General features: G+C 37.9%; 16 protein-coding genes, 2 long non-coding RNA genes, 6 other non-coding genes and 4 pseudogenes across 44 annotated transcripts; 17 read left to right on the top strand and 11 right to left on the bottom strand.

Annotated features, from left to right (window-relative positions):
- Nucleotides 1-704: 704 nt before the first annotated feature.
- Nucleotides 705-3,140, top strand: LOC137731445 (uncharacterized). Its single transcript, XM_068470550.2, has 6 exons — nt 705-1,139; nt 1,228-1,334; nt 1,552-1,649; nt 2,028-2,239; nt 2,500-2,558; nt 2,763-3,140. Exons 1-6 carry the CDS (start codon nt 758-760, stop codon nt 2,793-2,795), a joined length of 891 nt encoding a protein of 296 aa, XP_068326651.1. The 5' UTR covers nt 705-757; the 3' UTR covers nt 2,796-3,140.
- A 270-nt stretch (nt 3,141-3,410) lies between these two features.
- LOC137731444 (transcription factor BIM2) lies at nt 3,411-6,750 on the bottom strand. 2 transcript variants are annotated; one of them, XM_068470548.2, is made up of 7 exons: nt 6,304-6,750; nt 5,947-6,031; nt 5,388-5,457; nt 5,197-5,292; nt 4,410-4,828; nt 4,013-4,142; nt 3,411-3,747 (listed from the first exon to the last, which is right to left on the bottom strand). In XM_068470548.2, the coding sequence occupies exons 1-7, from the start codon at nt 6,401-6,403 to the stop codon at nt 3,646-3,648; spliced, it is 1,002 nt and encodes a 333-aa protein (XP_068326649.1). In that variant the 5' UTR covers nt 6,404-6,750; the 3' UTR covers nt 3,411-3,645. The 2 variants fall into 2 exon arrangements, with proteins under 2 accessions (XP_068326649.1, XP_068326650.1); XM_068470549.2 differs by having other exon boundaries at nt 4,410-4,783.
- Nucleotides 6,751-7,560: 810 nt separating this feature from the next.
- On the top strand, nt 7,561-9,563 carry LOC148689837 (uncharacterized). The gene is made up of 2 exons (XM_088687406.1): nt 7,561-8,398; nt 9,387-9,563. The coding sequence occupies exons 1-2, from the start codon at nt 7,814-7,816 to the stop codon at nt 9,471-9,473; spliced, it is 672 nt and encodes a 223-aa protein (XP_088543532.1). The 5' UTR covers nt 7,561-7,813; the 3' UTR covers nt 9,474-9,563.
- Nucleotides 9,564-16,730: 7,167 nt separating this feature from the next.
- Nucleotides 16,731-20,094, top strand: LOC137731682 (phosphatidylinositol 4-kinase gamma 7-like). The gene is made up of 2 exons (XM_088687403.1): nt 16,731-17,143; nt 17,593-20,094. Exon 2 carries the CDS (start codon nt 17,864-17,866, stop codon nt 19,787-19,789), a length of 1,926 nt encoding a protein of 641 aa, XP_088543529.1. The 5' UTR covers nt 16,731-17,143; nt 17,593-17,863; the 3' UTR covers nt 19,790-20,094.
- Nucleotides 20,095-22,380: 2,286 nt separating this feature from the next.
- On the bottom strand, nt 22,381-24,716 carry LOC137731308 (uncharacterized). The gene is made up of 5 exons (XM_068470405.2): nt 24,273-24,716; nt 23,491-23,548; nt 23,318-23,401; nt 23,087-23,228; nt 22,381-22,999 (listed from the first exon to the last, which is right to left on the bottom strand). Exons 1-5 carry the CDS (start codon nt 24,655-24,657, stop codon nt 22,721-22,723), a joined length of 948 nt encoding a protein of 315 aa, XP_068326506.1. The 5' UTR covers nt 24,658-24,716; the 3' UTR covers nt 22,381-22,720.
- A 1,860-nt stretch (nt 24,717-26,576) lies between these two features.
- LOC137730863 (uncharacterized) lies at nt 26,577-32,173 on the top strand. The gene is made up of 4 exons (XM_068469854.2): nt 26,577-27,311; nt 27,530-29,703; nt 29,895-30,372; nt 30,458-32,173. Exons 1-2 carry the CDS (start codon nt 26,861-26,863, stop codon nt 29,581-29,583), a joined length of 2,505 nt encoding a protein of 834 aa, XP_068325955.1. The 5' UTR covers nt 26,577-26,860; the 3' UTR covers nt 29,584-29,703; nt 29,895-30,372; nt 30,458-32,173.
- On the bottom strand, nt 30,469-32,529 carry LOC137730864 (UDP-glycosyltransferase 89A2). The gene has a single exon (XM_068469855.2). It carries the CDS (start codon nt 32,139-32,141, stop codon nt 30,726-30,728), a length of 1,416 nt encoding a protein of 471 aa, XP_068325956.1. The 5' UTR covers nt 32,142-32,529; the 3' UTR covers nt 30,469-30,725.
- Nucleotides 32,530-33,312: 783 nt separating this feature from the next.
- Nucleotides 33,313-35,010, bottom strand: LOC137730865 (UDP-glycosyltransferase 89A2 pseudogene; annotated as a pseudogene). Its single transcript, XR_015957724.1, has one exon. The product of XR_015957724.1 is annotated as a UDP-glycosyltransferase 89A2 pseudogene (transcript).
- Nucleotides 35,011-35,770: 760 nt separating this feature from the next.
- LOC137732037 (UDP-glycosyltransferase 89A2 pseudogene) lies at nt 35,771-37,472 on the bottom strand (annotated as a pseudogene). The gene has a single exon (XR_015957407.1). The product of XR_015957407.1 is annotated as a UDP-glycosyltransferase 89A2 pseudogene (transcript).
- Nucleotides 37,473-40,302: 2,830 nt separating this feature from the next.
- On the bottom strand, nt 40,303-41,161 carry RGF3 (root meristem growth factor). The gene is made up of 3 exons (XM_088687409.1): nt 40,994-41,161; nt 40,816-40,856; nt 40,303-40,644 (listed from the first exon to the last, which is right to left on the bottom strand). The coding sequence occupies exons 1-3, from the start codon at nt 41,076-41,078 to the stop codon at nt 40,303-40,305; spliced, it is 468 nt and encodes a 155-aa protein (XP_088543535.1). The 5' UTR covers nt 41,079-41,161.
- A 4,040-nt stretch (nt 41,162-45,201) lies between these two features.
- Nucleotides 45,202-47,676, top strand: LOC137732551 (uncharacterized). The gene is made up of 6 exons (XM_068471870.2): nt 45,202-45,631; nt 45,839-45,875; nt 46,278-46,514; nt 46,615-46,662; nt 46,924-47,369; nt 47,453-47,676. The coding sequence occupies exons 1-6, from the start codon at nt 45,330-45,332 to the stop codon at nt 47,523-47,525; spliced, it is 1,143 nt and encodes a 380-aa protein (XP_068327971.1). The 5' UTR covers nt 45,202-45,329; the 3' UTR covers nt 47,526-47,676.
- Nucleotides 47,677-48,228: 552 nt separating this feature from the next.
- Nucleotides 48,229-53,833, top strand: CR88 (Chaperone protein htpG family protein). The gene is made up of 19 exons (XM_068469890.2): nt 48,229-48,733; nt 49,010-49,083; nt 49,319-49,444; nt 49,529-49,622; nt 49,776-49,859; nt 49,969-50,112; nt 50,329-50,445; nt 50,771-50,818; nt 50,904-50,978; nt 51,101-51,205; nt 51,324-51,464; nt 51,761-51,853; nt 51,989-52,066; nt 52,155-52,409; nt 52,493-52,595; nt 52,683-52,857; nt 52,939-53,044; nt 53,209-53,298; nt 53,388-53,833. The coding sequence occupies exons 1-19, from the start codon at nt 48,461-48,463 to the stop codon at nt 53,589-53,591; spliced, it is 2,385 nt and encodes a 794-aa protein (XP_068325991.1). The 5' UTR covers nt 48,229-48,460; the 3' UTR covers nt 53,592-53,833.
- A 1,133-nt stretch (nt 53,834-54,966) lies between these two features.
- Nucleotides 54,967-61,488, top strand: LOC137730889 (DNA-directed RNA polymerase 1, mitochondrial). 2 transcript variants are annotated; one of them, XR_011068228.2, is made up of 19 exons: nt 54,967-56,020; nt 56,481-56,738; nt 56,821-56,954; nt 57,041-57,107; nt 57,280-57,338; nt 57,445-57,562; nt 57,745-57,858; nt 58,016-58,147; nt 58,230-58,646; nt 58,758-58,808; nt 58,923-58,993; nt 59,173-59,257; nt 59,511-59,663; nt 59,751-59,825; nt 60,016-60,105; nt 60,236-60,398; nt 60,500-60,603; nt 60,737-60,916; nt 61,013-61,488. XR_011068228.2 is itself a non-coding variant. In XM_068469889.2 (18 exons), exons 1-18 carry the CDS (start codon nt 55,199-55,201, stop codon nt 60,845-60,847), a joined length of 3,024 nt encoding a protein of 1,007 aa, XP_068325990.1. In that variant the 5' UTR covers nt 54,967-55,198; the 3' UTR covers nt 60,848-61,488. The 2 variants fall into 2 exon arrangements, 1 of the variants encoding a protein (XP_068325990.1); XM_068469889.2 differs by having other exon boundaries at nt 60,737-61,488.
- Nucleotides 61,489-61,711: 223 nt separating this feature from the next.
- On the bottom strand, nt 61,712-64,686 carry LOC137730891 (amino acid transporter AVT6A). Its single transcript, XM_068469891.2, has 5 exons — nt 64,109-64,686; nt 63,063-63,215; nt 62,694-62,897; nt 62,142-62,607; nt 61,712-62,035 (listed from the first exon to the last, which is right to left on the bottom strand). Exons 1-5 carry the CDS (start codon nt 64,530-64,532, stop codon nt 61,909-61,911), a joined length of 1,374 nt encoding a protein of 457 aa, XP_068325992.1. The 5' UTR covers nt 64,533-64,686; the 3' UTR covers nt 61,712-61,908.
- A 7,818-nt stretch (nt 64,687-72,504) lies between these two features.
- LOC148689835 (uncharacterized) lies at nt 72,505-74,490 on the top strand. 2 transcript variants are annotated; one of them, XM_088687073.1, is made up of 5 exons: nt 72,505-72,657; nt 72,821-73,443; nt 73,855-73,963; nt 74,028-74,348; nt 74,437-74,490. In XM_088687073.1, the coding sequence occupies exons 1-5, from the start codon at nt 72,505-72,507 to the stop codon at nt 74,488-74,490; spliced, it is 1,260 nt and encodes a 419-aa protein (XP_088543199.1). The 2 variants fall into 2 exon arrangements, with proteins under 2 accessions (XP_088543199.1, XP_088543200.1); XM_088687074.1 differs by having other exon boundaries at nt 74,028-74,468.
- On the bottom strand, nt 72,897-74,792 carry LOC137730892 (uncharacterized). Its single transcript, XR_015957415.1, has 5 exons — nt 74,564-74,792; nt 74,277-74,462; nt 73,994-74,114; nt 73,128-73,458; nt 72,897-73,034 (listed from the first exon to the last, which is right to left on the bottom strand). It is a non-coding gene; the product is annotated as an uncharacterized LOC137730892 (long non-coding RNA).
- Nucleotides 74,793-74,960: 168 nt separating this feature from the next.
- LOC148689834 (putative pentatricopeptide repeat-containing protein At1g68930 pseudogene) lies at nt 74,961-76,941 on the bottom strand (annotated as a pseudogene).
- Nucleotides 76,942-77,557: 616 nt separating this feature from the next.
- Nucleotides 77,558-81,496, bottom strand: LOC137731075 (transcription factor bHLH49). Of its 10 annotated transcripts, none has more exons than XM_088687070.1 (10): nt 80,975-81,493; nt 80,829-80,885; nt 79,698-80,693; nt 79,398-79,622; nt 79,264-79,329; nt 79,091-79,159; nt 78,674-78,745; nt 78,378-78,578; nt 78,122-78,209; nt 77,558-78,034 (listed from the first exon to the last, which is right to left on the bottom strand). In XM_088687070.1, exons 3-10 carry the CDS (start codon nt 80,604-80,606, stop codon nt 77,997-77,999), a joined length of 1,668 nt encoding a protein of 555 aa, XP_088543196.1. In that variant the 5' UTR covers nt 80,607-80,693; nt 80,829-80,885; nt 80,975-81,493; the 3' UTR covers nt 77,558-77,996. The 10 variants fall into 10 exon arrangements, 8 of the variants coding, with proteins under 8 accessions (XP_088543196.1, XP_088543193.1, XP_088543195.1 ...); XM_088687067.1 differs by having other exon boundaries at nt 79,261-79,329; nt 80,975-81,087; XR_015957414.1 differs by having other exon boundaries at nt 78,122-78,273; nt 80,829-81,160.
- A 9,804-nt stretch (nt 81,497-91,300) lies between these two features.
- LOC137731941 (WPP domain-interacting tail-anchored protein 2) lies at nt 91,301-95,519 on the top strand. Of its 4 annotated transcripts, none has more exons than XM_068471208.2 (5): nt 91,301-91,946; nt 92,482-93,059; nt 93,163-94,298; nt 94,494-94,689; nt 95,024-95,519. In XM_068471208.2, exons 2-5 carry the CDS (start codon nt 92,525-92,527, stop codon nt 95,029-95,031), a joined length of 1,875 nt encoding a protein of 624 aa, XP_068327309.1. In that variant the 5' UTR covers nt 91,301-91,946; nt 92,482-92,524; the 3' UTR covers nt 95,032-95,519. The 4 variants fall into 4 exon arrangements, with proteins under 4 accessions (XP_068327309.1, XP_068327307.1, XP_068327308.1 ...); XM_068471206.2 differs by having other exon boundaries at nt 91,328-91,946; nt 94,494-94,685; XM_068471207.2 differs by having other exon boundaries at nt 91,453-91,946; nt 92,451-93,059; nt 94,494-94,685.
- A 1,390-nt stretch (nt 95,520-96,909) lies between these two features.
- On the top strand, nt 96,910-98,193 carry LOC148689833 (uncharacterized). Its single transcript, XR_015957553.1, has 2 exons — nt 96,910-97,009; nt 97,933-98,193. It is a non-coding gene; the product is annotated as an uncharacterized LOC148689833 (long non-coding RNA).
- LOC137733070 (small nucleolar RNA R160) lies at nt 97,283-97,365 on the top strand. The gene has a single exon (XR_011068388.1). It is a non-coding gene; the product is annotated as a small nucleolar RNA R160 (small nucleolar RNA).
- On the top strand, nt 97,464-97,545 carry LOC137733066 (small nucleolar RNA R160). Its single transcript, XR_011068384.1, has one exon. It is a non-coding gene; the product is annotated as a small nucleolar RNA R160 (small nucleolar RNA).
- A 7,196-nt stretch (nt 98,194-105,389) lies between the features above and the next one.
- On the top strand, nt 105,390-105,471 carry LOC137733069 (small nucleolar RNA R160). The gene has a single exon (XR_011068387.1). It is a non-coding gene; the product is annotated as a small nucleolar RNA R160 (small nucleolar RNA).
- Nucleotides 105,472-105,570: 99 nt separating this feature from the next.
- Nucleotides 105,571-105,652, top strand: LOC137733067 (small nucleolar RNA R160). The gene has a single exon (XR_011068385.1). It is a non-coding gene; the product is annotated as a small nucleolar RNA R160 (small nucleolar RNA).
- Nucleotides 105,653-110,726: 5,074 nt separating this feature from the next.
- On the top strand, nt 110,727-110,808 carry LOC137733068 (small nucleolar RNA R160). Its single transcript, XR_011068386.1, has one exon. It is a non-coding gene; the product is annotated as a small nucleolar RNA R160 (small nucleolar RNA).
- A 99-nt stretch (nt 110,809-110,907) lies between these two features.
- Nucleotides 110,908-110,989, top strand: LOC137733065 (small nucleolar RNA R160). The gene has a single exon (XR_011068383.1). It is a non-coding gene; the product is annotated as a small nucleolar RNA R160 (small nucleolar RNA).
- A 13,937-nt stretch (nt 110,990-124,926) lies between these two features.
- Nucleotides 124,927-134,837, bottom strand: PHYLLO (2-oxoglutarate decarboxylase/hydro-lyase/magnesium ion-binding protein). Of its 4 annotated transcripts, none has more exons than XM_068470538.2 (28): nt 134,561-134,837; nt 134,272-134,481; nt 133,989-134,191; nt 133,783-133,900; nt 133,576-133,692; nt 133,315-133,416; nt 133,163-133,222; nt 132,987-133,055; nt 132,664-132,768; nt 132,394-132,588; nt 132,210-132,308; nt 131,256-131,822; nt 130,839-131,063; nt 130,249-130,551; nt 130,087-130,154; nt 129,676-129,834; nt 129,119-129,244; nt 128,669-128,800; nt 128,460-128,577; nt 128,222-128,377; nt 127,880-128,122; nt 127,588-127,755; nt 127,208-127,351; nt 126,616-127,077; nt 126,216-126,515; nt 125,974-126,131; nt 125,774-125,881; nt 124,927-125,672 (listed from the first exon to the last, which is right to left on the bottom strand). In XM_068470538.2, exons 1-28 carry the CDS (start codon nt 134,708-134,710, stop codon nt 125,393-125,395), a joined length of 5,145 nt encoding a protein of 1,714 aa, XP_068326639.1. In that variant the 5' UTR covers nt 134,711-134,837; the 3' UTR covers nt 124,927-125,392. The 4 variants fall into 4 exon arrangements, with proteins under 4 accessions (XP_068326639.1, XP_088543966.1, XP_088543964.1 ...); XM_088687840.1 differs by having other exon boundaries at nt 133,147-133,222; nt 134,561-134,767; XM_088687838.1 differs by lacking the exon at nt 129,676-129,834.
- Nucleotides 134,838-134,927: 90 nt separating this feature from the next.
- LOC137731300 (fe(2+) transport protein 1-like) lies at nt 134,928-136,279 on the top strand (annotated as a pseudogene).
- Nucleotides 136,280-137,317: the final 1,038 nt, after the last annotated feature.

The following is a 137,317-nucleotide window of genomic DNA, read 5'->3' as shown; positions in this document are numbered from 1 at the left end:
ATGACTTACTTTGTCTCCAAAATCAATAAAAGGTCATGCAAGCATGACCTTAACTAGCTAACGGTCACTAACATCCACATCGGCCCAGCACCTCCAAACTCAATGCACAACCACCAACTCCATCCTGCAACTCAAGCCGCCAACATCGAAAAGAAGGTCATGCGTGTTGCTAAAATGGTAATTGTCATGATACGGCCACCACCATCTTCACCAACCACAAAGAAGTACTGGAAGCTGAATTAGTTGGTGAGTTTTGAATATAAAAATTGTGACAGGATTTTGATGGTCGTAAGTTGAGCTTGAAGGTTGCCGGGCTTCATAATCATATTACCCGATCTTCAATTTTATTTTCCTTTTTATTTGTGAATTTGTTTTTTTTTTTTTCATCTTCATGTCTTTTTTAAGGTGTTTTTATTATTATTTTAGTGTTCAAGTAAGCTAAAAAGTGGGATTCATTTGTTGAAAAATTAACTGGGCTGTCCTGATGTGATGTTTTAAATGGATTAGATTCTCATTTGAAATTTTTTAAAAAGTTAAAACTAATTTAGAACGACACTAAAAAGATTGAGGATTTTAGTTTATATGCTTAACCCTTAATTCAATTTAAGAATATTAAAAAGTTAAACGACAGGCGTTTAACGCGCGAGCGGCACCCTTGCAAGACAAACCACAAACAAAACGACGTCGTAATACTTCAGCATCTCTGACGATTGCCAAATCTTGAGTATCCAAACAGCAAACGAGGGATCAAACAACAATGGAAGACTTATGGAAGCGAGCGAAGACCTTCGCCGAAGAAGCGGCCAAGAAATCCCAAACCCTAACCACCTCCGCCAAGATCACCGACCTAGTTTCCGAAACCGCCAAGCGATCCCGTGAGTTCGCCGCCGAGGCGTCCAAGAAGGCCGACGAGATCAAGACGGCGGCGCTTAAGCAGGCCGATCAGATCAAGTCCCTCAATGTCTCCGAGATGATACCTCCCCAGCTCGCCTCGCTCTCGATCGTCAACTCCGCCTCCGCCTCGTCCGCCCCTGAGCCGCCGTCGCCGTTGGAGCTCAAGAAGTTTGGTGTCACCGACGATCTCAGAGATTTTGTCCAGGGACTCACTTCCGATACCTTCAAGCATTTTCCGGTCCAAGGTATTGGCCGATTTCAGTTCGTTTGTTTGCTGATTTCGGTTTAATTGCTTTGAATTGAGCAAATGTGCGTTGTTCTGAGTTGTTTCAGATGCGGCGGAGGAGGTCTCCGATGTGCCGACGACCGCATCGAATGTAAGGAAAGATCTGACGGAGTGGCAGGAGCGGCATGCAACTTTGGTGCTTACTACTGTCAAGGTCAGTTTTGTAATGTATTTTCTCTATCTGTTTCAATTCTGATACAGCGAAACACAAACATGGTGTTTTAAGTTCAATGCAATCCATCTGAGTTGTATTTCGAACTTTGATTCCCCAATTTATTAAACAATTTGATGACGAACTGTCTTAAAATTTGTATTGATATCGTTATGGACTTGTCGATATCTTCCTGCGAATACTGATTGCCTTCCTGCAGGAAATTTCAAGGCTGAGGTATGAGTTGTGTCCGCGAGTTATGAAAGAAAGAAGATTCTGGAAGATATATTTTACCCTTGTGAGCAGTCATGTGGCTCCGTGAGTAGAAATTCATTTTGGTTAAGCATTTCTCATACTGAGCAATAATATTATTTGAAAGTTTTTATGCAATGGTGTGTGTTTTTTCTCATCTAAGTGAGAAATAATGTTAAACATGAGACAATCAATCATCTTGTTTTAGTGTAAAACATCATCGTGCGTTGTGAACTTATGACTGTTGTTTCACGAAAAGTTTAAAGATGTTTATCAATGCTTAGAGAAAAGAGGAAGCACCAAAATTGATCTAGATACTTTTTATCGGGTGTACGGAGCTTAAAAATACTTTTTGTTAACGGGAAGGGCTCAGTGAATTTGGAAAATTATAGTCTCAGTTTGTAGCCTTTTCCCTTAGATGACTGACCATAAATTTCTGATCAGATATGAGAAGCAATACATGGAGGAATTGAAGGTCGAGGAAGCGGAGAAACTAAAAGATCATATTGTGAAGCCAACACCTCCTGTTGGAGGAACTGACAAAGCAGAAGGATCTGAAAAGAACACAAAGCCTTTAGTTTCGAAATCATCGTCAGCTGAACAGGACTTGGATAGTTTCCTTTTGGGTGATCTTGAAGACAGTGATGGGGGTCCGGGTATAGTTCCTTTACCTTTTCACTTGCAACCTGTGTATAATATTTTGTGCCATGCCCGTGTATGAGTTTTCCCATCATCTTTAAGTTACAGGATGCATATACCATTCAACTTATTGCTCTAAATTCACCCCATCTCAAGCTGTGTACTAGACCCTTCCACAGTTCCTTTGTAGTTACGTCGGAGACAATCTGCTCTTTTTCTAGGGTTTTCCTTCTTGTGCAATTTTCTCTTCAGTTTGTTGACAATTTTGTACTTTCAGATGATCGTGATGATGGTGATCGGAGCTTTGATGATGATTTTGACAAGATCGACAATTCGGTAAGTTTCATTTATCCCATGGTTCAACTATAGAACTTTTTTTCCGGGTGTGCATTTTCAATTCCATGTTTTATCTTACATTTATTTTGTCAGTGTTTACATAATCACCAAACCTCCAACTTAGTTTGACCCCAACGAGTTTGGAAAGTGCCATAAATAAAGTACCATGCGAGTGATTTATGCCATTTTAACGGAAACTTGCAGGATGTCGAAGATGAGAAGCACGAGAAGAAATGACAACTGCAACAGAATAAAATTGCTACCATGGATAATATGAAGGAGAAAGCAAAACTAGCATCTGTAAGACTGTAACAAATAGATCGAAGTAAACCCGTAGCGAAAGACATCAAGCTGTAGTTATTTCTTTATCTCACATTTTTTCATTTTTTAGTTGTAGAGTTGATTACTCTGTAAAACTTGGAAGTGGGACGCTATATGAAGTCATCCGTTTGTTATATTTGCCGTAGACAGTGACGGGTATTGGTACTCGTTTGCCTCCAAATGGGTCGACCCGGTTGCTTTGTTCTTGTACAGATGACCTGATTATTATGTTAAATAATAAATATGGTTCTTATTGTTTAATGTCTTTTAGTTCTGCTAATGGTACCACCGTCATCAATTGGTATCCCTCTTCACTGGTAAAAATATCTCAAGTTTGATTCACTCGGATGGAGAGTTCGATAACTGATCATTTCGGTATGACTCGACAAAGTCAGACACGGGTTCTCTTACTTTGTGGAAGGTGTCCGAACGAACGACATGGTCAAACACCCCTACCCAAGTTTTTCTCGACTTGGGTAGTGTGTATGGAATGTACCTTACGTTCCACTTCCCTAGCTAAATGTAAAATAATTTTTGTTTTGAGACACGGGCTAACAAGTTTATTACCACGAAATCGCACCTGAAGGGCTCCATTTGTTACACTCGAAACAATTGTTCTCAGCATGTGCTCAATGAAATATGTAAAGGGAAAAACCAAGGCACGGCATGTACACTAACCGGAAGATGGGCACTAAGACATCCCAAAGCAGAATACGGGAGTAAAAATATGGGTGAAATGGGAGAACAAGGAGATGTCACACTGGTTCTATGTCTTGAGGCGCTTATGGGCATGATCGGAGTCCTCTCCGCTGCCAGCATCCCTAAAATGCGCCATCGTCTGATTGCTTGAGTGGGGATTATCATTATCCTGGAAAGAAAAACAAATAGACTCATCTATCCTGTCTGTGAGAACGAGCGCTAAAACTTAGCAGTCCCATATAGCGTTTCTCTACAGGTTGAGAAATCCATAAGAATGGGTGGAAAGAACGAAGGAGTGTTGTAATTTGAAATATACAGACCCACATGCTTTTAGAAAGATGGTTAAACAAGAGAGTAGTGAGGGCAGTGGAAAGAAAAGCAAATGAATGGAACCACTTATACTATTCCTTGTTCATGAAATACCCAATATATACCTTTGAGGCAGGTGTTCCAGAGGACAGCCCTCGGTTTGCACGATTCCCAAGATCAATCTGCACTGAGATACTAGCCTGCGACAGATCAACACCTGCACTCTGTAGCGCTTGGCTCAGAGAGTTTAATAACCTGTTCATAATTTGGGCAGTTTGAACTTAGAACCAAAGAAACTGATCAAGAAAATGCATGCCGTACACTGCGTTACGATATAGTATACAAAACAATTAAGCAAATGTGACCAATAATAAAGGTCTGGAGTCGCAATAGTTAACTGACAGGATCGAAGCAAAACGTAGTATGGCAAATATTTACTGAAGTTAAATGAGACTCTTAGTATGTTTTATTTTTGATGTTTCTCAAAATGGTAGGTTCTATATATATAGTTTGAATACTCACCCTTGTGAGTATACGCTTGAGATGCTTATTGTTCCACCTTCAATTGTCAGCTCCTCCTGTTGGCTCAGCACATCGCTAGCGCTAGTGGTGGGGCACTGAGTTGATTGAGCATCAGAAATTTGTCCCTGGAGAGGATGGGCAAGCACACCATCACTTCTGACCGGGGGAGTCATTGGTAGAGGCATAGGCAGAGGAATCCCCTTGTTCACTATCTCAGGTTGCCGATCCACTATTTTGGAGGCAACATCCCTGCTAGGGTCAGATTCTACTGGATTCGGTGTGCTGTTTGGCAGCATGTTCGGATTGATAGAGATGTTATTGTCATCAAATTTTCCAGGAAATGGTGACACTGGTGCAGCGTCGCTCTTTATGGCCTGAGGATTTCCAACAAAACTCTGAACACGCCAGTGACTATTTCTCTGTTTCATGAAGGGGGTAAATGTTTGACAAGAAAGTAGGTGTCATATTCAGAAGCTATGGTCATTGTCTTTTATTCACCAGAAAACATAAATTTGAAGCGGTTTAGTATGATTCCACCTTAACAGCAATCGAGCCCATCCCATAATTACCCAATTAATCATATTTATATGCAAAGAGCCAATGACAACAACTTCAAAAAGGAAAAAGATTACCAAAACTGCTTAGCATGAGTTGGGGCACAACTTACTATACTCTTGAAAAAATTTGTAGAATACTTTATGCAGGAAGGCAAGCAGTCAGATGCTCCGAGGTATACTTGCATAAGCATTCAGGTGAATATATCAGTACACAAGATTCAGAAAATTACCCATGGCATTAATTTTGTCGGCTCAGGACTCCAACCCTGGTATGAACCCTCATATTTTTGTACTTTTTCCTGTAAGTACTGGACATACTCGATCACCTGCAAAAAGATGACCAATAACCAAGTAACCTTAAGGACAGTGTGCTTCTAAAATAAGTTTAACAACTTACGCAGTTTTCATACACAGAACGTACCTCTAGCAGGAATGATGCTGTATCTCTTTTCTGATCACTATGGGGTATTAGATCTCTCAATATCTGGAATCTGAAAGAAAAATTTAAGCTCCCTCAAACTCTATCAACAAGTAAATTGACAACTCACTTAACCAATTACACGTTTCTTGTTCAAGCAACATGTAATACCATGGATTACCAGTCGTAGAACCAGAACTTCAACATCTATGATGTAACCACCATCTGGACAACCAACAGTTCAAAGACATGGACGGATTCCACCTTAAATTAAAACCATACAAGCTTCACACTTTATCTACCCTTTAGAACTTGAACTAATCAAGCAATGAATTTGTTTTAACAGAAGAAATTACATTCGTAAGGTAACAAGTAAATGCTAAATTAGCATCGCATCATCAACTAATCAGCTAGTTAGCAGTAAGTGTCATCTGTACAAATATCCGAAGCACTGCCATTTACACCAGTAAATTGAATCGAATGACGGTTAAAGTGCAATACTCTACGAATACACTAACAGAAACATGAGAATTTGATGAAAAACAATTGCAACAAAGCATACCTCTCATTGATCTTGCTCCTCCTCCTCTGTTCCGTGACGGAATGTTTCGATCGTATAACACTAGCCTTATCATTGTTCTTGGCATCTAGTTTCCATATCGAAAATCCGAAATTGCCAATTAGAAAAAAGAAATGCATGCTCACCTCAATACACCCACAAAATCAACAGAAAAAAAAAAAAAAAAAAAAAAAAAAAAAAAGCTAAAAACATTAAAGGTGAAATATTTCGTACTCAAATTCCAATCAAACAAAGAAGATTACAGTTTCCAACGCAGTAAATCCTAAATATATAACGTTGGATCTACAAATTCGAGGAAACCATGATCGAAAACAAGGTGGGTAGAGATAAAAATGTCACCTTTGCTGTTGGAATTGGAAGAAGGGCCCTCTTTCCGGGAGCCAAACTCCTCGTCGTCGTACTCGTCCTCCTCCTGGTTGCCTTTCGCGGTGGTTCTCATCCTCCTCTATGTGAATTCCAATGGGTCTGGATTTAATTTCCAAGACTTTATGGACAAATCTGAAAAATACCCCGACAAGAAAATCTCAGATACGTTACACTCGACGGGGGAATTGGAGATTTGCGGTGTCTGATTGGAAAACTGAAGGCGGCGGAGAATTGGGTTGGGGTGTTTTTCCCGGCGGAGCACGGCAGCGGAACCTACGCGGTTTAGTTGAGGCAGCAACTGATGTTGGTTGTGCTCTCTCTCTCTCTGTCTCTCAGTGCCCTGTCACCACCGTGACTCCGTTTGCGCGAGAACTTGCTGGAGCAAACATTAGCATGTGGGTGACCTCACGTGCTTCCCGTGAGGTCACTCAATAGGCCTTGCTTTTTTACTTTTTTTTTTTTTTTTTTTTTCTTTTCTTTTCTTTTTCCTACTTGGCAAGCCATGAGGTTTGATGGATTGAACGGTCACGATGTAAAGGACGACCAAGCTTAGATGATCACAAGGGTTGATGGATTGAAGTTTCTCTCCCAAACTTCGCATGTGACAGATATGGTGTTTTGTTATTTTAGGAAAATACATGTTCATTAGGAAAAATAATTTCTTTAAATTTGTGATTATCTAACATTTCAATATGCGTATAAATTGCAACTTGAACAAAAGCTTCGGGATGACCACTTTCAATGTTTTAAATATCGACAAATAAACATATAATATTCTGTAAAATTTCTATTTTAAATTAATACATTTTTGAGTGAATTTCAATCATTTTCATCTAAAGCATCTGACATTGATATTAATACCCTATATATTCATTGGTATTTAACAAATTTGTATATTAATATTTTCATTTATGCCGATATTTTAAACACTGTCAACTTCTCTCTAATCAGCCCTTAATTCACTTACTAATGACATGATGGCCCTGCAGGCTAGGCCCGTACTCTCGTGCAGTTTTTATGGAGTTCGTGCAGATCCGTCATGCATGGATTGCCAATGATTACGAAGAATTGTAGGAAACGAAAGGACGTGCATGGTATGTGGCTACATACATGCACAATAACCCCATCCCCACGTACGTACGTGCTTTTGCATGATTTTTGCTAATTAATCTCCTGATGCTATTTATATTACCTCAATCACTCCGTAATGTTGTTACACATACAAGATGGAGCCTGCATTCGAGTGACAAGTCACACCTGGAGAGGCCAGTCCCCCATTCATCCCGCCACGTGGCAAGCATCAACCGGTGCTTGCCCCCCTCGCGAGCTAATTAAGTGTTAACTCTTAATTAACACCTTAATTAGCTTCGTAATGGAGGGATGAACAATTGAAAGCAATCAAACATATGATCTTCTGTTCTTCATTGTGTTAAACTGATTGGAAATTGTGAAACTTCAGAATCATATTAGTCATACAGATTCAATGCCTTGTGCGGTTTTTTCACAGAATAATCATTATTCGATTTCAGTTTTATTTTTTCAAGTGATAAAATTGTGGGCAAAGGCATGTCTCTGTGTAGGGCTCTCCTTCTTCCTCTTAATTTGCATCCCAATTTTAATCCTTCTGACTCTTCCATTTTCCATTTCTTTTTTATGGGCACTATTTTTCTGTAAGATTTTATGTTTCTTCGGTTTGTGCCCCGAATTTAGATTTCTAGAAATGAAGTTTTTGGTAAATTACTTGTCCTCTGCTGCGACAAAATTCACAGGAAGCAGCAAATCCAATCCCAACCATGATGATCATCATCATAATCACCATCATAAGATTATTAACGATAATAATGATGAGTTAATAGCCAAGACTCTTGAGGATAAGCAGGAGAGTGTTCAGTTGGATCCGTCGGAGCTTCCTTCTTTATATGAATCCGATTTCGATGTTGAAGATGATCATCATCAAGAGATCAAAGGCAAAGGGGTAAACGATGGTATGAGTCAAATTCGCACGCATAAGGAAGGCTCGTGGCAAATCCTCGTCTCAAAGCCTCGCAAAAGGAGAGAACCTCAATCGGTATGTTAACTTTAGTTTATTAACATTTGCCATTCATGAAATTTCACTTTGTTCTAATTTTTTTAAGGGTTTTTCCATGTCTTTGCTCTAAAATTTTTTAGGGTTTGTTTGTATGCTTTTGTGGTGCTTGCTTTGTCTTTTCGTGATCGTGATTTACTATTTGTATTGTTGTCGTGACCTTGCTGTGATGCCACCTTATTGTGTTATTGCCCTATTGTTGTTCTTATTTCTTGAAAATCTCTCCTACTTCTTCTTCAGAGGGAGAGTGGGAGTGAAGAAAAGAATGGCTTTTGTGAATTAGAAGTTGAGAATTTGGAGGAAAATTTGAAGTTTCGCGACAGCCACTCGAGGGCTTGGAGTGATGACCACTGGAATGGCAGTGGCCCAGAATCGCCAGATTTGAGTGAGGTTACATCGGATAAAGTTGGTGCCGATTGTGTGCATGGTTTTCATGAGTGTTGGAAGTTACTGGTTAAATTTACTAAATTTGAAATTTAGTTTTGGTTTCTCTTTGACAAACTCATGATTATCACCACAAGATTAAGTGGGAGTGTTGGGGAAAAGAGATTTTCAATATGCCGGGAACATGTAAACCAAGTATAATAATACAATTAATGGAAAACTTGATGAAAAATTTCAACTAATTGTAATATATGACACTTGGTATATCAAACTGTGTTTCCGATACACTGAAAAATTTCTCGTTGGAGAAGAGGAAATAAGAAATTAAGTCAATAATGATTTTGGAAGTTACGTCCTACGTTAGTCTTTGAAAGAAAATATATTTAAGTTACCTCGTCGACAAGATTTAGATTTGCTTGTTTAATTAGGGATTGGTTTTAATTTTGTATTTGAGTTAACCTTGTATCCTACTTTCTTGTAGAGAAGAATAAAATTGTGCGTGTGTGACATTGTATAAGTAAATTCTCAAATATTTAAGTAAACTTACCTTATAACAATTACATTTTTAAATCTTGTTTTGACACAGTTCTATGATGTGTTGTCGTTTTGGAAGAGCAAAGAGAAAGGAGATGCGGATTTAGAAGAAATTACGAATCCAAGATCCACTGTGTAAGATTGAATAAATGTTAGGGACTTGTCACCCTTTATTTTTGAAATTGTGCATGGCGCCCAGTAATGTTTAATGAATCTCCAACTTTAGTGATTGTTTTTCTTAATTAATCACACACTTTTTCCTAATCACCCTTTCCTGAATTCTTCTAATCAAAGCCAATATACCATTTGAAACATTATCTGCAGACAGGTGTGGTAAATTAAAATACCAATATTAGTTTGAATCATATTCACATTCAAAAGCAGCGTTTACACAAACTTTACAACTGAACCCTAATTATTCAGAAAATTAAAGAGCGAGGAACTCATCACTTGACTAGTCGAGCCTAACTTTGTGTGCTGAAGAGAAGTGCCTTGCGGCTACAACCATGGTTGCCTCTGGCCCTGCACTCTTTGCTACAGTTTTATCCTTCCTTACCCTTTCTCCTTCGCCCGCTGATGACGATACAAAGATGCAAGAAGACACCATCAAAACACGCAACATCGACGAGCTCCTGCTTGTCCTCGACTTTAACCATCTTACGATTGTTCTGTCAACGAAACTGAACCAGTATTCTTTTAACTAAAACAGTAGAACCAGATTAATGGCCAAATAACTTCTGTTTGTTTTTTTATTGTTGAGAGTCATAATAATCACCCGTGCCCTTTTTATAATCTGAGGTTGCTTGATGGTTGAGTTTTAATACGTATAACCTTGACTAAATATATTGGTTCCGAGTGAAAGTTCCAACCAATGATGGTAGATTAGATTGCGACGGGAGACCAAGTCTGGGAATACTTGTAAATCAATACCTTGGGAATTAAATGGGGTATTTTAAAGGATTTTAAAATATTTTAAAAGTGATAGATTTGATATGATTTAAGAGGATTAAAGACTCCTACAAAATTCATATGGATTTTTAAAGAATTTGAATGGATTGTGGTGGATTGTGGTGGAAGGATTTGAAATCCTAGGGGGTGAGGTTGGATTCTTTTTAGTATTGGTTATATATATTTTTGGCTCTCAAATCCCACAAAATTCACAACTTATTGAAATCCTCCAAAATCTTAATTTTTTGAATACGCTTAGATTTGGATGGATTTTAAAATCCTTTAAAATCTTTTAATTGACTACACCTAGATTTTAAAGGATTCTAAAATCCTTTAATTGACTACACCTAGATTTGAATGAATTCTAAAATCCTTTAAAATCTTTTAATTGACTACATTAAGATTTTAAAGTATTTTAAAATCCTCTTAAATCCAAGTTTGACTACACCTCCCTAAATCTGTTTAGCTAGCAGTAGCTGTCAAACATGTGTATGAATTTCTCAGAGGTTGTACAGGACTCAGAAGTCAACATAATTTTATAAACAAATGTAAAAACGTGTGACAAACTTACTCGTTTTCAGTCAATTTTGACATGATCAATTCTACTCCATATATATATATATATATTTTTTTTTTTTTTTTTTTTGAGCTGAAAAGATATATGAAGTTGTTTGGACCTAAATTTACGCTATCGGCCCATACAAGCAAGGCCGTTAGATGAGTAAAGTTCTAGACCGTTGGATGATAAAGTGGTTGAGATAATTTTCAATTATTATTAAGGAATAATATTGTGGTTTTAATCATAGTATTATCTCTTAATATATATTGGATTATCTAAGCCTAATATTGGCTATATCCAGCGGATCGTTTAAAGATAAATGATATCTAAAAGATAGGTTGTTGCTTACCTTGAGAAGTCTTTGACCTAGACTCTAGCTGATGAGTTTGAATTAAAATCAAATTCTACACAAGTGAAGCCGCACCACACATCTGCTTCTATAAATACAAGGCTGCGAACACCATAGAGAGGACCTCCAATTCAACACACAATTGCCCTGCGCAAAACCTCTCAAACACCTTGAGATTTTTCCCTTTCTTTTTTCGCCGACACATCTTCAGTTTGGATAAACAGCACTGTGAAGGCAACCGGCGAACATCTTCAGTTTGGATAAACAGCACTGTTGCCGTAGAATCAGCCGTTCCCGAAGCACCTTCAGTTTGGATAAACAGCACTGCATCGAGGCCGACTGGTTATCTATCCAAGTCTCGGTCGAGAAGGATTTTCAAATCCTTATTGGCAGATGTCATCTCATTAGCCTTTTCGGCAAAGTGAGGTGTTACCAGGTTACTACATTCGGCACCCAGAGAGCCGAATTTAATATTGAACTTCGTAGAACTAGCAGCCTTGTCTTCAGGCTCGAGAATCCAAAGGCCGAGATTTGTTCCTTCCTCGGCCGCAGTCGCAAGATAAAGAAGTCAGCAACGCGCTCAACGCAACATCAACAAATTTTACTCCTCGGCCTAGCTCGGCCGACGAGTTGGCACGCCCCGCATTCGACCGAAGGACGTAGTTAGCTTATTAGTTACTCGGCCTGCACGCATTCGGGCGTGCCAAAATGTTGACTCTAAAAATTACAAAACCTATGTGGCGCGCAGGCCGAGTAACTAATAAGCTAACTACGTCCTTCGGTCGAATGCGGGGCGTGCCAACTCGTCGGCCGAGCTAGGCCGAGGAGTAAAATTTGTTGATGTTGCGTTGAGCGCGTTGCTGACTTCTTTATCTTGCGACTGCGGCCGAGGAAGGAACAAATCTCGGCCTTTGGATTCTCGAGCCTGAAGACAAGGCTGCTAGTTCTACGAAGTTCAATATTAAATTCGGCTCTCTGGGTGCCGAATGTAGTAACCTGGTAACACCTCACTTTGCCGAAAAGGCTAATGAGATGACCTCTGCCAATAAGGATTTGAAAATCCTTCTCGACCGAGACTTGGATAGATAACCAGTCGGCCTCGATGCAGTGCTGTTTATCCAAACTGAAGGTGCTTCGGGAACGGCTGATTCTACGACAACAGTGCTGTTTATCCAAACTGAAGATGTTCGCCGGTTGCCTTCACAGTGCTGTTTATCCAAACTGAAGATGTGTCGGCGAAAAAAGAAAGGGAAAAATCTCAAGGTGTTTGAGAGGTTTTGCGCAGGGCAATTGTGTGTTGAATTGGAGGTCCTCTCTATGGTGTTCGCAGCCTTGTATTTATAGAAGCAGATGTGTGGTGCGGCTTCACTTGTGTAGAATTTGATTTTAATTCAAACTCATCAGCTAGAGTCTAGGTCAAAGACTTCTCAAGGTAAGCAACAACCTAGCTATCTTTTAGATATCATTTATCTTTAAACGATCCGCTGGATATAGCCAATATTAGGCTTAGATAATCCAATATATATTAAGAGATAATACTATGATTAAAACCACAATATTATTCCTTAATAATAATTGAAAATTATCTCAACCACTTTATCATCAAACGGTCTAGAACTTTACTCATCTAACGGCCTTGCTTGTATGGGCCGATAGCGTAAATTTAGGTCCAAACAGAAGTACTTAGAGATAATAGAAGACTTAACGTAAAATCGAGCACAGCAGTATTCTAGAATTTATATAACCATCTCATTTAGTGAAATAAATTTTTGTTGTTGTTGTGTTGAGCTGAAGGTAACAGGTGAAGAGAAAAGCGCAATAAATTCATAAAAGTTGCAGAGTTTTTGTTTTGATGTGAAGACCAACAAAATGGATTTGGATCTTCTCCTAAGCTAATGGAGAGGATCCTCCTGATCCATCATCGTGGGTCGTTAGATTTTTATCCAACGGCTACAATTATTATAATTTTAAAGGAACTCCACTGTTTGTAGCCGTTGAATAAAAATTCAACGGTCTACGATGATGGGTAAAGAGGATCTTCTCTATTAGCTCAGAAGAGGATCCAAATCCCAACAAAATGACAAGTCGGAGTCTAGACATCATATGGGCTATTTTTTAAATGCAGATTAGCTGCGAGCCCCTTTTCTGGGATGATAACACAGATCCAGTAACAGTCTTTGGGCCAATCCAATAATCCAATATTTTGATTAGGATAAAAATGATTACTTTTTGAAAGGCCGATGTTTTGAACAAAACAACTATATTCAGTGAAAAAAAATTAGCAATGTATAAAGACGCGTATAAAATATAAATTTGAAAATGACAACAAAAATGTCAAAGGATTACAATAAAAATGTACAAAATTTGCGCACATAACTAAAATATTTCTTCATAAAAATATAAGGAAAATTGAGCAATTAGCTACAAGAAACATACTTTAAGATTTGATTGGAAAAATTATCGTTGTTTATTATGTTGCTATTATGTCATTATTCTATTATTGTTATGTCATTGTTATATCGTCGATATTTGATATGTTGTCGTTATTGAAAAATGATATAGCTAATTTTCCAAAAGTTTTTGAACCTCGCATTATGCTATATTATATATATATAGGTGCAATCGGTCATGGGACATGAGCAACAACATTGGAAGTACTATGTTTACGCTATTTTGAGGGTCCGTTTAAAAATGTTTCTCTAAAATGTGCTTCTGCTTGTAAACTCTTTTATTAAAAGTGCATCAAATTTGTTTATATAAATTTAACTAATTAAGTATCAAATTCGTAATCCACAAAATTAAAACTTAAAACCGTCTACTTATAAGATCGTAACGCTTTAATCATTTTTGAAGTCTCGACCGTCTGCATGGAGGTTGATCCACGTGAACAGTACACGATAACCCTCGGCGGCCTAAAAGAAGAAGCTCTGAATAACAAAACAAAAACTCCCAGTTGTTCTGCGTCTCTGACTCTGACCCTTAAAAATCCAAATCCATGTGCGCCCTTCACCGCCCACCGGAAACCCTACGACCCTCGCTGAGGGTGACACTGCTCAACAATCCGACGGCGCCACTTGGTTTGCAGAACTGGATAATCTTCGGGTGTTACGTGGCAGGATGCCATTGACTGGGATTTGTCTGTTGTATGCTTGTGTAGGGTTCCTGATATGCTAATCCAATGCATCGGGTCGCTGGGCAAACCGGTGTGGCTCTGCGATATGGCTTTTTTATGGGTATTCTGTCTGATTAGCAATGGAAAGACAAAATATGGTCCAATGAACGTGGCAGAAAATGTTCTACAAATCTAAAGAATGGCAAGTATCATAATTTAAGATTTTAGCATTTATAGCTTATGAATCCAAAATTAAACAAATAGATATAATTTTTTTCCAATATCACCAAAGGTTTGTAGCTTAGTTCGTTAAAGTTTTTATCTACAAACGAGATTTTTTGGGATTCAATTTCTACTCCCCTTGTCTAAAAAAAAAAAAAAAAATCTTCAATAATTGAAAAGGACAAGCGGCTTTCGTGTGATTGGATCTTATAATACATCAACGACGTAAATACTCTCACTTGCATAACGATTATCTTGTCTTAAACATTATATTAAGCATGTGTATTTTTGAGTTTGTCTCAAACATTATCCAACCCGTCAATATTATCCCTATTACCTATTTGTTAGGGATAAACTGTCGTTCGACTTTCTAAATTATTTTTTGGGTAAATTAACGCCTTGAACTATTTAAGAGACCAACCATTCGCTGTCAAATTTAATGAAATTTTACCCATTACCGTCAAATGCTAGAATGCGAGCAGCTGATTTACTCTTAAAAGTAAAATTGTGTCAACATTAACGGCAAAATAGATTAAATTTCATTGAATCTAACGATGAATGGTTCATTGGCTGATTTCATGTAGTTGAAAACAATTTATTTATAAAAAAAGAAAAAAAAAGAAGGTGATATGGATAATATCGACAGGTTGGATATTAAAGTAATTATCAGTTTTATCATCACCATCACATGGGAGAGTCTGCAGTCTTCGGGAATTTTGTAACCTTTGGAATGGCAATGCATGGAGCACCATGTGCCGGCCCTACCTAAACCCTAATATTAATTTAAACTTGTTTAATTAAGAATGTAATCAAGCCATATGGCTAATTGCTACGGGTGAAGTGTCGTATTTACTTGATTTAAATTTAGTTTAATGTTGCTCTAATATCACCGTCCTTGCTCTGCTCCAAAAGTGAAAACGTAATTTACACACATTTTTTTGTCTCAAAATCTTTGTCCTTGTCCACTTAACAAGATGATAAAATCGATGATTCCGTATCATTAACAATATGAGATAAACTAAATGAAGAGATGATACGTTTATTTACTTGGAATTGAAGAAGTTATGAATCAATAGGAGATAAGATGAGAATGAATTATGTGAAATAAACAACGATTCGTTGAGAACGATTCTGACCTAATTCATTCTTTGTTAGAAGCAGAAGATGCTCTGGTAGGATCCTCACATACAACAAAAAAATTGCATTCAGTTTGATAATGATCGCGTGACATTGCTTATTCGGTCCAAACCAATAAATTCCTTTGATATAATGCAAAATGGATTTTGTCAACAATATGAATTAGAGTGTGAAAAAGGAAAATGAGTCATCAACGCCCAATGAATAGAGAATACTTGGTGATTCTATATCAATGGACGAATGAGTGGGCTAACTCGTATAATAGGTTAACAATAATGTGATTTAAATTCATCTTTAACGAGAATCGAACTTAAATCTATTACTGACAAATGAAGAATAATTCTCTTAAATTATAGTACTAAGTGGTTTTTCAACCGCATTAACTTTGAGGTATTGCATTCTCAATTATTATTTTTTAGGTTTGAATGATATTTAATTTCTTTATTTTTTTTCCCATTCATACCAATCTTTGCAAAAAATAAAAATAAAAACAATTACTTGCTTCAGAAATTTGCTCCCATCCCACCCAATTTGTAAATTGACTTTATTGACCCGAAAAAAGAGAAATCTACATAATCCTTTTCTGATCAAAAGAAGTCTGAGTCACTTCAAACCGTACGATCAGTCCACCTAAAGCAACACCTGTACTATTCGCAGCCGGCCCCCACAAGTTACCCTGATTCGGTAGCAGGAAAATTTTGCCACTCCCACCCTCCAGCGGCAGCTCTGGTATTTCACAGCCCACATCCAGGGGTAATTTCGCCCAATGAACGATTAATTCAACTGTTGAGTCGTCCGTGGGCTCGAGGGATTCGTCGGTCAGATCGGCATAGGATGATACATTACGTGTTTTAATAGGAACGGTGAGAAATTTTATTTTTTAAATTATTAACTTTTTATCACACATATCTTTCCATTTGTATAATGACACGTGATGTATCATTCGTGTACCGATCACACTGAAAAATCTCTTCATCGGCTCCACATCGAGGACCAATAGCATCGCACGGCCCACGACTCCCGGGAGTCTACCGATCCAACGACCCACATTACGTATTCTAGAGTCTTCGAACCAAATAAACAGAAGCAAGAGAGAGAAAGAGAGAGGAGAGAGAGAGGGGGGGGGGGTGGTGAGATTCTAACCAGGGTTAGTTTGCTTAACCCGGATATACGCGCTGAGTTAAAGATCGTGCAGGGGGGGGGAAGAGACCGCTGTGAGAGAGAGAGAAGGCGAAGAATAGTTACAGACTCAGAGCAAGACGAAAGAGGCGACGCAGGAAAACTCGCGAGGGTTTTTGTGAGTCGACTCGGGCGATTCTCTCCCCTTCCTCCCCCAAGCCTTTCGCGTCTCACGCCGTCCGTTGAGCCTCCCGTGATTCTCAGTCAAATTTCAAGGAGGGGTGCGCGCGCTAAGGATTTCGTCTCGTTGTTTTGACGGCCGTGCTCGCTTCGGTTGATAGCTCTTCCAGATCTTGCATTCTGGTGAGTCGCCGCCTCTGATTACACTATTTTGTGGCTCAGTAATGGTCAGATTTTGTTCTTCATTGTCGTTTCCGATTCATTGTTATTTTATCATCGTTGGTTTTGTATTATCGTTGAAATTATGCTCGCGGATCGAATCGCATACAATTTAGGGTTCAGTAATTTTAATTTGGGGGGCCGAAAATGGAAATTTATAGGATTTAGGTTCAGTGACTAGAATTTAAAGTGTGTTCCATTTTGAATTTAATCGAAATTTCCAAGAATATTTGGGTGTTGAGAAACTGTAGAGTGTATTACAGGTTATGGATGCTTTGTTTTTATGTTAATTTATGCAAAGTTCAATCAATTAAGTGAACTGCTTTCTGTATTTGATCCACTCTTTGTTCTAAGATCTACGTATCCATGTAAAAATAATGAATTTAATGTCCGACCGTTACGTTTCGATGCAGATTCTTTACTTTTTAGAGGAGGATGACGTTGGCTTCTCACTGAATGTAGCATTGAGCTCCAGTGTAGATTCTTCGGTCTCCTGTTCGTTCCTCAAGGTCTTTTTGCTCACGGAATCTTGGTGGGTTCTGGAAGTCCTTATCTTATGATCGTCTTGGAATCAAGATTTCTATTCATTCTGTCATCAGCCGCTTCAGAGCTCGGCAACGTTTTGGCTCTCTTCTACCGCCGCCTCTCTTGCCGGCCTCCTAAACTGTCACTTCCGTTTGCATAATGTCTCGTAAGCTGGACAGCCCAGTGGCGACCCAGATGCCAGTGGCACTATTTAGCAATCCGCTCAGTGCGGAGTACCATGGAAGCAAGAGAATGGAAGGGAAGCAGCACACTGGTAGGAGGCGAGTTTTTGTGCAAACTGAAAGTGGATGTGTCTTGGGGATGGATTTGGATCGCAGTGATAATGTCCATACTGTGAAGAGAAGATTGCAGATTGCTCTCAATGTCCCAACCGATGAAAGCTCGTTGACTTTTGGGGATTTGGTGTTGAAGAATGATCTGAGTGCGGTTAGGAATGATTCCCCTCTTCTTCTCACGAGGAACCTTATGCATAGAAGTTCATCAACTCCATGTCTCTCACCTACTGGAAGGGATCTGCAGCAGAGAGATCGGAGTGGTCCTATAGAGACATTAGGGAACTCAGATCGGTTTGCGAGGACAAAACAAGTGGTCAAGGATATGGTGAAGGCCATCAAGATGGGGGTTGATCCAATTCCTGTTCATAGTGGGCTTGGAGGTGCATACTATTTCAGGAACAGCAGAGGTGAGTGTGTTTCGATAGTGAAGCCAACTGATGAAGAACCTTTTGCACCTAACAACCCGAAAGGTTTTGTCGGTAAAGCTCTTGGGCAACCAGGTTTGAAGCGCTCGGTCCGAGTTGGGGAGACTGGATTCAGAGAAGTCGCAGCTTTCCTGCTTGACAAAGATCACTTTGCCAATGTGCCTCCCACTGCCTTGGTGAAGATCACTCACTCTATCTTTAACATAAACGATGGGGTGAACGGGAATAAGACTCCTCAGAAGAAGCTGGTTAGCAAGATTGCATCTTGCCAGCAATTCATCCAACATGATTTTGATGCCAGTGATCACGGGACATCCAGCTTCCCCGTAACTTCTGTGCATCGTATAGGGATATTAGACATTAGGATTTTTAACACAGACAGGCATGCAGGGAACCTTTTAGTTAGGAAACTGGATGGTGTCGGGATGTTTGGTCAAGTGGAGCTCATTCCAATTGACCATGGCCTTTGTTTGCCAGAAACTTTGGAGGACCCCTACTTTGAGTGGATTCATTGGCCTCAGGCTTCCATTCCTTTCACAGATGACGAGCTTGAGTACATAGAAATACTTGATCCACTTGAGGACTGTGAGATGTTGCGCAGGGAGCTGCCCATGATTCGAGAGGCTTGTCTCAGGGTTTTGGTTCTTTGCACCATTTTCCTGAAGGAGTCTGCTGCATATGGTCTCTGTCTTGCTGAAATAGGTGAGATGATGACCAGGGAATTTCGCAGTGGCGAGGAGGAACCCAGTGAACTTGAGATAATTTGTATGGAGGCGAGGAAGATGTTGGCAGAGAGGGAGGAGGTGCCGTCTCCCAAGGCTGATTCGGAAGATCAGGAGTTCCTGTTTGACATAGACTGTGAGGACACAGAGGAAGACTACACCTCCAAATTTGCAGCAGATGATTATCTGAACAGGTCATCATCCTTTCCATTTGCAAATGGGAGTGGGCATGGCCGCTCACTTCTCTCTAAACTTGAAGAAAGCATCGAGGAGGAAGAGGACAGTGAAGTGGAAGAACAAGAGGCATTGGCATATATGCCAACTCCAGAAAAGGTCCCAACCGTTTCAAAACTTTCTATGTCGCTGAAGAATACAGTTTTGGGAGAGAAGAGCCGCCTGAAGTATAAGGGTTCCAAACCAGAAAACGGGTACACGGCGAATACATCATCGGGGCACAGGAGTGCAAACGAGCAACTTCCTGCAAGCATGAGCTTTGTGAAGCTGGCTGACATGAGCGAGGATGAGTGGACCTTGTTTCTGGAGAAGTTTCAAGATCTGCTGTACCCGGCATTTGCCAAACGCAAATCTGTTACCCTAGGTCAGAGGCAGAGACAGAGGCTCGGCACTTCGTGCCAGTTTTGAGACTGAGGCAGCAACGCTCGCTGCGTGGGAGTGGAAGGATTGGTTCCCTTTGTTAAAGATTAGATTTGGGTTTACCGTTTTTCCCATATCGGAAGGCGTTTGTAGTGACGAGCGACTGTAGGAGGAATCTGCTGCTGTAAATATTCTTGACAATCTGCTGAGCGAGAGGAGCTGAGAGTAGAATTGGTTGTATTTCTTTGTTTTTTGGCTTTTGATTTTTTGACTTCGTTTTCTTTAACTCCTTGATGACGTTGTTGGATAAATAATTTGTAGAATGAAATCAAGAAAAAGAAGGATTCTGTAAATTGTGGCTTTGTTTCAAGTTACATGTATTTTCATTTGCCTTTCGTGTAGAAAGTTTTCCTTTTTTATATGACTTTGGTCTGATAAAAGCATCTGAATTCTGAACTACCTTATGTTTTGTTTTCCAATTTTCATTGAGGAGCTCCTCTCACAAATTCGAACTTGCATGCAAAATGCTGGAAAATTGGTCTAACTCACGTTTGCATGATATAACGGATTTATCAAACCGCCTAGGGAGGGACATTGCTTACTTCGAAACCAGTCGCGTAGGTTATGGAAATCAAATACTGCTCACAATTTTGTGACAAATATTATGTCTTTGTTTCAAAAAGAATGATTTCCTGAAAACTCCGTTTGAAAATTTCAAACAAACCTGAAGATCTGACTAGAGGTTTTGATTGCCGGTCAACCGTCATATTATATAGTTTACAAAAGAGGTATAGAATACTAATATATGTTTCGAATGACGTCCTTATTTGTTGACAAACATTAAGCTGCCACTGCCACCCACAGATCGATAGATTAAATTTTGGTGTGCGTTATTTGTCTGGATTTAAGGGATTAATTAATTCCATTTGAAAAAGAAGCGAGTGTTGGTTACGTCAAGATTGTTGAAAATTGGAACGAAACCGTAATCGTAATCGTAATCGTAATTGTATAAAAGCAAGCAAGGAAGGGAGATATTTTTCCAAAGAAAATGTCGTCGATGCTGACAGAGAAAGCAAAACATGATATTACCACCACCACATTGTAAAAAAAGGTCCCACGAAGCCATCACTTGGATAAGACACGTTTTTGTATTTTGCGTTTCTTCCGTCCCTCCGCCAGCAGATTGTTTTGCCTGCTGTTTTCCTCTAACAGTTTCTGGGTTTTTTGTTGTATGCTTCCATGCACTGCCTTATTGGTCCCTGGACCCTGCTGAAGCCGTCATACGGTATCCAAGCCTGCTTATTTTTCCAGCTCGATTGAAAACTCAAACTCCCGAGTTTGGACACTCGAATCTAATCCCCGAAACTCAAATCAAGTAATAAAAAAGGGGTGCCGATGTAGAGTTGTTTTACGTGCGGGCGATTAAAGAATGGTCCCATGCATGTGAGGAGACGCATACAATTTATATTGAATTGCACTGAGGATTTTTGTATGAATATTTACATCTGTTGTAGTGCACGAGTGATTAAGTTGCGTACGATGCGATATGGATTACTGGTGATTGACTCGACCATCTGTAACCCTACTGATTAGGGCAAGTGGGCAACTTGATTATCTGCCTAATTAGTGGTGGGGTTTCATTGCTGTCACTATGAACAAGGTTCATGCTGGACTTTATCTTGAAGGAAGATAGACATTGGTTGAAAAATGGGTTAAGGGTTCTCAACTAACAATCTCCGAGGGCAGTCAATGGGTTTCCCATATGAGCTGATCATGAGAATCGTTGTTTGCTTAATCAGAGCAGACCCCACACGAATGGATCTTATTGATATTAATTATTATAATTAATAGATAGATTAATCAAGTGATAAGTAATATTATTGGTGGTGGGACGGACGACGGAGACTGCGATGGAAAGGATTGAAAGTGGAAACCTAATCTTGAAATACTGAGTTGTTGTTTAGTGCTAGTATATTACTATATTTGCCACTTGGATTTACTAGAAATAGGGTTTAAGATGCAAAGACAAAATTATGGCACCAACAATTAAACAGAGGCAGACAAAACGTGGGACTCGGACTTGTCTGCTTGTCTGTCTCCTTAGTGATTCTGTCTAGTGGGTGATACTGGTTATGCAGTATATCAACTTACTGTGTTTTCCGGGTTACTCACGAGAGAAACTTACCTACATTTTGAATACCAACGGGATTGACTTGAGCTGATATCATTGTGACATTTCAAATGTGTGGAAGTTCTTCTCGTCTTTTACACTTGACCCGGATTATATTTTTGTCAACGCAATGCAGTCATCTGGAGGAGTTTATCTTATTTTTCTACGAAGAGCATATGTGTTCATTATGTCATGTTGAAGAAATTATCACGGCATGGGAGCTTAGAAAGCAGATTTGAAATAGAAACATGACACTGGGTGCTTGGATTGGCTGGCTATCGAAGGATCAATTGGTCTAGTACTGTGAGTTATAAAGCCCATTGATTAGGTTGGGCCTTGCTGTTTGGTCCATTTTTACCACATTGATTGATATTTAGTAACTCGTTGAACTTAAAACATTTCATGTATAAATGAAAATAAATGTCACTAATAGTATAAACCCTAGTGCTGGTTAGTGATAGCTAACATGTTCTGTTAGAAAACAACATAATATTTCCAAGGACATTATTACAAAAAAATAATCTACATACAACAGAGCTACACCACTACGTACAATTAGCCGGTCACAACTAATTTATTGAACTCATAAAAATGTGTATCTGTCTGTTTTCTTTAATATGATTTACATATATGTACCGCACCAACCAAATTATCATTCTTTTGGAGTACATACGTTTTTTAGGTCAATCTTCATGGTTCATACTTAATTAAATACATAATTCAAATTATTAATTTATTACACTGAAAGATGCACCTAAAGAATATATATTTGGTACATAATTCAGATTACGTCAAATAAATATATATAATTAGATATGTCTCCAAGGTCTTTCAGCAAGGTTCACACATTCACTGTACCTATAACAATCCACCAGATGATCATTTGTCAACCCTGCAGCCTGCATGAACGAGTACACGATCACCGGTCCAACGTATCGAAACCCTCTCTTGATCAAGTCCTTGCTCATGGATTCTGCTTTCGGAGTCCTGAGAGGAACGTTTCTGGGGTATCTGAATCGGTTTATGACTGGTTTGTGATTCACATAACTCCAAATGTAGCTGCTGAAAGATCCAAACTCCCTCACAATCTGCATTGGTTAGATAACTAATGAAGATTAAGTACAATGTCAACAACTAATAAATAATTTATATCATGTTATAGTTTTCCTGCTTGCCTTCAATATGCATTTGGCATTGTTTATAATGCACCTCACTCTGCAGTCTACCAGCATTATTTCTTTGTTGGAAGTTATTTCCGCAATCTCTTTCTCCTCCATTTTTGCAACTTTGTTCGGATCGAATCCAGAAAACGCTTCCCTGCGTTACGAACTAAAGCATAAGATCTATGAAATAGTACCCAGAGTTTTATAAATTGCAGTGACATAGCTAGAAAAGAACTAGGTTACCTGAAAAGCTCCCTTCTTTTCACAATTTCAGTCCAATTGTGGTCCATCAACATACCAGACAGTGCAAGCAGCTCAAACAATTGACTGCATCCAGATAGATAGATTTATTTAATTAATCACCACTTAATTTTTTGATTAATTAGACATGATCATAAGAGTCTCGATGGACTTACTTGTCATCGTATGCTGGAACTCCCCAGCATTCGTCATGAAACGCTACATAAACTTTATCTGTGCAATGAAAGAACAGGATCAATGCATATCTGCATAAAATTCTTTATTTACTCCGGCAAAAACAATTTTATTTTATTTTCTGTGTATATTTATGACAGAGTTACAAATACGACAGAGTGACACAATTTGAAACCCGCGCGAATACAAAACTCTATTTGTATATGCTGCATGTTGCGGGTTTGACGCACAAAAAAAAAAAAAAAAAGGAATAATTTTTTTTTAAAGACAAACACGATCCATTGCCACACGTTGTGCAGTAGATAATCAAACAGTTAATTGGAGTTGGCAAAGAATATGCTGTAGAGTCGATAAAATGTTAAATGCCTCGCATATGTTGTTGTCATTTGTATTATTGTCTTTCAGAATATATATGTTAATAACTTGCATGTATCATTAGCCAACTACTTGGTAGTGACGAAAGCCTTTATGACTTTCTTGTTTATGAAGTTTACTATCATTTTCTATAGATTCCACGTACCAACTCCTACGACCATTTTTCCATTCCATTTTTCTCCAGAGCAAAGTCATAAACTATTTTTTTTTTTCAAATGATGAAAATAGGAAAACTGGAGCCCATCAGGATCCTGATGAAATTGAAACGATGCAGTAAAGATTAGCATGGGTTATGTTCAAGGATGATATACATATATAAATCGAGAAAGCATGAAAACAGGAAATCAAAGTTTTCTGCAGTATTTGATGAAACATTAATAAAACTCACCACTATTCTTTGTTATCCAATTGCACCTCCTCAACTCCCCATCATTAGCATCCTGAGCCAGACTAATCTGCTGCTGGGCAAGTTTAGCCACCGGAGAATTATACTCTCTTCTTGGAGGTGGTGGTGCAATGAAGCGGAACGCCGCGGAAATCTTCTGATCCAGTGGAAAGGTAGAATCGGTGAGAGAAGAATCATACGAGTTCTCCGACAAGGAGAATGACAGAGATGATGATGAAGATAGGGATAGAGATGAAGTGCTCTTGTGAAGGCCAATTGGGTAAATTCGCTTGAGGTATTTAGGGTTACTGTTCGTCTTCTCCCTCTCCTTTACAACTTTGTTCTTCTCCAGAAGTACATGTCTTCTTATAATATTTGCTTTAGACATGTTACTTGCAGAGAAGATGTAAGGAAATAAATAGAAATAAATAAATTAACTTAAATGGAGTAGATATGTTGAAGTGGTCTGAGATTTTATATAAGAGTTTGTATGCTTTGAGTTGGTTGGTGAAATGTGAGTTTCATGGATAATTGTGTGTCGCCATTTTTCCTCCTTAGTTTACAAGCAAAATCAAAGATTATAATATCAACAAATAGGAGAGGCAAGACATTAATTTTCTTTAACAGGGTTTTTGAAATTATTTATCCCCCTGTTATTTATAATTAAAGATTACCTGAAATATTGAAAGAAGAAAGTAAGAAAAAAAACACTCTTGTGAGTTTACGTCTTGGGCAAAACTTCTTAAAATATGCTTAGACATATTGATAAGAAATTCTCTCCTTATCTCATATGATCAATTAAAGTTTCTAAGGATATAGGGGATTTGCTGCTTAGCCAATAATTAGGTGTTTTATAAAAAAAATGCCAATAATTAGGGGAATATGCACCAAATAGAAACCACTAAATTTTTTTTAATTAAAAATAAAACTAGAGAGACACTTAACAAGCAATATACCGTACATAAATCAAGTTAGGTCCATTTTTATTGTCTGTTTAGTATCATCTTGTACCATTTTTCTCAATTGAAAACTTTGTATAATAATTCTATTTGTGCACTATTCCGTAATAATTGCCATCCATTTAGCAAACCAAGAATCTTTCATGTCATCACATTACTTTGTGCTTTCATGTTGCCAATATATCAAATGTCTCCTTTTTCTGAGAAAGGTGAAGATTGAAAAGTGCAGTGTCTAATGAAAGAGGAATAATGTTTTCAAAATCCAGGGAAAATTGTATATAGTTGTGGTGTTTGTTTCAGAGAGCAAGCAAGTCATGGATGATGGGTCCATGCCATCCTTAACTCCCACTCCTGTTTCTCTCAGAAGCTGAAGCTTCTGATAGGGTTTGAGACATACTTGTTGCCTACACAGAAAAAGATATCCCATCATCCATCCAAAGCTTCCTACTCTCTCACTCTCTCTCTATTTTCTTCGTCAAATTTTCTTCTTCTTGGGGTGTTGCTTGGGACGCAATCATATTTTATCCATGAAGCAAATTGGGGAAGTGAGCTTGCCTTAATTTCTGGAGTCTTGGATGCTTTGGAGCATAGAGAAAGTTATTAAGGTGGTGGGATTTTTGAGCTGATTTCATGGTTACATAGATTTTCTCTGCACGACATTTGTTTGAAAACAGATATGTCGAGAAACTCTAATGTATGCTCAATTTTCTTACCTCAGCTGCTATCATTTATTTGATTATTTTGGGTATAAACTGACGTGTTAGAACTTTAATTTTAAGTTTTAGATTTTAGGTTTGGATCTAAAAAACCTAAGATATGAGTGATCAACTCTGTCAAGATAAAAACCTTCAATCTAAATTGTGTACGGTTTTAAGTAACAACTAACAAATGAAAACTTTCTATCTAAATTGTGTATGGTTTTACTTACAACTTACAAGTAAAAATTAATACGGAATACCATTTGGTTAGGACTTAGGAATATAAATACGAAAAGGATAATACATATTCACTAGTGAGTGCTATTCACTTTTTAATTTGTCCCATGAAAAGATGTCACATGTTTTGTATTTTTTTATTTTTTTGAACAAACAATATTATTTACATTAAGAGGAAAGAGTGAGTTTAACCTAATAACATGTCTATTATTTTTCAAAACAAAAAACATTTGTTAAAATATTATTGAATAAAATCAAAATGTGAGTACTCTTTTGTAATTACGCAAATATCATCTATCGAAACATTCCAGCTAAAAGAAATTATTAATAAATCACTCTTTTTTTTTCTTTTTTCTTTTGTTTTTTTTTGGAGAACATTAATAAATCACTCTTTGGTCAGCAAAAGTATACACAACGACCCCGGTTCATATGCTTACGTAAGTTAGTTATCCTGCTGGCAACGACACCCCTCTCTCTCTAAATTTCAATGCAGTAAAACCTTCAAATTGCCGCGAAAGCCAACGGCTTCCTTAAACCCTAGCGCCTCCCTCTGCAGCCGTTCCATCAATAAAGCTTCGATTTTGATCCAACCTCGAACCAATCTCTGGTCTCTATCATTTCTCTCAGCTTTCCAATTTTCCCCGGAACCAAACAGGGCTCTTGCCCTTTTCATGCTTAAACCCTAATCCCCAATTCCATGCTCCATCACATCCACAAATGGAAGCCCTTACATTTTCTACAAAAATCTCAGATTCTCGCTCCCCTCTCCTCCATCATCTTCACTAAACCTTCGGCGTCCGCTGCAAAGTTCGACGACGAGCCCGCCGCCGCCGCCGCCATCCCAAATCCTAGAAACACCGTCTCCGAAGTCATTACCGGCTTGGGAATCTTTGGTTTGAGAAAATTCTTGGATAATCGTTATTTTAGAACCATGGTCTCAAAGTTGAATCAGCCGGAGGTGGATTTGATTATTGAAAGTTTGAGTCTTGAGAGCTCGGATTCGGCCTTTGGGTTCTTCAAGTTTTTGAGGAATGAGTGTGGCTTTCGGCATTCGAGGATTTCTGAGTTTATCGTCGCTCATGTATTGGCGACGAACGGGCAGTTTCAGGAGTTGCGTTCGGTTGTAAAACAAATGGTGGATGAGGAGGGTATGGTTTTTAACTACTTCTTTATCATATGAATTGTAGCTCATAGATGCAGTAATGTGTTCTTTTGAAGTCCTTGAATAGTTCATTAATTGATTTCATAACTTATTCCGGCGAGCTAAACAAAAGAAAGAAATTGATGGTAGTTATTTACGCTTTTTTCGTTAACATTACTTTCCTCATTGTGGTATTTATAGTTTGTGATTTGTGATTTGTGATAGGCCCTGGTTCTGCACCTTCACTTTGTGAGCTGATCTTGTATGGATTCAGGGACTGGGACTCAAGTAATGTGGTGTGGGATATGTTGGCGTTTGCTTATTCGAGATCTGAAATGGTTCATGATGCCCTGTCTGTTCTTGCTAAGATGAAAGATTTGAATTTGAAGGTTTCGACATCAACCTACAACTGCCTGTTGCATAATTTGAGGCATACAGATATCATGTGGAATGTTTATAATGAAATAAAAGATAGTGGAACTCCAGAGAGTGACTATACTGCATCTATACTTATAGATGGACTATGCCAGCAATCCGGCCTGCAAGATGCAGTTTCTTTCCTCATGGATGCTGAAAGGACGGAGAATGGGCCTTCAGTTGTTTCATTCAATACCATCATGTCTAGGTTCTGTAAATTGGGTTTTGTGGATGTTGCGAAGTCATTTTTTTGTATGATGTTCAAGTATGGACTAGTTCCTGATTCGTACAGTTATAATATTCTGATTCATGGGCTATGTGTAGCAGGTTCATTGGAAGAAGCATTGGAGTTCACTAAAGACATGGAGAGGCATGGGGTACAGCCTGACACAGTAACTTACAACATTCTTTGTAAGGGGTTTCATCTACTTGGTTTGATGAGTGGAGCTCGCAAGGTCATTCAGAAAATGTTGGTTAGAGGGTTGAATCCGGATCATGTTACATATACAATTATGATATGTGGGCACTGCCATGTTGGCAATATTGACGAAGCCCTTAAGTTGCGAAAAGAGATGATTTCAAGAGGTTTTCAGTTGAGTGTCATTGTATACAGTGTACTACTCAGCAGTATGTGTAAAAGTGGACGAGTAGAAGAAGCATTGCGATTGCTGTATGAGATGGAAGCTGTTGGCTTGGAACCAGATCTTATAACATATTCTATCCTCATTCATGGTCTATGCAAGCAAGGAGACGTACAAAGGGCTAGTGAAATATATAGAGAAATGTATATGAAGAGAATCATTCCCAATTACTTTGCACACCGTGCTATTCTGTTAGGTCTGCGTGAGAAAGGGGATCTATATGAGGCAAGGAAGTATTTTGATCATCTGACGACAAGGACTGTGACAGAGGACATTGTGCTGTATAATATTATGATGGATGGTTATGTAAAACTAGGTAACGTTGCAGAAGCGATACAATTATATAAACAAATAATTGAGAAGGGATTAAATCCCAGTACTGTCACTTTCAATACTCTTATTCATGGTTTCTGCAAAACTGGGAAACTAGTGGAGGCTCGAAAGATATTGGATACCATAGAGCTGCATGGATTACTACCAAGTCCAGTTACTTATACTACTCTTATGAATGCTAACTGTGAACAGGGAAACATCAACGGCATGCTTGAATTGCTTCGAGAGATGGAAGCAAAAGATGTAGAACCAACTCATGTATCTTACACGGTACTTATTAAAGGACTTTGCAGACAGGGGAAGCTGTGGGATGCTGTTCACTTAGTTGGGGAAATGTATGCCAAGGGCCTAAGCCCGGATCAAATCACATATAATACAGTCATCAAATGTTTCTGCAAAGCTCAAGACTTCGAGAAAGCTTTTCAGTTACACAACGAGATGTTAATGCATAATCTTGAGCCTACTCCTGTTACGTATAATCTCCTCATCAATGGTCTTTGTGTATATGGTGACCTAGAGGATGCTGACAGGCTACTGGTTTCTCTCAATGACAGCAATATCAATTTGACAAAAGTTGCCTATAGCACGTTAATAAAAGCACATTGTGCAAAGGGTGATGTATACAGGGCCGTGGAACTCTTTCATCAAATGGTGGACAAAGGATTTGAAATTTCCATCAGAGATTATAGTGCTGTAATTAATAGATTGTGCAAAAGGTGTTGGATGACTGAAGCAAAATACTTTTTCTGTATGATGTTATCTGATGGGATTTCTCCTGATCAAGAACTCTGTGAGGTGATGCTTAATGCTTTTTATCAAGGTGGTGAGTTCGATTCAGCAGCGGAACTCCTTGCTGAGATGATCAAATTTGGCTTTCGTCCTGATTAATCTATGGGAAAGTTATATTTTTTAAGAATCAGGAAATCTTGTCGTTCACCTTGAGGAGCAGGAAAAGCATCTCAAACCTTTGTTTTCTTCCTCTTAAACGAACTTTCATCCCATTTTCAGGTAATGTTGTCGTCCACCCTACCCTGAGTTATATCCATAAATTTCATTTTCTTGGCACAACCAAATGCTAAGTACATTCAAGAACAATAGTGATCAATGAAGCATTCATAAACTTAAATTTCTTTTGTACATGATTATGATTTTTATGACTCTAGCAGAAATGTCAAATTAATTGTTTACTCTCTTTGCAGAGTTTACGTCTTAGGAGCAAGGATGTTCTTGGTGAAGACCGTGTGGTGCTTTCCCATAGAAGCATTAAGCCTAAAGTTAATTCTAGTAAAGAGAAGGCCTACAGAGCTGAAGGTTGAAACCAAGAGTTCTTATACAAGAGTGCCGGCTGACCAGGATTCTTCTGCGCATGCAGTCCCGAATGTCAGGTGCTAACTTAGAGTTACTTTAAGATCCTTGTGGAGCCTTGGGAAAATGCTGAAAAAAAAATGATCCCATTGCTGAAACCCCGAGTTGTTCACTATCTACTGGAGTATTTGTGTGACAATCTTCTGGCTCGTATTTGAAAGATGAATGGGAACCATGTTGCCCCAGTGACAATGAGGGCGGTTGCCTATTTTTTCAACACAATCCATACAAGAGTGCCGGCTAACCATGAGTCTTTTGCCTCATCAACAACCAGCAAGGGGAAGCTAGTTCCTTCCTTGAGTTCTTATGGAGGTTAGTTACCTGAAGTGAGTTTCAAAGAATGCACCACTCCATTTGCTTCTGCTTCTCTTTAATTTCTTACTTTCCATTTTTTCAGGACAATCGAAATAGACGCAGCTAAGGTAAATTTATTATCATGCTCTCCTGCCTCATAGGCAAGAACACCATAGTACATACGATTCAAATTCATTCACTTTGATCTGAATAATATTTATTTTACAGAAAAGTTGAACATTCTCCTGGACTTTGATACGAAATCTATAAAACGGTATTGGAAACTAACCATTATTTTATTCCCTAATTCTTATTCGTGTTACGGAGCTGCTATTGGCACTCCAAAATCGATCTTTCATGGGCTAGTCTGTTCACCTCACTTTAATTTGACCCAACTCTTTCACAAGCTCGTCCAAATCCTTTGAAGAGCTCCCACCATCTCCCACAGCCGCAACTGCCTTGTTCCTCAGTTCCTTCGCTCTCACCTTTTCAGGTGATTCCCCACTCATTGACTCAGCAATTGCCTTTCCCAGCTCGGCCGAGTCTGGTACCCCATTTGCACCCTCACACACCTTCACGGCCACGCCCATGTACTCAACCAATAGCTTGGCATTTACAAACTGGTCAGCCTGCATAGGCCAGGTCAATATCAAAACCCCACCCACAATCCCTTCCAGCACAGAGTTCCACCCACAGTGGCTCAGAAACCCTCCAACCGCCCGGTGGCCGAGGATCATCACCTGCGGCGCCCAGCCCTTTATCAGCAATCCCCTCCCAGCAACCCTTTCCTCAAACCCATCTGGTACAACTCCGGACCCATCATTCACCTTCCCGGACAAGCCCGTTTTCACAACCCACACAAACCGAGCCCCACTCTGTTCCAGCCCAGAAGCCAATGCCTCCATCTGCAGCTTATTGAGCAACGCCTGACTTCCAAAGCAAACATACAGCACAGACCCATCCGGGCACCCATCAAGCCATGTGAGCACGTTATCTTTCCCCGTGCCTGTGTTCGGGTTGGCCCGTTCCAAGTTTCCGCCATTAGCGGCGGAAGCAAGTAGGCTCAATGGGCCTACCCCGTAAACACGGGGGTGGCCCATTTTTGTCCTCAAGTGTTGCAAATACTCTCCTTCCAACTCATGAAAGCTATTAAATACGCATCCCCAACTTTCGGTATTGGCTAGCATGGCATTCCTCAAACGCTCTGAGTCGGGCTCCGATTCTCTGTAGTAGCGGAACGTGGAAGGCAAATGCTCTGCTTTGAACGAGGGTGATCGAGGAACATCAGGAAATTCAGCTAGAGATGACTTGATGACATCTAAATTACGCCAGCAGTGATCTGCAATAGATGCCAAGAAAGCACCAGAAGAGTAGAAAGTGATTCTGTGAATACCTAGCCGGCGGGCCAGGGGCAAGGTCCAGCCGAGGAAGAAGTCGGAGATGATGGCGGTAGGGGGGTTGGGGTGGGAGTTGAACCAGTGGACGATGGGGTCGTGGAGGTTGGTGAGGGCGTCCATAATGGCGAGATTGCCGTAGGGGCCAACATCTTTGACGTTCTCGACACCGGGTGGTATTTTGGGGTGAGGAGGGAATGGGAGGACTAGGGTTTGGACGGAGGGGGAGGGGTTGGCTGAGAGGAGCGGAGTTAGGGCAGGGAGGTTTTTGGGGGTGACCAAGACGGTTACGGTGATGCCGCGGAGGAGGAGCTGGTGAGTAAGGTCGAGGAGAGGGAGCATGTGCCCTTGCGCAGGGTAGGGAAAGACTAAGATGTGGGTTCTCGCCGACATGGTTTCTGGAATCTGGCTTTGCTTGAACTCTCACTGTGTGTGCGCTTCTTTCTCGGGTATATACTGTATGGGAAGATGAGGAACACGAAAGCACATTGAGTGGCGTAAAATACGCCAAAGCACAGTACTAGGTTATGACTTGGGAAAGGATTCTCTCCGAATCCCCTTCCATTTAATCCACCTAGTCTGGGATCCGAATTGTTGAAATTTGATTGAACAGCTACAAACAGAGGACTTTTTAAAAATTTCAACGGTCCAGATCCCCGGATCCCTTTCCTATGACTTGTGAGTGATTGGCACGTGTGCTTGCAATTCCGTTTCCCTTTGCGATTCGCCGTCGGAATGGAAAAACATATGTTGACCAATTGGTCTAAAATTTGAACTTTGAGCAGATAATGCATAATTTTCCCGAGTTGCTTATACAAGAGTGCCGGCTAACCGGGATGCTTCTACGCATGCAGTTACGAAATTCAGGTGCTAACCAAGAGTTACTTTATGATCCTTGTGGAGCCTCGGGAAAATGCTGAAAAAAAATGATCCCATTGTTGAAACCAAGAGTCGTACACTATCTACTGCTTCGTATTTGAAAGATGAAGGGAACCATGTTGCCCCAATGACCGTAACATCCCATATTGTTCAGAGAAGTGGATCATGTAAACCTTATATGTATATTCTCATCTCTGCCTAGCACGAGATCTTTTAGGAGCTCACTGATTTCGGAGTTCATCGGAATTTTGAAGTTAAGCGAGTTTGCGCGAGAGCAATCCCATAATGGGTAACCCACTGACAAGTTCTCGTGTGAGTTCCCATAAACAAAACCGTGAGGGCGTGGTCGGGGCCCAAAGCGGACAATATCCGTGCTACGGTAAAGTCGAATCCGGAATGCGGTGGGGACTCGGACCGGGATGTGACAGTGACAATGAGGGCAGTTGCCATATTTTTTTCAACGCAATCCATACAAAAATGCCGGCTAACCATGTTCCCTTGGTGTCTGAGTCTTACGCCTCATCAACAACCAGCAAGGGAAGCTAGTTCCTTCCTTGAGTTCTTATGGAGGTTAGTTTCTTGAAGTGAGTTTCAAAGAATGCACCACTCCATTTGCTTCTGCTTCTCTTTAATTTCTTACTTTACATTTTTTCAGGACAATCGAAATAGACGCGGCTAAGGTAAATTTATCATCATGCTCTCCTGCCTCATAGGCAAGAACAATATACCATTCAATTCATTCAATGTGATCTGAATAATATTTATTTACTGAAAGTTGAACATTCTCCTGGACTTTGATACGAAATCTATAAAACGGTAATAGAAAATAACCCCGATTCCTATTTGTTTTACGGACCTGCTATTGGCACTCCAAAATCGATCTTTCATGGGCTAGTCTGTTCACCTCACTTTAATTTGATCCAACTCTTTCACAAGCTCGTCCAAATCCTTTGAAGAGCTCCCACCATCTCCCACAGCCGCAACTGCCTTGTCCCTCAGTTCCTTCGCTCTCACCTTCTCAGGTGATTCCCCACTCATTGACTCAGCAATTGACTTTCCCAGCTCGGCCGAGTCAGGTACCCCATTGGCACCCTCACACACCTTCACGGCCACGCCCATGTACTCAACCAATAGCTTGGCATTTACAAACTGGTCAGCCTGCATAGGCCAGCTCAATATCAAAACCCCACCCGCAATCCCTTCCAGCACAGAGTTCCACCCGCAGTGGCTGAGAAACCCTCCAACCGCCCGGTGGCCGAGGATCACCACCTGCGGCGCCCAGCCCTTTATCAGCAATCCCCTCCCAGAAACCCTTTCCTCAAACCCATCTGGTAAAACTCCGGACCCATCATTCACCTTCCCGGACAAGCCCGATTTCACAACCCACACAAACCGAGCCCCACTCTGTTCCAGCCCAGAAGCCAAGGCATCCATCTGCTGCTTATTGAGCAACGTCTGACTTCCAAAGCAAACATACAGCACAGACCCATCCGGGCACCCATCAAGCCATGCGAGCACGTTATCCTTCCTCGTGTCTGTGTTCGGGTTGGCCCGTTCCAAGTTTCTGCCATTAGCGGCGGAAGCAAGTAGGCTCAATGGGCCAACTCCGTAAACACGGGGATGGCCCATTTTTGTCCTCAAGTGTTGCAAATACTCTCCTTCCAACTCATGAAAGCTACTGAAAATGCATCCCCAACTTTCGGTATTGGCAAGCATGCCATTCCTCAAACGCTCTGAGTCGGGCTCCGATTCTCTGTAGCGGAGGGGCAGGGGAGGCAAATGCTCTGCTTTGAAAGAGGGTGATCGAGGAATATCAGGAAATTCAGCTAGAGATGACTTGATGACATCTAAATTACGCCAGCAGTGATCTGCAATAGATGCCAAGAAAGCACCAGAAGAGTAGAAAGTGATTCTGCGGATTCCTAGCTGACGGGCCAGGGGCAAGGTCCAGCCGAGGAAGAAGTCGGAGATGATGGCTGTAGGGGGGTTGGGGTGGGCGTTGAACCAGTGGACGATGGGCTCGTGGAGGTTGGTGAGGGCGTCGATAATGGCGAAGTTGCCCCGGGGGCCAATATCCTTGACGTTCTCAACACCCGGTGGTATTTTGGGGTGAGCAGGGAATGGGAGGACTAGGGTTTGGACGGAGGAGGAGGGGTTGGCTGAGAGGAGCGGAGTTAGGGCTGGGAGGTTTTTGGGGGTGACCAAGACGGTTACGATGATGCCGCGGAGGAGGAGCTGGTGGGCAAGGTCGAGGAGAGGGAGCATGTGCCCTTGCGCAGGGTAGGGAAAGACTAAGATGTGGGTTCTCGCGGACATGGTTTCTGGAAATGTGTTTGGGAGGAGAAGGTGGGTGTCTGGTTATCAGCATAACAAGAGTTTAAGAGGGTATTTAATTTTGTTTTAGATTGGGTGTATTCAATTGGGATTTTGAGAGATTTTGATTCCTTTAATGAATTTATGAGTATTCAATCAGGATTTTAAGTGGTTTTTTGAAATTCAAGGTGTATTCATTTAGAATTTTAATATAGTTTATTAAAATCCTTAGAAATCCGTATGAATTAGGATTTTAAAGATGTTTATAACATTCCAGGTGTATTTAATTAGAAATTGATTTGAAAGAATTTGAGAGAGTTGAGGAATTAGTGGGAATTGGAAAGATTTCGTAATGTGTTTTAAGCATCCACAAATCTCATCTCTTCTCATGAGATTTCGAGGGAATTGGATCAAAATTTTATATAGGATCTTTACAAATCAATTAAACTCCATAAAAATTCATAGATTTATAAATCCATTAAAATCTCTCAAATTCTCAATTGAATACACCCCATTTAGATTGATATCTAAATTGATTTTATTCATTGATCAATTTTTGTTGACACCCAGTCAGCAAAAATATGGGTGCTACATTTTCTACCTTATTACTTCACAGTTAATTTGATGGATTGGCTAACAAAGGTCTGACATTGTAATGAATTCGTAAGATATAGTATTGCGTTATTGGTCGCAATGTCAGTCCTTTTGGGAATTTGGGAATTCTAGGTTACAATCAGCCCATGTTTATAAGTTTATAACCATATTAGTATTTCTTTCATTGCACAAACATGTTGTCATGAGAGCTATTAATACCGTTGATATACACCTGATTGCATGTTAATACGGTAACGTTCAGTTCTTATTTCTTATAGTTTTAGCACAACCAAATCTAGATTACATTTAAGAACGTTATTAATCAAATTATTAACCCCAAATAATAATAATACTTGAAGGGCATCAATGGAGTTCATTTTTCCCTCTAAAATGTTGTGAGCAAGCTTGACTTCTATCCCACCTTAAGTTGGTTCAGCTCCTTCACAAACTCATCCAAATCCTTTGAAGAGCACCCGCCGCTTCCCACCGCCGCAAACGCCTTCTCCCTCAGCTCCTTTGCCCTCACCTTCACCGGCGTCTCCCCCCTCATTGCCTCCTCAATCGCCTTTCCCAACTCCGCTGGTTCCGGCACCGCATTCTCTCCTTCACACACCTTCACGGCCACCCCCATGTCCTCCACCAACAGCCTTGCATTCACAAACTGGTCAGCCTCCATGGGCCACCCCAATACCAACACACCCGCCACTATTGCTTCCAGCACCGAGTTCCACCCGCAATGGCTCACAAATCCACCCACGGCCCGATGGCCCAAGATCAACACCTGTGGAGCCCAGCCCCTTATGACCAAACCCCTCCCACCAACCCTTTCCTCAAATCCATCAGGCACAACTCCGATCCCATCTTCCACTTGTTGGGCCGTGCCCGTTTTTACGGCCCATACAAAACGGACCCCGCTCCGTTCGAGCCCGGAAGCCAAGCCCTCCATCTGCTGCCTATTGGGCAACTTCTGACTCCCAAAGCAAACATAAACCACGGACCCATCCGGGCACCCGTCGAGCCAGGCCATGACATTGGCATCCGATGAGTCCAAATTCGGGTTGGCTCGACCTCCTTTACCAGCATCAACCACAGTAGCTGATAACAGACTCAATGGGCCAACCGCATAAACACGTGAGTGGCCCATTCTGGCCCCCAAGTGGTCTAAGTAGTGTGCTTCCAAGTCTTGAAAGCTATTGAAAACGCACCCCCAACTTTCGGCATTCGCAAGCATGGATATCCTCAAGAATTCAGACTCGGGATCCGATTCTCTGTAGCGGCGGACCACGCTGGGAAGATGCTCCTGTTTGAAAGAGGGCAATCCCGGAATATCATGAAAATTGACAACCGTCGATGCCGACCGAACCGCCTCTAAATTACGCCAACAGTAGTCGAGCACGGCTGCCACGAACGGCCCGGAGGAGAAGAACGCAATTCTGGGGATGTTGAGCTGATTGGCTAGGTGTAGGGTCCACCCGAGGAAGAAATCAGAGACGAGAGCCACAGGTGGGTTGGGGTGGGACTTGAACCACTGGATAATTGGGTCCTGGAGTTTGGCAAGCGCGTTGATGATGTAACGGTTGCCGTGGTTGCCAATGTCCTTGACGTTCTCGGCGCCCGGGGGGATTTCGGGGTGAGGAGGGAAGGGTAGGAGGAGGGTTTTGACGGAGGTCGGGGGGTGGGCTGAGAGGAGTGGGGTGAGGATCGGGAGGTTTTTGGGTGTGATTAGGATGGTTATGGCGAGGCCGTGGAGGGCTAGCTGGTGGGTGAGGTCCAGGATCGGGAGCATGTGGCCCTGGGCTGGGTACGGAAACACCAGGACGTGGGTGTGCTTAGCGATGGACATGTCTTTTTTTCTTGTGTGTTTCAGTGTGGATGCGGGGAGGACGGTGGGAGGACGGTGGAGTTGCTTTTAGGATGCCAGCGGGGTGGCTGCTCAATTATTTCTAAGTCAACACACTTTACGACTTAATAGAGCCTTCACATGTACACACGTGGAAGAAATTCAAATCAAAAGCGTAACAAATTGAAAAGAAAAAAAAAAAAATTCCCATGATATTCATAACTCAATTTTATTTCGAAAAATTTAAATGTCAGTTGTCTTTCTTATCATATTGAATAATTATTATTAAGTACACGATAAGATTAACAATAAAATTAAAATTTATTAATAAACTCACATCTAATAACTAAACCTAGCTTGATGCAATATTTATCTTGCGTTCATTCTGGTTAAAACTCTAAAAGCTCTTATTATCAATGGTTAATGATTTTGAAGTTTTAAATCTTACAACTAAGGTATGAATTGATTTATGCAATTTATTTTTTCCGTTTGATTTCAAATTTATTTAGAGTTGAGAAGATGGATTTTTAGGTTTCGATTCACAACCATCATCCCTTGAAGTTGAAAAGATTAGTTGGCGGCTTCATCCGTCTCTTGGCGAAGCCTACCCTGCCAATTTGGTTTCCTCGAATCCACTCCATCACCATGGTTGAAAATTTGGGCTAACCTAAAGAAAAAAGGGTTTGCTACCACTTACCTTAGATCATGGAATGATTAAAAATTGGTTCACTAGGAGGCAAAATATAAACAAATCAGCAACAGCAGCCATTGGAGCCATAGTGATGTACGCAGCTCTAGTAACGGGGCACATCATCTCAAGAAATTCTATTAATTCCTACTCACCTTGGTGTTGTACTACATCAAATACGACGTAATGCTATATTATATTAACGAAAGCATGCCATGCTGCTTTATGTTTATGCAATTTTGGATTTTATTTATGACGTAATGCTATATTATATTAACGAGATATTAGATTAGATAGTAAATTTGGGTTTAAAAAAATATTAATTTTTTAATTAAAATAGTATGGGTGTAAAAAATAAATTGAGTGTCAAAAGAGGTTACAAGAGTTCAAATAAAATTACCCCCTTACTTTTCATACTTTTTTTTTGTTCGTGAGATCAACGATCAAAAAATTAGTAAAAATGTGTGGGAAGTAAAAAAAAGGGTGCGTCAATCGGTTCAAGTTTTTCATTGAATTACTCCAAGCACACTTTGAAAATTGGCTTTTCTAACGAGCTAGCAAAAAGGAATTTGTTATCGGAAAACTAATGGCATAAATGTTTACAATTAGACTAGAGAGCTATTAGACCCACGCTAATATCTTATTTCTCCACTTACATTATAATCTCACTCACTATAAAATGTTAAAAGTTGAAATGCGATTTCCACACCCACTATTATTTTTAAAATAACCTCGGATATATTATTTATCCACCCATTATTATTCCTATCGGTGAAACATCACATAATTACCGTCTAAAAAATTAATTTACTTAGCATTACTCTTTTAATCCTATAATATACATATTATCTCTATACTAAAACCCGGTGGAGAAGTACTGTTCATTAATAGTGCCGTTCCGGTTTCGTCCCTCATTTTCTTCATGATTTTTTGGCTTTAGTGGGATTGGGCAGTAAATTGGCCATTTTGCCCTTCATGGTAGGTGTTCCCCCGAGGAAGAAGTTAGAGTGGGTTAGTGTGGGACTTGAACCACTGGGTCGCTAAAGTTGGCAAGCGCTTGGATTACGGGAAGACTTCCGCGTCTTCCTAAGTCCTTGACGTTCTCGACGCCCGGGGGTATTTAGGGGTAAGGAGGGAAGGCTAGGGCTAGGGTTTCGATGGAGGTCCGGGGGTGGGCTGAGAGAAGTGGGGTTACGGTTGTCAGGTTTTTGGGTGTGACTAGTATTGTTATGGTGAGGCCGTGAAGGGCTAGCTGGTGGGTGAGGTAGGATCGGGAGCATGTTTTCTTGGGCGGGGTACGGAAACACCAGGACGTGGGGGTGCTTAGAAATCGACATGGTTTTTGTTTTCTGCGTGGATGTTGTGTGAAAAGTGGGAAGATCCATCTTAGATAATATATAGTGTCCAATAAAATGAGATTAGTTGGTTGTTGTGGACACAGGTTTGATAACTCTGTTGGTCTTGTTTGTTTGTTTTCGTTCCTTTTGAACATTCACCAACAGGTTAGAAAATCGGCAAACATGCATGCAATGATGGTCGTTTGGACAATTTGTTTTTTGTTTTTGTTAGATCAGTAACTGTTTTTAGGGTTGAGATTGGTCGTTTGGCTGGTTAGCGAAAGGGGATTCGGTTGTTTTGTCGACTCACGAACTGGTAGGGATTTGGTCTACTTCCATAGGACAATCAAATTTATGAGAGGAATTAACATAACCTCAAACAAATCACAGTGTGTTATATAGTTGTTTCCCCTACTTTGAACGTTAAAATACATGATTATGCATAATATACTCCTACAATACTGCCACATTAGTGTTCCACTTGCATTAACGTTGGAGATAGTGCAAATATATTGCCACAAAAACCACATACATACAGAATATTGAAGTGTGAATGGAGAGAAAGAATGAGAACGTGTGTCGTTTTTCTAATGTTATTCAAAACCTTTATTATAGTATTTCTATTAATTAAGGGAATTTTATGAAATTATTTAATACCTAAAATGGTTTTTGATCCACACACACATACATTTACCGTTGTGTATGGTAGCCACAAAATGAGCATAAGAGCATTCACATATAAACATGCAAAGAAATTTCAAATTTGCAAGACATCGAGGTGCGGAAAAAAAAAAAAAAAAACCAATTAAGAAAGAGTGCAAAGTAAAATTAGAAAGATGCTAATTAATTAGTACATTACTGAAATTAGTATATGAGGCTCTCCAGTCATTATTCATGTTCATGTCAGTTATTCTTAGGAGGGTGGTGCCTTGGTGAATGGTAATCCTGACTAAACGCAACAAATCCTGCATATTCCTGATCATGGTCGACACTTTTCTCAGAAAATCGACTTGCAGTACTACTTTCTTTGCATTCCGCATTGCCGCATGAAGATTTTCCCTCAAGGTCGGAGCTGCTGCTTAACGTCTTGGAGCTCCTAGTTCTTCTTATAGCGCCGTCCACCGCTACTTTAACGTCCTTCTCTAACCTCGCCGCTGCCACTTTCCTTCCTCCTATACTCTTGTCCTTCTTAGTTGCAGTAGGAGGACTAACCACTTCATGATGATCAATATCTTGTCGCTGCACCTGTATATCATATATGTAAATATATCGTTAAATCAAACCTATAAATGTATATATACGAGACTAGAAATTGTTTGAGGATAACAATAAGTATTACAAATCATACAGTTTGAAGTGCTAGATTAATTACATCAAATTGCAGAGTGTGTAAAATACATCCAATACCGTACGTACCTTTGTAGTCGAAACAACTTTTGTCACAACTGCACTTTCGCCTTCAAATTGTAGAAAATCGCAATGTTATTGTGGATAGTAAGCTTAAACATTCCATAGTAACAAACATAATTTAATTCAAAAATATTAAGGAAAAAGTGAACAATAACACAGAAGAAGAAGAAAGGAAGGCAGATACCTAATTGATGACGGGAATTCGCTGAGATATTCCATATGCTTGCAGCAGAAACAAGCACAAACACCAAGCAGTAAGAAAACTTCATAGGACCCAAATCTCAGTCTAAGCAAGAAGAATTAATGGAATTATATCTTATCAGCACTTCAGTGAGTCGGTGAATGTGTTAAATCTGCAGGATTTCAAAGAGAGTCAAATGTGTAAAACCCTAGTCAAATATATAGGGGGCAGCCACACACACACATACCCTAAGTCAATTCAAACTAGCTAGGGGACCTAACTAGGGTTTCCAAAAACGTACATATTTTATGCATATTTTAATTTGAAAGGGTGTGGCCAAGAACACCTATTACAAATACTACATAAAACATCGTGTCAACCCATGTGTATTTTGATCTGGGAACGAAGATTTCAAAGCATTTTGAGAGACAATTTAATGTGTGTTTCTCGAATTTTCAGAAAATTACCCTAACTAGTAGTGTATATATATTTTTTAACCTCTAGAGGAGAAACGTAGTACTGTAACGTGGAACGGAAGCTACGGACGTTAAAGTGTTTTGTGCCTGTCTGCCGCCATATACACATACATCGAAGAACTAACATTGAAGAACTAGCTTGGCCTAATTTCTTTTTGCATGCCGCGGTTGCCAAAACCTAAACCCTAATTCCTCAATTCCATGTCTACATTAATATATGATTTTTGGTAGGCTACTGTTTCTAATACCTAGAAACAACTAACAATGAATATGTTAGATCATCTCCAAATAAGATGTCAAATTTCAAACATAAAATTTAAATTTTGACAGCTTATGTGCTACTTTGACATCTTTTAAAGTTTTGTTCTCCAACCAATATGTCAAATTAAATTATCATTTTATTGTTTTATAAAATAAATTATTAAACTAATTAAAATTTAATAAAGGACATTTAAAGTTTAATCAGTAATATGTTCACCTTCCTTGATTGAAAAGAAGAAAAAATTAGGATAATTGCATCGGTCAACTCAACATTAATTATAATAAATTATTAAACTAATTAAAAATTAATAAAATACATTTAATAATTAATAATAAAAAAAACATTTGAAGCTGTTGTCAAATTTGACAGCAACCTCTTTTGCTGCTAATTCATGTCATCGCCACATAGGATTTGGCACTTCGGTTGGAGAATATTAGTGTGGTCTTTTTTTACTGTTATATCTGATATATACATTTTGGCATCTCCTTTAGAGATGCTCTTATGAGTTATAATCCAAATCTTTATGTGTCTAGTTGGTGAGAAAAATAGGTTTGTAAATGAGAAAGGTATTTCCTCTCTCGTGTATTGTAAGTTTATACTTTAAATTTGTATGAAAAGGAACAAATGGTAAAACGACAACGCTCATCAAACTCTTGTACGATAAAAATTGCAATAGTTACTGGCCTGAGTTGTAGGATTGTGATTTCTTTATTCCGAGGAATTCCTTGTATGCCTAATGAACTTGTACTTTTGTATATATCGAGCCTCCTAAAGGGAAGAATACACATCAAATAATGTAACATAAGCAGAAAAAACCGAAAACACTGCATTGGATCAAATTTGAATAAGAAACATCCATGTATATGAGTTGCATGTAGTGGATTTTTGAATCACTACTCTCTTTCATATATACAATTAAGTGCTCGCAAATATGTTTAGAACTAATTATTTTGGAATTAGAATATTATTAAAGGGGTTTTTATCGATCCAACAAAGTTTTTCAGTGGAGAAATCTTTCAGTGGGTGTCCCTCGTCTAAAGTGTAACTCTCATTTGTTTTTTACTTTACCCTAGGGAGCAACTCATCAAACCGCCTCTAAATGTGTAACTTTTTTCCAGGGTCGGAATTTGTGCAAATGTTATGTAGGTGCATGCCATTTTGCGTATAGCTACCACAATCGTGTGCTGCATGCATGCCACCACATTTTATACCAGCTACTTTTGCAAGGGGTAATATTAGAGAGTCCAAATTTTTAAATCAAATTTAATAAACCAAATGATTTGGATGTTAATGATTGGATTATTATTAAGTGTTATTAACATGCTGATTTTTTTTTTTTTTTTTATGACACTCCATTTGGTTTGCAAATTTAGTTTAAAATTTTGATTTCCCTAACATTACCCTTCATAAGATGGTACGAGGCAGCAGAAAGGAGATTGAGTTTTCAACGTTACCTAGGTCTACATTGCTTGAAGAATCATTATATATTAGATCAAATGAGTTTAAGGAAATAATTGTGAATTGTATATCTACATAAACAATGTAAAATTCAATTTGAATTTGAAATAATTAGGTACCATGTATCATTAGCATTCATGAATTAATTTTTTGTTTTTCTATTTATGTGAATCCACGCACTTATGTATTTTCTAATATTAAATAGTTTAATTCCTTGCATTGGAAATATTATATGACATTCCAATGAGGGTGATTTAGTCTTTAAAAGGGTAGTGACTCCATATATATATATATATATATATATATATATATTTTTTTTTTTTTTCCCTCTGCACTCTTCTCCTCATTTCTATTCTCTAATTTTCTCATAATTTTTCTACTGTGAAATTTCAAATGCTAGAAAACAAAAAGGTGTTTGCATGATGAGAAAAAGAGAATGTGAAAATTACTTAGATTTTCTCGTCTGCAACAAGTTGTAACTCAAGTGAGTTCTAGTAAAAGTATAGGTTTATTTTCTGTTGGTCGGTGTTTTTCGCACATTTCTTTTTACATTTAACATACTTTTTTTAATTTTTTGTTGATATATCAAATAAATTGAATAAGACCAAGAGATAGAGATTAACAAATAGTTTGTGTGAGGTAAAATTAGTGGATGGATAACACTACCATTTTAGCTACGCCTCCTAAAACTCTACCTTATCTCACTTTACCCTTTGAAATTTAAGTTTCACACTTTACACTCCGAAATTCACTATTATCAATTGATTCACTTTGCCATGGCAGCCATATTAGCAATTAAGCGGCATCATCATACCACATCTCAATTTTAACAGTTCTATTGATGAATTTGACGTAAAATGACAAAGTGAAGTAAAAATAGAATTTCGAAATACAAAATGACAAAATTTGAATTTTCGATAACAAATAAAGATCAAAACAGAGTTTCAGTTAAAATAAGGCAAAAGTAAATACAGTCCAATATGTAATCATTTGATGCTCCCTCAGCCATCCCCCACCCAGCCACCCACTCATTTTGTTTTGCTTATTTTTTCATCAATTACCCCACAAGTTCATCATTCATTTTACTTTTGCATTTTGGCTCTCTCAATTTTAAAGTCCGCTGGGTTGCAATGTAAGGCAAGTCATAACATGATTCCTGTAGATTTTTTAAGAGCAAACATTCAAAATAAATTTTTAATCTAACTGCAATTCTATGAACTATTTATTTATTTTTATTTTAGTTTGCTACTATATATTTGCCTTGGAACTGACCTTTTGTGTGAAAATTTGGTTCTTATTCGCTTTTAAGGAAAATCAAATTTAAAATCTCTCACTTACAAATATATAGAGATAACAAATAATTTTTTATTTTATTTTATTTTTGAACAGAGATTTTATTATTATTTTTAAACATATTTTCCAACAATTCATTTATTTTCCATTTATTTCAAAGAAACCAACGTATCACAATCCATTTGGTAGCTGTAAAATGGCCTCATTGATTTTATTTTTACCAAAATAAATTCAAGGTATGATTTTTAGGCAATTGATTTGCAAAATTCTTGCTCTTTCTTTTTCCTTTTATTCCTTGGATTTTCTTTTTTGTTGTCCCATATGATTATCCGACAAGAATTCCTTGCTCTACATATCTTGTCGTGTCCTTCAAATCTTTGGCTCTGAATACCGACATTGAGGACTCGTTTGAAGTATTTTTTAAATTGTTGAAATTGGTTTTGGTGAAAATATTTTTATAATCAATATTTAGTAAAAATGCAAGTGAATTCTGAAAAATCATTTGAAGTGTTTCCTATAAAAGCACCATTTCAAATGCTTTTGGAACTTAAAAAATATATATATATTTTTTTTAAAACCGTTTTTGGTCATTTTGAAAAACACTTCAAAACGAGTCATAATTCAGGCATTTTATCTCTAAAAACAAAATGGAAAACCTTGTTTCTTTTTTAAGAAATTAAAACACAAACCTTTTAAACCTTCATGCTTTAAATTCCCATGATTCAAATTCTCATATTTTGCATTTCATATATCACACAGTCTCATACCAAAAAAATACCAACTTCAAAAACAAAAGCCAAACTTTACTCTGCACCACAATTCTCTCCCAAAATTTTCCACGGATCAAGAAATGGGGTCTGCAACATCGTCTATGGCTGCAAAGTTCGCATTCTTCCCACCGGACCCTCCGTCATATGACACGTACATCGACGAACCAACCGGGAAAATGAGGATCTCCGATGTTCTTCCTCGAGACGATGTTGACGTGGTGAAGCTGAGCACAAAAAAAGGGAATGAGATCGTGGCTATGTATGTCAAAAATCCAAATGCTTCACTCACTCTGCTTTACTCCCATGGAAATGCTGCTGATATTGGTCAGATGTACCACATTTTCACTGAGCTTAGTCTTCATCTGGGTGTCAATCTCATGGGGTCAGTATATATTATATCACTTTTCATGTGCTTTTCCTTCTGATATACGTTCCCACTTAATTTACGTTTCTCGAGAAGTGATTTTTGTGCACAGTTGTTTATTTTTGACATTTAAATTAAATAAATCAAATGAAAATAATCTCCGTGTTTAGATGGTATCTATCCAGATTAGTCGTGATTTTTTTTTTTCTTGTGCTATATTTGCAGCTACGATTATTCTGGCTATGGACAATCTTCTGGAAAGGTATAATCTGCCCAGCTAGCTAGTTCCTATATAAATTTCTGTAACTAAATCAATTGTGTCAAATCCGGTATTTGATTGAACACGTGTCACTGACATGACCTGATTTGGCAAATGGCATATTCTAAATCCCGATTATTTTATAAAGAACTGTTTGTTTACTTCTTTGTTTTGGATTGGGAAAAACAGCAGTTACCATTTAGAAATTTGATGTTCCCAAGTTTATGCATAGATGATAAATTAATGCTTCTTTATCCCCGCGATATATCTCCTCTCTCTCTTTCTCACTCGTCTATGAGCTATCAAGTGAGAAAACAAGAGAGTATGAGATGTATCCCGTTACACGAGAGATTTTTTTGTCTAATTTCGGACCAGATTGACGATAATGTGCCTTTGTGAAATTAGCCAAGTGAGCAGGACACATATGCAGACATAGAGGCAGCTTACAAATGCCTTGAAGAGAAGTACGGCATAAAGGAGGAAGACGTTATTTTGTACGGACAGTCAGTTGGTAGCGGACCGGCTTTGGATTTGGCCATTCGTTTGCCTAACTTGAGGGGTGTTGTTCTTCACAGTCCGATACTGTCCGGCCTTCGAGTGATGTATCCTGTCAAGAAAACATTCTGGTTCGACATTTATAAGGTTCAAACCTCTTACTTTTTGCACTCTCGTTGAACAAAATCAAATTTTTCGTAGACCGGTTTATTGAATTCCACCATGAAATGTTTTGTGTTTGTTGCAGAATATCGATAAGATCCCACATGTCAGTTGCCCAGTTTTGGTGATTCATGTAAGTCTTCATATATTAATTCTTGGAATACTTTGATCCTGCCACATTTCTTTGCAATTCAATAGTTGCAGTTTTGGTATGGACCTTTTGGTAATTCATCTAAGTCTTCATCTATTAATTCCTCGTAAAATAGACGGTAATCTTTTAATAAAGAACGGACATCATGCACAAAGAATTTACGTTTTGACTGTAGCCTTGGAATTTTCTAATCCTACCACATTTCTTGGAATAATCCCAAACTCCTTTGTTTAAATTTTATAGGGAACTGAAGATGAAGTTGTGGATTTCTCGCATGGAAAACAGCTGTGGGAGCTTTGCAAAGAGAAATATGAACCCTTGTGGCTCAAGGGGGGCAACCATTGTAACTTGGAACTCTATCCAGAGTACTTGAGGCATCTCAGGAAGTTCATATCTGCCATAGAGAAACTACCCCGTCTTCGAAATTCAACCGAACAGAATGCAGATCAATCGGAGTCACCTCTGAAGACTGAAGACAACAAGGACAAGGCAAGATCAAGCACTGACTTGAGGGACAAGTCTAGGTCCAGCATGGGGCAGCGAGACAAGTCTAGGCTCAGCACAGACAGTAAAGAGAGATCAAGAACAAGCACTGAGAAAAGAGAGAAGTCAAGAAAGAGCACAGATCGGTCTGGAAAGGCAAGGAGCAGCATAGATCAGTCGGAGAGAGCTAGAAATAGCTTCGACCGGTGAGTTGATTATTGATAAATTTATGTTTTATCCATTTCGTTTACAGTTTTTGCTAATGCCGGCTTAAAATCAATGGTGGCAGATTGGGAGATATGGTGAGGTCAGTTGGATTGTGTAACGTAGATTGTCTGAAGCAGGCCGTGTTAGAGGCTTGAGTGCTCTCGTACCTTGGATTGCAATTTGTTTATATACTGGTACATGTTTGGTTGATGGAATGTTTGGCTCAAGGGAATGCATTTTTGCCCTAATATCTTATCAACTTGTAATAGCTCAATGCAGCGCCACTCCTCGCGGGGTTTTTCTTTTTGATCCGATCCAATCCAATCCAATCCTAGACGCCAAACTTGACCCTCGAGGCCGTCTCGGTCTCTTGTGATTTCTGATCTTAAAATATGTTGCAGGGTTTTTCCTTCTGAGTTTATTGAATGTTTCACTGCAAAAGCTAAATTACACATTCACCATGTTGGAATGTAATGTCAGTTGTAGCCATGTTTCAGATTGTCTTGGTTGATATGGTTGAGTTGGCAAAAGGAGGGAGAGAATTGCCAAAAGACAATAGAAGCAAAGCATATAAACCAAAGATTGAACTTAAATGGGTACTTATTGGCTAATACAATCAGACAAGTGATTAATAGCTCAATTTGTTAACATTATTCGATGGAACAGTTTCATTAAGTTAATTCAATTTTAATTTTTTTCTATTCACATTTTTAACAGATGATCGATGTGAGCTAAATTTAAGACGTATTTAACTTTAAATATAACACAAAGTTGACAAGTTACTATACGACTGGCAAGTTAATTCAATTTTATTGCTAAAATTAGAAAAGAAAAATGGAAAATGAAGAGGATAAGGTTGAAGGTGAAGTGGCAGAAAGAATCTGGGCCTCACAAGTTCCACAGAAGGAAGCTCCGAGTCCAAACAAAACGGAAAACCCCCAAGTTTTGCACTTTCTAGAACACTCCACCCTCCCCTACTTAAAACCTGATAAACCCTCGCAGCTCACGAAAGGGTTTTTACACTGTGTTTGGCACAACTGAATTATCGCCTCATCCCCAACCCAACTACTTCTGTTAGGTTTAGGGTTCAATGGCTCCAGTTCTGAGCAGAAGCATGGCAACTGCTTCTCTGGCTTCGCTTCCTTCTTCGTCTCCATTCGCACTCAGAAACCCCAGCAGGGCCTTGAGCCTCAGAAGCGCTTTTGTGCCGCAGAATGGGCTCCGAAAGGGCTTCTCGTGCGGTGGATTGAAGTGGAAGGTTGAGAGCAGGAACAGACGGGTGTCCGTCCGCTGCGACGCGGCGGTTGCCGACAAGGAGGAGGCCACCGATGCCCCCGGTGAGAGATTCGAGTACCAGGCCGAGGTGGGTTTCTCTCTGTTTCTTTAAATTTTGGGTCTTTTATGTTGTTTCTCAATTGAGCTCTGGGATTCCCAAAATTTGTAGAATTTTATGTATTTTTACTGTTTATTTGCAATGAAAATGGATTCCTGTGCTTTAAATTATGGGTCTTTGCCATTGTTTTCGACAGAAAATGAGAATAATAATTGCTTATCGTTTTCGTATTCGTTATCGCGAGGTTTCGGTTTTTGGTGTATGAGTTTTGGAACTGAAAGTTGAAGAGTTTGAAACTATTTGCAGGTGTCTCGGCTTATGGATTTGATAGTTCATAGTCTATACAGCCACAAGGAGGTGTTCCTTAGAGAGCTTGTGAGGTGAGCTTGCATTTCCCTACACTTCATTAAAAGTTGTTTTGGTGATTCATGGCCTATAGGATATGCTCTTTCTGCTTGTAGAATTTGCTTCCTTAGTTTGTTCTTTGAACTTTTTGATAATATAGATTTTAAATTTGGATTGATTCGATTGAATAATGTGCTCATTATGATGCGTTTTGTGTGTACCTGTTTATTTGGCCGTGTGGTTGACTTAATTTTGCATTTCCTGTTTCAGTAATGCTAGTGATGCATTGGACAAGCTAAGATTTTTGAGTGTGACTGAGCCCCATCTGCTTGGAGATTCTGGTGAGCTACAGATACGCATCAAACCTGATCCAGACAATGGGACTGTCACTATCTCGTATGTTGTTTCTAAATCTTTGCTTTATCTTGTCACTGGATGAATCAATGGGAGATATTTGAAATCTGATTCTCTGTATTTTAGGGATACTGGTATTGGAATGACAAAAGAGGAACTCATTGACTGCCTTGGAACCATTGCTCAGAGTGGTACTTCAAAGTTTCTAAAGGCTCTGAAGGTTCACTCCTATCTCCCTCTCCCTCTCTCCCCTCGCTGCCCGGCCCACTGAGCATCACTGAATGCATTATTTTGCACTTTGTTGTTTCTATGTGAATCCTTTTGAGTTCTTTGATGCTTTCGAGTCTTATCTTTCAGCCTTTTATTTTGGTAGGAAAACAAGGATCTTGGTGCAGACAATGGCTTGATTGGTCAATTTGGTGTTGGGTTCTATTCTGCTTTTCTTGTTGCTGACAAGGTATAGTATGATTTCACACTTATTTTATACCTAGCTATCTGCTCGTAGCTAGGATTCTACTGTGGATAGCTGTGTTGCTAATTTTCTTGTATACATTATGCAAAATCAGGTGGTTGTCTCTACAAAAAGCCCAAGGTCAGACAAGCAATATGTTTGGGAAGCAGCAGCTGACAGTAGCTCTTATGTTATTAAGGAAGAAACTAATCCTGAAAATCTCATACAACGTGGAACACAGATTACCCTCTATTTAAGGGTAGGTACCCCTTACTGGCTACTTCATTTCTCATTTCATGGTATTTATTCATTTGCTTGGGACTTTCCTCGTTTTTTGGTCATTGAAGTTATTCCAGCTATTGCAGATTTTGACAGATTAAGTCATTATTATTTGCTAATTTCTTTTCTACTGATTTCTTTGTGGAAAGTTAATAACTTATGGTGAGCCGTCTTAAATTTAAATTTCTCCTTGCAGCCGGATGACAAGTATGAATTCTCAGAGCCGGCCCGGATCCAGGGTTTAGTGAAGAATTACTCACAGTTTGTTTCCTTCCCCATCTATACATGGCAAGAAAAATCTAGGACTGTTGAGGTGAGGACTGCATTTTCTTCTTCGACAGATCATTTTCCCCCTATATGGCTGGTTTTGGAGAGATTGGTAGAGTTGAATTTTGCATGTGATTGGTTCCTAATGGTTCCACTATTACTTTTTTTACTAGTCAAATGTGTGCATGAAAAGTGTTCATTGTAGGTGGCAACCAGGAAAATATTGTTATCATAAAGTTACTCTTTGAATAAGCCGTCTTCAGTCGATAAACTCTTCAATAGCTTACATTCTAAGCTTAAAAGTATCTGTTCTTTAACAATGAAGCAATTATTACCTTTGCTTGTCCTCATTGAGTGGAAACTTTTGGCAGGTTGAAGAGGAGGAAGAACCAAAAGAAGGAGAAGAACCAAAACCAGAGGTAGTTTTACATGGGATTCATAATTTTTTGAAATGTCGTTCGATCTTGGTCCATATTACATTGAAATTACAATGCTCGTTACCAGGGTGAGAAGAAAAAGAAGACAAAAACTGAGAAGTATTGGGATTGGGAATTAGCCAATGAAACAAAGCCTATATGGGTGAGTTGAAGCTATAATGTTATTTATTTAGATTTAGTATGGCCTGTTTGTTTAATGTGCACATATATTCTTTCTATACATATTACATCCTTCTTAAAAAAAATGTTTTTGTTCTTCTGCAGATGCGGAGTCCAAAGGAAGTTCAAAAAGAGGAGTATCAAGAATTTTACAAGAAAACTTTTAGTGAGTTCCTGGATCCACTTGGATACACTCACTTCACCACTGAGGTACTGAAATGACTATTGCTCTCTCTCATCCCCTTTGTCTTATTGTGTGCCTTAATAATTTGGTTGAAACAGACAATATGACTGGTTTGGAGTTTACTTAACTTTGATATCTGCGCAGGGTGAGGTGGAGTTCAGGAGTGTTCTCTATATTCCTGGAATGGGGCCTCTTAACAATGAAGATGTAGTAAATCCTAAAACAAAGAATATACGTTTGTATGTGAAGCGGGTATTTATCTCAGATGATTTTGATGGTGAACTGGTAAGTTTTTACATTTTGGAAACCACATGTATTTGAGCTTCCATTTTGTTCTTTGTTTTAGTGAAGATGTTTTTTTGTTGCATATACTGTTGTGCGTTAAATTTACATTGTGATTTTACTTTATGATTTAAAAACAATTCATACATCATTAACAATGTTGTTGTTCTAGATTCACATGCATATAATTTTTTATATAGCAAATCCACATTCGCATGCATATTCAACTTGTGATGTATATTCTGGAATGTTGAAACTATGGTTCATCGCTGCAATACACTGAATTAGTCTTTTTGCAGTTTCCGCGATACCTGAGCTTTGTTAAGGGTGTGGTGGATTCAAATGATCTTCCTCTTAATGTTTCTCGCGAGATTCTTCAAGAAAGTCGAATTGTAAGCCTAAGTTTTTCCGCCAATCTTTTATGCATTTTGTGAAGCAAATGCTATTGTTCTTTGTTTTTGTTATGCATTGGATACTGTTATCGGTTTCTATTGTGATCTTAGCCTCCGTCCATCTAATATTTTCAGGTAAGAATCATGAGAAAGAGACTTGTGCGGAAGACATTTGACATGATTCAAGATATTTCTGAGAGTGAAAATAAAGAGGTTGGTGGCCAGCAATTGAGTTGTCTTTTCTTCTTCCGTTGCACCCGAAAATTATTATTGACTAGAAAATGTTTGAATTTGATCCCAGGATTACAAGAAATTATGGGAGAACTTTGGCAGGTTCATAAAGTTAGGTTGCATTGAGGACTCTGGAAATCACAAGCGCATAACACCCCTGTTGCGGTTCTACTCTTCAAAAAGTGGGGAAGAACTGATAGGCTTAGATGATTATGTTGAAAACATGCCTGAGAACCAGAAGGCAATCTATTACTTGGCATCAGACAGTCTACAAAGTGCAAAAAGTGCCCCTTTCTTGGAAAAGTTGGTCCAAAAAGGCATTGAGGTATGTGTCGTGCGGAATTTGTGACAGTGCTGTCTCTCTATTTCTTTCTCTCTTTCTGACATTTCGTCTTCTTTTTGTCTTAGGTTTTGTATTTAGTTGAACCTATTGATGAAGTGGCTATCCAGAATCTACAGACATACAAAGAAAAGAAGTTTGTAGACATCAGCAAGGAAGATTTGGAGCTTGGTTAGTAATTGGCCTGGCCTTTCTGTACTACATCCAACGTTGTAGCTTCCTTGTTGTGTCTTTCTCACCAAAAGTTTATTATACCAGGTGACGAAGATGAGGTCAAAGAAAGGGAAACTGAACAACAATACACTCTTGTGTGCGACTGGATAAAGCAGCAACTTGGTGATAAGGTGGCGAAAGTCCAAGTCTCGAAGCGTCTAAGCTCATCTCCCTGTGTACTTGTTTCTGGAAAGTTTGGATGGTCTGCCAACATGGAGAGGTATTTGACTTGACCAGACCAGTGCTGTTAATTGTTTGCCTTCCCGTACTGTGATTGTGATAAAACATTTTGCTTCGGCAGATTGATGAAAGCACAGGCCCTTGGAGACACTGCAAGTTTGGAGTTCATGAGGGGCAGGAGAATATTGGAAATTAACCCAGATCATCCCATTGTTAAGGACCTAAAGGTAAGATCGCGAATGTTCTCTTCCAAAACACTAATTTAACTCTGCTAACTGAGAGAGGCGCATAAAAACGTGAGAGAGAACAAAAAACTACACAACTTCGTGTCGTGTCACTAGAAATATTCACGACTGAAGTACTGGACTTATATATGGATTGACTATTGCAGGCTGCTTGCAAGAATGCCCCTGACAGCACTGATGCCAAGAGAGCTGTAGAACTCTTGTATGACACAGCATTGATCTCCAGTGGATTCACGGTGAGCCGCAAGCATTTGTTTCTTCGGTTCTTGTAATGTGATAGTTTAACAGTAACTTTATGTTCTTACTTCTTTCTTCAATGACGCAGCCCGACAGCCCAGCTGATTTGGGAAACAAGATATACGAGATGATGGCAATGGCCCTCGGGGGAAGATGGGGTAGATTGGAAGACGAGGAGGCGGCTGACGGTACTAATGCGGCAGAATCCGATGCGAATGCCGCTGAAGCGGTGGAAGCACAAGTAGTTGAAGCATCAGAAGTGAGGACAGAGAGTGATCCATGGAGCGATTAGATGTGTTAGTGAGATTATAATATGTTGGATAAAAATTTTGGCCATAATTTAGTTACAAACTCAAGGGGAAGAAGCATAAGGTTGCTATGCGTGGTGTGGGGGAAAGCATGCCTTTTGTGTAGCTCTTCTCCCGAATGTTTTGTTATGGACTTGCTTTTACCAATTCTCTCCTTACGAAAACGATTCAGTAAACTGGAATATTAGGGACCTCGGTAACGTTCTATAAAATGGTTTTTGAAAAACTCGTATTCCGCGTTGTGATTTCAGAATGTGTCTATAGCTACTGAGAATGATTTTAGAGAATGAAAACATTGATAATGCACCTCATAGCAAGTAAAAGAAAAAGGTAAACATAAATTTATGTTTGGTAGTAGTGTCAGTGTGGTTGGGATGGTGCGGGTGAGATTAGTCAGTAAAAATGGTGGTTGGAGTGGCGGTTGAAGTGGTGAGAAAAAAGGTGTTAGTGGTGGTGGGATACAGGTGGTGGCGATAGCAGGGTAGAGAGAAACGGTGGAGGGGGAGGCGGGTGGTGGTTGTGGCGGCGACGGTGTTTGCGATGGTGGTATAGGATGGTTTTGTTAGCATTAAGGGTTGTGAGGGAGGGTTCTGAAAATGGTGGTTGAGAGTTAGGGATGGTGGTAGAGGTGGTGGTGGTGGCCAAGGTGAGGATAATGGGATGGAGAATGTGATTATGGTGGTGGCTGCGATGGTGGTAGTGGTGGTGCCTGTGACTGTAAGAAAAATTATCTACTTCTCTTATTAAAGAGGTGTACAAAAATATGATTACCATTAGTGCTAATTACATTTTACACCTTTAAAGTTTGAGGTGGTTTGCCACTTAGTACTACGGTCTAGTGGTATTTTTCTTCACTTATAAGTAAGAGGTCTTATGTTCGATTTTTGCCAAATGTGAATTTGAACCACATTATTGCTAGCCCATTGTGAAGTTAAAATCACCTCTGTTTGAGGTGGTTTAAATTGAGCCACGAGGTTTTAATTTTCTCAAATTGCACTTTAAGGTTTTGAAATTGTATCAATTCATACCTTTTATATATGAATTCAAAGTCAAATTATCAATTTAATAAAGATTCATATAATTCATCAGACCTATGTAGATTAAGAAAATGTCATAAGTCTTGAAAACAATGTAAAAAAATTAAAACTTCGTGACACATTTTAAAACTATAAAGGGTGCGAAATGTAAATAGCCCTTAAAAACGAAGAAATTAACCAGAAGCCCACCGCCATAGACAGACCGACTATTGGGTCAGCCCAATTATAGCTTTGAGTTTTGAAATGGGTCGACTCGGGAAAACGTCTAGCCCAAGCCGACGATCCAACGGCTTTATCTAACACACAGAGAACGTAGGTTTATGCAGGGTTTAAAGGCGGCCACTCGCCCAGTCACTCCTCCTTCCTCCCTCCCTCCACCCACCTCCTCCAGATCGCAGTTTTCCAATTCATATGCTCATTTTTGTTCTTATAACTAAATTTGTATTGTTCTTATAGCTCCAATTTTTCCTCAATTTTGCTGCTCCTTCGATCGTTGAAGATTTTTCGTTTGATGTCCCTTATCTTTCATCTCCTGCAACTTTGATCTTGGAAATATGTGGAGAAACTTCGCCAAAAAGGTTGCTTCCAGAAAGGCAAATCCTTCGTCACAGTTTCATTTGGGTTTTGCTACTTCTTCTTCAGTGAAATTTTCTCAAGAATCGAGCTTTATCGAGAAAACCAGGCATTTCGAGGCCCGGAATTGTGTAAACAATCGGTTATTGGTGATGGGTTTTCGACAAATTGGCGATACAGCCTCCCAAAAGGACGAATTGGGCAGATGCAGTTTGCTGAATCCGAGTTACTTTCATGGCGTTTCTGGGTTTTATGGCTATGCCAGAGGCTATGCCAGTGCTGCCGAGGCCATTGCGTCGACCGATGGGGATGAGGAGTCGTCGGGGTCCGAAGAAATTCAGGAATTGTTGGAGGATTTGATCAGAGAGAACAACAAGGTGGAGTCCCATTTCAAGCAGCCGAAGAAAGTGGTTGCTGGTATAGGAGTAGGAAAGTACAATCTCCTCCGGAAGAGGCAAATAAAGCTGGAGACCGAGGCGTGGGAAGAGGCGGCGAACGAGTACCAAGAGCTTTTAGTGGACATGTGCGAGCAGAAGCTTGCACCCAATTTGCCATACATTAAGTCATTGTTTCTTGGTTGGTTTGAGCCTTTACGAAACGCCATTGCTGAGGACCAAGAAGCCTGCAGGCAACCGAACAATAGAGTCAGTCATGCTCCGTATATTGATCACTTACCGGCTGATAAGATGGCAGTTATTACAATGCACAAGTTGATGGGGCTGTTGATGACAAATAATGGCGGAGTCGGGAGTGTCAGGGTAGTCCAAGCTGCTTGTGCGATAGGTGAAGCCATTGAGAATGAGGTATGCGAGCTCACTATTTTCTTATTTGGTAAATTCATGTTTGCTTTTTATTATTGAAATACGCAAATTCTCTAAATTTCTATGAACATTATATAGCTGTGCTGAATTTGGTTTTGGTCCTAAGTTGGTTGTACTTTGAACATTTTGGCTAGAATTTTAGTTAGCGATCAACCATCAGTCTGTTCGGTTTGGTAGAATATCATTACTTCAACTCCTTGTATTCATACAAACGTGAACTTCCCTTTTCTAGGATTACAATTTACATGTATTTGCAATATATGAAATTGAGTCCTTTGATCTCTCATGCCTTCATGACTAGTTGAAGGCTTTTCTCATGAGCTAGTAATGCTTCTTTCAGCATCCAGTGAAAATAATAGCGAAATAATGGTGACAGTACATTTTCCATTTATTGTTGGTTTTGAATGTTTTAGGAGTTAAATACCGTAATCATGTGCATCAGGTTAGGATACACAGGTTTTTGGAGAAGACAAAGAAGAAGAAGAACCCTACTGACAAGAAGCCCGAAGATGAATCTGATCCTGCGATCATTGAACAAGAACAACTGACGATCAGCGAGCAAGAGAAACTGACGAAAGAACAACAGAGACTTAGGAAAAAGGTTAACAAACTGATAAAAAAGCAGAAAATGAAGCAAGTGAGGGAGATTGTGAAGGAACAAGAAGACTTAAAGCCATGGGGTCAGGAAGCCCATGTTAAGGTTTGTGATGCTTATAGAAATAATTATGCAAACTATCTTGTTATTGTTGTTGCTATATTATCGTGGTCCTTGTACTTGCCAGGTTGGCTGTCGATTGATTCAGTTGTTGATGGACACAGCTTATATACAACCTCCAGTTGATCAATCAGGAGATGATCCACTTGATATACGCCCCGCATTTGTACATGTCCTTAAGACTATCACTAAAGACACACAGTAAGAATTGTTGGATCTTTTTCCTGTGTCTATCTAGCTCCCCACCAGTTCTATATGCTTATACTTCTGTGGGTTTCTTGTAATAGGAAGACTAGTAGGAGATATGGTGTTATAGAATGCGACCCATTAGTTCGCAAAGGCATGGAGAAATCTGTAAGTAGAACAATTTTAACTGATTTGTCTCATGCTATCATTCTAGTTTGTTTTTTTATTTGTTTTTGTTCTTGCGACTTACAAGGGAAATAATCTTCTTTCCTTCTAATTTGTACAAATGAATTTATACCTGAGTAAAACAAGTCTACTGATTTCTGTTCTGTCCAAGCAGGCAAGGCACATGGTCATTCCTTATATGCCTATGTTGGTACCCCCTATCAACTGGACAGGGTATGTAGTATTTAGATTAGTTGGAGTTTTAGCTTTGAATTAGCTAGATTAAGCACTTCGGGGTTTTTAGCCGACTCTTATTGCCTGTTGGTATATACTTTGGCAGGTATGACAGAGGAGCATATTTATTCTTACCATCCTATGTTATGCGAACTCATGGAGCGAAACAACAACGCCAAGTTGTTAAAAGGACTCCTAGGACGCAATTAGAACCTGTTTTTGAGGTTTGAAATCCCCAGGAACTGTTACTTTCGGTTTCAGTATTGTATCTGCTCCTGCCTTTAGAATTTGTTCACAAGCTATGTTTCATCAGAAACATCCCTTAAATGTTTTCCTCTAGTGCGAGGGTTCTCACTTGTACTTATTAGTTTTTCCCCCTAATCTCTTGACTGTTCTCTGTATTTAGGCCCTGGATACTCTTGGAAGTACCAAATGGAGGGTGAACAAACGGGTACTTGGTGTAATAGACAGGATATGGGCTAGCGGAGGCCGTCTTGCTGACTTGGTTGACCGTGAAGATGTGGGTTATTTTTAACTGGATTTGCTTTTCATACTTCCAAGCTTTGACAGAAACTATTTTGTTTTGCTTCAACGTGTCATCAACATGTAATTCAGCATCTAAGTATTACTGGTTTTTATCAATAAATAATCTTCATTTTGTTCCTGCTTTAAAAAAGGTTCCATTGCCTGAAGAACCAGACACAGAAGATGAGACAGAAATAAAAAAATGGAAGTGGAAAGTTAAAGCTGCAAAGAAGGAGAATAGTGAGAGACACTCACAGCGGTGTGACATAGAACTCAAACTTGCTGTAAGAATAATTCCTGTTAAGTTAAATAATGCACCCATCTTAGATACTCTGATATTAAGTAAGTTTCTCTGAATGGGAATAGGTATCTCGAAAAATGAAGGATGAAGAAGGCTTCTACTACCCGCACAACCTTGATTTCCGTGGTCGTGCTTACCCCATGCACCCATATCTAAACCATCTTGGTTCTGATATGTGCCGAGGCATCCTGGAGTTTGCAGAGGGACGACCTCTTGAAAAGTCAGGCTTACGGTGGTTGAAGATACATTTGGCAAATTTATATGCTGGTGGCGTGGACAAACTACCCTTTGATGAGCGAGTAGCATTTACTGAGAATCATGTGGATGAAATTTTTGATTCGGCAGTCAGACCTCTTGAAGGGAAGCGCTGGTGGTTGGGTGCTGAGGATCCTTTCCAATGCTTGGCAGCATGTATTAATCTCTATGAAGCATTGAGAAGCCCCTCTCCAGAGACTACCATTTCATATATGCCTGTCCACCAGGTAATTTTTCTCTCGGAATATTAATATCGTAACCTACAGACAATATTTAGTGATTTTGGTAAAGATGATTTTGTTATCCAATATCGATCGGAGTCTCTTTTCTGTTGCAAGGATGGTTCATGTAATGGTTTACAACATTATGCTGCTCTTGGAAGGGACAAGGTAATGAACCTTTTAAATATTCTTTACAGAGCAGTTATACTTGCCTTAATTGCTTGTGTGAGTTTTTGTTTTGTTGATCAAACTTCTCATCTCTTTCTTTCTTTCTTTTTTTAGCTTGGAGCTGCTGCTGTTAATCTTGTGGGGGGAGAGAAACCTGCAGATCTTTACTCAGGAATTGCTGCCAGGTAACTGTTTCGCGTTGAGTTGAGTTGAATGGCAAATATACATTTTTGGCATTGTTGCATTTTTAAAGATGTAAAAACTTAGAAGAGTAAGCAACCTGATTCATTTCCCTAATACACCACTGATAAGTGGTATCTTTTTTATTAATTCGTCTTAATGATTTTTTTTTGTGGCTGTGCAGGGTACTCGATATAATGCGGAGTGATGCAGAGAAAGATCCTGCCACTAATCCAAATGCATTGCATGCTAGGCTGTTAATTAATCAGGTTAATATCATTAATTGTGCTTGCAAAATCCAATTTATATGAAGCTTTTCATTGGATAATAATGCTGAAATAGTTTGCAAAAAGTTTAAATGTTGTAGAATTTTCCCAGTTTTGATGACTTGGCCACCACAATAACGTTGCAAACAAATTATTTGGCTTGCTTTGTTAAGAAAAGAATTTACTTGAGCTCTGCTCTTTGCTGCTGCTTAATGTGATGTTTCTAATATCTGGCTTGTGTAATGGGAAATTTTAGGTGGATCGTAAATTGGTGAAGCAAACAGTTATGACGTCTGTATATGGTGTTACTTATGTTGGTGCACGTGATCAAATTAAGAGGAGATTAAAAGAGCGTAATAACATAGCTGATGACTCGGCGCTTTTTAACGCAGCTTGCTATGCTGCAAGGGTAAGTGAATAAAACTAGCGGATGTTTCTGTGTCCAATGTCTGTGTATGTAATGAAGTCTGTATTGATTATTTTACTTTCTGAGCAGACCACCCTGACTGCACTAGGAGAGATGTTTGAAGCTGCAAGAAGTATTATGAGTTGGCTCGGTGAATGTGCAAAGGTCTGTTTCATCCACTTTGTCATCTGTTTGTTCTTCATGAGATATGTGAATGGTTAACTGTTAAGTGCTTCAAAAGCTAAGCACATGCACAAGGGATAGATGTGGATTCTATGTTTGAGAATATCATGTCTTTAACTAAGTCTGTATTGTTCTCATACTAGTCCTGACAGCGATATTTGAACAAAAATAGGTGATAGCTTCGGAGAATCATCCTGTTCAGTGGACCACTCCCCTTGGACTTCCCGTTGTACAACCCTACCGACAATTAGGAAGGCATCTGGTAATATTCTTAACAACTTCTCGAAATTTCCAATGTGGATATATATTTTACTTAGTTACAAAAAGATTCTGAGTTTTTCGTTTTAAGGCGAGCTCGAGCATGTAAATAAGTTGCTGCTTTGAAAATGCAGATTAAGACTTCCCTTCAGGTGTTGACTTTACAAAGAGAAACTGACAAGGTCATGGTTAAACGGCAGAGGACAGCCTTTCCCCCAAATTTTGTGCACTCCCTTGACGGTTCCCACATGATGATGACTGCTGTTGCCTGCAAGAAAGCAGGCTTAAATTTTGCAGGTTTCTGCTGGATTTTTATTTTCTATTGTCTTTTACTCTCCTGTATAGGGAAGTACTTGTATACTAGTTGAGTTTTGCCAATTTACTGCTAATGATTACAGGAGTACATGACTCATATTGGACGCATGCATGTGATGTTGACGAAATGAATGGGATACTAAGGGAGAAATTTGTTGAACTCTACAATGCACCGATACTGGAGAATGTGAGTATATAGAATGATGCTGATTTTGCCTAGTGAAAATTTGTGAACATACCCGTTAGCTTTTTCTGACTGAATTGAAATTGCTCTTCCCATGTTATATTGCCTGTCTAATTTGTTACTTTTATGTCTACAGTTGTTGGAGGGCTTTCAAGAGTCTTTCCCCAACATGACTTTTCCCCCGTTGCCAGATCGTGGAGACTTCGATCTCAGAGATGTTCTTGAATCTCCCTATTTCTTCAACTAGTCCGAGCCAGATGATTGCCAGGCGGCTGTGCCCTTTTTGGTCGCTTTAGTTCCCCATATCATTCACAAGGTGATGAAATTTTATTTAATCTCTCTCATTCAAGGACGTGAGAAGGTCAAGGAGAGCGAATTCCGATGAAAAAAAATGCTTCATGTTCGGCTGCAGCTATTAATCTGCTGTTTGTACTTGTACATATGTCAAGAAGGGCTATCTTCACCAATTAGCTGGAGATATCCCACGGGGCTTGGCCGTCTTCTGCATCCACTATTTGAAAGGATTGGGGAAATAGGATGGTCAACAAGCAGCATTCGAGAAAATTGAGACATCCCCATGGATGTGAATCAGAGAAAAACTAAAGCGCCAACAGAGTTGATTCAAACAAATAGGCGAACGACGTTAGACGAACATTGAGGACGTCTTGATTCTCTGAGTGCAACAGATTAAGGGTGGGCATAAATCGTCAACATAAATGTTGTCAGTTCCGTTTGTAAAATTTTGTTTCGTTACGGTTCATTTCAAAGGAAATGTAGAATAAGTTCATGTAATGATTGTTGATTCTTGCTCAATTTTGATGCAGAATTCATATGATTTTAAGGTGAAATTTACACAGGAAATTAGAGAGGTGGCATTGGATACACAAATACCGTCTTGTTTTTCGGTTTGACACCTTCCAACGTTAGGCACTAAAGCAACATAAGTTCAGTTTTACAAAAGCTGTTTTATGAACCAAAGCGTGTCAATATTTTAGAGAGACGGGTCAGTTGTCCATTACTAATTACACTGTTTGCGAAATAGGACGGATGTTGGGATTTTATCACAAGCATCAGTGTAATTAGAAGTGGAATTACTCGGTAGGGGAAAGTGTTCTTCAAGATGACTTAAGGTATTGCATTAGAATTTTCGTACGTATAATTATACATACACGATCGAAGGCTGTATTTTTGCTTTCGCTTTGTCTTACATATATCTCCCTGGAAAACTTGAGTGTTTTCCTGGATTTCAAATGACAATGCTCTACAGGTATAGTATAGGTTGTTCATCTAACAACAGCCTCTTAACAGTCACACCTTCTCTTTGAACAAGGCAGTAGCATTGCTGTATATCGCCATCAGATTCGCAAACACAGCCAGACCGATCATGAAAACGGATAAGATCTTGTCCTTCGTCGTTGCTATGCCGTGTTTGTCCCTGAATCACAAAATTTTGATATCGAATGCACATAAGTTTGCATGCGCGCACACACGTCATTGCTGAACTTGAAAATGAAAAACAATATGAATGTCACATAACTCACCTTAGAGCGATGGCAGCAGGAAAGATGAATCCGATGCAGACTGTAGCGGTCGCTCCAGAGAACTGGAAAACATCCCAGATGCTGGGAATAAAATTTGCGCCCAAGAAGACGAGAGAAATTAGTCCGATGGTGCTTAATGTAAACCTACAATTGTCGGAAACCAGAGGCCTAGACGAAGGAAAGAGGAGGTCATCCAAGTTGAGTCGCAGTGGATGGAAAATAACGGGAAAAACAAGCATGAGGTGGAGGGCATAGCTGATGCGAACGATATCATTGAGCAAAAAGCTGTAAGGGATGCCAAGGTTGGTGTCGAAATTGGCTAGCACATCGTCAAGAGTTGAGTCCCCGAATAGGAGGAAACCGAAAAAGCTAGTCAGAATGTAAACAGTAGAGCACAAAGCCAATGATGTCTGTACAATTGGTTGAATCAAGGAAGTGTCTTCGAGCTCACTGTCGATAGTATGCACTGCAGGAAAAGAAATTCTCGTTAATGTTTAAGCTTTTTAGCTTGCAGATAACAGCAGCATGTTGTTGTGGATCAGCTAGCCATACCGTTGAAGTGGCAGATGAAGGCCGTCACAAGGACAGGAACAACTGTGAAGAGATTCCACACAGATGCAATATCCGACACGTTAGGGAGGAGCCTGGGCATGGAAATACCTCCATAAAAGAGTTTAGTAACTACAATTCCTGCAGTAATAACAAGAAAAACAATCGCCAGCGCAACTGCTAAAGCAGATGTGTATCTCAACGAATCTGCAAGCACAGAAAGGAACAAGTTACGTAAACGCTTCATCAACATAATGTACTGGGATAGAATTGCAACTCGTAGAGTTACTGACATGAACTATCCAATCACAAGTTTGCGATAAGATGTTCAGTTTTGGGTTCAATCTCACAAAACAAACAGTGTATATGTACCTATTCGCTTCAACGATGCCAATGGAGCAAACACGAAGATGGTTGCGACGAGCAGAACGAAGGTGCGGCCGTTCCACCAGTGTTCACCAAACCACCCTTCTAACACCCCAGCATGGTGAACTCCAGTTGAAGAAGTTCCAGAAAGCACGTCACCTAAGCCACATGAAAATTTGGATAAGAATAACTGAGAACTACCCATTTTACTTAACTTGCAAGAAAGAAATACAAGTCCCAGCATCTTCTGAATTGATTATTCAAGAGCAGCTTTTCTTATAATTTGGATGTTTAGAATTACACTAGCGATTTTGGCATTCATTCTGTCGCTATATGTGCTCCAAACTGAATATTTTAAGTGAAATTTGCACTCGTGTGAATTGCAGGAGGCAAAACTAGTAGCGTTAAAATCACTAGCCTTCCAATACTTTGGAGAGTAAGGGTAGCTTCTGGAAGGGCTAAGGCGTTTCTAACTATGTTTGACAAATAAAAAGCACTACTTTTACGAAAAAATTTGACATGTTTATACTAAGAGCTTGGCTCCTTAACGTTGAGGAGGAGCTCCTCTTCAAAATTCTTATCAGCATATTCACAAAACTTTGTGTTTATAATCAAAACTGTTCATATTATAAATCATTCTATAATGATCATATTTGCAAACAATATTTAAAACTAAGGTCGTTTAGTCAATCAATTGTACCAAATAGATATACAGTTCATTATACTTTTACCAATTCTGTCCATCTGATTTTAAACAGTTAGATAACTAAACGATAATAACTTTAATTGATTTTTTTTGTAAAAATGATCTTCAAATAGTGATTTACGATATAAATAATTCGATTATAAACACGAAATTATGTGAATATGCCACAAAATATTTTGAGGAGTTTCTCCTCAATCTTTGAGGACCCAATTTTGAAACACTTCTAACAAAAGTACTTATAAGGAAAAGTGCTTCCATAGATGAGCCCTAAGATTATGAATTGAACCCAATTAAAAATTTAGACTTCACACCTAAAAATCAGGACAGAACGAAAACATGGATTTACCAATGATGATCATGTAGATGATGAGGGTTCCAAGATTGTTAACCAAGATGCACAGCTGAAACACAACTTTCCCAGCTTTCCCAAAAGCATCCCCCATCACCCCTCCAAAAGTCGCAGCCTTCCCGACCCTACTGAACCTCAGCAGCATCTCCACCGACGCCTCCGTCAGAACCGCCACAAACACGATCATCCCAATCCCAACGCCGAGTCCCAACACTTTCATGGTGGCCGGCAGCGCCATAATCCCGGCGCCAATAATGGTGGTCGACAGATTAAACACCGCGCCGGTGAAAGATGCCCCATTAAACTCCCCCGCTGCTGGCTCATCATCTTGGTCCGTCCGACTTGGCAGTAGCGGAGAATCCTCGTTCGTAGGTTGCTTCCATTTTGTTGGATTCCTGGGATTTTTGCTGTCAGTGGTCATTGTTTGTTAAAGCGAGTGACACTTTCAAAGTCTCTTTTCTTTTGTGTGGAAATTCGTAGCCGCTTTGTTAAGTAATCTTGATAAAGAACACGTAACAGGACAACTGGTAATATCAGGCAACCAAAATAAATGTACTCTGTCACAAACTAATCTTGCGGCGTAAATGTGAAAATTTAAGAGTTTTAACGAAAATTACTTTAATGAAAAATTATATTTTTATATTAAAAAATTAATTATATATTATTTATTTTATCTTTTATTTTATCCTTATCGTTAAAATTTAAAAATTTTAAATCACTTTCATTAATTTTCCTCAAATTCAAAGCATAATGTTGTGTTAATAGTTCAGAATGTTACGCCGCGCCGTGAGAATGTAGATAAGCTTTTAGGAAACGATGGTGGTTGGGATGTTCTTATCCATTCAGGTGATGAACAGCTACATTGGGCAGGCAATTATTTGTCGTGTTGTAATAATTGTGCTCACAAAGTCCTAATCTTTAGCAAAAGTAATCATCTAGGGTGTGATATCATTTTATTTTTCACGCCATCTTTTCATTTTTGATTATCAGATTGGATGAATTGAATAAAATCAACAAATAAAAATTAATAAAAATTATGTAAAAAATACATCTTAAATAATTAAAGAATTGTTATTGGCATTCCAAAATTCTCATTCTGCGTTCCAAACTTTCTATATTTAAAAAAAAAATACACTTATAAAATGTAGAATAAAATTTTTAAAATGTTAATCACACTTTCCAATAATTATTAATGTGTTTCTAATTGGGACGTCACTCATTGAATGTGTCACGTGATTAATGCTGGGTGCTTGTGGTCCGAACGATCAGAAATGTTAGGTACGGCGGTGGACCGCCGAACAGGACGGTTTGCAGTCAGAGCTGATAGGTTGGACGACGTGGAGAAGTTTGAGTGGATGATGAGTCTGGAAAGACCAGGCTTGTAGATTTGGTTTCATTGTCTTTCTAAAAACGCTTCTATTTTATCAAATTATTCAAAAACAACTTCAGAACCATGCATCGATCGATAGGGGTAGTTTTGACATTTTTGTGATTGTGTATGGTCCAACTCGCACAGCTACAGTTCTCACTGTAGATAGGGCACGAAAGAATGATAGCGACGGCAACGATGATAGACGCGCCGTGCTGGGACTCTTGCGGCAACTGGTGAAGGATGATAACGACAGCACTGTTAAAAAATACAACAACTTCTGAAAGTGTGGTTCCTTGTGCAGGAAACAAGTGCACAAACAATGAATATTTCAACGACAATCCGAATGCTTTCCAGTAGTCACCAGTCTGTAAGGCATGCATCGTTGCTGTTCTTGCTTGAACTTTCAAGATCACAATCGTTATGCGAGAAAATTGGGTCAGAGCCGTTGTATTTCAGAGCTCTCGCACAGCTCTCATCATACCATCCAAATGGCAAATTACTACAAGAAGCTGGAATTATACAAGTCATGGTTGAAGAGATGTTCATTAAACAAACCAATGGACTCAAAAGCGAAGCAGCCGCAATCCTTGCAAGTATATTCGAGTCAGGGCATGAGCTCGAGTCCCCGCTAATTCTCATGGTCTCTATGACTTCCGACTATGTTGTGTGCAACATCATCGATATACTCAAGAACGCAACTGCCCAGGTATCAGCAATCGGGTTGGAGAATCTTTCAGCAGAGTCAATAAAACTATCAAAACCGCCACAAATCAAGAGAAAGAAGTCGTTGCACCTGCCCAAGTATCTAACTTGTGGATCACCAAGGAGGAGGAATACACCGCTGTGCCCGGTTCACAGAGGGATATGTTCTTCACAGTACACATCAGCATTGTTGATGCGAAGGCGGTTTAGAGGCTGTTAGTGTGTTCGGGGCATGAGAATGCGGAAGTTGTCGAAGCTGCGTTGTCGGCAATATGTACATTGTTGGATGACAAAGTTGATCATGCTGTGCATCATGTTTTGAATGTGGTGAAAGAGCACAGGAGAAGGGGCTGTGGCAGCAGTCGTTTTGGGTGATTGAGAAGTTCTTGAATAAATCTATTTTTTACACAAGCGATACTGGAAGAGGGAGATTCAAACTCGGAAACCTCGAGTGCAAGGGATAATGTTCTTAACATACTGAGCTACAAGCCTCTTACACAATTTTGTAAATCTTCAATGAACTAAGTTTTTATGGATTCTTTGATCGTTCATTGATATATATATATATATATATATATATGTCAAACCTGAGTCGAAGGTTCATATAGATTAAATCACACACATTCAGAGGGAGTTAGGTACACTCTATTTTTAGCTATTGCGTTTTTTTTCCTCAGATTTTTTAATAAGCCATTAGCTAAATCTGGTTTCAAAGAGTTTTTCTTGATATAAAATTTGCCTGAAAAATAAAATAAATTTAAAAGGTATTGGTAACTTTTGTTCATCATAAATCACATCGAATAACAAAACAAATAAGACTGACACAATAAAATTCACCTAAACAATAACAAACAAGGAACAAGAGAGGAAATTTGACTCCATTGCTTTACATATAACAAACACTTTCATACACAAATTTGCAGTTCAATTGTTTAAGAGTATTTATCCAAGCTACCGAATTCCTGGATTTGATCAAATATATATTCGCCTGTATCAAAAATATTAAAAATATATAAACACTTTCCTCGGTTAGTTGGCCAAAGCAAATCCTCCCTACTGTGACATTTGTAATACAAATACAATGGAGCAGGTCTTGGCCGGCAATGCTTGAGAACCACTTCAAAATTGACAAAATATAATTCCTTCTGATGATCCAAATTTCAAATGTTGTCCTTCGACCAACAATATTGTTTCTAGCTTTTGTATTTAACCTCCATCTTACAACCTAATACAACATTTATACATGTATATTTGTCTCCACCATAAAAATTTGAACTAAACTTGTACATCCCTTGGATTGCCGGCATGAGATGGTTTTAAAAAAAAATCAATATTTTTAATGATCTTCGGCCTTTATATATGTCGACTCTTGCGCAGCTGAGGCTAACAGCAATAGGGTTTTCATCTCTACATCCAGACTCGATCGAGCGAGCACTGATTCGTTTGGAACATTCTCTGGTGTTAGCGTTTTGAAAATGGAAGAAGGAAAAAATGCACTGAGAATGAAGAAATGCTGCTATTCTCTCTGCAAGTTACAGAGGAACCTTTTCATTCTTTTGTAAAGTATGTTTTCCACACAGCACACACAATCGTGAAAAAGGGAATAACTCTGTTAACAAGGCTTAGCTGGATACACACACCAACAATACAATCTCAGCCTTACACTTGTCATAATCTAAGACTAAGTGAATACACAATTAGAAACAAGGCTTATTTACTTTAACTTTACTTAGCTCACAGCTTATACACTAATACTCCCCTTTAAGCTTTGAGCAGATATAACTCCAAGTTTGTCCCTGAGATAGTTGAATCTGTCCTTTGGTAATGCCTTGGTGAAAATGTCTGCCACTTGTTCTTTGGTAGGACAGTAAACCAAGTCAATTATCCCTTGCTGCAAGGCATCCTTGATGAAGTGATATCTCCGGTCAATGTGTTTTGTCTTCTGGTGAAACACAGGGTTCTTGGATATTGAGATTGCAGATGTGTTATCACACTGCAGAGGAGTTGCCTCAGCTTGTAATTCTCCAAAATCTTCAAGAACAAACCTGATCCATATAGCTTGAGATGTTGCTTCGGCAGCACTTATATATTCAGCCTCTGCTGTGGATAGTGCAACACAATTTTGTTTCACAGAAGCCCATGAGAACACTCCACTGCCAAAAGAAAACGCATAGCCTGAGGTACTCTTGCTGTCATCTATTGATCCTCCCCAATCACTATCACAGAAACCAACCAAAACTGCCTTCTTGCCTTTCATATAATGCAAACCATAGTCCAGTGTTCCCTTAATATATCTGAGCACTCTCTTAGCTACTCCATAGTGCTTGTTAGAAGGGCCATGCATATATCTAGCTAACAAACTAGCTGCATACATCACATCTGGTCTTGTAGCAGTAAGATACAATAAACTGCCTACAAGTTTTCTGTATTTCTCTTCATCTGCTGCACCACTTCCATCTTCTTTACTTAACTTTTCAGTAGCCACAAGAGGAATAGAGACAGATTTACATTCTTTCAACCCAAATTTATCCAACAGAGAAGAGGCATACTTCTTTTGATGAATGAAGATGCTAGATTCTGTTTGAATCACCCCCATTCCCAGAAAATGGTGAAGAAGACCCAAGTCTGACATCTCATACTTCTCCTTCATATCATCTTTGAACTCATCCAGCATATCTTGATTGTTTCCAGTATACACAATATCATCCACATATATGGAAACTATTAGTATATCCTTTTCTCCCCTTGTCTTAGTGTATAGAGTTGCTTCACTTAAGCTTTTCTCAAACCCACACTTAGCAAAATAGCTGTCAATCTCTCCATACCAGGCCCTAGGCGCCTGTTTCAAGCCATAAAGAGCCTTGTGCAGCTTGTAAACCTTATCTTCCTTGCCACTAATCACAAACCCTTCAGGTTGATCAACATATACTTCTTCCTGCAATATTCCATTTAAGAAAGCAGACTTAACGTCTAATTGAAATAGCTTCCAGCTTCTGTGTGCAGCAAGTGCAATTAGTGTTCTGATGGTGTCCAATCGGGCAACTGGAGCAAACGTCTCATTGTAATCAAGTCCTGGTTTCTGCACATATCCTTTAGCAACCAGCCTTGCCTTGTTCTTTTGTACTGAGCCATCCAAATTTAGTTTGGTTTTGAACACCCATTTCACACCAATAACCTGCTTATCACTTGGTCTGTCTACAAGCTTCCAAGTCTCATTTTTCTCAATCATGGACAATTCTTCTTTCATAGCTTTTATCCAAGCTTTATCTTGTGCAGCTTCCTCATACTTCTCTGGCTCCACAATACAAAGATTGCATTGTGCTAGAATATCACTGATATTTCTCCATTTAACTGGTGTATGGTCATATGGACTAGTGATCTCAACAGTTTCAGAGACATCTCTATCTTGTTCTTCCATTTGATTACTGTCTACTATTTCTGTCACTTCTTGTAGACTGAAATCATTCACAGTCCTATACTGATCTTGAATGTTAGTTATTGCAATAGACTTCTCTGAATTCTCCTTCCAATTCCAAGACATAGTTTCATCGAAGACCACATCCCTTGATAGAATTAGCTTCCTTGAACATGGGTCAAATACTCTGTACCCTTTCTCACAAGTTGCATAACCCACAAACACACCTTTGACAGACTTTGCATCAAGCTTTTGTCTTCTTTCAGCTGGTACATGAACATAACAGAGTGATCCAAACACCTTTAAGTGACCAATTCCTGGTTTTCTCCCACTATAGGCTTCAAAAGGAGTCATGTTCTCAAGAGCTTTTGTAGGCGATCTGTTCAGAATATAAACAGCTGTATGTACAGCTTCTGCCCACAGAGAGTATGGCATGCTCTTATCATGAAGCATTGCCTTAGCCATCTCTACAACTGTTCTATTCTTTCTCTCCACTACTCCATTTTGCTGTGGAGTATAAGCAATGGATAACTGTCTTTGTATGCCTTCAGATTCCAACAACTTGCTGAATTCAGTTGAGAGAAATTCTCCCCCTCTGTCACTTCTTAGACATTTCACTTTAAATCCACATTGTAACTCCACCATTGTTTTGAACTTTCTAAAACAGATTAGTGCCTCAGACTTATGTCGTAGGAAATAAACCCATGACATTCTTGTGTGATCATCAATAAACAACATGAAATATTTATTCCCAGCAATTGATTCATTATTCATGGGACCACACAAATCTGTGTGTATCAATTCTAGAGGATTATTGGCTCTCCAAGCTTGTCCTTTTGGAAACCAATCTCTGTGTTGTTTTCCCATTTGACATCCTGCACACACACCATCAACATTTTCAAGGTGCGGAAGACCATGCACCATTTCTTTTTCTCTAAGCTGCTTGAGGCTTCTAAGATTTAGGTGTCCTAGTCTCTTGTGCCAAGTCCAAGTATATTCAGCTACACTAGTTTTCAATGCAACTTGATCAGTTTGCATTAAAAACAAAGGGTAGCACTATTACTTTTCATCTTAACCTTGATAACCAGACAATCAAGTGAAGGACCATCAAAGATACAACACTCTCCTCCACCAAATAGCAAATAATATCCATGTTCGTCCATCTGTCCCACACTCAACAGATTTTCCTTCAAACCAGGTAGAAACATGACTTCCTTGATGCATTTACTACCAGAATTTGTATCAATCATAAGTGAACCTATTCCAGCAACATCTACCAGATTTCCAGTGGGCATTTGTACCTTTCCAGTGACATTTGTCCTTACATCCCTAAGTAGCTCAACATTTCCAGTCATGTGGTTACTACAACCACTATCAATGTACCAGTTTTCATTCACCTTGACCTCAGTAATTGCACTGTTAGCATAAAACAGATTTCCTGTCACTTCTGCCTGATTAGCACAGTTTGCCTTCTGAACAACCTTGCCTGCTGTGCATTCTCTAGCCCAATGTCCAAACCTATCACAGTTGTGACATTTGGATTGCCCCTTGTATCGACATTCTCCAAAGTGAAACTTAGAGCACACTTTACACTGTGGTTTAACTATATCTTGCTTCACATACCCAGAAGAGTTTGAGTTCTGTGTAGAATTAGTGAATGACCTCTGTTGAAACTTAGGCTTAGATTCCCATTTCTTTCCCTTCGAATTCAAGTGCTTATAGGATTTGAATGTACCAGATTGAGCATTTCCACTAGTTTGTCCTTTTGAACTCACAGAGAATGAGGCAAAAGCCTTTTCAGTGACATCAACATTATGCAAATCAAATCGTTGTTCTTGACTCTTCAAAATTGCTACAACCTCCTGCAGTTCTACAGTTTCTAAGCACTTGGTGTTTTCAATAACTAGACATATGGGATCATATGGTTTACTGAGACTAATGAGCACTTTCTGTACAAGCCTTTCATTAGACAGATTCTCACCAAATGTTTTCATCTGATTGATCAATTCATTTAGCCTAGTAAGATACCCAGACAGAGTTTCATCATCACGCATCCTAGCATACTCAAATTCACGTCTCAGATTTTGTAGTTTCACAGATCTTACCTGATCACCACCATGGTACTCACCATATAACAGATCCCATGCCATCTTCGCAGAGTCTGCATTGGCTATTCTAGGGAATATCTGATCTGAGACTGCGTTCTGAATAATACCCAGAGCTTTTGCATCTTGCATATATGCTGCGACCATTTTCTCATCGTCTTCTTCTTCCTCTGAGCTTCCTTCAGCCTTCTTCTTCTTCTTTGTTTCTGAGATCGTAATCCCTTTTTCAACTAATTTCCATAACCCATGAGATTTGAAGATCGTCACCATCTTGATTCTCCAGAACTCGTAGTTCTCACCGGAGAAGATCGGAGTTCTCACCTCAGAACTTCCAGGTCCAGCCATCTTCGAGCTTTGATGATGCGAATACAAATCGAAATCGAGTTTTGTAAATTTCCAGCAACGTCACCCAACCCGGAACGAGTTCGAGTGTAGCTCGATTGGTTTTACGCCCAGATCTCAAACAATCGATCCTGGCTCTGAGGCCATGTTAGCGTTTTGAAAATGGAAGAAGGAAAAAATGCACTGAGAATGAAGAAATGCTGCTATTCTCTCTGCAAGTTACAGAGGAACCTTTTCATTCTTTTGTAAAGTATGTTTTCCACACAGCACACACAATCGTGAAAAAGGGAATAACTCTGTTAACAAGGCTTAGCTGGATACACACACCAACAATACAATCTCAGCCTTACACTTGTCATAATCTAAGACTAAGTGAATACACAATTAGAAACAAGGCTTATTTACTTTAACTTTACTTAGCTCACAGCTTATACACTAATATCTGGTTCCTTCGAAGATGGCTTCTTTTTCGATAGAGGAGTTCGTTGGGGACGGGGTTCTGAAAGGACTGATTCCGAAGCTGTTAGATGAAGGCTGGGATGATGTACCGACCTTGAAAATCATGAATACAGATGATATGGATGCATTAAACATGACAGAACCGGAGAAGGTTAGTTATTTAGACTCTTATTCAAAGTTAAGTTTTACATTCAGTTTTTCAGTAATCATCTCCTTGACCGCTGAACATCGAGTACAAATCTAAAAGGGATGTCTTGTAATCACCATATCAATCTGCTTCTAAGGCATTTATTTTCTTATTATTTTTTCTCTAGGATGCATTGGAAATCAGGTCTTACCTGCACGACCGAGCTTTGATGCAATATGGAGATAGGCTCGAGTCCAGTGGGAAATGTCTGTCTGAGCTCCTTAACTTAAGCACTGTAGAGCTTTCTTCTCAGTTTGGCATGAAGCGAGGCCATATTGCCCGTTTCATGGACAGAACCTGTGCTTTTGCGGATCATCTACCAAAGTCTCATCCTAGCCCTGCTGCAACAGGAAGAATGGGCTTACAATCGAAAAATACTAGCATTCAAAGGAGTTTTCAATCTGTAAATTCTCAAAAGATCCTGAGTAAATTACCAACAAGAACTAGTTCAATTAACGGCAAATCTCTAGAACAATCACTGGCAAGTTTCAAGATCAGGGATGGATACATCTTCAAAGGGATCGTTGCCATAGAGCCAGCTGAACCTAGAGCATGTGGTTGTGTACAACCTGATCCTGTAGCTGACAAAGTTGCTCCATACTCCACCATCGAAAACATCTCGGTTCAGAAGTTGACACCAGAGTATAAGATTGGAATGGAGCATTTGGTGAAAACCAAAACACCTCCGATGAAGGCTTCAGAACTGTGGAGAAACAAACCAGCAGTGATTCTCTGCATTCGACGTCCTGGGTAAAATCTTTTACTCTGCATCGCAACATGTCTTTGTTTTAACAGATCCTGGTACTCTCCATTATATTAGGTGCTGAATTTTCTGTCATGAACTCAAAAAAATAGGAGATATCGTTGATCATAGCTTTCATATAGGGGTGTAAAGTCTTAAGTAAATATAAGACACTTAAAGACGGATATTCATAAATTAAAATGAAGAGGCACATGAAGCAAGTATATTGCTATAGGATGGTATCCTTGTCTTATGGTCCGAAAGGAAGTATATGAAACAGACAAAAAATGATGTACGACCATGAAAAGCTGGCTCGACTCCAGTGAGAAATAGAGTTGTATCTAATTCAGTAATTTGAGTCAAAGTGTAAGCATCTTTCTTGAAACTAAGTTCTTTTGTATGTATTGAACTTGAAACAGGTGCATCATGTGTAGAGCTGAAGCTCACCAGCTATATGCCAAAAAACCCATATTTGATTCACTGGGGGTTCAACTATTTGCAGTTCTTCGTGAGTATATGGAGTCAGAGGTATAACTACATTTAATTTCCGACTCTTACCATCAACTTTGGATGACATATTGTTTTGATGCAGATAAAAGACTTCTGGCCTCGATATTGGGGTGGTGTTGTATTGTATGACCGCGGAATGGAATTCTTCAAAGCACTTGGTGGAGGGAAACTGCTCAAGGAAAAATTCCTGTCAGGTTTTGTTTTCAACCCTCGAGCTAGAGCAAATTACAAGCGTGCAAAAGCTATGGGGATACAGCAAAACTTCAAAGGAGAAGGTGAAATTAAGGGGGGGCTTTTTGTAGTTGGCGGTGGAAGGAGTGGCATTGCATACCAGTTTATTGAGAGAAACTTTGGTGATTGGGCACCTCCAGCTGAAGTCATTGAGATCTGTGCCCAGTTGCAGGTAATTCTTCTTGGACTTTTGAATTCCTCCCAAGTCTGCATGAATGATAAACTTTATATACAACAGCTTATCTTTAACGTTAACGCAGAACCAACAAGAAGCTCAAGAGGACTCCTGTAAGAGATCACAGCAATCTGAATGAAAGTTAGATGGCACGTGAGATCCACAGTGAATAAAAACATATATCTTATAATTCCAGGATAGATACGTATTACGTTTTATGATTCCTTTACTGATGTTGCTTGTACTATTTTGTATGAAGTGTAAAGAGATGAGTTTATTGGAAATGCCGTTCAGTTAACAGTTCAGAAGACCCTTAAGAAGCTTCTTTCAAACTTGCAGCAATAGGTTTATCCAAGTAAATAAAGGGTTCACAACGGATAGTGCTCCAAAACATAATCCAGTAAGTCACCAAGTGATGTTTAATGACTTGCCTTCTCAACCTGAAACAAGTAGAACATGTATAATCATAACTTCCATCTCCAAGTGATGTGATCCTCCTTCTTTGGAGCTTGAGCACAGCTGTTGGAATCTTGAGATAAAAACATTTCCAGTTCATAAACTTGCAAGGATTCAGATCCAAAAAAAAAAAAAATCCTTGCGGGATAGTCAGTTCATGCACAACAGGTCTCAATTGCATCTGTGTATATGAAGCAACAAATATCTTCTGAAATCAAGGAAACTCTGAATTTGGTCACCCACCTAATAAATATATGGTTTTACAATCCTCTCCAGCACACTCGCAATCCCATCACCAGAAATCTCCGCATGAACAAGTTCCATCTTTAAATAGATGGTACCGGCCAGCATCTCTTACAAGTATCTCTCTCTTAGTGATCTTCGAAATGTATTTAGCGGCATTGTGGCAATCCCCACATACTCGAAGGTTTTTAACTACTCATATGGGAAGGCCAGGAGGAAGAAATATCAATGCAAATGCAATTGCAAGCTTCTCACTGTGGTAATTTAGCATCTTCATTTTTCTGATTCCTCAACATCATGAAGAACAGAACTCATATCTTGCTCATACCCCTTTTCTATCATTTTGCAATTTAGTTCCTCCAGCTTAGCATATATCTGATCTGAAAATGGACTTGACTGGTCGTCTGCTGAAAAAATGTGCACTCTGTTCTTATATTTGATCCAACTGCATCCCAGTTCCTTTCTAGCACCCTTATCCCTCATTCCTCTCCTTAATTTGGCCACCTCATCCCATTTCCCTTTGGAGCATAGAGGCTTGAGAGCAGATATAGCTTGCAGCATTCTGGGGCTCTAGTTCTAGAAGAGATTCAGCTGCCAATTTACCAATTTCCATAGTATGATGAAGTCTACACGAGCTCAACACGGTGGCCCAACCAATTGCATCTGGACGGAAAGGCATCTAATTTATGAAGTTTTTTGCTTCTTCTAATCTTCCAGCTCAGCTGAGAAGGTCAATGATGCAAGTGTAGTGATCCACAATGGGTGTAATTCCATGTTCTTTTACCATTGATTCAAAGTAGTGATGTCCTTTCTCCACGAGTCCTGCTCTACCGCAAGCTGAAAGAACCCCTATGAAAGTAACTCCATCGGGTTTCAAACCATGGGCCAACATCCTTTCAAACAAAACAAATGTCTCATAAGCTTTTCCAAACTGAGCATACCCTGAAACCAAGGCTGTCCAGGAGACTTCGTCCGTGATCTCCATCTCATCGAACAGCCTATGGGAGTCTTCGATGCTTCCACATTTACCATATAATGTGAAGTGCATTTGAAACAGTAATGAAAGAAATCAATCCAGAAGCTAGAGCTTGACCGTGGAACTGACAAGTACACTACCAAACGTATATTGATCCATACTTAAGCCTTCCAATCTCATCTCTCTAAACTTATCAAGTGCTTTTCCGCCTCCATAAGAAATTAACCCTGCCTTTGAGTACATGTCCACCAAAGGACTACCAACAAACAAATATAATTCAAACCCAATTTTCACTAATCTGTCGACCCAAGTTCACACACCCCTGACTCGACGAAAGCACAAGCATAGTGGAGAACGTGATCCGGTTCAAATTACCCGGCCCGTCCCTTAACAACAAGCTATAAACTTTCACAGCCTCAGCAACCGAGCCACATGACGCATGCCCCGAATTAAGTGAATTCCAAGACACCCCATCGCGGGTTGGCATTCGATTGAAGATCTATTGCATCTCGGAAAGACGACCCGATTTAGAGTAACAGAAAGAATGGCATTCCAAGAGAAAAGGCTTCGGTGAGGCATTTGGTCGAACAGAAGGCGGGCATAGCTTAAAGTTGCCCAATCTGCCGTAGGTAGTGACGAGATTTTTGAGAAGAAAGGTTTCAGGATTAGTCACGGTTTTGATGATTTGGGAATGCAGCTTCTTGGCTTGCGCATGGTTCCTGCTTGGCTGCAGAGCTTGAGTAAGTTGCAGTAGTAGTCTGAGGAAGAAGACATCACCCCAAAGGCCTTCGGCTGTAAACAGAAGGTAATTGTAATTTAGAGGAGGGCATAGAAAAGCAGTGGGAATGCTTCTTGCATGAAGCACATAAGCAATTCAGTGCTTTTAGAACTCCATAACATCTGTTTCTAAAAACGCCTCTGCGTCATTTTAAAAAACACTCACGCACGAGCTATTTGAATGCTCATTGCACCCCGAAGTACATGAGCAATTCAGAACCCCAAAACATTTTTTTTCTAACAGTCTTTGCATCATTTTACTAACAGTCTTTGCGTCATTTTAAAAAACACTCCCACACGAGCCATTTGAATGCTCATTGCACCCCGACGCACGAAGCACATGAGCAATTCAGAACCACAGAACATTTTTATTTTTCTAACAGCGCCTTTGCGTCATTTTAAAAAACACTCCCACACGAGCCATTTGAATGCTCATTACACCCCGACGCACGAAGCACATGAGCAATTCAGAACCACAGAACATTTTTATTTTTCTAACAACGCCTTTGCGTCATTTTAAAAAACACTCCCACACGAGCCATTTGAATGCTCATTGCACCCCGAAGCACATAAGCAATTCAAAACCCCAAAACATTTTTTTTTCTAAAAGTGCATTTGCGTCATTTTAAAAAACACTACTCATTGCACCCGAAGCACTTCAAATGCTTTTCTAAAATTAATTTTCATTTTTTCTAATAGGAATTTGTGCCACAAAAAGTAAACTAAACATGTTAAAATATGTAACAAGATGAGAGAAGAAATCAATTATAATACTACATTTGAAATTGAAAGATATATAATAACAAAACAATTTGTTAATCTAAAAAAAACAAAAACATGACCAACATTTCCCATTGCAAATTCCTTGTTACCGCCCATCTCTATGTCTGTACATTCCCTGATCCACTGCCTCCAACACAAACAACTTCACCTTCTCTGCCTCTATACATGCCATCATATAGTGCTTCTTACAATATCAACATAACATCTGCTTCGCATTATGTTTCTGCAAATCGCCTAAAGCCGGAAGCTTCAAATTTGACGGGTTGAGCTTCCGCAAAATATTGCGATGGTATCTTCATCGTCCTAGGTGACCGGGAAAGGGAGTATCATGATCGTTGTTATTTCATCAAGGTAGTATTGTGCACGTATGGGGGCGGAACAATGTCGTGGCATGAATAAGAATCGTATAATCAAAGTTCAACTTTCATCTGGCCCGGTGGCGTTGATCCTGCAATTTTTTCGAAGAGGAGAAATTAGCTCAAGACACTGGAAAGATATCGGAGGCATGTTGTACGTAAAACCTAATGATGCATACCATCCACATCTTGGCTACTGGGAGGAGTACTGCCTCCATAGCTCATCTGGACAACGTTGTGGAGCTCATCCTCCCACACATTTGGTAGCTGTAGCCAAACACAGGAATTATGAAGTTCAGTCGTAAGACTTGTAACATAGAGACTCTGAAAGCTGAGCAGAAGAATAACATTCAGGTGTACATGGTGTATGGGATATTATCCACATTGACTATGAAAGTTCATGTCACAGAAAATTATCGATCCCTTGAAAGATACCTGAGAAGGCTCCTTGAATCCTCCGGTCATTTGTGTCATTTGGGAACCCATGGCTCTCCGAAGTAGATCAGAAGAGCTCCCCATCCCAGGAAGGCCAGCTTGGATAAGTCCCGGTTGAGATGGATGTAGTTGACGATAAATCATAGGCATATCCGGAGAAAACCCCAACGTAGATGAAGGTCCGACCCGTGACTGAAGGATCTGTGTGGAAATGATGTACAAGGGTGAATCAGATGTGGCACAAACATACAGATCATGATTCTGTCTTCCCATGGAAGGCAGGCAAAATGACTTACATCTTTTGCAAGGAGGCCTTCAATGTTAAAATCAAGTCGCGGATTCACTGTAGCAAGCTTCATCGACAAAAACTTCAAAAAGAAGAGGCCACTGTAAGATATAATCGAATGCCTTACACTAATCAGGAGTACGTGTCTAGCATGAATTTAGAACATAAATTTGAGATTATGGTTAGTAAAGGGCTCATTTATTTTCAATCTTTTCCTTAGAAGCAACACCTTAACCGACATAAACAAGTTAAGAATAGCTCTTCATGAAGACAGAAAAGTTGAATTCAGTAAGAAACCAGTTTCCCAACCAAAACTTTTGATGAGATCAACTCCTATCCACTAATACACGATACAGGAAAGACCAATTACACCAGAAATACTAAGAACCACAACTCGGAAGAAAAGAAATCAAGAAAGTTTTCATACCTCAACCTGCCGTTGCAATGATTGTACGTAGTTAATGATTTCGTCCAGCATCACTGCCTTCCCAGTTACCTGCATCAACCAGTTGCTTGTCATGAATATGAACTAGGCAACTCTCAGGTGCGAATTTGACATAAATTAGTTCTTTAAATATTACTCAAGTAAGACAAGACAACCTTGCTGCATCCAGGCACAAGATCTTGAAGAAACTTCATCCTCTCACTGATTTTCTCCCTTCGGACCTGTTTCAAAAAACGATCAAACTCCACCCTAATGTAATAATAAAAAATATTTCGACATAATATCTTACTCTTTCTGCAAGACTATGACTATTTGTTGCCTGGCCTCTTCGTGCTCTAACATGAATATATTCTTCTTTCGGCGGCTCAGATGCTTGAGACCCTTGTTTCCCCTGTTTTCCAGTAGTCTTGTTGGGAGTTGAAGCTGGTTGTTGCTCTCCCTTATCTTGAAATTCAGTAATATCCATTGCCGATTCACCGGGTTGTTGTGCATTGGCTTGATCAAGCTCATTAGCCTGTCATCAAAGATAAATTAAATAACATGCATAACGAACAAGGTAAAAAAAGGCATTTTCAAGATGGTGGTTTACCTGCCTACTCCTTTTCCTTTTCTTAAAGCCCTTAGACGATGGTTTTGCACCCTCCAGCATAGATGGTTCTTCTTGACCACCACCGCCACCACCGCTGGAATCAGCTTCATCGGACTCGTTACCAGACCCGCCAATAGCGTGTTTTGCTTCATCATGAGATTTCGCAAGGCTCTCACTTTTCTTCTCATTCTTCAGTGGGCTCCCTTCAGTAGTCCCTTGCTTCATAGGCAAAGAAACATCTCCATTTAGCTCATTCCTTTGAGAATGAACGCCGGGAACTCCTTTCGACCCATTACCGGCTACAAGTTCTTGTGTCCACGGCATCAATCCCCCACTCTTAGAATACATACTCATGGATTGAGGGAAACCAAAAGGGTTGACCATATCACTAAAACTCCCGCCATTGAAGCACGAGAACCGAGCAGCACGCTCAATGAATGCAGAATCGGCCGGAAACTGAGACAAGCTCTGTGGGAGCACTCCAGGCCCATTTGGCAAGAACATTCCCCCTTTCAACATCGAATTCGGCGGATTCCAGCACATATCAAGTGCTCTATCAATACCACTTCTCAAAGAGGCAGGAATGCCTTTCCTAATTCCTATTGAGTCTGAAGTGCTTGCACTGGTCTGAACATTCATGTCACAAAACCCCAGGTCCTGTGAACTGGTTGGGTGATCCCAAAGTGTCGGGTTAAACGATTCCGCCATTGAAGCTGAGGGCCGAGAAGAAGAACCAACTAGATCCCCTTTACTAACTGCCATAGAATTTCCAGTGGGAACTAACCCCATGGATGTATTTGTGATATTGGAGCCACCAAATCTCCAGTCTGGTGTAATCCCAGGTGAAAAATTCATAGGATCATCATTCCTATTCTCTAATTCAAATTTATCTTGGTCACCCATATCCATGTTTTCTCCAAAGAACGCCAAAAGTAGCCAAAATCTCCGAAATTTGACCACCCCAAATAAAACCCTAGAACCCTAATTTCAATTTGACTAAAACAAGTGAGAAAAAAGCAAATTAAAAACAGAGGATGTAAGGAAAAGTATAATTCAACTCAAATAATCTCAAAAGATGTAAACTTTAAACTTGCAATTGAAGGAACTTCAAGCTTCTCTGAGAAAAATTACCTCCGGAGTTTCCAGGAAACCCAAAAAGTAAAGAAATAATGTGCTATGTGAAGATAACTACACAAAGAAAAGGGCTTTGAGAGAAAGATCCACACTTGCATTAATGGGCTGAAGAATTCCAAAACAGTGAAACAAAACCCATGTACCTAAAAAAAGCTGTACCAAATATCACACCAAATTCGCAGCTACCATTTCCAAAGACCACTTAAATTTGCAGTACCATATTTGACAAGAGGAAGCACTCCCAAGGCAGAAGACTAAAAAATGACAGTTCAAAGAAAGGGCTGGTAAAAGTCTAGAAGAACATTGATTTCAGCGTAATAAATGCCCCCATTCAAAACCCTAGTCAGAGTTGCAGGAAACCCTCAGCTCTGAAACACAGAGAGAGAGAGAGAGTCTAGAGAGAGAAAGAGAACCAACTTCAAAAGTGGTAAGAGAAAGATACCCATTTGAGATTCTGTGTTACTTTTGGCTCTCTGCCCTCCATTCAAGCTTTGTACTTGAAACAATCCTCCTATTGAATTTGGGTTTTGGGTTGGCTTTGTTCAAAACTCCTCCTGTTTTTTAGCTGGGCAGCTCTGGCTACACTCACTATCGCACACCCAAAAAGGAGGAGAGAGAAACTGAAGAGTGAGAGAGGAGATAGATTGCTGTAGAGAGTGAAAGAAAGAGGAGTAACGGCAAAGGTCTTGCTTTTATACCCACGCTTACATAAAAAAGAGAGCTCTTGATGAGTAACCACCGCCACTGCCACTGTAAAATTATTAAACACACTCTCTTCTCTTCCCCCCAGAACCCATTGCATTTTTCTTTCTTCACCGCCTTTAAATTACTACTATTCTAATCTTTATTAACTTTTATTTACTCACTTGAGTTTTCTTTATCATAATTTTAGCGGGATAAATGTTAAGAAGAATTTTTTAAGAGTGTGATCATATGTTTTTAATATAATATTTTATAAAGTTAACATGAAATTGATATTAAACTGTAAGTGTCGAAGAGTTTATGAAAAACTCAAATTTGAGATAATTTTCTTAACATGAAAAACTCAAATTTGAGATAATTTTCTTAACATTTCTGTTATAAGCGATATTATACAAGAGTTTAAACTTTAAACTCGAAAAATAGTAAGTGTTTATACCATACTTGACCAATCCTGAAACTACCGAGCACTAAACAACGTCAGACCTTCAAGGACCCACTGAGAGGTTCATGCTGAGACACTCCTACCGAAGCATAAGAATTTCCCCCCAACCAAGAAGCCAATCATAGCACGACACATGTCAACATCAGAATAAAACTCATAGAGTCCCACATCAATCGCGAACAAAACCTAGAGGCTCTCCTCAACTATAAAAGGAAACCATTATCCTACAATTAAGGCCTAATGTCATCATTATACTTAAACTAGTCATTAGAACCCACTAATGATAATTATGCTTAAACTTATGTATTTGTGTAAACCCTTTACTATTAATGAGAACTCTTCTACTACTCCGTGGACGTAGCCAAACTTAGGGCGAACCATGTACATCTTGTGTTTGCTTCCTTATATCTACCTCTTTACACATCATCATCACTAGGTGACCGGAGCAACCGAGCGAATGTCACAAACTTGACACTTTTTATTGTACCAAAGTTCTTGCTGATTTTGTGCATTAACAGTATGAAATGAAGACAAAGGTTCTAATTATTGAGATAATATGTCATCGATTAATATCTGTTTATTTTACTTGGATTTTTTAACTCTGATTTATTCAATCGAGTTGAATAATTGCATTAGTTTAAGCGGATGATTTATTCCAGTTGAGCTAGCTAGCAACTGACATTGCCAACTTTTGCTTTGGGGGCATTCTTTTATCTTATTGCGTTGTCCTTCATTGCACCATGGGACATGAGCTTAATAATGTCTTTTAATTTAGTTTGTTTGGTCAAGGGCCTAAAATCTAGCTCGTTTTCACACTGCATTTATTAATGGAGAACGTAATTAGTAGTTAAGAAACTAATTAAGCCATCTGGTTTATGCAGTCTGCAGTCTGCAATCTGCATTATTGTGTGGGAAGATCTACGCTATCTCATCTTGATAGCTTGACCATCTTATCTAGCAGCCTAGCACATTCCATGTTGTATCTGTTTGTTCTATGGTGCATATACATTGCCTATTATCTATCAACAAACAGTGATTTTCGAACTCTTATTGTTTGTATCCGTATTATTTCTTTTTGTCTTAATTTTTTTAGTAAAAATATCGTAGAACAAACAAAAGAAGGGACGTAGAAAAGAACCAGAGCGTGAAAATTACTACTATTATATATGCTTCATGAATTGTGATCTAATCATCCATAAGGGCATGTAAATCAGATGGCTAGGGTTTCCTCTACAGTCTCAAGGATGACCCATCAGTTACGAAATCTTCATTGTTAACAAGCTGCACCTGTGGAAGAGATCTTCAATATGTCAGAAACATAATTTGATATATTAACTGATATAATACAAGTAATTCGATACTTAAAAAAACTAAAGTATAGTAAAAAAAGACTTGTTCAATTATTTTCTATTAGCTATGGCTTTGTACCATTTGATGGACTGTCCCTTTCTCTCCTTCTCTCATGTCATTATTAGTTGGCATTGGACTGGCAATCACAGACTCGGTCACCTAAGCCTTAGATTAATGGATTCTCCCCTCCACTCTCCATTATAAAAATCCTATCTAATTTCCCTTCAAGCCATTTAAAAAAAACAAATTTGAAAATTTCAGTTTGAGATAAATTCTTTTATACTCCGAATTATCATAAAATTTTGGTATTCTGAAATTGGTTCTATGAAAAAAAATGTTTGCACATAAACATTGATCAAATTTCCGAGTGCTTTGATAAGCATCAACCAACACTTTCTAAAAGTAATTTTAACCTTTCTAAAAGCATTTTTAAACACTTTTGTTGTAAACCTCAACGTCCATATTTGATTTTCCCAAACACTTTTATTGTAAACCTCAATGGCATAATAGAAATTTATTGAGTTAGAAAAAAAAAAAAAAAAATTATACCGTCATGAGAGTGATGCAAACCTTATTCATCTTTTCTTATATTTTTCACTCTATTCTTTATTTTTGCATTTACAAATGCTCTTTAGCTAGAAAAGAGAAAAACAAGATGGCAAATAAACTAAACACACAAATGGATGAGTTGGTCCATATATTATGGTATATAATACGACATAAAAAATGATTTAATTATCTCGATGTGCAGTGTATGAGAAAGAATGAACTGGGTTAGAGGGGATAGTCCAAAGGAGAAGACAACGGAAACAAAACCCACAGGCTCAGGGTGCTACCGCCCTGTTAAGGAAACAGGGATTAAGATTCCTCCATATCAATTCCTCTTTCTCCAATTAGATTATGAAGAAGCCAAGAACAAGGCAAATGGCGCATTGACACATGTAATGGTGTGCTCTTTTATAGGAGATCAATTGATTGAGAGATTTTTCAGTATACCGTAAACACAGCTAGGTGTACTAAGTGTAAAACTACAACTGGTGAAAATTTCAAAAAAAAAAATTCAACCAATTGTATAACACTTAATGTACCATATTTACAACACACTGAAAATTTTTAAATTGATTGTAATTTATATAATAGTAGTGAGAGTTGGTTCATGGTTGGCAATGAATGGCCCTCCTTTTGGGAAAGCAAAAACCAAGCAAGCAATCAAATCACGTCCATGGAATGGCAACATGGGATAATATAAGAGTTGGGGATTCGAGATCTCTTAACCAGAGCTTTAGAATTCTTTAACCTCAGTCAAAAACTCTAATTAAGTATGTTCATCATTTACTCTCTCTCTTTCATATATATGTTCAGAAAATTAAAGTAGTACTCCTTGATCCTTTACCTTGGACTTGCCCTTTAAACGACTGGACAAGCACGTTTCAGACTTATTTGATTTATGTAATTCTATTATTGTGCTTACAAATAGTGTCATGTAAGTTTAAACTTAGGCATGCATACAAAATGCATTGGTGTTTGAACGGCTAAATTGAAATTATCAAAATTCGATGCAGATCCAACCGCCTAATACATCATTGCATCTCATTAATTGACATATTGTAAAATTTTCAGTTTTTATCACGTGAATCTTTAACTTTTACCTGTTTTGTGTTCAAAACTATATTGTAATAACAAAGACACTCTCATTATAGCTATGTACTCGTAATAAAATTACAAAACAACAAAATGGTTTAATCACAATTAAGTATCAAACTCAGTGCACATTATCCCATCTATGTCAATCAAATAAAGACAAGGGTCACTAAAACAAATGCTAGCTGGTCTTGAGTTCTCATACTTCACTAAAACGTCTGTTGTGCATAATTAAAACCCTGGAATTATAAAATCCATGAAAAAAAATAAAAATCCAACAACGACAGATATTTAAATTATGTTCTTCATAAGGAGAGATTTTTCAGTGTGACCGACACACAAGTTAGTACACCACGTGTCACTATATAAATTGTGAGATATATGTGTTAAAAATTTAATAACTTAAAAAATAAAATTTCTTACCACTTATATAAAAACACGTGGTGTATCATCCGTGTTCCCATCACAATAAAAAATTTCTCCTTCATAAGTTGCAAAGCTATTCCTTCTCATGGATGGAGCCAATGAAGGCTCACTGGGAGCAGATGCCCCCACTCAAGTAATTTGTTTGTTTAGTTGCAAACTACAATTATATAATATACATGGGTTATCTTTGAAGAAAATATATGTATCTAATATCTAACATACATTCATTCTACTCATACTCCATATCAAATATTATATGAGCAATAGTGCTCATGTTCTGTTATTCAAACCGAAAAAACCCTCTCCCAACTATCATGTACTAATATTTTTTTCATCACTTTGCCACTTTCCACTACTATGTTGAAATTTTTGTAACATTGAAATTGTGATACATCATCATTTGAAACCATCTTTAATATCATATTGCGTATAATCATACTATAATAAAGTTTTCTTAATTATTTTCTGTTGCCCCCACTAGAAGAAATTTCTGACTTCATCCCTCCTTCTTCTTTTTTTCACTATTTTGTAGATATGTTTATATATATATATATGAATCCTTTAACAAGAGGGATCCCCATTTTTCAAAAAAATGGGGACACCCTCTTGGCCGTTAAATTTGGCTTGAATGAAATTGTGTGGTTGAGATTAACTTGTGATTTAATCTCAACTATAAAATTTCATTAAAACCAATTCAACGGTTAAGAGGATGTCCTAATTTTTTTTGAAAAATGAGAATTCCTCGTGTTAAATGGCATATATATATATATATATATGTATATGCTTCTAGATGGTCTGATAGAAAATTACTTAATGTGACTCTCAAGTGCTAACTAATTGATTAAGGAAGTACGTACATGATGGAATACGTAGCTTAAAATTGCACAGCGTATTTTGTTTGACTTGGTCATATTCCTAGGAACGTACATCTAATTAAGTTTAACTTAATTAATTAATATGTAGGATGCGAAATAAGATCTTGAAGAGCAGAGAAGAGCAAGAATGTCAGCTGGGCTGGGTCTACAATGGACAGATAATATTATGATCTCCTCCAGAAAAAATTGTGATGAATTTCATGCAAACATCATGACATATAATCATGATAAGATGCTGGTCGAAATTGAATGATTGTTTTCCAAACTTTTATAGCCTCTTTTGGCTCGCTTTTTCTGAAACCCTAATTCCATAAGATCCACCTTTTTATTTTTCTAGCTTTCCGAGTAGAAGATGCTTCTTGAAAATGTGGGGGTCTTTCCTGTTCCTTTTTCCCTGGATTTTTAAATTTTTAACTCTCATCATCTCCTGCAAAAGTTGTAAAATGTAAGAGAAATAATGGGACCCTTTTGTGGTAGCATTGCGATAAAAGAGTGCCTGCCCTTTGTCTCTCCATGCATATGCAATGGGGAGACACTAGAGACTCGTAGGGTACTGCTAATAGGACTCTTTCAACATATTGTAGCTGTAGTAGCATGTCGATCATGGAAGGTCGAATGTCGATTCTGATCACGATTGCTAGCTGGAGTAGCAGTACTGATCATATACGTGTATATAAACTGTGCTCAAAATAAGTTGGGATTTGATACTGTAGAATGTCTAGAAAGCACGTTCCATATCCTCCATGCTCTTTTTCTTCCCAATAAGGTTTTGTACAACCATCTACTGTGTCACAATGTTTCGTCGGAATACTTTTCATCGAGTATGTAGCGGTCACATTGCTTTGAGTAACATGTCATAATTGATATTTTATGGACGTCTCAAATAATGTTAATAAATGTATGTACTTACTAAAACATGCTTGGTTTGATAAAATCATGCAGCGGTGATGATCCAACTATATCACTAGAGTTTCTCCTTACTCATAGACTACCTATTTGAGTTGATCCTAGCATTTTATCTTATAATTATGGGTTAAGTACCAATAACTACTCAATTTTTAAGGATGATTTGCAAATTTGTCATAACCTATTAAAACATTCCAAATAACTATCTAAATTAATAAAAAAAAAAAAGGATATTGGTTAGGTTCACTAGCTTTAAGTGATGACATTGAAAAATTTTAAAACGTGTATTAATTCTTAAGTTATCTATGAAGCTTTGTATCTCCAAATTAACGCATTTTAGCTAATCAAATTTACTGTTTAATTTGGTTAAAAGGGATCAATTTGGATAATTAGAGCTCCAAAGATGACAATTAATGAAAACCAACTGTAGTGTTTGTCTATCTTATCATTTAATACTACTAATGTCATCATTTGATGTTTGTAAAGTCATTATTTAACGTCAGTGACCTAACAAAAGTTTAATTTTCAAAACGTTAAATACTTATATAAAATGTTTTAAAATATTAAAACTAATTTAAAATCATCATAAAAGACTGAGTAATTATTCATACTTAACTCGATAATTATCATAGAAAAATTCGAGGGTTATGCCCAAACCTTACTCTCAGTACCACGAGTGAAATCTAATGCTCAAACCTTTTGCCTCCACGATGTTTATTTTGGATAATATATGGTTGATTATTTTCCCATAGCAGCTACTATTTTGCAATCTCATTACAACTATTTGTTCGAAGTACAAGATCACAAACAAGGTTTCTTGTTTGGTAACGGTAATGTCTTTATCTAATCCCAAAACCCAATTTAACCTAAACATCGCAAAAGCAGATGAACGTATACATGCAAATGCATGGAAAGCTACAGGCTATAGCGAGCTAGTAGTTAAATCAAACCCTAATTTAGTGACATGTGGCTTCTGCAGTGTTTGGTGACGCAGACACAGTGGGAGATTGTTTCAATCATTTTTAATTATTTTTTTAGAAGTTTTAACGAAAAGTTCATGATATTATTTACTTTAACGAAAAATCATATTTTTACACTAAAAAATCAAATCTGGTACTATGCACTTATCCTTTATTTTATCTTATCGTTAAAACTCAAAATTTTCAAATTATTTTCATTAATTTTCCTTTATTTTTTCCTTACTTACTTGATGATACGTGGGTAACAAAAGATAGATCAAAGACTAGGTGCAGTGATGGGTCTAAAAAGATGGAAAATCATTTGGAGGCTTTCGGATTGCGAAGAGATTGTCTCTCTTTGTAGGGCAACGGATAAGCCTACAACGGATAAGAGTTGTTTGAGCACGTTGTTTCCCTACTTATATGATATCCTCTGCTTGCCGCTTGGAAATTAACGTGCGTGTTTGAGATATGGATTGTCTTATAATCTAGACTTAAGTGGGTCTGATATGGATATGTATCAGTATATAGGCATATACGATTGAATTGGAATAGAGGAGAGTAAATTTCAATTCGAAGGAATTATAAGAAGATTAGACATGAAGAAACGTCTCTCTTTTAATTTTTTTTAGTTTTAGAAAGGATTGTAGCGGATAAATTTTACTTTTGAGTAATCTCTCTCCTACTTCAAATTGCCAAATTTTTTTCATTTCTTATTTTAACATGTCTTGAAAATAGTGATTTATCAATTTCAATCAAACCATCTATATCAAACGATGCCTTAGGAGACTATTCTCACACGAAATAGGATATAGACATCATTTGCCTCATTCATTCACATGTCTTCCAAGATTAAGCACGATGTGACCTATAGTCTTGATCAAATAATTTGTAGGCAATGCTAATGGTGATCAAACATTAAGAAAACAAACAAATTAAACAATACAATCAGTGAATAAAACAATAAGCAGCTTGATGAATCAAATAAAACAAACAAATTAAACAATACAATCAGTGAATAAAACAATAAGCAGCTTGATGAATCAAATACTTTGACTTAAAAACATGGATCAAATTTGCAAGGCTACATTGAAATCCTAAGCTATAAATTCAGTTACACATCAGTTCAAAGACATTAAAATGAGAATACACAACATGAGTGAAAATAAATTGAAGAGAGAAAACCTTAAAGCAATTATGATATTGAACTTATCCAAGATAGCCTATTGGGGCGAGTCTTTCGGTGATGGTGAAAGTGTTTAGGGTTTAGGGTGGAATGGCTAGGATTTTTAGTGTGTATGAAAAGAATGCTATGCAAACATCCTACCTTATATTTCTTTTTGGTTCTTTGACGTTTTCTTGCATGTTATTGACTCTTAATTTGGAACCAAAGTTGCATCCTAATTAGGTTGCCGATTAGGATGATTTTATTAAAACCACACATCATATGGTTGGTCCTATTTATGTAAAACAAACTCTGAAGCAGGTTGGTAGTTGCATATGACTTAACACTTTTTTTTATTCGCAACCACAACTTAACTTAATAAACATGGAAACGGCTTTGTAATGATGAACTCGAAATCCCTGGTCCTATCCCCATTGTTTCTAAATCAACATAACAATCATGGTTACATTTTTTTGACAATTTAAGTTATTTTCATTTACAGCACAAAACCACATTTAAATTTTCAGTTTCACCCTGATTCCAAATTTCCAAGTTGTGGTCCTTTTGTTCAAGTTCTATTGCTCTCAGAAGACAGGCCCAACACTAAAATAGTGGACCACAAGTACAAAAAGCAAAGCATGTTCCAACTATGGATCATATAAAGCCCCTAGCAATGACTATTTTTTTGGGGGGTCCAATTACATAAAAATAAAGAGAATTTTGACGAAAAACCATATTTTTACACTAAAAAGTCAATCATGGTACCATTCATTTTACCCTTTATTTTGTCTTTATTGTTAAAACTCAAGATTTTTAAGTCATTTTCATTAGTTTTCCTAAAAATAAAATGACACGTGTTCTAATTAGGTAGATATTTTGAAAAAGGTTGGGTGGTGGTCCAAACCTAAATAGTGATCGCAGTGCTAAGGATGTGACAATTAACAAATGGCGACTGAGAAATTCAGACAACCTAACGTGCTTTGCGTCTCTTTGCTTTGCTTGAACAAGCTTGGATGCCATTTTTTGTGTTTTGGAGGGGGCTGCAAACTTGGTGCTGCATCAAATTGTTGCCTCAAATTGGAGAAATTCTCAGCGTCCAACAATTGGCTCTCGTGATCGTCTAGCCGAAGACACATTAAATAAGAGGTTGTTTTTTACTTTTTCTAAAAGAGGGACAACTCGTGGCAAGCCACGGTTATCCATTATTTTCAGAACCGGCGAGACTATGAAGAATTTTACCCTACCTATGGCCATAGTCAAGCAAACTCACTAGCTATGTGTTACGCTGGTCCGGACTTTAAGAATTTATTCTCAAATTGACATATGGAGAAAGCATTGATATTCCATTTTAGGTCAAAGATTTGATTGATTCAAATCACTTCCAACTTGGTCCATAAAAATGTGTTTACGTCCAAGTTCAACCACAGAAAAACATATGGGCCGAATTATTTAAGAGCAAATTTTCAACTTTTAAAAGCCCAACCAAGTAAGCATTCAGTAGATAGAGCCCAACCCAAAATTCCAAAGTGGGTAGTTGGTCCTGTGAAGATTTGCCAGCTCTGAAAACTCTTTTGTTTTTCTATTTTCTTTTTATCATATTTAAATTTAAAATGTTAAGAAAATATATAAGTCCCTTTGCGAAAAAGTAATACATTAAATTTATGGCATTCAAGATCTGAGAAATTTCAATGTCCTGAAAACACGGCCGATACACTAATTATCAATACAAGTGGTTGAATATCTAAATAAAAAATCCAACCGTTTGTATTTTAACACTTGATGTACTAGACTGTGTTATGATCCATGTAATAATGATGAATCATCATTTATTGAAAGACATGATTGACTCCATTGATAAAGTCCTTAACTCAAAGTAAACTATTGAAATCCCAATCGCCTGCAATCAATCCCATATCACATGCCACAAGGGCCCAAACAATGCAAATCCTCAATGCAATTATTGCCTCAAATATTAAAACCAAAAGTTAATAACTTGGCTCTTCAGTAATAAGTCTTATCGGCTCCTTCCCAAAACAAAATATGAAATGTCTTATCAGCTACTTCCCAAAACCAAATATGAAAAAAGTAAACATGAAATGATCAAGAGAAATTCTTATGTCCGACTATTTAGACCAGATCGGCAGGTCACGTCCACAACCACGACACAAAACAATGAGCTCACCTGCATTTGATTTTACCGACCTTAGTCTGCTCTTGTTTGATTGTATATGTTACTGTATAGATCAGTCGGGCACAAGAACTTCTCCTCGACGAGTGAGCCACAAGAATCATCAAAGGTGGACCCGACGTTACGAGTACTGCGTACGTTTTAATGATGTTGTTGTTTATAACTAAATTATTGGAGTGGAGGAGCTGCTGCCTACGTGGGGCAGGTGCCAACGTGCACCGCAGAACACACAACATTCTAAGTACCCCATCTGTATGCTTTCGATTTGCTTTGACCAATTGGTGTCCGCGGCTCTCACCTGTCATCACCTTCACAGATCCCACAGCCTCCCAAACCACCACACCCAGCAAACTCCAAAAAGTCCACCTTGGTTTAACGGCAACGGCAGGTGGTTAAACCCAACAGTTTAGTTCCCTGCTGAGCTCTGAGAAGACCCGGAAAAGCTTTCCTCCCACTTCCAGGTATTTTTCTGAGGACCCAGAGTTTCAAATTTCCCAGGCGGCTTGCTTTTGTTGTATATAATTTTGTATTGCTTTCTCTACATATTTGAATTTTTGCATGCATTTTTAATGCCTCAATTCTGCAACTTTGTTTATTTAATTTGCTTAACCATTGGAACCTTATGGTAATTTTCTTTGGTCAGAAAACTTTGTAGTATTTAGTGAGTCTTTAGCTTCAAAACTTTTATGCAGAGCTGTAATGTCACAAATTTGGTTGTTCTTCGTTATGTTGTTGTATATTTTGTTGGCTAGGCGATATTCTAAACTATTATAATTTACGATGTTCATGTTCAATAGAGATTGACTTTGTAAAGTTTCACGACGATCGCTTGTTAGTTGTTACTTAATCTCGATTAGTCTAATCTGGTGGCGATATTATGGATATTGGTTATGTATGTACCAATGACTATATTTTGGGGCTCATTCGTATCATTTCTTGCTCTAAATTAAGTCTGCCTTGCTCAGCCCTCTCTTTTGAAACTTTTTCGAGACTCAGATAGAAGAGATCAGGTTGCGAAAGCAGGAATTGAGCATTTGGTATGGAAGACCACGCTGTTTGTGATATCAATGTTGGCAGTCCAGAGCTTGAGATAAACCACATCCATGAACGGGTGCCATCTAACGAATCTGGCGTGCAAGAGTTAGAGAGTTCCATGAAAGTTTTGACAAAGGTGGACTTGGACTTGGCATATTCTTCTGAGAAGTTAGCAAATCTCCATGTACCTCTGATGTACCTTTTGGCTCAGCAAAATGATCTCGAGGCAATGGCCACCACGAATAACTATATTCTGGCCGACTTTGTTGAGAAAGTATTGGTGTTCAATCTCCTGTCTAGCATTTTAGATTCTGAGGTACGAGAGCTGGACAATTACATGGATAATCTCCGAGTGGAAAGTGTTGATGCGCGTCAAAAAATATCTTCGTGTAGACACTTGGGAGAACTGTATTCTATAATGAAAGGAAAGCTAAACGATTCTGAAGAATCACTAAAGCAATCTCGGCAACAGATTTCCGAGGTCAAGATGCAGTCTGCAAGGTTTCAGAGAACTGTTCTAGCTTTTGCACATGAAAATTGTAAGTTCAAAGTTTCTGTCTAGTTTGAGAGATTCTTTAAATTCAGATAGCAAAGATGCATTTTTAGTTGGTTATTATTTACTTGAGGCGCACATGTCGACAGGGAAAAATGACATTGCCATGGATTTGTCAGAAAATTCTCAAATGTCGAATAAAAATGCAATGTCAAATTTAAGGATGCCTAGACAACAGAGACATAATCTATGGATGCTGGAGAAGTCGCTTTCGAGGGAGCTATATCTTGAGAAGAAATTAGCCGAATCAAGACAGAATGAAGAAGAACTTAAATTGAAGATGCATCATATGGAAGAGGTAGCATTTCGCATGGAAGAAGCAGCAGAAGTTGTTTGGGGAAGGTTTTTAGAGGCAGAAAATGCTGCTGAGGTTCTCCAGGGGATTTCAAAGGAGTTATTGGGTCGACTGCAGCTTGTTCATTTTAATCTGAATGGTTCAATTCAGCGAGAAAGCGAGTTAAAATTCAATCTTCAAGCTAGTTTAGAAGAGATTAGAGCAAAAGATAATGCTTTGCATAAGCTCGAGAAGATAATGAAAGAGAACATTAAGAGAGATGTTGAACTGGCTGCTTTGAGAGAAAAGGTGACGCTCCTTGAGAAACAGCTGAAAGAGTCACAGCTCCAGCTGAAGAATGCCAATGCCACGAATGAATCGAGTGAAGAGAAACTTGGGGAAATGGAAAGTTTAGTTGCGTCTTTGAAAGAAAATATCTTTGTAGCAGAAATTAAGGCCGAGAGTGCAGAACTGAAGGTTGCGGAAGTAACAGGAACAAATGTGGAACTCACCGAAGAGCTGAATTTTCTCAAAGGAAGTGCTACTGGCACAGAAAAAAAGGTTGGAAGTCTCGAGAAGCAGCTGAGGGAAGTAGAGATACAATTACAGCATGCAAAAGCATCCTCCGAAGCAAGTCAAGAGCAGCAAAATATGTTATATGCTGCAATTTGGGATATGGAAACTTTGATTGAAGATCTAAAATCGAAGGTTTCCAAAGCGGAGAATAAGACAGAAAGTACTGAGGAGCAATGTATAATGTTGTCTGAAACTAATGCAGAACTAAATGTGGAAATAACTGTTTTAAGGGATAGAGTGGAATTCTTGGAATTGTCTTTGGCTCAAACTAACAATGCAAAACTTGCAAGTGCGGAAGAACTCAATTCCAGAATCAAGCTCATTATGGATATGGCAATGCAACTGGCTGTAGAAAGGGAGCGCATCCAAAAGCAGGTATGTCTTGTATAACCATTTCTCTCTTGCGCTCAAGTCCTCGTTTCAAATGAGAAATCTGTTGCTTCAAATATATGTACGGGAAAGTAGAAGTCACTGAATTGCCATCGAAAAAGCACACTCAAGGTGTCCGAGTAAAGAAAAACTATAAGCATATTCATAATAATTTTATTAACTATAGTTTCTTCTGTGCAGATGCAAGTCTTAACAATGGAGAAAAAATTTCTGGTAGGGAAATTATGGAACACCAAAAAAGATGCAACTGAGTGCAACAACGAAGACATTGACAACAAAGAGCTTCCACCTTTCAAGTGTACTTCTCCAAATGCTACTTCTATAAAAACATCCGTGGAAGATGTGACAGATTCTTTAGATAAAAGTTTCCAGGCAGGTATTCTTTTCGATCAGTTCCTATTACAATAAATGGACTTGAAAGGGGAATTAAAAGAGAAAACTAAAGAAGGGTCTTCAGTCTTCATGCATAACCAGGACTGCCTAGTGCCTACCACTTGTATAACTGTAAATTACTAAGGTGTTTACAATATAGTTTTAAGTTGCAGTGGTTGCAACGGATTTTTAAATTCTTTGTTTTCCTTTCAAAATCGTAGAACTACATAATGAACTCAAAGACAGTGTTTGAGATTGACCTTTCTGTTTTTTTTGATGATCTATTTTCTGATTCTGGACCATTCTTCTCACAAACTCTGCAATATTCACTGAATCAGGTGGATGAACCGTCAGCAGAGACACCTGGCTGTGATAATGATGCAGGGGCTTCCAGTTCTGTATATAGTCCCACTGGCTCGGATTCAGAACTTGACACTGTCGAAGTGGTACAGGCCAAGTGCCTGAGCCTGAAGTACGTTCTCATAGTAATTGTTGTCGTATCAGTCATATATTTGCTTAACCAGGAACCTTTCCCCGTTGAAGATTTGTGACGAATGAGCTTTCACACGCCTTTAACATCACGACGAACCTCTCATATCTGTGACGCATTGTTCCTTGAAATTTTTTTCTGAAGCGCTCTACATTGTGCTGGGTGTCTTGTTAGGTTCTGCAGAATAAAATGTTGTTTAAGCAGGAAGTATTGTATTGTTTGAAAATTGGTTTAGTGTACATATAGGTTGGTGAAGAGTAATGATTCAACGGATGATTTAAGTCCCCTAGATGACATTTGAACAGATGATTGAAAAGGATTAGTTGCCTTTGGCGTAACATGAATTTCGAGTGGTTGCTACTTGGTAATCAGATTAAGTGACCTTTAATCTGCTTATGATCACTAAGATTAGAAGCAAAGCAATAATGCCAATGAAATAAAGGTATTAGTTACTTTTATTACTCAACTCAGACAGTTACATATATAGTACTATAAACTTATCCCCTTGTACACATTTCATGGCAACTGGTCTGGTTGAAAATTGGCTTCAACTTGGAGTTGGGGAGGAAGGTTGCCACCATCGCATATGCATTCACCATTAACGCAGCGCCAGGGAAATCCTTCGCACACACTGCTGCAGTCTATCATCCCAGGACACCGGAGTTTTCCCCTTGCTTCAGCTCCCGGCATGTTCCACATTGCCATGCCTGTGCAAATTACAAACCAGTTTATACCAATGTGTCACAGTGTGTGTGTGTGTGTGTGTGAGAGAGAGAGAGAGAGAGAGAGAGAGAGAGAGAGGGACTAACAAGCAATTATAGCCAAAAGGAGGACCAAAGAAGCCAACTTGAGAGATGGTTTCCTCTCCATATTGTTTTTGACAGTGTTGTTGAGGAACTTGTAGACTTGCTGGTTTGGTTCAGTTTGCAAAGTAGTTCATTTTTCACTTCATTTTATAGGAGACGAAATAAAATGAAACGGAAGGTCAATTCAATTTTTAGATTTCAAAAAAGTCCTCTATATTAAATTACATCACGAGAGTGATTCATTCTTCAATTATGGCAAGATATTAGTGAAAAATATTGATGACATTACCAATTTCCTCGCTTGCAATTGTAGTTGTTGAATAAGTTGTAAAAGGGAAAGAAACTTCATTTAAATGGTCATGTTGTCATGTGGTGTTGTCAAAATTTTCACATTATACGAGGTAGCGGTGGGGTAAAAGAGGTTCATGTTCATAGTTACTTATTTATATCTGTGTCGTGTTTATGTCAACTTGAAAATTGATATAATAACTCTTATTACGACAAATTTTTTTCTTGGTTGATACAAGTGATATTGGTGAAGAAGAAAATTGAGCTCGGATCTCGAGTATAAAAATGAAAGATCTTAACTAAGTTATAAGACCCTTCCGAATACACATCAAGCAATATCAGTTGAACAATATTAATCATGTGTTTGTGTTTGAAATTGTCAATTCTAATGACTTCCACACCTTTTTTTTTTTTTTTTATAGGAAAACTAATAAAAATAGTTTAAAAACTTTGAGTTTTAACAATAAGAACAAAATAAATGGTAAAGTGAACAATATCATGATTGATTTTTTAGTTTAAAAAATGTGGTTAAAATAAATTGTACCGGAAACTTTTTATTAAAATTTTTTTTTTTGGGTAAAAACAAAAAGAAAAAAGGAAAAAGGAAAAAGCCACGAGTGGCGTACGACAAGTCGTTTGTCATGCCGAGTAGAAACCCTAACCCCTAAAACCCCTATAAAATTCTCTCTTCCGGCTGCATTAAGCTCCCGCAAGTATAACTGATAGATTTCCCACGTCGGGTACTTCGCCGCTGCGTATCCCTTTTCTTCAATTTTGATTTCTGTAATTATTGTGTGGACTTTACTGGGATTTTGAAATTATCAAGTTTTAATCTTGTAACGCACCAGATAGCCCCTTGCTGCTTGGAAACATGGTAGCAGGGAAATTTCGAGCAAAGGGTTGGGTGCAAGATTCAACCTTTGGCATCGGTTGTGCAGTGAATCCGAGTGATTTCTCTTGCGCAACTCTGATTTGCCAGAAAATAGAAGTACTAGGTCTGAAGAAAATGGCAAAGCAAAATGATGAAATCAGATTTATTTTAAATCTGAATTTGATGTGGAATTTCAAATCATGCCTTCAAAGTTCTCTGATTGCTTTGCCATATCTTTAAAATTTGAGATTTTTATCTGAATTAATAGTTTAATTCTTGTGTTTTTCTGTTGCATTTGATGCATTTGGATATGGATTTTATGAAGCAAAATGAGGAGATTTATATTGCTGAATTTGATGTGGAACAACCTCATACCATATTGGTCTTCAAAGTTCTCTGATTGCTCATGTTGCTATGTTATGTCGAGTTTTCGATGAATTTATTAGTGTTACTTGTGATCCTGTTTTCTGGAGCCCAACAATTCCCTAAAAACGTGACCCTTCTGATCGAATTGGTTGTTTTTCAGATGTGGACATTTAGTAAATATGTAATTGCGGTTTTGAAGGCTTTCTTTACTACTTGTATGAATTAGTTGAAGCTGTTTAATCTTGGCTTATTTCTACTGTTTAATTTTGAGTTTGGTGGCTGATGAGACGAGTTGAAGCGAATGTGAGCACCAAAATTTGCTGTCTGTTATGCATTTGTATTGCAGACTGTACGAGCATGGTGCGATACTGAAGTTATCTCTTTGTTTTTTCATTGCAAACGTCTCTTGTATTTTTTGTATGACAGCTGAAGCAAAGCTAGGGATACAACATGTTGGCATTATGTCCAGCAATATGCATCAAAACAACATTGCAAGCTCGAGCAAGGCAAGCGAACAATTTGCCAACGGATTGCAAAGAAAAAGGTTTCCGGTTCCAAGCTGGCTAAAGTTGTTAATCCTTTATGTAAGGTTTTAGTAGATACGATTTCATAAGGCTGAACATCTTTGTACATGAATTCTGGAATATCAATCTGTTGTTAAATGTTATGAAATCCTGGAAGTTTTTACTTTTGATGCCAATGGAGATGAATTCGGGTGCCAACTACATGTAGAGCCAACTGCCACTGATTCGACTGCATAACAGCGGAATCAGATGTTGTGGCCATTTGCCACTGATTCGACTGCATTACAGCGGAATCAGATGTAGAGCCAATTGCCACTGATTCATCTGCAGTACTGCGGAATCAGATGTAGCGCCAATTGCACTGATTCGACTGCATTACAGAGGAATGAAACGTAGAGCCAATTGCAACTGATTCGACTGCATTACAGAGGAATCCAAACTTGGCATACAATGTCCGAAGCCCTGGTTTAGTGCCGTTGTTGGATTAGACCATTTTTGCCGCGCCCTTTGCTGTTTCTGTTTCTTTGGGGAATGCCGTTGTTTATACTCCGCAAGCCAAGTTTCATCACGCATATGAATATCCAATGGAGATAAATGTGAGCCCGTCCAAAGAAAATTCTTTCTTTCCCTCCCAATGCTCCAAATAAACCTAAGTGCAAGATCAAAGCCATCATTCGACAAAACCTTTGGACATTGTGTTCAATTTGTGATTAGGTCGAAAGGCACGAAGAATTGTGGAGAGAAAAAATTGGAAGAAAAAGGCTAGCGAGTTATCAAAACTTTGTTTCATAACTACATGCCGAATCACCTAGTAGGCTAGTACCTACCTCTCCAAAACAGATGATCAACCAGGTCCTGTTGTACCAGATCATACGTCGCCGGAGGATCCTTGGACTGCAAGGCAAAATTTTAACATAATAAAGTCCAGAGACAGCATCGAGTCGAGGGCTCCCATGACAAGAAGAAAGTAGATGACTCCCAACTTTCAACCAACATTGAAAGAGATGAATATGCAAGTGTAAATATAGTTTTTGTTTTTGTATATGTGTATCCGGTATCCCTAATTTCGTCGAAAAACATGTCCGGCTGCTGGCCCTCCCAACAGTTACATATGAAGAAGGATATGGCAGTGCACCACCATCATTCATCATTCAGTAGGGGACGTTATCGATCCGGCCGTCTTATATATACATGAACTCTTCTCATCCGAGGATTAGCGAGCAGCTCTGTTTTCAGAAATAATTATTATCTAATCTTAGTCTAAATTATTCTCAGATTTCTGATATTTTTCCTTATTGATGGTATCAAACAATAAGAAATTAACGATTATATATATCACTCCCAATTACTGTTTCCTAAGTATCAAGTTTAATTTCCACATCACTAAACTCTAAACAAACTGTTATCATCACTAAACAGCTAATAGTTTTCGGTAGGTCTAACATTAGAAATTACCAAGCTTATGTATTCTCGTTGTTATTGGAATATTTGTGTATAAATCGAAAGTTATTTTTAAGATATTGATCAATAAAACATATTATTCGAGTATTAATTTGGTGCCGGCCACACATATGGAGAAGAGAAAAACCTCGGTTTGAATGGATGATATGATTTAGCTAGCTCGCCAGTATATACCATTCAATTACAATTAGTACAAGAATTAAATTATAGAAAAACTAATGAAAAAGGCTTGAAAACTTTGAGTTTTAACGATAAGGACAAAATAAAGGGTAAAGTGAATAGCAATAGTTTGACTTTTTAGTGTAAAAATGTGGTTTTTCGTTAAAATGAACAGTAGCGTAGACTTTTCGTTAAAACTCCCTTAAATTATTAATAGACGAGATTTTATTATATCTTGTCGTAATATTACTAGTTAAGTTGCACCTAACTAGGAGCAACTATGTAGCTTATAGGCTCGATCAAGCTGAGTCTACGCATAGGCAGTGCCCATCAAGACATTTAAGAGTTCCTGAAGAACATGTAATCCCATTGCAGTCGGTCTCAGTGAAACATTGGCCATTTCGATTTGGCTGCAGCCGACCAGAATCTACTCTTGGGCGTGCGACTGCCTTCTCGTCGATGCATTTGCATTGCCCGTCAACACAGTCGAGCTTTCCAATCGTCGGACATATAATACCGAGCTTGACGCAGTCAGTCTGATTGAAACATTGAGATTGAAGACCATAGTGATTTGGCAGGGCAGAGTCACCTGTATTAATATTTGACGCTTGTTGGCAATTGCAATAGTGGTTGACACAAGTAGCTGAGACGTCGCCAGAACATTGAAACGAAGCGCAGTCAGCGTCGGTAGAACAATGACGAACAACGATCACGGCTTCTGAGAATAATGGGACACCTGCAAAATAACGCATACACAGGTGCTCCGTTTAGAGACCTTTAACTATGTAATACACACTTCTACGTACAGCATTCATCTGCACTGCAGGTAGAGAAATTAACTACTACTAGTAGCTAGGAAGAAAAGCTCACAAAATGCAATGACCAAGAAGATGGCGATCATAGCTGTCTTAGATGTAGCCTTCCGCATTTTTTATATATAATTATTTTGTGACACCTGGGATTATATATGTAGTAATGAAGTACTGAGCCCTAGCTTTGAACAATATTTATACTATGGTAGTGTTGACATGTCTGGTAATAAAAATGCTGAACAAATCTAGAAGTATCAAGTGACATAATTAATTTCCAACTTTAGAGTTGACGAGAAGGAAATTAACCCGATATATTTTGGAGACTTTGGGAATGAAATCCTGATTTTTTCGTGGTTGATATTGTCAACAAAGGAAATGTTAGATCTAACATGGAAAAGAATGTGAAGTGTTGGAGTAATAGATTTCGACTTTAAATTCTACCTAAACACAAACATATTGTGTCCAAGAATCCATTCACAGGCAAACACAATGAGATTTCACAGCTAGTTGACCCAAAGAACCATCACATGACTCGCATCCCAAAAATCTATTTGTATGACCATACGGTTTGGATTTTAGGTTTATGTTGTTTTTAATTTTGAAAGTATTTGACTTTATTTAAGTGTGTGGTTTTGACTATATTTGAATTTTTTTTTTTGTGAAAACCGACATTTATGAAATTAGAGCCTAAAATTTAGGCATATATAGAGCAAAACCTCTATGTAGTAATAATGTTGCGACTATTAGTATTATTACTATGAAGACATGATTACTTGATAGACGTGTTGTTACAAAAATAAAATTTGACTTAGTTACAAATTATACTACGTTAATAGTGGAGTATGTCAATTTTCAAAATGTAGAGATTGGAAAAGAAAAAAAACACCCTTGTCTCAAGTGGCTAGTCCATGTACATGTGGCTAGAAAAGATATGTAGAAGGATCATGTTGAAGGTCTTACTGACAATTATTGACATTGTTGTGTTACATTTTGAAAATATTCTGAAGCGTACTAAATATGTAGTTCACACCTTATTTACATACTCCCAAATTTCATTTCTTCTTTTCCATATTTTCCATACCAAACAAAGAAATTAAATATCATATATCAATCTTAAATTGTGATTTTGTTTCCTAAATATGATATTTTATTTCCACATCAGGAAACACACTATAAAATCCAATGGTATCAATTACATGACTTACTAGATATATTCAGATTTCTTTGGCTTTTTGATATAATGTGTGAAACTATCAGAAATGTGCATGAGAGCCCTTATAAATATAGATTACGGGCTCACTTTACTGAAAGAAAAACATCCCCACAGCGTGACGCAACAAGAAAAACATGGAGAAGGCTGCGTTTAAGACGAGTATGATTAGTCGGGTCGTCTTCTTGGTCATTTGTGAGTTCTTTTCTCCCAATTAGTCAAACTCTCTTCCCATAATATATGATTGTCGTCAAAGTCGATTGTTTGTAATTTTAAATACATATGAAGGCCATCTCCAATGGATTTAATTATTTAAAATCTGCAGGCGTGGCTGCAGGAGCAGAAGCAGCTAAGGCTGTCCAACGATGCAATTCGAACGCCGACTGCAAGACGTATCCGTGCACCTCAGACTTTGTTCTTTGTGTTGATCACGTCTGCACATGCGAAGTCGCAAATGCTATTCACGACGTCGCCGCCGACTGCCGGAGTCTCACCGACTGTAGAGATACTGCAGAAGACTGTCCAAAGGGAAGGGCTACGTGCCATAACGGGAAATGCTTGTGCTTTCTCCCTGAGTTCTCTCAGTCTGGCCCGCAAATTCAAAACGATCAATGTTCCGTTTTGACCGACTGCAAAGGAGTTAAATGTGCTTTTGGAACTATCAAATGTGTCGATGGGGAATGCAAATGTGTCGATGGTTAATGTATATCTTAGCTATACATTTTACAAGTACTTTTGTCCATCTATGTAGCTAAAGGCTAAAATAGCTGGCCGTGCAACTTCAAAATTTAAGCCTCTATAGTGGATTGACAAAAGTTGCAATCTTTCTTTAAGAAATAATAATTGAAATGCTGTAATAATTATTTGGGAAAATTTGAAATAGATCCATATTTTAGTTAAACTGTGGAAGACATAAAGAAAGTTGAGGTTCCACCATAAAACTAATTGACAATATGGGGAGTAGCCCAACCAAGCACTTACAAGGTTTCTCCTTTCACCAATGTGAGACTTTTATACCTCACATTCTCACATGCCCCCTCATGTGTGGCGAATTTTCAAGTCTAACACGTAAACAACACGAACGGGGTGGTGTGGAGCATGTGTAAACCGTTGGGCTTCACATGTGGGGCAACATGCTTTGATATCATGAAGAAAGTTGAAGTTCCACCATAAAACCGATTGGCAACACCCTAATATGGGAAGTAGCCCAACATCTTATAAGCCTTTGCAAAGTTTTTTTATTTCACCAATGTAAGGCTTTTTTAAGCGATTTATAAAATTTGAATTTGGATGCAAAAGAGTGAGTCACAATTTTAATTAGGCAATGGACCTTTAGTTGTCTAAATTTTTTTGATTTTTTTTATAAATAAAAAGAAATAAAAAGCCTGCAGCACCCTTTTGGGACTTCATCAAAAAGTAATGGGACAAAAATACCCTGTAAACTAAAAAGTTCAAAAAAAAAACTCAAAATAATGTAGGGATGTTTTCCTCATATAAGCAATATTTTTTTAATAATTAATTTTTCTGTGCAATGTTTTTTTTTTTTTTTTAAATTTTTATAATTAATACCTCACAATGGGTGATTCAATAAGTTGTTTATTAAATATTATTTTCTCTATTTTTAAACATGTTCAAAACATCTTAAGAGGCGTGTAGTATCGGTTATAAAAAAAAAAGTTTTTTGCACGCGCATAATAATGTGATTCAATTAGTTCTCAAATGATTATTTTTTATTTTTGTGTTAACAAACGATATTATCTACACTAAGGGGGAGAGAGTGGGCTTAGCCTCGTAATGGACTAGCGATAATGTGATTCAATCACTAGCGATAATGTGATTCAATCAATTGTTTATTAAATATTTTTTTTAACATGTTCCAAATATCTTAAGAGGCATGTACCACCAGTGATAAAAAAAGGTATTTCACACGCGCACAATAATGTAATTCAATAATTTATTTATTAAATATTATTTTCTCTATTCTTAAACACTTAAGAGGCACGTAGTGCCGGTTATAAAAAAGGTCTTTCGTACACGCATAATAATGTGATTCAATTAGTTGTCAAATGATTTTTTTTTTGAACAAACGATATTATCTACACTAAGGGGAGGGGGTGGCCTTAGCCTTGCAGTGGGCTAGCAATAAAGTAATTCAATCAGTTATTTATTAAATATTATTTTCTCTATTTTTAATGTAAATTCAATAGAATGTAGATGAAAATTGAAAGATCGATTTTATTATGGATTCAGCTACTTTGATTAGTTTATGAGAGGTTTCTTCTAGCATGATCTAATATTATTCATTTAGTTCAAATATTTGACTTTCTTTTTGTCATAAAAAAAATATTAAAGCAATTCACGCATATAAATACATTTAAAATGTGTAAGTCACGCGTAGCACGCCATGATTTAAAAAATGCACTCCCGTGTATGAAGGTTAGTAAAAAGAACAAAACAATTATAAAAGTCAAAGGTGAGGGGCATAACCTAATTAAAATAGCCAATGCATATGTGGCAAGCTTCATGTGCCTTTTGAACATAGCTACCATGCTACTATTTTGGTGAGTTTTGGAATTTTATTGTTTGATTGTTTTGATTTTTGTTGTTTCTTTAGATGGCTGTGTATCATAATAATCACAGTGAACCAATAATGTTCAGTTTTTACTTTTTGCAGTTGGTGATGATTTTGTGAAAAATACAAACTCACTTAGCATAGTGAAAAGTGTATGTAGATATAAAATTATGGAGGTATTTGGGTTCTCTAAAATTTTATTAGTAATTCTAAATACAATTACATGAGTTGGCTTAAATAGAAAACAATCATAACCCAAAAGGAAAACAAAAATAAACATATATATAAAAATATCAAATTTTCCCTAATACTCTAATAACCCGATTTTGCTTGCAATATAATAAAAATTCGTCTAGTAGATTTCATCATTTCCTTTCAGCTTTTTTTCATGTTTCCCTGTTAGATTCATCATTTCTTTGTTGAGGATACTAAACATGAAAACTAAGGATTGTCATCCCCAAGCCTTAAATTTTCCTAATATCCAGTTAAATTTTCTTATCGGTAACTCTCGGGTTGGAAATGACTTATATCACTTGATAGTTTGTAGAAAAATTCGATTTTCTCACCACTAAAAGCCTAAACTAGCTACTAGAAATGCCAACAGTCCTATAGTATAAATTAAAACAAAAGCCTTGAAATCGATCATCACATCATCCCAAAATTCACGGCATAATTTGAATGAAATGGAGAAAGATGTAGGCAGCCATATATGATGGTTGTTTTCTTGGTCACTGCATCTTGTGAGTTTTCTTAACCACTGATAGTCTATTGAATGGAGTATTTTGTGTTGCCTTTTTATTTTGCGGGTAAAAATCCCTCTTCCGGCTGCATTAAGCTCCCGCAAGTACAACTGATAGATTTCCCACGTCAGGTACTTCGCCGTTGCGTATCCCTTTTCTTCAATTTTGATATCTGTAATTATTGTGTGGATTTTACTGGGATTTTGAAATTATCAAGTTTTAATCTTGTAATGCACCAGATAGCCCCTTGCTGCTTGGAAACATGGTAGCAGGGAAATTTCGAGCAAAGGGTTGGGTGCAAGATTCAATCTTTGGCATCGGTTGTGCAGGGAATCTGAGTGATTTCTCTTGCACAACTATTATTTGCCCGGAAAATACAAGTACTAAATCTGAAGAAAATGGCTAAGCAAAATGATGAAATCAGATTTATTTTAATCTGAATTTGATGTGGAATTTCAAATCATGCCTTCAAAGTTCTCTGATTGCTCTGCCATATCTTTTAAAGTTTGAGATTTTATCTGAATTTATGGTTTGATTCTTGTGTTTTTACTGTTGCATTTGATGTATATGTATATGGATTTTATGAAGCAAAATGAGGAGATTTATATTGCTGAATTTGATGTGGGACAACCTCATACCATATTGGTCTTCAAAGTTCTCTGATTGCTCATGTTGCTATGTTATGTCGAGTTTTCGATGAATTTACTAGTGTTACTTCTGATCTTGTTTTCTGGAGCCCAACAATTCCCTATAAACGTGACCCTTCTGATTGAATTGGTTGTTTTTGAGATATGGACATTTAGTAAGTATGTAAATGCGGTTACGAAGGATTTCTTAACTCCTTGTATGAATTAGTTGAAGCTGTTTAATCTTGGCTTATTTCTACTGTTTAATTTTGATTTTGGTGGCTGATGAGGCAAGTAGCTAGGAAGAAAAGCTCACAAAATGCAATGACCAAGAAGAGGGCGGTCATAGCTGCCTTAGATGTAGCCTTTCGCATTTTATATATATAATTATTTTGTGACACATGGGATTATATATGTAGTAATGAAGTGCTGAACCATAGCTTTGAACAATATTTATACTATGGTAGTGTTGACATGTCTGGTATAAAAGTGCTGAAGAAATCTAGAAGTATCAAGTGACATTATTAATTTCCAACTTTAGAGTTGAAGATAAGGAAATTAACCTGATATATTTTGCAGATTTTGGGAATGAAATCCTGATTTTTACGTGGTTGATATTGTCAACGAGGAAATGTTAAATCTAACATGGAAAAGAATGTGAAGTGTTTGAGTAATAGATTTCGACTTTAAATTCTACCTAAACACAAACATATTGTGTCCAAAAATCCATTCAGGCAAACACAATGAGATTTCACAGCTACTTGACCCAAAGAACCATCACATGACTCTCATCCCAAAAATCTACTTGTATGACTCGTACGGTTTGGATTTTAGGTTTATGTTGTTTTTAATGTTGAGAGTATTTGACTCTATGTATGTGTGTGGCTTTGACTATGCTTGAATTTTTTTTGTAAAAATCGATATTTATGAAATTAGAGCCTAAAATTTAGGCATATACAGAGCAAAACCTCTATGTAGTAATAATGTTGCGACTATTAGTATTATTACTATGAAGACGTGATTACTTGATAGACGTGTTGTTACAAAAATAAAATTTGACTTAGTTACAAATTATACTACGTTAATAGTGGAGTATGTCAATTTTCAAAATGTAGAGATTGGAAAAAAAAAAACCCTTGTCTCAAATAGCTAGTCCATGTGCATTTGGTTAGAAAAGATATGTAGAAGGGTCATGTTGAAGGTCTTACTGACAATTATTGACATTGTTGTATTACATTTTGAAAATATTATGAAGCATACTAAATACGTAGTTCACACCTTATCTACAGACTCTCAAATTTCATTTATTCTTTTCCATATTTTCCGTACCAAACAAAGAAATTAAATATCATATATCAATCTTAAATTGTGATTTTGTTTCCTAAATATGATATTTTATTTCCACATCAGGAAACACACTATAAAATCCTATGGTATAAATTACATGACTTACTAGATATATTCAGATTTCTTTGGCTTTTTGATATAACGTGTGAAACTATCAAAAATGTGCATGAGAGCCCTTATAAATATAGATTACGGGCTCACTTTACTGAAAGAAAAACATCCCCACAGCGTGACGCAACAAGAAAAACATGGAGAAGGCTGCGTTTAAGACGAGTATGATTAGTCGGGTCGTCTTCTTGGTCATTTGTGAGTTCTTTTCTCCCAATTAGTCAAACTCTCTTCCCATAATATATGATTGTCGTCGAAGTCGATTGTTTGTAATTTTAAATACAAATGAAGGCCGTCTCCAATGGATTTAATTATTTAAAATCTGCAGGCGTGGCTGCAGGAGCAGAAGCAGCTAAGGCTGTCCAACGATGCAATTCGAACGCCGACTGCAAGACGTATCCATGCGCCTCAGACTTTGTTCTTTGTGTTGATCACGTCTGCACATGCGAAGTCGCAAATGGTATTCACGATGTCGCCGCCGACTGCCGGAGTCTCACCGACTGTAGAGATACTGCAGAAGACTGTCCAAAGGGAAGGGCTACGTGTCATAACGGGAAATGCTTGTGCTTTCCCCCTGAGTTCTCTCAGTCTGGCCTGCAAATTCAAAACGATCAATGTTCCGTTTTGACCGACTGCAAAGGACTTAAATGTGCTTTGGGAACTATCAAATGTGTCGATGGGGAATGCAAATGTGTCGATGGTTAATGTATTATATATTTACAAGTACTTTTGTCCATCTATGTAGCTAAAGGCTAAAATAGCTGGCCGTGCAACTTCAAAATTTAAGCTTCTATGGTGGATTGACAAAAGTTGCAATCTTTCTTTAAGATATAATAATTGAAATGCTGTAATAATTATAATATGGTTTATCGATCCATATTTTAGTTAAACTGTGGAAGGCGTAAGGAAAGTTGAGGTTCCACCATAAAACTAATTGACAATATAGGGAGTAGCCCAATCTCTTATAAGCCCTTACAAAGTTTCTTCTTTCACCAGTGTGGGACTTTTATACCTCACATTCTCACATGCCTCCTCATGTGTGACGAATTTTCAAGTCTAACACGTGGACAACACGAACGGGGTGGTGTGGAGCATGTGTAAACCGTTGTGCTTCATATGTGGGGTAACATGCTCTGATATCATGAAGAAAGTTGAGGTTCCACCATAAAACCAATTGGCAACATCCTAATATGGGAAGTAGCCCAACCTCTTATAGGCCCTTGCAAAGTTTTTTATTTCACTAATGTGAGACATTTTTAAGCGATGATTTATAATTTGAATTTGGATGCAAAAGAGTGAGTCACAATTTTAATTAGGCAATGGACCTTTAGTTGTCTAAATTATTTTGATTTTTTTATAAATAAAAAGAAATATAAAGCCTGCAGCCCCCTTTTGGGGGTCACGACTTCCCCAAAAAGTAATAGGACAAAAATACCTTCTAAACTAAAAAATTCAAAAAAAAAAAATCAAAATAATGCAGTGGTGTTTTCATCATATAAACAATTTTTTTTTAATAATTAACTTTTTTGTACAATGTTTTTTTTTTTTAAATTTTATTTTATAATTAATGCCTCACAATGGGCTAACAATAAAGTGATTCAATCAATTGTTTATTAAATATTATTTTCTCTATTTTTAAACATTCAAAACATCTTAAGAAGCGCTTAGTACCGGTTATAAAAAAAAAAAAAAGTTTTTTGCACGCACATAATAATGTGATTTAATTAGTTGTCAAATGATTATTTTTTATTTTTGTTTTAACAAACGATATTATCTACACTCAGGGGGAAGGGGTGGGCTTAGCCTTATAATGGGCTAGCGATAATATGATTCAATCAATTGTTTATTAAATATTTTTTTTAACACGTTCAAAATATCTTAAGAGGCGTGTATAAAAAAAGGTATTTCGCAATCGCACAATAATGTGATTCAATAATTTGTTTATTAAATATTATTTTCTCTATTTTTAAACACTTAAGAGGCGCGTAGTGCTGGTTATAAAAAAGGCCTTTCGTACGCGCATAATAATGTGAGTTGTCAAATGATTGTTTTTTTTTTTTAACAAACGATATTATCTATACTAAGGGGAGGGGGGTGGCCTTAGCCTCACAATGAGTTAGCAATAATGTAATTCAATCAGTTATTTATTAAATATTATTTTCTCTATTTTTAATGTAAATTCAATAGAATATAGATGAAAATTGAAAGATCGATTTTATTATGGATTAAGCTGCTTTAATTGGTTTATGAGAGATTTCTTCTAACATGATCTAATATTATTCATTTAGTCCAAATATTTGACTTTCTTTTTGTCATAAAAAAAATATTAAAACAATTTACACATATAAATACATTTAAATTGTGTAAGCCACGCATAGCACGTCATGATTTAAAAAATGCACGTCCATGCATGAAGGTTAGTAAAAAGAAACAAAACAATTATAAAAGTCAAAGGTGAGGGGCATAACCTAATTAAAATAGCCAATGCATATGTGGCAAGCTTCATGTGCCTTTTGAACATAGCTACCATGCTACTATTTTGGTGAGTTTTGGAATTTTATTGTTTGATTGTTTTGATTTTTGTTGTTTCTTTAGATGGCTGTGTATCATAATAATCACAGTGAACCAATAATGTTGAGTTTTTATTTTTCGCAGTTGGTGATGATTTTGTGAAAAATACAAACTCACTTAGCATAGTGAATAGTGCAGATATAAAATTATGGAGCTATTTGGGTTCTCTAAAATTTTATTAGTAATTCTAAATACAATTACATGAGTTGGCTTAAATAGAAAATAATCATAACCCAAAAGGAAAACAAAAATAAACATATATAAAAATATCAAATTTTCCCTAATACTCTAATAACCCGATTTTGCTTGCAATATAATAAAAATTCGTCTAGTAGATTTCATCATTTCCTTTCAGCTTTTTTTCATGTTTCCCTGTTAGATTCATCATTTCTTTGTTGAGAATACTAAACATGAAAACTAAGGATTGTCATCCCCAAGCCTTAAATTTTCCTAATATCCAGTTAAATTTTCTTATCGGTAACTCTCGGGTTGGAAATGACTTATATCACTTGATACTTTTTAGAAAAATTAGATTTTCTCACCACTAAAAGCCTAAACTAGCTACTAGAAATGCCAACAGTCCTATAGTATAAATTAAAACAAAAGCCTTGAAATCGATCATCACATCATCCCAAAATTCACAGCATAATTTGAATGAAATGGAGAAAGATGTAGGCAGCCATATATGATGGTTGTTTTCTTGGTCACTGCATCTTGTGAGTTTTCTTAACCACTGATAGTCTAGTGAATGGAGTATTTTGTGCTGCCTTTTTATTTTGCAGGTAAAAATCCCTCTTCCGGCTGCATTAAGCTCCCGCAAGTACAACTGATAGATTTCCCACGTCAGGTACTTCGCCGTTGCGTATCCCTTTTCTTCAATTTTGATATCTGTAATTATTGTGTGGATTTTACTGGGATTTTGAAATTATCAAGTTTTAATCTTGTAATGCACCAGATAGCCCCTTGCTGCTTGGAAACATGGTAGCAGGGAAATTTCGAGAAAGGGTTGTGCAGTGAATCTGAGTGATTTCTCTTGCACAACTATTATTTGCCCGGAAAATACAAGTACTAAATCTGAAGAAAATGGCAAAGCAAAATGATGAAATCAGATTTATTTTAATCTGAATTTGATGTGGAATTTCAAATCATGCCTTCAAAGTTCTCTGATTGCTCTGCCATATCTTTTAAAGTTTGAGATTTTATCTGAATTTATGGTTTAATTCTTGTGTTTTTACTGTTGCATTTGATGTATATGTATATGGATTTTATGAAGCAAAATGAGGAGATTTATATTGCTGAATTTGATGTGGAACAACCTCATACCATATTGGTCTTCAAAGTTCTCTGATTGCTCATGTTGCTATGTTATGTCGAGTTTTCGATGAATTTACTAGTGTTACTTGTGATCCTGTATTCTGGAGCCCAACAATCCCTATAAATGTGACCCTTCTGATTGAATTGGTTGTTTTTGAGATATGGACATTTAGTAAATATGTAAACGCGGTTACGAAGGATTTCTTTACTCCTTGTATGAATTGGTTGAAGCTGTTTAATATTGGCTTATTTCTACTGTTTAATTTTGATTTTGATGGCTGATGAGACAAGTGTTGAATAAGTGGCCAAGTGGCCATACTTTAGATTAAACAAAAGAAGGTGGGAAACACCTTCCTTGTTTTAAGGAGAAAAAAAAGGGAAAGTCTTTGTCTTTGTGGAAAAAGTTTGAACCAACACCCGTGGGTGTTGGCTAAAGGAAAAAGAAATATTGTTTTTAAGAATGAGTGCTCATGATTCGGTTTAGAAAAGGAGAGAGAGAAAGAAGGAGCTCATTTTGTTTCGGTTGTTAAGAAGCAGAGAGAAGGAAGAGCAAAAAAGAGCTTTCTTTTGCAGAGAGCTAAGGAGAGTTGCAGAGAGCTAAAGGAGCTGCAAAGAGAGAAGAGAAGCTGCTGCTTCAATTGGTTAGTAATCATCCACCAAAGTAGTTGTTGTTGTAATAGCTTTGAGCTATATGTATAGAGAAGAAATTATTCATTATATTTCTTCCTCTATTTGTTTCTTTGGTGTGTGAGAGCTATTGGGTGTATTGGGTTTTTGGGTTGTGAGATTGCCAACACTTTGTAAACTCCCATTTGGTTGATAGTGGATTATTGGGTGAGCTCCTACTGCTCCGAGGACGTACTCCAGTTACACTGACTGTGGAGGAACCTCGTTAAAATCTTGGTGTCTTTTATATTTTGTTCTTGCATTTTATTTGATATATTTCCTGTGGGTTAGCTTGAGTTGGTTCCAAAAGATTTTGGTGCTATCCTAGCACAACAATTGGTATCAGAGCACTGGTTGCTCTTGGGTACTGTCTAGTTGCCAAAGATGTCAGACGGGCAAGATGAGAATCCTTTTGGAAGCAGCTCCGGGTTTGCAAGAACTACGGTGCAAAATGCAAAGTTTGAAGTTGAAAAGTTTGATGGCACAAACAACTTTGGGATGTGGCAATGTGAGGTTAAAGATGTGTTGGCTCAACAAGATCTTCTTGCCGCCTTGGGAGAGAAGCCTGAAGCTATGTCGAAAATGGAATGGGAGAAATTAAATTTGTGGGCTTGCTCTTCAATTCGGTTGTGCCTTGCAAAAACTCAGAAGTATTTTGTGATGCGGGAGACTTTGGCAAGTGTGTTGTGGCAAAAATTGGAAGACAAGTATATGACGAAGAGTGCAGAGAACCGGCTACACTTGAAGAAAAAGCTCTACCGCTTCCAATACAAAGAAGGTACAAAAATGATTAGACACTTTGATGCTTTTAATAAGTTGATTGCCGACTTGTTAAATTTAGATGAGGATATTAAGGATGAAGATAAGGCCTTAATATTGTTGAATTCCTTGCCGGACTCTTATGAGCATTTTGTTACCACTATTATGCATGGTAAAGAAACTGTGAAATTTGAAGATGTGTCAAATGCCTTGATGAATTATGAAATGAGGCATAGAGATAAAAATCATGATAGTACCTCTGAAGCTTTATTTGTTAGAGGTAGATCATCGGAGAGGAGATCCTCTTCTAGCAGGAAAAAATCACAGTCTCGACCTAGAGGAAACTCTAAAGGTAGAAAACCTTTGGAAAGGGATGAATGTGCCTTTTGTCGTAATAAGGGCCATTGGAAGAAAGATTGTCTTAGATTGAAGACCAAAGGCAAAGAAAGTTCTGAAGCTAATGTTGCTGAGGTTGAAACAGATTTTTCTGATTTTGCTTTAACCACTTCCTCATCATTTGATTGTGCTACTAAGTGGGTGTTGGATACGGGTTGTACTCATCATATGACTCCTCACAAGGATTGGTTTTCAAGCTTGAAAGAGTTTGATGGCGGTGTTGTGTTCATGGGAGATGACAATCCTTGCACAACAAAAGGGATTGGTACAGTTCGTTTGAAGTTGCATGATGGCATGGTTAAAGAGTTGACAGGTGTTCGGTATGTACCGAATTTGAAGAAAAATCTTATTTCTTTGGGAACTTTGGAAGCCAAGGGCTTCAGGTTTCATTCAGATGGGCAGACATTGAAGGTGACTTATGGTGCACTTGTTGTGATGAAAGCTCCTCGATGTGGCCATTTGTATTTATTGCAAGGAAGCACTGTGACAGGTGAAGCATCTGTAGTCTCAGAAAATATGGGCACATCCGATTCTGATACTACTAGATTGTGGCATATGAGATTAGGCCATGCCGGTGAGAAAACTCTACAAGGGCTTGTGAAACAAGGTCTTCTAAAAGGTGCCACGACTTGTAAGCTTGATTTCTGTGAGCATTGTGTCTTGGGGAAGCAAACTAGAGTGAAGTTTGGTACTGCTGTACATCAGACGAAGGGCATTCTTGATTATGTGCATTCGGATGTTTGGGGTCCTACAAAGACTCCCTCTTTGAGTGGTAGACATTGGTTCGTGACCTTTGTTGATGATTATTCAAGAAGGTCTTGGGTCTACACTATGAAGCACAAGAGTGAGGTGTTGAGCATTTTCTTGGGTTGGAAGAAAATGGTTGAGAACCAGACTGGGAGAAAGATTAAGATTTTGAGATCGGATAATGGTGGTGAATACACATCCGACCCTTTCTTTAAAGTTTGCAAAGAGGAAGGGATTGTGAGACATTTTAGTGTCCGGGGAACTCCACAACAAAATGGAGTTGCAGAAAGATTGAATCGAACCTTGCTTGAGAAGGTTAGATGCATGTTGTCTCAGTCGGGTTTGAGCAAGTCGTTTTGGGCAGAGGCAGTTACTTATGCATGTCACATCATCAACCGATTACCCTCAGCTGCTGTTCAGGGTAAGACGCCAATGGAGGTATGGACTGGAAAACCTTCTAATGATTATGATTATATTCGTATTTTTGGTTCACCTGCTTATTTTCATGTAACTGAAAATAAACTTGATCCTAGAGCCAAAAAGGCTATCTTTCTTGGTTTTAGTAGTGGTGTCAAAGGTTACAGGTTGTGGTGCCCAGAGATGAAAAAACTTGTAATCAGCAGAGATGTGACATTTGATGAAGAAAATATGTTTAGAGACTCTGAGAAGAATGTGAAAGATGTCCAACAGGTGGAGCTTGAGAAAGTTGCCTCTAGTACTTCAAATCCTATTTCCGCTGATGTCGAAGCCACTACAAGTGAAGAAGTGGAAGACCATGAGGATGTTGAAGAAGTTGAACTTGAAGATTCTATTCAAGTTGAAGATCAAGTTTCACCTCAAGAGTCTATTGCTAAGAACAGAGGAAAGAGAAATATTACCAAGCCAGCTCGGTATAGTGACTATGTTGCTTTTGCTCTTCCTATTATCACTGATGAGATTCCATCCAATTTTGAGGAAGCCATTGGGAGTGAAGAAAAGGAGAATTGGTGCAATGCCATGGGCGACGAGATGAATTCTCTCATGAAAAACAAGACTTGGGAGTTAGCTAAATTGCCTAAGGGTAAGAAAGCTATTGGTTGCAAATGGGTGTATGCCAAGAAGGAAGATGTTGCTAAGAAAAGCAATGTCAGATTCAAAGCAAGATTAGTTGCTAAAGGGTATGCACAAAAGGAGGGCATTGACTACAATGAAATCTTTTCTCCAGTTGTGAAGCACTCATCAATTCGCATTATGTTAGCTCTTGTTGCACAATATGATCTTGAACTTGTGCAACTTGATGTGAAGACGGTTTTCCTACATGGTGATTTGAATGAAGAGATCTATATGTGTCAACCGGATGGGTATAAAGTGAAAGGGAAAGAAAATTTGTTTTGCAAGTTGAAGAAATCACTTTATGGCTTGAAGCAATCTCCAAGGCAATGGTATTTGAGATTTGATAAATTTATGAGAGGCCAAAATTATTCTAGAAGTCAATATGATCATTGTGTGTACTTCAAGAAGTTGCAAGATGGGTCTTTCATTTATTTATTGATATATGTTGATGATATGTTGATTGCCTCAAAGAATGCTGAAGAGATTGAGAAATTGAAGAAGCAAATGAAAAATGAGTTCGAGATGAAGGATCTTGGTGAAGCAAAGAAGATCCTTGGCATGGAGATCACTAGAGACAGAGAGAAGGGTTTGGTTTGTTTGAATCAAAGACAATACCTTGAGAAGTTGATTCGGAAGTTTGGAGTTCATGATTCAACTAAACCGGTTAGTACCCCTTTGGCTCCTCATTTTAAATTGAGTTCTCCACAATGTCCTAAAACTGATCAAGAGAAGCTACAAATGAAAAATATACCATATGCAAATTTGGTTGGTAGTTTGATGTATGCAATGGTATGCTCTAGACCGGATATTGCTCATGCAGTTGGCATGGTGAGTCGATATATGCATAATCCTGGTAAAGAGCATTGGAATGCAGCTAAGTGGATATTGAGGTATCTCCATGGTACTCGAGATGTTGGTTTATGCTTTGAGAGGGATGACTCTGGTATTGGTCATTTTGCTGTTGGTTATGTTAATTCAGATTATGCAGGTGATCTGGATGGAATGAAGTCTACTACAGGCTATGTGTTTACTATGGCTAAAGGGCCAGTTTGTTGGAGGTCCATTTTGCAGTCGTCTGTTGCCTTGTCTACTACAGAGGCTGAATATATGGCAGTTGCTGAAGCTATAAAGGAGGCCATTTGGATACATGGGCTGATTAGAGATTTGGGGGTTGATCAGAAGCAGGTGGAGGTGCATTGTGATAGTCAGAGTGCCATTTATTTGGCTAAGTATCAGGTTCATCATGCGAGGACCAAGCACATAGATGTGCGTTATCACTTTGTTCGTGAAGTTGTTGGTGAAGGAGAAATCATTCTCCAGAAGATTCCAACTAAAGACAACCCCGCTGATATGTTGACTAAGGTTGTTGGTGTAGCCAAGTTTGTTCATTGCTTGAACTTGGCTCACATTTTGCCTATATAAAGAAGGCGTTGAGCAGTAGGAGTTTTGGAGCATTTGGCTCGGCATGAGTTGTTCTCTTGCTAGTGATTGGGAGTGATGTTGTGTGTTAATTGTGTTGTTTGGCTTATCATGGCGTTTTTCGGAACTTGGCCAAGGTGGAGATTGTTGAATAAGTGGCCAAGTGGCCATACTTTAGATTAAACAAAAGAAGGTGGGAAACACCTTCCTTGTTTTAAGGAGAAAAAAAAGGGAAAGTCTTTGTCTTTGTGGAAAAAGTTTGAACCAACACCCGTGGGTGTTGGCTAAAGGAAAAAGAAATATTGTTTTTAAGAATGAGTGCTCATGATTCGGTTTAGAAAAGGAGAGAGAGAAAGAAGGAGCTCATTTTGTTTCGGTTGTTAAGAAGCAGAGAGAAGGAAGAGCAAAAAAGAGCTTTCTTTTGCAGAGAGCTAAGGAGAGTTGCAGAGAGCTAAAGGAGCTGCAAAGAGAGAAGAGAAGCTGCTGCTTCAATTGGTTAGTAATCATCCACCAAAGTAGTTGTTGTTGTAATAGCTTTGAGCTATATGTATAGAGAAGAAATTATTCATTATATTTCTTCCTCTATTTGTTTCTTTGGTGTGTGAGAGCTATTGGGTGTATTGGGTTTTTGGGTTGTGAGATTGCCAACACTTTGTAAACTCCCATTTGGTTGATAGTGGATTATTGGGTGAGCTCCTACTGCTCCGAGGACGTACTCCAGTTACACTGACTGTGGAGGAACCTCGTTAAAATCTTGGTGTCTTTTATATTTTGTTCTTGCATTTTATTTGATATATTTCCTGTGGGTTAGCTTGAGTTGGTTCCAAAAGATTTTGGTGCTATCCTAGCACAACAACAAGTAGCTAGGAAGACAAGTAGCGAGGAAGACGGCGATCATAGCTGCCTTAGATGTAGTCTTTCGCATTTTTTATATATAATTATTTTGTGACACCTGGGATTATATATGTAGTACTGAAGTGCTGAACCCTAGCTTTGAACAACATTTATACTATGGTAGTGTTGACATGTCTGGTAATAAAAGTGCTGAAGAAATCTAGAAGTATCAAGTGACATTATTAATTTCCAACTTTAGAGTTGACGATAAGGAAATTAACCTGATATATTTTGCAGACTTTGGAAATGAAATCCTGATTTTTTACGTGGTTGATATTGTCAACAAGGAAATGTTAAATCTAACATGGAAAAGAATGTGAAGTGTTGGAGTAATAGATTTCGACTTTAAATTCTACCTAAACACAAACATATTGTGTCCAAAAATCCATTCAGGCAAACACAATGAGATTTCACAGCTACTTGACCCAAAGAACCATCACATATGACTCAAAAATCTACTTGTATGACTCGTACGGTTTGGATTTTAGGTTTATGTTGTTTTTAATTTTGAGAGTATTTGACTCTATTTATGTGTGTGGCTTTGACTATTCTTGAATTTTTTTTTTTGTAAAAACTGATATTTATGAAATTAGAGCCTAAAATTTAGGCATATACAGAGCAAAACCTCTATGTAGTAATAATGTTGCGACTATTAGTATTATTACTATGAAGACGTGATTACTTGATAGACGTGTTGTTACAAAAATAAAATTTGACTTAGTTACAAATTATACTACGTTAATAGTGGAGTATGTCAATTTTCAAAATGTAGAGATTGGAAAAAAAAAAAAAAAACCCTTGTCTCAAGTAGCTAGTCCATGTACATGTGGTTATAAAAGATATGTAGAAGGGTCATGTTGAAGGTCTTACGGACAATTATTGACATTATTGTATTACATTTTGAGAATATTATGAAGCGTACCAAGTAAGTGATTCGCACCGTATTTACATATTCCCAAATTTCATTTCTTCTTTTCCATATTTTCGGTACCAAACAAGGAAATTAAATATTAGATATCAATCTTAAATTGTGATTTTGTTTCCTAAATATTATATTTTATTTCCACATCAGGAAACACACTATAAAATCCTATGGAATCAAATCAATTACATGATTTACTAGATATATTCAGATTTCTTTGGCTTTTTGATATAATGTGTGAAACTATCAGAAATGTGCATGAGAGCCCTTATAAATATAGATTACGGGCTCACTTTACTGAAAGAGAAACATCTTTACTGAAAGAAAAACATCCCCACAGCGTGACTCAACAAGAAAAACATGGAGAAGGCTGCGTTTAAGACGAGTATGATTAGTCGGGTCGTCTTCTTGGTCATTTGTGAGTTCTTTTCTCCCAATTAGTCAAACCCTCTTCCCATAATATATGATTGTCGTTGAAGTCGATTGTTTGTAATTTTAAATACATAAAGGCCGTCTCCAGTGGATTTAATTATTTAAAATCTGCAGGCGTGGCTGCAGGACCAGAAGCAGCTAAGGCTGTTCAACGATGCAATTCGAAGGCCGACTGCGATCCATGCCCCTCAAACTTTGTTCTTTGTATTAATCACGTCTGCACATGCGAAGTCGCAAATGCTATTCACGACGTCGCCGCCGACTGCCGGAGTCTCACCGACTGTAGAGACACTGCAGAAGACTGTCCAAAGGGAAGGGCTACGTGTCATAATGGGAAATGCTTGTGCTTTCTCCCTGAGTTCTCCCAGTCTGGCCTGCAAATTCAAAACGATCAATGTTCCGTTTTGACCGACTGCATAGGAGTTAAATGTGCTTCGGGAACTATCAAATGTGTCGATGGGGAATGCAAGTGTGTGGATGGTTAATGTATATCTTAGCTATACATTATATATTTACAAGTACTTTTGTCCATCTATATAGCTAAAGGCTAAAATAACTGGCCGTGCAACTTCAAAATTTAAGCCTGTACGGTGGATTGACAAAAGTTGCAATCTTTCTTTAAGAAATAATAATTGAAATGCTGTAATAATTATAATATGGTTTTATTGATCCATATTTTAGTTAAACTGTTGAAGGCATGAAGAAAGTTGAAGTTTCATCATAAAACCAATTGATAACATGAGGAGTAGCCCAACATCTTATAGCCCGTGCAAGGTTTCTCCTTTTACCATTGTGGGACTTTTATACCTCACATTCTCACACACCTCCTCACGTGTGGCTAATTTCCAAGCCTAACACGTAGACAACACGAACGGAGTGGCCTGAAGCACGTGTAAACCGTTGGGCTTCACACGTGGGCCAACATGATCTGATATCATGAAGAAAGTTGAGGTTCCACTGTAAAACCAATTGGCAATATGAAAAGTAGCTTAACCTCTTATAAGCCCTTACAAAGGTTTATTATTTCATCAATGTGTGACTCTTTTAAGGCAATGGTTTATAAAATTTGAATTTGGATGCAAGAAAGTGAGTCACAATTTTAGGGAATGGACCTTTAGTTGTTTAAATTATTTTGATTTTTTTTAAATAAAAAGAAATATAAAGCTAGCAGCCTCTTTTTGGGATCATGGTTTCACCAAAAAGTAATGGGAGAAAAACCCCAAACAAAAAAGTTCAAAAGAAGTATAAAATAAAGTAGGGGTATTTTCATCATATAAATAGTATTTTTTTAATAATTTAAATTTTTTTGTATAGTGCTTTTTATTTTATTTTATTTTTTATAATTAATACCTCACAATGGGTTAGGAATAAAATGATTCATTCAGTTGTTTATTAAATATTATTTTATCTATCTTTAAACACGATCAAAACGTCTTCAGAGGCGCGTAATGCCGATTATAAAAAAGGTCTTTCGCATGTGCATAATAATGTGATTCAATTAGTTGTCAAATGATTGTTTTTTGTTTTTGTTTTTTTTTAACAAATGATATTATCTACACTAAGGGAGAGGGGTGGGTTTAGCCTTACAATAGGCTAGCAATAATGTGATTCAATTAGTTGTTTATTAAATATTATTTTCTTTATTTTTAAACACGTTCAAAATATTTTAAGAAGCGTGTATCGCCAGTGATAAAAAAGGTGTTTCGCACTCGCACAATAATGTGATTCAATCATTTGTTTATTAAATATTATTTTCTCTATTTTTAAACACTTAAGAGGCACTTAGTGCCGGTTATAAAAAAGATTTTTGCACAAGCATAATAATGTGATTCAATTAGTTGTCAAATGATTTTTTTTTTTTTTTTAACAAACAATATTATCTACACTAAGGGGAGGGAGTGAGCTTAGCCTCACAATGAGCTAGTAATAATGTAATTTAATAAGTTATTTATTAAATATTATTTTCTCTATTTTTAATGTAAATTCAATAGAATGTAGATGAAAATTGAAAGACCGATTTTATTATGTGGATTCAACTGCTTTTATTGGTTTATGAGGGATTTCTTCCAGCATAGTCTAATATTATTCATTTAGTCCACATATTTGACTTTCTTTTTGTCATAAAAAAATATTGAAGCAATTCACGCATATAAATACATTTAAAATGTGAAAGTCATGCGTAGCACGTTGTGATTCAAAAAATATCTTTTACACGCGTGTGAACGCGTGCATGAAGACTAGTAAAAAGAAACAGAGCCATTGTAAAAGTCAAAGGTGAGGGGCATAACCTAATTAAAATAGCCAATGCATATGTGGTAAGCTTCATGTGCCTTTTGAACCTACCATGCTACTTCTCAATTTTGGTGAGTTTTGGAATTTTATTGTTTAATTGTTTTTTATTTTTCATGTTTCTTTAGATGGCTGTGTATCATAATAATGACAGTGAACCAATAATGTTGAGTTTTTATTTTTTGCAGTTGGTGATGATTTTGTGAAAAATACAAACTCACTTAGCATAGTGAAAAGTGTAGATATAAAATTATGGAGCTATTTGGGTACCCTAAATTTTATTAGTAATTCTAAATACAATTACATAAGTTGGCTTAAATAGAAAACAATCATAACCCAAAAGGAAAACAAAAATAAAAATATATACAAGTATCAAATTTTCCCTAACCCGATTTTGCTTGCAATTTAATAAAAATTCGTCTTGTAGATTTCATCATTTCCTTTCAGCTTTTTTTTTCTCATGTTTCCCTGTTAGATTCATCATTTCTTTGTTAAGGATACTAAACATATATTGACCCAAAAAAAAAAAAAAAATACTAAACATGAAAACTAAGGATTGTCATTCCCAAGCCTTAAATTTTCCTAATATCCAGTTTAATTTTCTTATCGGTAACTCTCGGGTTGGAAATGACTTGTATCACTTGATACTTTTTAGAAAAATTAGATTTTCTCACCACTAAAAGCCTAAACTAGCTACTAGAAATGCCAACGGTCCTACAGTATAAATTAAAACAAAAGCCTTGAAATCGATCATCACATCATCCCAAAATTCACAGCACAATTTGAATGAAATGGAGAAAGATGTAGGCAGCTATATATGATGGTCGTTTTCTTGGTCACTGCATCTTGTGAGTTTTCTTAACCACTGATAGTCTAGTGAATGGAGTATTTTGTGTTGCCTTTTTATTTTGCAGGTAACCATTATTCTCATAATCCGCGTCGCTCTGGAAACAAATAATGTTCGTCACATGAGACAATATAATGTTACAAACAAGCTAACTGCAAGAAGGTGCATGCTCCATGTCAACCTTAACGGGAAAGCTCGACTGTGTTTTGGTCAATGCATGTGCGCTGATTCGCCTTGATCAAGTCATACGTTCATCTTCACTAATAAAGGTCTTAGCTACATTTTCTCTGCTTGCTATTTAAAATAAGGGACTAAGCTGGCTAGGTGTAATTCAATATAAATGTTGTATTAGCAAGTATGTTCCAGGTGTTATACACTCTATTTGCTTGTTTAACCGGTATATTATTGGTTGAAGGTGACTAAAATACTCATAACGTAATAAAATTTTCTAACTATCAACATGAATGACAATCTGTAGAAAAACGATGGATGACAGAATCTACAGAGAAACAGTTCGAACGAGAATTTTATTTCAAGTGAATTACGATATTCAATAAAATACAGTACATTAAGGATCTCAGGAAAAAAAATGTTTTTGTAAAGATGGAAAATGGTTACGCCTTGATTGATGTAAGCTACCGTTGGCACCACATCAATGATGTGTGGCCGTAGGGTTAAAAAATTGATCAAAGAAGGAATTATATATATTTCCCCAACAAAGCTTTTCTATTTCACATCTCTGATATGAAGGATGAATTATAAAATCAATTGAGAATATGAATAGTAGTTCAACTTACTTATAAGTCTATACAAGGTCTCTTCTCTTATCAATATAGGATTCATTCTTAACAATATATTAGATTACGTTATGATTTATGCTAAACCTTTGGGTACGAATATTTGACTTAGTATATTCAAGAAATTTTCTTCTTCTATATATTCAGTTATTTTTCATGTTGGATTCAAGATTCCTTTTTTATGGATTCAAAGCATGATTTCTCAATTCTTTCTTTCCAAATTCAGAACTTTTTTCTACACATTCAGTTTTTTTCATCTTGGATTCAAGACTTCTTTTTATGGATTGGTAGCAAGGAAATTTTGCATTTTTTCATTACCAAATTCAAATTTTTTCTATATATTCAGTTATTTTCTATGTTGGATTCAAGATTTCATTTTTATATATGGATTATAAGCAAGGAAATTATGAATTGTGAATTCTTAATTATTTCATTTCCAGATTTGTTATCTCTTTTCTAATGTTGGAGTCAAGATTTCTTTTTTTATGGATTTGGAGCAAGGAAATTGTGAATTCGTAATTCTTTCATTCCAATTCATATATATATTCTATATATTCAGATCTTTTCATCTTGGATTCAAGATTTCTTTTTTATTGATTTTGAGTAAGGAAATCGTGAATCGTGAATTCTTAATTCTTTCATTCCCAAATTCAGATTTTTTTTCTATCTATTCAGTTATTTTCCATGTTGAGTTCAAGACTTTTTTATGGATCGGAGTAAGAAAATTGTGAAATCTCAATTCTCATATTCAGATTTTGTTTCTATATATTTAGTTTAATTTTGGGAAATCAGTTACACGACTAGTTATTTCTCGATTTCTCTAACGCTCAACTTTCTTAAATATGCAACAAAAAAAAAAAAAAAACTTCCACAAATAAACCAACGCCTATAATATAAATATAGCCCAAGGGTCTCACCACCTACGTACCCTGCAAAACAAGCCTTGAAATTGATCATTACATCTATCAAAGGTTGACACAATAAACAAAAGCATGGAGAAGGTTACATCTAAGGCAGCTATCATCTTCGTATTCTTCGTTATTGTATCTTGTGAGTTTTTTAAACTAGGTTTAGTTTATCTTCGAATACCATATTACATTATTATTACACAATTTGTATGAAAGAATGTCTAATGCAATATTCTCCATTTTGCGTGTCGAAATGGTATTTTATTTACATAATTAAAAGTCTCTAAATGGAGTGTGGTTTTTTATGTGCTGGTGTACCAGTGTTCTCAAAAGCCGAAGCAGTTCCAAATATTGATCAGGACGATGGGAAAATTGGTACATGTTCCAATCAGACTGACTGCGATAAGATTAATTATCAATGTCCATGGGGAAGGCTCCTCTGTGCTGATGGTGAATGCAGATGCCCTCGCCGCCAGCTAAATCAAATTAACAAATGTTCCAACCAGACCGACTGCGACAAGATTAATTATTTATGTCCATCGGGAAAGCTTTCTTGCGTTGATGGAAAATGCAAATGCGTTGGTTATCTGCTGCCAAATGAAATTGGTAAATGTTCTAAACAGAAGGACTGCGACAAGATTAATTATTTATGTACATCAGGAAAGCTTCAATGTGTTGATGGGCAATGCAAATGCGTTGCCTACCTGCTGCCAAATCAAATTGGTACATGTTCCAAACAGAAGGACTGCGACAAGATTAATTATTTATGTATATCAGGAAAGCTCCAATGTGTTAATGGGCAATGCAAATGCGTTCCCTATCTGCCAAATCCAATTGGTAAATGTTCTCAACAGACTGACTGCGACAAGATTAATTATTTATGTCCATCGGGAACGCTCCAATGTGTTAATGCGCAATGCAAATGCGTTAACTTGCCCTGATCGAGCCTCGCAGTATCTTAACTCTACACAGTCTCTCCTAGTTGCGCACATAAGCTATTTTGGGTGCAACTTAAATGTTCAATTAGCAGAATAAGTATGTATTAATCTTCTTTCTACAGAAAGATAGAAAGAATATTGAAAAAAAAAAATGTTTAGTTATCTCTTTCTTATGAATGGTTTACATATATATAGCCTTCTTCATGTTTTAAGAGTAACTGAAAAATGTTTTTAAAATATGGTTTTGTCCATCAATCTCGTAAGAATAATTTAAACAGCATTAGTCCGAATATAATCGAACAAGATTACATAAGCTTGACAATTTTTTATATTAGGCGTATGCCCAAGGCTGCATAAGTTGGTTGGCAATCATCACAATTACTTGTAGCAAAAAAGTAAAAATAAAATAAAATCATCACGTTTCAGCGCTTGCATGATATTTGCTTCACCAAAATTTTATCAAGTCATTGTTATTGTCACTTAGTATTCATTTGTACTTGAGATTGTGTCCTAGCTTAAAACTAATCTGAAGATTAGCAGCTAAGCATGCTTAGCTTAGCTATTGAAAACCAATTCATAACAAACTATAAGTAAACAATTTTCTTTATTATTAAAGACATAAAAAAATAAAATAAAATAAAAAAAGCGAAATACAAGAAAGTTGTACCATGTTGGATTATTGTTTTATAATATTTTTTTTATACAATATATTTTTACCAAGGAGTGAGAATCAAATAGTATCGTACTCACCATCACAAGATTCGAACTTAAAACATCTTATTTTTCAAGTAATTAAAGATAAATGTCATTAGAATGTAGTAAGTGGCCTAAGAGTAGTTTTCTGTTTAATGAAAAATGTTTTGTGACGAATTTTCTATTAAAACCCCCTCCTTAAATGCAACGATATATTGATAATTCAACACAATGAGGATTACAATCTAAGATCAAGAGTTCTTGAGTGAATCCAGCAGTTTCGTTAAAAAACGATGTTCTTCTGACTCTCGGTGCAACAGAACCGAACGCTCTAGATCTTCAGGCACAGTAATTTGCCTTGACATCAAATACACATGCAGAGTTTTTGGGTGGCTCTCAGCCAGCACCAGAAATCGTCCAGTCACCGGAAACAGGCCGATGTTTGACTAGCCGTGAAGGTAAAATGAAGTGCGTTGGCGACAGCATCATGTAGCGATGGAAAATGCAGTTGCTTAGACAGACAGCAAGTTGGCAATATTCGTTGCTATGCTTCTGTATGACTGCCACGATTTATGTATTTATGGACATCCCCAATGTATCCATCACAAAGCAAATGCGTAAAAGAGCGAAGATAGTAACATCTCTAAATTGCCTTCTGGTTTTGAATCAAGTTCGAGTTCATTCTCCCCAAAAATCGTCTCAATGTGCTGATTACAGGGAGAGGGTTCTCCAGATGAGCAGCATGTCCGCAATCTGGAATCTCAACTATCTCATAGATGTCATGGGGAGGGCCGTCTCCACTCACCGTGCCACCGGCAATTTCACAGGACATATCCTTAGCTATCGCCTTGAACTTTTTATCCTCCTCTCCAACAATTAGCAAAAGGGGTGTTTTGCAGTGCTTCAAGTCTTCCCACAATGGCCTGACATGCAAACAAAGTATAATTCAGATTTCAAAACGTATCTAGTATAAGTATTGTAGTGTGGGAATCAAATAATCAGTAAAATGGTCAGGGAAGCTTACGGCTGCCTCCCAATACTTAAACCGGAAAGCACTTTTGCAAGACTCTGCACATCTTCATGATGCTGGCGGCTGGAAACTATCTGACGAAATCGGGGATGGACTCTTAAGCTGTTCAAATTACACATAAGGTTACTGAAGCGTGTGAATAATGGCAAATCTAATAATCCAAACACCGTTAAGGCCGAAAAACCTAAAAGCACCTGTTCCACAGCTCTCCAGAATACCAGGTGTCTAGGAAGAGCTCTAAGCCGTGATCAATAAGGAAGCGAGCTCTAGAGTCATCCTTAGCTCTACGAATTTTTCTATCCACTTCATCTTTTAACCCAGGGCTTCCAGATATTACAACAGCTCCATTGACCTTCATAACAAAATTCCCACTATTGTTAACAACACTTAAACTAGAGCTAAATTTGAAATAAAATCTTCAAAACTGTAGACATACTTTGTCGGTACACCTCAAAGCCATGTACAGTGCAATCCTTGCTCCCATAGAGTAACCCACAATAGTAACCTTTCCAGGCGTAATCTGTTTAATCACTTCACATAAAAGATCGGCAACAACCTCAATTGACAAACCTGAATCCTGTACAGCATCGTTATCACCATGGTTCTGTATCTTTGTTCCACCATGACCAGGAAGGTCAATCGAAATGCATCTTGCACATCCTGAAATCGCCTTCATCATAGCAATCCAATCTTCACCAGTTCCAAGAAACCCATGAAGAAATACAAAAACATTTTCCTGCATGAGCATGATTTTGGTATAGTGAGCATGCAGTATAGGAGATGTAATACATGTAAGCTAAGACAGAGAGTGTCAAGGATATGAAATTTTTACTAACATTGTATCTTTCTCCAATCTCGTGGACTATGATGGAATAAGAGAATGCCTTTGAATCTACAGTAAGCTGGAATACGCGGACTTGCTCTCCAGTAAAATTTCTATGAACTACATTGCCATTCATTTGAAATTTTTGAAGAACTTGATCAGCATCAGCAACAGATGCTTCTACGAAGCCACTGACTGGATTACAACCTATCTTGAGAGGAGTGGTTGTTACATCTTCTTTTACCCAGCGGTATGTTCCTAAACCATGGGCTATTGACGGGGCCAATTCATAATTCATCATTTCACAGATTTCTGAATTTTTCAGGTTGAGATAACAGCAAAACTGAATATATGCTGACAAACCTAGGCCACTTTCAAATGCAGCACTAACAATAGCCATTTTCTGGTGCTGCTGAGCCCACTGAGCAATTATTGCTGCATTTTCAAAGCCACCAACAACACTAGGTTTAATAACCTGAAAAAACCAATATGAACAACCTAAATCAGGATACGCCATTGAAATTTTACAAAGGATCATAAATTTCAGTAACAAAGACATCAAAATGCAAAAGTTACTAATGAGCAATGCATAAACTGCCACTTACAATAGCTACTATTCCTGGATGGGTGTACTTCACTAGCTTGTCAAGTGGATGTTCTCCAATACTGTCAATAGTTTCATCCAGTGCCACGGGTAACCCGCTTTCTTCACAGAACTTGACAATATCACCTTCGTTTTGAACAGGTTCCTGAAATAAATAAATAGTCATAAGGTCAACGAAGACATTAAAAATATAGTCACAAGCATCACTAATCCTAAATTCATATTAACAAAGGAAGATGAGGCACAAGCCACACAATGTTAAATCATCAAAATTAAAGTATGGCAACCACATAAAATTTGATCAGAAATAGATTCCATCCCTTGGGACGCAGTTGTAGAGTAGAGTAAAAACGATAAGTTAACAAATTTTTTAGAGTATACCTCAATATACTGCAGATCACAATCCTTTACCAAGGAACCAAACTGAATAGCTTCTTTATATGTCCAGTTCCGATTGGCATCTGCACGAACTTGAATCTGGTACCCAACTTTCTTTCTTACTGCCTGTATAACTGCAGCATCGTGCAAGGGACTCCCCTGACGTGCTACCTGTTGCAAAGTCATTGGAAAGCCACAAACAAAGCCTTTACTTTTTTATGCATAATAAAAAATTCAATTTGACCATAATCTTTTGTAATATTTCAATATACGTTCAGAAAGAAGAGAGAAGTACCTTCAGTTTTACTGCAGTAAATCCTTCTTCAACAAGTGCTGCTACAACATCAGCTACTTGTGTGGGCGTTCTATTGGAATCAACTAGGGCACAAATCTGAACTGTCATCGGCCTTTCAGATATACCTCCTTCAGCTTTCAAGGGATGGAGTAGGCCTAATAAGTTGGAACCTTGCCTTGTCGCTAATGCATTGAGAATTGCCATTTCCAAACCACATCTAACACTAGGCAAGAGCGTGCATGGCTGTATCACAATCAAAAGCATATGTTCTATGAAGATATATTTATAACAGAGCTCTATCTTTTTCCCTTTCTGATAAGTACATTAAAAAAAAGGATTTACCAGTATTCCCAGGTTGGTCCATATCCAAGAAGAAAAAGAGCCCTTTAGCAGAGGAAGGAGGCAACTAATCTTAGCTCCTTCCATCATATGAACAAGTAACCTCAGTTGCTCTTCTACATCTAGCAGGCTTTCTCTGTGGATATCGAGAGGTGAAACCTGTTTAATTAAAGTCATTGATGGTCAAATAAGGATTATAGAAACACAAGTGGATTAGTTGAAAATTTGTACCAAAACTAACCTCGCCAAACCCAATGCTTCCATCCTCAAGATACAAAGTTAAAATAAACCCTTCTCTGTAGAAGCTGGTTTCATTATCATCAACAGAAACCATAGTAGGAGGAGCACAGAGTGGTACACTGTCCAAAACAGAATAAAAATATATCAAATCCTTCTTTCCAAGCATAATTAAAGAATATTAAAAATTTATTCCATCAGCAAAGAATTCACCTAAATACTGAATACTCCATTCTATGGACTCTATAAAGTGAAGTGCCATCTGCTGGTGAGTCTTGAACAGAAATCTTTGAGGAGAGGCTCAACGCATGATCTGCTGCTTGGCACGCAAACTTTCTTAAAGTACTGAGATAAGATGATATTTTTTTTTTTTTTTTGTAAGTACTAAAGAGGGAAAGAATATGTCCGCAGTCAGTTAATAAGCCGATAAAAATAAGGGTAAATTTCAGTTTACTACCCTGAAATTTCGTGGTTTTCAACATTTAGTACATGAAGTTTTTTTCGTACCAGAATTAACACATTGTCCAAAAATTAACACTTTAGGTATGACTCTGGGCCGAAAAAAACTTCATGTACTAAATGTTGAAAACCACGAAACTTGAGGGTAGTAAACTAAGATTTACCCTAAAAATAACTTATCATCAAGGTAGCATAACCAAAAACCTGTGAAAGGTGGCATTGGCATCTATGCAGCCCTCAACTTCAATGACACAATCCACCTCTTTATCTTGAGATGTCAATAATGCATCTTCCAGCTCCACCTTTGTCTTCACATGTAGATGCATCACACTGAAATAATTGTTTTGAAGTCTTAAAAACAATGGGTTTACAGTTTGGTGAAAGGAATTCAACGATGAAGATGGAAAATGTAAGCATTGGTGCGGTTGATCAACTATCAAAATCATATATGTAAGCACATTCTTTAGACAATTTCAAATTCCATATATCTCGGATATTCACACTAATATACCCAATAGGCTGTGTGTTGTTTCAAGGTCGTTCATTGCTTGGTGATGCCCTAAATGGGTGATCATTACTCCAACACCCTCAACCCCTATTCTTTCATGTTAACTATCTATCGAATTACTTTGCAAGTGGCAACTTTAAGCACCTCCAAATCAAGCAATTACCACACACTGAAACCTGGAAAGGATGATTTATGACTACATGAATATCGCATGTCAACCAAGTTTATAGTTCAGATATATAAAGATTTTTACCCATGTGCCACACACAGGTTGTGGATTGAAACATTGTGAGAGGTGTAGAAGTATTGATTTAGTATGCTTGGCTCAACTCTATCCGCTATAGGAAGGAGACTGAATATTGCACCACCATGATTATTGATCACAACTATCGTCATTGGTTTCCGCAATGTCCTTCATCACGTAGTAAATTTGTTAAACCGAGAAACAAATTCTTTGTCTGGATTATAAGACAGCAGAAAGAAAAACCAAAAATGCAGACGATATAAAAAAGCATATAGAATTACCAATAACCTACTCGAAGGAAATGAAGGGCAGATCACAAGATTTTAAACTTAAAAGAAAAGGCGATGGGGAAAAAGAGAAGGGAGCAATAGACCAGAACAGAACTTACAAGCCTGGAAAACCAATAGATAACCATCCTACCTCTGGTTCACAATTGCCAAGCCATTTGTATCGTGGAGGAAAGAAACATCCCCAATCACGCAAAGCACCTGAACATAACACAAAGGAAAAGGCATTCAAGTAAAGTTCACAAGAATAAACAATGGTAGTTCCAAGAAATGAGACCAATACAAAAAAACTTACCCGTTTATTGCATCCAACGGCAAAGCCAACAGCTGTGCTGAGTAACCCATCAATACCACTGGCACCCCTATTCCCAGCCACCCGAATCATATGACAGGGTAGTTGTAATTTTGAAATCATGGATGCAATATTATGACTACAACCTGACCAACCACATCCGTACATATCTGCATCACGTATCGCCATACTGTTCCCAATGAAAAGAGCAGACTCAGCTGAAAGTGCCTTGGATATCACGCTTGCAACTTGAGGTTCAGTCAAGAAGTCTCTGGCATAAATTTGAAATGACAACTCCCTCGAAACCTATAATATAGGAAAAGGGAACTTAAAAGGTAAAACCCAAAAAGGAAAAACAGAAAAGAAAGATATTAACATTCCAGCCAAATTTTATCAATTTTCTTCCAGAATCCAGACAGAACATGTATTCATGAGAGAGCTACTCAGGAGTTTCAGATGGAAAATAAAAATGCCTGGGTGAAATTTAATGTTTAGTCCTAGGGTTGGAACATATCAAAATCTGGATGAAAGCAACAAAAAAAGGCCAAATAATTTAAAATAAAAAGTAAAGCCTCATTCTTGTGATTCATTACCATCACATTTAACGTTTGAAGATAAGTGTTCCATTCTTTGCTCATACAGGGAAGCCCAGCTTTACATAAACAATCGGAAAATTCAACAATGCTACTTTGGATTCTATGGGTTACAATATGAGAGGGATCATGACGAAATGGATGCTCGTCAACCAAGATATATGAGCAGGGAAAGCAGTCCTCTAGCATTTTAGCAACACGCTTGCTTGTAATTCTACTCCCAATCTGTTTGTAAAACAAATTAAAGGATTAAATAAAAAAGAAGAGAATATAGCTCCTCATGCAGTTGGCATCTGTAGTACAATCCACAGGGTTCAAGAATATTACTGAGTTACAAATATACTCTTACAGCGGCAAATTTACCACTTGAGGCAATAAGAGTAAGCTGAGTGAAAGAGGTGGGTCGTGGACGCATACCTGAATAATCAGATCAAAATTTATCCAACTACGCACGGAATCTGAAAGTAGAGCATGGTCAAGATGATCAACGAATAACAAATCATCTCCAATTTCAGGAAAAGAAGTCAGCAGCTTTCTCAATCGTAATCCTGACAGGATGTCAGCTACAACAGGCCATTGAAGGTGTTTAACCAAGAGAAGAACTGCCCACATCTCATCTTCTGAATGGATTGCACCAATTACTAGAATCCCTTTGTTAGTACCTCTAATTAGATTTAGAACCTCTGACATTTGCCCACAACCATCATCATACGTGTGAGCACTCTGTACTTTAATATAGTTAGTAAATGGCTCGGTGCTAGACATCCAAAAGTCTAATCCTTTCAAACAACTCGTCATCCATTTGCTAGGGCTATTTTCCCGTGGCTCCCTGAATGGACAGTTAATATGAACAGGGCCACACGGTGACGAGGTTGCCCAATGTACAGCAGAGTCAAGTGTTGTAAGTACCATCCTTGCTGAAATATGATCGGTGGCTGCTGGAAGGCTGAAGAAAAACCTCACAAAAGAACCAAAATGGTTTACCTGGAATACAAATTCAAAAATGTCAAACTAAAATGCTTAAAGCAATGTTAACTAGCTTTTCATGCAACTTCGTTTTAGCACCAACTCAACATTACATGTTTTTTTTTTTTTTTTTATTTACTTTTAGTATTAGACTCAAATCCTTCATTTTCCATCAGTCTCTACTCAAGCATTGAATAATTTACAACTGCAAGATGTACTCAGATAGTTTATTACCATGGAAATGCAAAGTAGATCAATTCCAGGAGTATTATCCGTATAGCACACACAAATAAATACGACATAAACGTATGCATATTTTTATTAAAAAGAAGCCATACTATTAAACAACATGCATTTTCCATGAAACAAACTACTGGAAAACTCAAATTAAGTTTTTCTATGTACCTGATTGATAGCTTGGTTTGCTCCAGCATCATGCAATTCTGCAGGACGGTCAGCTGTGAGCAATAGGAGTGGTACAAAATCTTGACTAGCCTCGACAACCTGGACATGTATTGAACAACACTTGTAAAACAACAATGAATGAGAAGACAGATAACTATTTACGAACAATGATGAGTAAACTCACAGCAGGAAGAAGGTTTGAAACTGCAGTTCCAGATGACGTTATGACAACAGCTGGCTTCTGAGATCCTCTTGCATAACCAACAGCATGAAATGCAAGTGAACGTTCGTCATAACATACCATACATGTAATAAGGGGATGAGAGGATGCAGCAACAGCAAGAGGGGATGATCTTGATCCTGGAGCTACACAAAAATACTAGAACAAAGATGAATGAATCAGGAATACATAAAACATACAAACGTAGAAAGATTTAAAAATAGGTAATCTCACCGTCAAACCAAGTCGAGAACATTCTTCAATTATAAGTGATGCCCAAACAGTATTGATGTTGGCCCAATCTTCAACTGAGTAGCACATTTTATTGGTATGGTCCAACTGATAGTAGAAAAAGACACAAATCCTGAACAATATTCACCCAAGTTTGTTCCCTCCAACAATATCAAAATAAAAACTCAATGTAATGTAATCAACAAAAGAATATCTTTAAGACTAAAAAGTACGTGGCGTGTCTTCTTCCAAGCAATTATGTTTTCTACTACAAGTGTTCATAAGCATACAAAGTTCATATAACCGTATACTTTACTGAGACGTACCATGTTGCTAGAAACTGCAATGGTAGGTGAAAGCTTGATACAAAACTGGCAGGAAAACGGAGTCTCTTTCTGCAAAGCAGTAAATGATATTAACTCAATCAGCCTAAGAATGTTTCAACTGAAAAAACGAATAAAATAACAGTAGAAAATGAATATTTACCAGGACAGGGGGATACCAGCGTCGTGATGTTAGCCACAACATATTTTCTGCTTGATGACAGAGCGTTCATGTATACCTACAAAATTTTGTCATTCACAAACTAGACAAAAGAGAAACAACCTGTTTTTGAAACAAATTATGAAAAATATTGATCTTCATAGTTCATACCAAAGGAACATTTCCATACTCATGAAGCTTGAGCTTTCCAAGAGTACGTCTTATATTCATGGAGTGGGAGCTCTTTGGCGTGGGCCAACAGTGACAACTAGCCTGAAAAGGTATAGCGTAAACAACACGATGAGTAGAACTTAAAGTCGTGACTGCCGCTTTCAACTACATATAAAATCAGGAAACGTGATTATTTCATTTTTGGGGAAAGAACTAAATACCACAAGAGTGGAAAAAGGAGAGACAACAACCACAGGATACCTGGTCGAAACATAACTCAAAAGAATGAATGGCTTCCTCAAATGTACAAAGGGAAGAGTCACTCCAAGCAATTGTTGCTGCTAAAACAGAAGCGTCCTCGTACTCATGTAACTCAATCTGTAGGGCAATATTTGTAAGTTAAATAGCAGTATCATCATTCTCATAACGACGCATTGAACAATCAAACCAACAAGCGTGCACATTTACCTGAGGAACGAAAAAGTAGTAAGAACCTGCTTCATATTTTATGAAAGATGACTCGTGGTCGTAATTAATATCCACCAAACCATAAGCCATTACAGAGGTTGATTCATTTGAAAGATATCTGCAAGAAAACTATGCATAAGTAAATTACACTACATTATCATTCAACGGTGATCAATTGACAATACAAAAGAAAGACAAGGACTAACCTTTTGACCGAAGAAGAAGATGATGAAGGTGCAAAGTGAACCGCGGCACCAATTCCGAAAACTCCTCGAGTTTCATTTGCATACAGCGACTTATAACTCGGGTTTTCGGCATCCTTGCCAATGAAAAACAGAGGATAAACCGCAGACGTCTCCGGTTGACTGCAAAACCAGTTCAAGGCTTTGGCACTCGGGGGCACGGCCACCTGCGAAATTCGCCTTCAAAATCCACAATTCAAGGCACAGTGTACGAGAAACCAGTCAGAAACCCGAGATTTTGAATTACCTGAAACCTATGAATTCCGGTACAAGTGGAAGGAGGATTGAGCTTCAACTCCTCAACGGCCTCTCTGATCTTTTCAAGTCCTTGCTGAAGAGTCAAAGCCGGAGGCAGCGTCCGCGTGACGCCGGTCTCGATCGCAAAGTCGCCGTCCTCGGCTTCCGACACTTGGCCAACTTCGATCGCCGGGCCGTCGAATCTTACTCCTCCAACGGCCTTAAAAACAAAAACAATACGAAATATCAAACAAAAGTTGCACGATTTAAGTGAAAAGGAGAATGTGGAGAAAGATGACCTTGGAATTAGGGTTTGGAGGCAGACGAAAATGGCGGGATTTTGGGTTGAAGAACGGGAAAGGCGGTGGCAGTGAGGGCGGCATTGTGCGCGGGAGAGACAGAGACCTCTTGCAACATCGGAAAGAGAGAGGATTTGTGAGTAATAGCATCGAATTTGAGAAGGAGAAGAAGAAAAAGGGAGGGAAGTGTCAGAGAGAGAGAGATACAGAGAAAGAAGAAGAAGGAGGTGGAGAGGAAGAAGAGGATAAGGAAACAGTGTCGTCTCTGCTGCTGTTGCTGTTGATGTTTCTGTTCTGGTGACCGTTGTAAATTTGCATTCAAGAGAATGTGGGCTGGATAATTGGGCCTATTACTGGGCCCAATTTAATGTCGGTGGTCGGTTGGATTTTTGGATGGGTGAGTTTTGTAGGATCTCCTTTCATGGGAGCCATTGCCTTGCGTGCCATTTTGGTCACGAGCATGATCTGTGTCTGTTTGCCGATGTTTTCACGCAAGGTATCGGCTCTCCGGCCCGACAAAAACATGTTCGTCATCTTCAAAGCATTCCCCTCCGGCGTCATACTTGCCACGGGACGGGGTACGTGCATGCACGTTTTGCCCGACTCGTTTGATTGCTTGAGATCCGAGTGGTTGCCCGAACATCCGTGGAGGAAGTTTCCATCCACAACGTTCGTGGAAATGCTTTCGGCCATGCTCACTCTCATGGACGACTCGTTTTCTATGAGTATTTAGTTCGCGGTGCAGCTCGCAGCGGAGAGGAGGAGAATGCCAAAAGTATATACGTCTTCTCAAATATAGCCTATTGGGCATGGCCATGACATTTAGACTGAGGATGGACTCGATGATAAGAATTCACTTGCTGAGATATCGTGTTGTCGTACAGGTATAAATATTATGAATTGGTGTTATTTTTTTTCATTTTTTTTTGTTAAAGGCTCAAAAACTTTTGATCATTTGAACTGCAATCTAAATTTGCGTAGTGCATTCAACTAAATTAAATATGTTGATCGAGCATTACTTTGAAAAACTAAGTTAGGGTTTGAATCATATTTAACAAAGTTGGAGTGTTGATGCATGCAGATATTGGAACTAGGGATTGTAGTGCACGCTGTAGTGATTGGATTATAAATGGGGGCATCTGATAATCCATGCACAATCACACCACTCATTGCTGCCCTTTGTTTCCATCAATTATTTGTAGAACTGGGTCTTGGTGGATGCATCGTACAGGTGAGATCACCCAACTAATCTACCATCCCTTGTATAATTAATTCTAAAACATGCTTCAAATTAATGTTGCTTGCAGGCTGAATATGGTATCAAGATGAAAGTAATAATTATGTTCTTCTCAGCCACACCACCATTGGGGATAGTACTAGGGATTGCACTATCAAATATATACTGCGATGACAGTCCGACGGCTCTGATTGTGGTAAGGCTGCTAAATGCAGGGCTGCTCAACTATATGGCGCTGGTGGATCTCCTAGCAGCTGATTTCATGGGGACTAAACAGCATGCAAACATGAAGCTCCAAACAGTCTTATATTGCAGTTCTTTAAGGGGCAGGAGGCATGTCAGTAATGGCCATATGGGCTTAGCCTTGCAGATCAACGATAATGTCAAATAGATTAATAAGATAGAATAGGATCGTGCTAGCTAGTTAGTTGTTTATGTATCAATTGGCTGTGATATATCTGCATGTACAGTAGAATTAGAAATTTTGAGAATTTTAATTTATTAATTTTTCAATCTTTAATTGGCAACGAGTTTGCATCCTTGCATGACATTCTCCTGAAATCTCTTAACCAATGAATAAAGGAAGTTTAGGTTTCGTCATAAAACCAATTGATAATATGGGGAGTAGCTTAACTTACTTATAAGCTTATGCGAGGTCTCTATTCCCATCAATGTGAGATTTATTCTCAACATCTCCCTCATATATGGTGAATTTTCAAGCCAAATACATGGGCAATACAAACAGTTTATGTGGCTATTGAGCTTCACATGTAGGACAACCTGCTCTGATATTATGATAAAATCCATGAAAAAACCCTTGAGATCCGATCCATAAAGCAGTGTGAATCTTCGATAGAAAGAAAAGAGTGAACAGAGAGGAACTAAACTTCTTTTCTTACTGAACAGCAAAAGTTTCATTAAATTATGAACTGGCTTATACCAGATCTACACACACAAATCACTAATTACTATTATCAATAATTACTTAACTAATAATGTCTACACTAATTAACTTGCTGAGCTGTCACTTGGTTTCAATAAGGTGCTAAAGGATTTATGCGAACAATGAAAGGGGCTTGTAAGTTGTAACTCGGGAGTGTTTAAAAGTGTAAGTTGTAACTCGGGAGTGTTTAAAAGTGTTTACTCTTACACCCCGATGCAATCCGAGTTCTATATTAAAATTTTGAATTCCCTCTCCCCCATTGTAGTTCTAATCACTTCTTGGACAACCTACCAATCTTCTTTTCCTTTTTGGTAAGAACTACCAACTAATATTATAAGTTTGCCAAACCCAACTGCTAATTAATTAACTAGTACAGGGTTACTCAACTAAGCTGAGCCATTCGTTTCCAGCTTTACAGAAATTACTATCGCCATTTGCATGAGTCCATGGCTGGTTGATTATTTTAGTCTCTTTGCTGTCTTGTTGTTATTGGCCTGAGTTTCTCAATTTTCCATACAATACATCGTCATGAGTATGCAGTGCATGCTCTGAATTTGATAGCCTTTTATTTTCTAGA

This window comes from Pyrus communis, chromosome 16 (genome assembly GCF_041283825.1).
Source record: "Pyrus communis isolate YQ-2024b chromosome 16, ASM4128382v1, whole genome shotgun sequence".
NCBI classification, from domain to species: Eukaryota; Viridiplantae; Streptophyta; class Magnoliopsida; order Rosales; family Rosaceae; genus Pyrus; species Pyrus communis.
This window is presented reverse-complemented; position numbering and strand designations above follow the sequence as displayed.

Bases quoted from the DNA above. Each gene is read 5' to 3' on its own strand.
- LOC137731445 (XM_068470550.2), top strand. From the start codon at position 758: ATGGAAGACTTATGGAAGCGAGCGAAGACCTTCGCCGAAGAAGCGGCC. The intron at 1,140-1,227 runs GTATTGGCCGAT...GAGTTGTTTCAG, and splicing joins CAAGCATTTTCCGGTCCAAG to ATGCGGCGGAGGAGGTCTCC. The intron at 2,240-2,499 runs GTATAGTTCCTT...TTGTACTTTCAG, and splicing joins AGACAGTGATGGGGGTCCGG to ATGATCGTGATGATGGTGAT.
- LOC137731444 (XM_068470548.2), bottom strand. From the start codon at position 6,403: ATGAGAACCACCGCGAAAGGCAACCAGGAGGAGGACGAGTACGACGAC. The intron at 5,293-5,387 runs GTACGTTCTGTG...ATCTTTTTGCAG, and splicing joins CAGCATCATTCCTGCTAGAG to GTGATCGAGTATGTCCAGTA. The intron at 3,748-4,012 runs GTATATATTGGG...TTTTCTTTCCAG, and splicing joins CTGGAACACCTGCCTCAAAG to GATAATGATAATCCCCACTC.
- LOC148689837 (XM_088687406.1), top strand. From the start codon at position 7,814: ATGCCTTGTGCGGTTTTTTCACAGAATAATCATTATTCGATTTCAGTT. The intron at 8,399-9,386 runs GTATGTTAACTT...GTTTTGACACAG, and splicing joins AAAGGAGAGAACCTCAATCG to TTCTATGATGTGTTGTCGTT.
- LOC137731682 (XM_088687403.1), top strand. From the start codon at position 17,864: ATGTCTCGTAAGCTGGACAGCCCAGTGGCGACCCAGATGCCAGTGGCA.
- LOC137731308 (XM_068470405.2), bottom strand. From the start codon at position 24,657: ATGTCTAAAGCAAATATTATAAGAAGACATGTACTTCTGGAGAAGAAC. The intron at 23,549-24,272 runs GTGAGTTTTATT...TTCATTGCACAG, and splicing joins TTGGATAACAAAGAATAGTG to ATAAAGTTTATGTAGCGTTT. The intron at 23,229-23,317 runs GTAACCTAGTTC...TTCGTAACGCAG, and splicing joins AAAAGAAGGGAGCTTTTCAG to GGAAGCGTTTTCTGGATTCG.
- LOC137730863 (XM_068469854.2), top strand. From the start codon at position 26,861: ATGCTCCATCACATCCACAAATGGAAGCCCTTACATTTTCTACAAAAA. The intron at 27,312-27,529 runs GTATGGTTTTTA...GATTTGTGATAG, and splicing joins ACAAATGGTGGATGAGGAGG to GCCCTGGTTCTGCACCTTCA.
- LOC137730864 (XM_068469855.2), bottom strand. From the start codon at position 32,141: ATGTCGGCGAGAACCCACATCTTAGTCTTTCCCTACCCTGCGCAAGGG.
- RGF3 (XM_088687409.1), bottom strand. From the start codon at position 41,078: ATGAAGTTTTCTTACTGCTTGGTGTTTGTGCTTGTTTCTGCTGCAAGC. The intron at 40,857-40,993 runs GTATCTGCCTTC...TACAATTTGAAG, and splicing joins GAATTCCCGTCATCAATTAG to GCGAAAGTGCAGTTGTGACA. The intron at 40,645-40,815 runs GTACGTACGGTA...TATGATATACAG, and splicing joins AAGTTGTTTCGACTACAAAG to GTGCAGCGACAAGATATTGA.
- LOC137732551 (XM_068471870.2), top strand. From the start codon at position 45,330: ATGGGGTCTGCAACATCGTCTATGGCTGCAAAGTTCGCATTCTTCCCA. The intron at 45,876-46,277 runs GTATAATCTGCC...TTGTGAAATTAG, and splicing joins ATGGACAATCTTCTGGAAAG to CCAAGTGAGCAGGACACATA. The intron at 46,515-46,614 runs GTTCAAACCTCT...TGTTTGTTGCAG, and splicing joins TCTGGTTCGACATTTATAAG to AATATCGATAAGATCCCACA.
- CR88 (XM_068469890.2), top strand. From the start codon at position 48,461: ATGGCTCCAGTTCTGAGCAGAAGCATGGCAACTGCTTCTCTGGCTTCG. The intron at 49,445-49,528 runs GTATGTTGTTTC...TCTGTATTTTAG, and splicing joins AATGGGACTGTCACTATCTC to GGATACTGGTATTGGAATGA. The intron at 49,623-49,775 runs GTTCACTCCTAT...TTATTTTGGTAG, and splicing joins AGTTTCTAAAGGCTCTGAAG to GAAAACAAGGATCTTGGTGC.
- LOC137730889 (XM_068469889.2), top strand. From the start codon at position 55,199: ATGTGGAGAAACTTCGCCAAAAAGGTTGCTTCCAGAAAGGCAAATCCT. The intron at 56,021-56,480 runs GTATGCGAGCTC...CATGTGCATCAG, and splicing joins GTGAAGCCATTGAGAATGAG to GTTAGGATACACAGGTTTTT. The intron at 58,994-59,172 runs GTAACTGTTTCG...GTGGCTGTGCAG, and splicing joins TACTCAGGAATTGCTGCCAG to GGTACTCGATATAATGCGGA.
- LOC137730891 (XM_068469891.2), bottom strand. From the start codon at position 64,532: ATGACCACTGACAGCAAAAATCCCAGGAATCCAACAAAATGGAAGCAA. The intron at 63,216-64,108 runs GTAAATCCATGT...CATGTGGCTTAG, and splicing joins CATCTACATGATCATCATTG to GTGACGTGCTTTCTGGAACT. The intron at 62,036-62,141 runs GTGAGTTATGTG...TTTGTGATTCAG, and splicing joins CCTGCTGCCATCGCTCTAAG to GGACAAACACGGCATAGCAA.
- LOC148689835 (XM_088687074.1), top strand. From the start codon at position 72,505: ATGGCTTCTTTTTCGATAGAGGAGTTCGTTGGGGACGGGGTTCTGAAA. The intron at 72,658-72,820 runs GTTAGTTATTTA...TTTTTTCTCTAG, and splicing joins ACATGACAGAACCGGAGAAG to GATGCATTGGAAATCAGGTC. The intron at 73,964-74,027 runs GTATAACTACAT...GTTTTGATGCAG, and splicing joins GTGAGTATATGGAGTCAGAG to ATAAAAGACTTCTGGCCTCG.
- LOC137731075 (XM_088687066.1), bottom strand. From the start codon at position 80,606: ATGGATATGGGTGACCAAGATAAATTTGAATTAGAGAATAGGAATGAT. The intron at 79,623-79,697 runs GTAAACCACCAT...CTTTGATGACAG, and splicing joins AAAGGAAAAGGAGTAGGCAG to GCTAATGAGCTTGATCAAGC. The intron at 78,035-78,121 runs GTATGCATCATT...AAAAAATTGCAG, and splicing joins CAGTAGCCAAGATGTGGATG to GATCAACGCCACCGGGCCAG.
- LOC137731941 (XM_068471206.2), top strand. From the start codon at position 92,525: ATGGAAGACCACGCTGTTTGTGATATCAATGTTGGCAGTCCAGAGCTT. The intron at 94,299-94,493 runs GTATGTCTTGTA...TCTTCTGTGCAG, and splicing joins GGGAGCGCATCCAAAAGCAG to ATGCAAGTCTTAACAATGGA. The intron at 94,686-95,023 runs GCAGGTATTCTT...TCACTGAATCAG, and splicing joins CTTTAGATAAAAGTTTCCAG to GTGGATGAACCGTCAGCAGA.
- PHYLLO (XM_068470538.2), bottom strand. From the start codon at position 134,710: ATGCTATTACTCACAAATCCTCTCTCTTTCCGATGTTGCAAGAGGTCT. The intron at 131,823-132,209 runs GTACATAGAAAA...TTTGTATTCCAG, and splicing joins CAAACCAAGCTATCAATCAG to GTAAACCATTTTGGTTCTTT. The intron at 127,756-127,879 runs GTACTTCTCTCT...ACTTTGCAACAG, and splicing joins TTACTGCAGTAAAACTGAAG to GTAGCACGTCAGGGGAGTCC.